The following is a 144,179-nucleotide window of genomic DNA, read 5'->3' on the forward strand; positions in this document are numbered from 1 at the left end:
TACACTGGGCCATCACCAGAATATTTGTTACCAAGAAGTACATTATGCAAATACCGTGACTACTAGGAGTGGGAAAATGCTTATAAAGAAAAGCTCATGAATCTCATAGTAATGATTTCCCCACTGTAAATTGGCCTTAGATCCTCCAGGATACACAGATGACATCCTCTATGAGAAAATCTTGCCTATCAACAGAAAAAAAATAGCCCATTTTTTGTATTTATTCAAGTTTTAAACATTTTAAGAGCATCCCAGATGGCAATGGTCCTTACAGTGGTCTACAGTCACTGCTGAATATAGATTCCTCAGATGTGCTTTATCATCTATGTTTTCCCTGAAAAGGAAAATATTACTCTCTTTCCATACGGGCTTGATTCAATCTGTGTGACCTACAAAAGAGAGATCCTGACAGTGTTCACTGCCAGGCCAGTCAGAAGCATTGACAGGAAATTTCATTTTATTGCAACTTGATTTTTCTGAGAAATGAGATTCTCTAGTTCTGAAAGATGCACAGCTAACAATTTTCAGCTCCTCCTCTAAGAGACCAACCAACCTTGAAATATACAGCCTACAACTGAAGCTGACAGTGACATCTGGGCTCTGAAGCAGCAGTGACTGTGAGAGTTCAGCTGTTACAGCAATTAGACTTTATTTTTTTTTCCCTAATTGGAAGACTATAATATCTTTCAATTAAATGAGGAACTGAGAACCATACATACATATATACACCATACAAAAACACATACATATATGCACTCACCAAATAAATATGCACATGGAAGCCATCTGTGACATCTGTTTTTTTACCAAATTATGTGTATGTATACAGAGACACGTCACTCCATATGAGCTTACTGCAGACTTCCCTAAGAAGTTCATGATTCTCAGAGGTGCAAATTTTTGAGCTCCACACACCACTAGGCTTTCATTAAGAGATCCAGCTCCCACACTAATGCTTTGCTATTCTGCATCTTTACATCCGGGGACATATCTCAATATATAAGAGTTAAAAGCAACTAAGAACTGTAATTAAGTGGCAAATGTTAAATACATTTCACACATGCACAGATATGATGAGTTTAAGCCATACTCAAATTACTGTAGTGAATTGTAGCTCCTCTGCTGACACCAACAGGTATTAGACCGACAGGGAGTATATTGTTTTAACTCCAGATCACAAAGCAAGATGCTACAAAAAAAGAAGTCCAAAAATTCTTCTTGCATCTTGCCCTCACCTTAAAAATTAGCCCAAGCTCCGGTTTTAAAGACTATCATCAGGACAGTAAATGTCAGTTCTGAGAGTTTCTCATAACTGTTTCCAGGTATCTGGTTGTTAGGTGGTGACATGTTTCACAGCAAATTTTTTTATTCACAGCTTCTGATTGCAGATCAACACCCTCATGAACCTCATACAGTTTGCATGAACAGTATTTAAGACTCTCCTGTGGATCACTAATCTGATGCTACTCAAATTTATGCCACTTGTTTAACCCCTTACTTTGAAGACCTGGGAAAAATATTCATATTATTAGCTAAAACATCCAATCAAGATATGACCTTGAATACATCTACATTTTATTCTATAATCCCTGTACATCAAATGAAGTCAGAAAATTAAAGGATTGTAGATTATCAAGCCAGACAAATTCTGCAAGAATTGTAAGAAGCAATAGTCTAAATCACAGGTTCCTAGGCTGTAATTTATGCCTCTCATTGGGATGCAGAATGCTCAGTAATAGTTTCTGGCTATTTGATTGTATAGAATTAGGTTTTCAAAGCGTTTGTCTTTATTTAAGTAACCTACATTGTTACTGGCTTTGAAAAAGGCACCTGAACAGGTTAGATAGTTACCATTTCCTTGGAAAATGAGAACTTGTCAAAGCCAAACCCTTTTTGAATATATTTAAGAGGTTCAGCAAACTCAAATTTAGAGCAAAATACCAAAGATACAGCAATACTGAACCTCAAAGCTAAACAGCTCAGCAGGTAAGGCAATCAAACGGATTCAGCTTCAAATCTCCTTTTGCAGATCAAAGGATTTAAGCTGGCTTTTTTTTTACATTCAGTGAAGCCTCTTAATTACTAAGTTTTGAAAATCAGTCTTTCTTGTCAAGCGTCTTATCACACAAAGTGAAATAGCTCCAAATGAGATTTTGCTTTGAAGATGTAACAAAGGCAAGAGATTGTACTCTTTATGCAGCACTGTACAGAAATACTCATGCTAGGTCAGAATGAGCTATGTTAGATACCAGAAGGAGTAGAAAAAAAGTAAGTGTCAATCTTTTATTAGTATAGACACAAAGGTAAAATATACAGGCTTCCAATTAAAGGAACAATGCAATGAACAAGGAGATAAAGTAAATGGGAGCTATTCAAAGGGAAATACTGGATTGCTTCAAGAATTGTTTTTTGTTGTTGTTTTGTGGTTTGTTTGTTTTTTTTTTTTTGAATTGACAGTACTATTTTCTTTATTGACCTTTACACAACAAGTAGAAGCATGTTAATAAAGACCAGAACAAAAGAAAGGAGGATCAGAACAGAGGAGGGATTAGCTTGGAATTAGGACAGTCATAAAGCTTTGAAATGCAGTACTACAAAGCACAAGCTCATACACTGAAAAACTAATAAGCACAGCTACTTTAAGCTGTGGTCCCCTCCAATGAGAATTACCTTATCCTGCAGGAGTTCACCTGCTAGAAAAAACAAAAGCAGAAAAACAGCAGAGGTCATAGATCTGGGTAGTACTACATAAACACAAAAGACCTACATGACAGTTGTATAGCTTACAATGGAGAGCTTTTCAAACAGATAGAGAATTAAAGTTTTACTCCTCAAAGCTAGCAGAAAAAAGGCTGTAAGGGAACACTGGCTTTCTAAAAGATGCCAAAAAAAGAGAAAAAGTTACTCCAACCAAAGACAATACTAGCATAAGAATAAAGTTATATAAAATTGCTATTAATAGATGCAGCCTGGAAAGTACAAAAAGATCTTCAGTCAGAATAGTTTGGGAATAACCTTCCAATAGGACTAACAGGGTGACAAAATCACCAGCTTTTGAAATAATGTATGTATGTGAATTTGATAAATAAAATCATAACCTAGATTACCAAAAAATCAGACTGGTTGAACAAATCAAGACATTTTTACTGGTCAAATGCATCGTGTTAATTTTTTTCTTACACTTGATAAAACTGAAGTGTTTAGATACAGAAGGAAATGTTCTGTGTAGATGAATGGAAAAAAAAGTGAAATATTCCAAAATTTCCTTTTTTTTTTCACAATTTTTCTGAGGTAGAAGAACATATGGGTGGTGTTTTACATTATAATAGAAGCAAACACTAGGATTTCCTACAAGCAAGGAATTCTGTTTTTCTGCTTCTGTTCACTGCAGTCAGAGGTCCTTTGGACTTGCTCTTTTGTTGTCTTTACTTCATCCCAGGACACCTCCCAAAAGGTATGGCTCACTAGTCACAAAACCATACATCTTACCAGAAAAAGGTGTCTTAAACATAGACTTAAATTAACACACAGACTGGACAGCTCAGAAAGGTTCTAAAAAGCATGCTGTTCCTGATTCCTTCCTGACCTAGCAATGTGTTTTGCTTCCAGCTCTCAAAAAATAAAGAACATAAGATTGAATGCAACTGAATAAGAGGTTTCTAGATTCATTCTTACACAAATTCAGTCAATACTTGCTCACATGAGCAAAGCCCCACAGTGTGTGCCAAGGAACACTTGTTTGGGGAGCAAATTTTATGCACAGCTTCATTTCTCAAGTGGATGTCTTTCAAGGATCATCTTGGAGGTTTTTAAACTAGGTTCATGAGAGACTAATGCTTGGACTCCGCTATGACCAAGGCTGTGGCTTGGCTAAGCTACTCACTGCAGCTCTTGCAGGCACCCTTCACAGGCTGCAGCCCTTGGCAGGCAGCAGCCACTGGGCACCATGCAGCAAGAGCCTGGCAGAGAGGTTCTGCTCCTGGGGATGCTGTTTCATCCAGAGAAAACGGAATGACACCAAACAAAACGGCACAGCTGTAAAGTGGAAATATCCCTACCTGTGTTGCAGGCATCACTCTTTTCTGTGACACAGGACACGAGCAACTCTTTCAATCGCTCAGCAAACCACCACCAGTTCTATACAAAATTTTATTTTACCTTGAATGTCAAGCATATTACCAATCTGATAGTAGGACAACTGAAAAACAACACATTAGAAAAAGCCACTTATAAAGCATTGGATAAGCTCAGTACAACTCTGCCTTAATTTAAGAAAAGGATTTCAAATTCTCGTGGAAATGTGCATTTGCTGTTTATGTAAAAGCAAGCAATACACCTTATTAGCAAAGCATACAAAGAAAGTTACACATAGCTTGCTTAAAATGAAAAAGGAAACAGCATAGCAAACATTGCAGCTAGTTAGCCAGCAGTTAGACCTTTCTCCTTGTAAACCTTCTTAAATTTGGCAGCTGCAGTCCTTGGGGAGAAACAGCAAAGGGTACCTAACTTAATCCATAATTATGCAGAACTGTTACAATGGGGTTGTGCAAACTTTTTTATTAATTATTCTTGTCAAAATACAGCTATAAGCCAGCTATACCAATATTCCATTCTTTTTATTTTTAAATATTTTCATATAAACTGAATCACCTGCATGGGACCTTTTTGACCTTCTGTAGCTGAAAGTACCATCTTCAGTAAAACCTTGGCCCTTCTTGAATCACTAGGAGTTCTACCCTTGCATTTCACCTTGGTTTTAAAAAGGGAGTTACATGGCAAACAGGTGATACTATTTCTATAACAAGTCCAGATATTTCTCTTAATTTATAAAAATCAAATATATGCTTTTGCTCACACAACACTTGGAGCTATGACAAATGAAAGGTACACAAGCCAATGAAATTCACACACATATGAAGTTAAAGCCAGCCACATCCTTTCAAAATCAAATAATGTATCTGTTGGCTGCATGTGAAAATTTTCACAGTAATTTACACCTGACCAATACCTTTTAAGGCCTAATCCTGCTGCCAGTGGAGTCTGCAGCTGTTTTGCAAAGGACTTCAGTGGCAGCAGGACTATGACAGGACACTTAAATACTAAATACCAAATATTATAGTTAATTTTATTCCTATTAAAACTGATGATCTCTTTAAAAACACTTGAGATTTAATTTATGCAAGTTATAAAAAATTATTGGAGTTCCTTTTGTAAAGGATTGTATAACCTTTGGGATCCTTATTTGTAATGTTTATAATGTCAGAGGTACTTTTGTTCCTGTTTACGGGATTATTGCTGGTCACCTTCCTGAGACTTGAAAGACCATTAAAGACAAGCACCATTCCTATTCCTCTAAATTATTATATCACAAATTAGTAGTTCGGTCCCTTTCTAAAGGGATCTCTCCCCACAATTACACTAAAACACAGTGATGGGTCACAAATTCCAGGGGGTCCGACTGGTCCTGGCATTCCCGGTGTGCCACGATCTCCATCTTTACCAGGCTGCCCACGCTCTCCAGGACGTCCTTCCTTACTCATACCCGGGGGACCTTCTGGACCTTAGTGACACATATAAAAGAAATAAATATATTACATTTTTATTAAAATGGAAACTAGTATGGACACGCAGAAGCCGTGCTCTTTGCTGAAGTACCAAGACAGTTTTATTTTCTGAAAAAGACATTTCCTGTCACAAACTACTGATATATGTGTATAGCAAAACTGTTATCTTATTAAGATTTAAAATAAAAATAAAAAAAGCATGGAGAGCTTTAAGTAAAAACAGCTTTTAAAAGGAAATATGAAAATCTGCTTTGGTATGCTTATACTTTATCATATAATCTGGAATTACTGGGGCATGAATCAGAGTCCTCTGATTTTTATTTATTTCTCTAGCTTTGGATCAGGCTCTAAATTCTCTTCCAAATACTCAACTTTGCATGTTGGAAGAATACTCCCCTTCTCTAAGCAATGGTTACAAGTCACATGATTATAAAAAGGCTCAGTTTTCAGATAATGTCTGATTTCAAGACCTGTCTGTTTAGAAAAGGGAATCTCAGATACCAATCTCTACAAGACGTGCCTTATATTAAATAATGTGTTGTATGACAATTTAAAAGGCATGCATGAGATAGGCTCCAGCCATGAAAGATATATGGTAATTACGGTGTACAAAAACTGTTCACATTTTTCTTAACTATATTGATATTTGTACAAACTTTTTTTTTTTTAATTTAATAAATAGCATGCACTGAATCTGCACAAACAAGCCATCTCTCACCTGGAGGTCCCGGGGGGCCTTGGATCCCAGGAACCCCAATTCCTTGATTGCCTTTTGCACCATTTTTCCCTGGCAGCCCTGTGGATTAGCAAATTCATGTATATCTTTGCACACTAAGAATATTTTCATCAAAACAATCAGAAAGTCAACATTTGATATTTATTGAATAAAAAAAGGGATGTAAATATTCATTTCCTTGTAACTTGTATAGTGTACCTGAATTCTTGATTATCCTCACTTCCACTAAATTAAGAGCCAATTTAGCACCTAATAAGCAGGTGGCCACTGTGAATTGAGTGAATAGATGATGAGGATTTAAGAAATTTGTTAATTGTATTGCCTTTTCATTGGCAAAGTTTTTAAGAAGTTGCATGAAGAAAGTGTAAAGTATTCACCACAGTCTCTGTGGAATACACACTACATAGGCAATCTTCCACAATGCACTGCAGAATTAAATTTTTACCAAAGAAGTACTCTCTGAGAGGGACAAAATCTATGCTCTCTTATACCAGTACAGCCCAATGAATTCAATTGCTTCATAAACATAGATATCTATTTTTCCCTTATTTAACTTAATATTTAACTTTAAGTCCGTAAATAAACTCACAGAAATCAGTTGGACTGCTTGTATGGCTGAGATACCTAAAAGTATAATCATTAGCTTCACTAGTGTTATTAAAAAGAAACCTAAATTTTCAACAAAAGCATAAAGAAAGGAATAAAAATCCTTATGAGATGAAAAGAAAAAAGGAGAGAAAAAAACAGGAGTAAGAGGGGTATAAAGGTGTCATATACCAAAAATCAGCCTACAGGTAGCAGACAGTAAATAATCAGTGAATAAACACAGATTTTAAAACAGCTGAAACAAAGAAATTTGGAAGAAAACAAACTAGAAAACATGGAAAATACACTGAAGCTCATGTCTAAACACATCTGATCTAAAAGAAAGAAAATCTAAATGCAGTTTAAAATATCTACAGGAAACTATAAAGGAAACAAAAATCTCTGTAAAAAGATCAAGGGAAAGTGTAACAGAACTGAACACTAGTTACCTAGTTGCATTCTTGTGTTTTCTCTTCTTCTGACATGCATACTTCAAAAGCAAAGAAACCTTTGCTCTATTACACTTTGTGATACAAACCCAGCTATTCCCTTACTCCACTGCACTAGTCCCATTCAAAACTGGAAGCAGAAAACAAAGTCATAAAGGCCATTAGCATGGTGACCTGTTGTCCTGGTTTCAGCTAGGATAGAGTTAATTTTCCTCCTAGTAGCTGGTATGGCGCTGTGCTTTGGATTTAGGATGGGAATAATGCTGATAACGTTAGTTGCTGCAGAGCAGTGCTCACACAGAACCAAGGAGAGTGCTCACACAGAGCCAGCTCCTGGTGCTGCCCTGCCAGCGAGGAGGCTGGGGGTGCACCAGGAGCTGGGAGGAGACACATTCAGGACAGCTGGCCCAGGCTGACCAAAGGGATGTCCCACACCATGTGGCATCACACGGAACAATTAAAATGGGGTGGCTGGCGGGGATGGGAGGAACTGCTGCTCGAGGATGGTTGGGCATTAGTCAGCAGGTGGTGAGCAACTGCATTGTGCATCACTTGCTTTGTACATTCTATCATCATCATCATGATTATTATTTCTCTTCCTTTTCTGTCCTATTAAACTGTCTTTATCTCAACCCACAAGCTTTTACTTTTTTTTTCCTCCCGATTACCTCTGCCATCCCACTGGCAGGGGGAGTGAAGGGCTGCGTGAAACTACAACACATGCACACATTACCTCTTGTCCCACGAGCCCCAGGGCGACCCGGGACGCCTGTCAGACCTGGAATACCATCATTTCCTGGCAAACCAGGAAATCCTCTTGGACCTTCGGGGCCTCTCGGACCTGGTGGCCCTGGAAGTCCTGGGGAAGCGCTTTGTGACTGACAGTGGTTGCAGTTTTGTAGCCTTCCACTCTGAAGAATAGCAGGCAATTGGGCTGTGAGAATTCAAACAAAAAATTGCTTAAAGTGTTGTAACAGTAAAATATAAAAACGTTTCCATCCACCCAGTAAAACAAAACCAGCTTCCTCTCTTTATGCAATATGGTACCTTTAGGAAACAAGATGCTAAAGTATGGAGTCTGTGGTGTGGAAATGTGTTTCGACATCTGTATGAAAACCAGTGATAAATCAGAACAAAATACTGATCTTGCTTTCAAGAAAGCATCTTTATAATTACAAGGAAATTTCTTCAGTACTTTAAACAAGGAAAAAGCAGTAAAGAGCCTTTCAAACTTACTTCTCAGTACATCTGAACACACCTGTCGAATAAATTCTTCTGAAAATTCTCGTGCCTAAATTGAACAGAGAAGAGTTATAAAAACAGAGAGCATGTAAATTTGGGCTTCTAAGGTACTCAAAATGACAAGTATGAGGTCCCATACATACAGGCTTTCCATCTGATCCAGGTGGTCCTGGGGGCCCTCTGTCTCCTGGCTGACCTCTGACACCAGGAGGTCCAACCAAACCCTGGATACCGGATTCTCCCTTTTGTCCATTGATGCCTCGAATGCCTGGATCTCCTTTCTCACCTTTCTGGAATGAGAACCAATGAAAAGCCAATCATATCTTTACATGCCATTTGGAAGCTATGTAGCACCAAGCAAACACATTCTGAGAAAATCTTCACTGACAATCTTCATAAAATTAATATAATCAAGTTGTCATTGAAAATTAATTTGATACTGATTAGATCCATTTCACTAAAATGTATTAAGCTTTCAGATTCTTTAACAACTGTTTCAGATACAATAATTTACCAAGGACCTAAATTTCCATCTTAAAGAGACTTATTTGACTTACTAATTGATATAAAACAAAAATCTCTTCATTATTAACATATAGAAGAAAATACTTAGTTAATTTCTCATGAAAAAATGAATAATTCATTACAGGACATTAACATCCTTCTTAGAAGGCTGGAAAAATTACAAGTGAAATTCTGGCACTATTGAAGTTCTTGGCAAACCTCCCATGTACTGTAACAATCAAGACTTTTACCCTACGTCTGTAGTGTTTAAGACAGAAGAAAAAGTAGTTTGATTTCAGTTAGGGTTTTTTGTTGTTTTGTTGGTGGTGCTTTTTATTTTTTTAAACTTCATCTACTCTCTGTATGGTTGATAGCTGTAGTCCATTTGCTTCACTGGAAAAATGTTAAAATAATACTGTGTATATCTTTATCAAAGCAATGGTTCTTCTGTGTATGAGATTACCTACTGTAATAGTTCCTGTGGAGCTCTTTCCCTACGCTGAAGCCAACAAAACTTCAGTAGAATGTAATTTGGTACATGCCCAAGATTAAAGTTAGTAAACTGTCTTTACTCCCTGATGAGTTTTTTCCTTCCATTTTTTCACAGCTTCTGCATAGTGTTACCAGTAACTTTAACTTTTTCTTTCTCATTTTCCAACTATTTTGATGGAATTACGGAAACAAGGCAGCAGAATCACTATATATGACAAACAAACTTACTGGAGCAAACAATGCAAGTTTAAGAAGTACTTAGGCATATAGTCTTCACAGACTTATGCTGATTCTTAAATTATGTTTTTAAATTACTTTATATCCTTCTATATAGCACTTATCAAAACACTTTACATCAGAAAAATATATGGTTCACTCAAAGCTTTCTGGATTGGAATGGATTAGTAACAATGCCCAGAGTTCTCCAAATAAGTTACTACAGGTAGCTAGGTTCAAATTTGGTGTCTGCTTACTCATTTTTATGCAAGGAGCTAACAGACAGGAATTTCACCTTGCTACGTTTAGATGGTTTATATCTCAAAACCATGACATGGTTACTGATACCTAGCTGAGGAAAACAAGTCACTGAAAGAGAAGTACTCAGAACTGCATACCTGGCATCGCAAAAGGACCGCTGTCTGTTCAGGTTAACTAAGTTCTTCCGTTAAGTCATTTAGCTTTGCTGTAAATAAAATTTGATGCCACTGGGGCAGCGCAACCCTACTGTGAGAAGCCATCACAGAAAAACACACTCAAGTGACTGGTTATCTGTGAATTTTAAACATTCTTAGGGTGTTTTTTTGTTTGTTTGTTTGTTTGTTTTTTGGAGGGGCAGATATTTTGCTTCCATTAGTTTTACAAGACCCACTCAAAAAAAAAAAGGCATTAAAAGAAAGCAGGCAGTTTTTCCTCTTAATAACCAGACAAATGAGAAAAAATGTGACAGATGTCAGTAAAATGCCTAAGAGACTCCTGGAAAGATGCTCCACCAGTAAGATACCAAGCATGAATTGAACAGCAGTCTATATCCTCCTCCCTTTATAGAAGTTATACGCTAATTCAGAACTGTCTTTTTCCAGGCTAGCTGTATTTTACTTTCTTGTTACTGTCAACTTGAACATTATAGTCACAGAGATTTGATATTCTAGTTACCACCAGATAGATTTGTACTCGTTCATTTCTATTACACAATTGCAAATGTTTTTACACTTAACAGCTATTTTAAAAATACCCTCACAAGGTCAGCAAGGCTCAGGGATAAACATATGGAGTGCATGTAGCTGCCTGTGGCTATACCAGAAGCTGTACGTGTTGGGATCTGAAAATAATGTTGTTCATGTAGCCAGAAGTTGTTTTAATTTCAATTACTTTTACAGCTATGGGTTATGTTTACACAGCGACATCTGACTTGCAAGTTGATTTATTTGGAATTAAATGTTAAAAGAGCTAGAAAGCATTAAGAACCAGTGAAGTATTGTGAAAATCGCATCTATTGTAGAAAAAACATCACGGGAAAAAAGCTGCCAAAAAGCAAATGAAACTGCTGAGAGAACATTTTCTGCAGTGCATCATGGTTTTGTAATGTTCAGCCACATCTCATGTGTGGCCTTGTTTATCAACCCTTGCTATTGGCAAAGAAAATCAATAAAAAGGAAAAAAGCTTAGTAAATGCTGAGAATTACAGCCTGAAGAAACTTTTTATTAAATCAGACTGAAACAAATGACAAAATATTTTATAAAAACAGAAAATAAACTAGTTTTATAGGTCTGATAAGTAAACACCACATCACTGTATCTTAATGTACAGTAAGAATATTATTGAAAGGATTTGTCAGAATTTTACCATGATTTTAAACATGTAAAGAGGCTACTTCAGTGGTACACAAGTAACACCTTAGCAATTTTGGCTACAATTCAGTAAAGCACCTATAAGCAAAACTGTAATTTTAAGTATTTCATAGAACCGCAGTAGCATATAGGACAATTTAAATATTTGATTGCAAGTGAGCCTTGAAGAATATGTCCAGTCATTGATATGCAACACTACTTTAATGAAAAAGGGTTGAACAAAGACATCTCTAGGTAAAGCTGGAGCAAGATGATATTAACAAGACAGCATGCACCCTGATTTCACTAAATATGAATCAAAAACAACTAACAAAGTTAATCTTTTAAATACCAACACTCAAAACAATATGCAAAACAAATACTGAAAGGTCTGACCATAAATATATCTACAATAGTCAAAAAGAACTAGATAAGAAAAAGAGATGGGACTTCTAAAAATAACCCAGAGAGCAACAGATTTAGTTTCTGCCAGACAAGTCCAAGTGGGCTTCCCAATATGCCCCTCAAGTTTCAGGCTGAGTTGGAAATCATTCCTGTGTAAACATGGTAGTAGAGAGAAAGAAGTCTGCCTTGCATTTTCTGAGTCAGTCTCAAAGACAGAATCCTCTAAAAAATAAATTAAAATATTTTTATATGCTTCATGATTCCTTTTCATTACTTTTATTGAAATAAAGGCACACAAAGAAATCTCACTGGTCAAGTTTAAAATGCACAGATAAATAGTTCAGATGTGGAAGCCCTTGTCACAGACTTTTAGGGAAGCTAAAAGTACAGTCAGGGTATCATCACAGTTCAAAAGGTTTTAGACAAATTTCTGATTGACATTAAATGCAACAGTTTGGATCTACAGCTTAAATGCCCCTAATTTGTTGACTGGCAAAATCAGCAAAGCAACATAAGAGGAAGGATCTTCATTATGTATTGTGCTCCATATTTTTGCATTGGCTGATGCTGAAGGTAAAGTACTGAAAAAGAAGGATCATTTTGACCCAGTGTTTTGTGACTTCTAAATTTCCAAAAGTTAGTTTTTTTTTCTTCTACTATTTGCCTTCTCCAACCAGCTCCTTTTCTGATTTTTTTATTCTCTTAAAGGTATATTTGGCTTTTTTTTAAATTTTGCATTTCATGAAATATGCATTTTGCTATCTGTTGTCTTTTAACTAATACTTATTTCTGTTCTATTCTCTGATATTTTCAAATAATTTCTCTTCTATTGCTTATGCATGTGAGTACGGAAATAAGACTTTAAACATATGTTTTACAGAACACAATTTGCAGAAACAAATAGAATAATTTTATAATACTCTGTCATTACAAAATACATACCTCTCCTTGTTCTCCACTCAATCCTTCTATTCCCTTAAGGAATTAATTTAAAAAAAAAAGAAAAAGAAAAAAAAGAAAAAAAAAGAAGCAAGTTGAGCCAAGTTACTTGGAATAAAAAAATTTTTTTTTTTCCTTTGCTTTCAATAATCAATCACAAATGTTAATTTTTTAAGATTGATTTCTATTTGCATAAAAAATAAATTGTATATAAGAATTAAAAATGTATATCATGGTGAACCAACACTTTAGTAATACTTTAATACCATATACCAAAAGGGTAACTTGGGATTATATCATACATAATATATACCATGTGTAGAAATAGCATATATATTATATGTGTAGAAGTATTAGTGCAGAAGTAGCATATATTATCTACATATTATTAGTGTAGAAGTAGCATATATAGACAAAATCTTATTTACTCTACAAAAGACAAAAGAAATAAAGTTTTGTGCTCTAGCAAAAGGAAACTTTATTTTGTGCATGCTTCATACTGTCTTACAAGAGAGAAATCAAGCTCAGAGCCTTCGAAATACCAACTGAGTTTGTAAGACAGATTTTGCATGTTGGCAAATGGTTGTGGTGCCATTTCTACCAAATGGTTCAATGGTGTTATTGATCATTAAATTCCAGGCAAGCTGGCAGCTTAGCACAGATTTTTTGACTTTGCTGATGGACAAGCGAATCTGTATTATATCTTGGAGGAGCCCTGGGGGCTTTAGAAACCTTGGAAGGACCTAGTACTGTCTAACAAAGTATTTGAATGACTGATTCTTTGGTTGCTGGCCAAACTGGAAAAGCATGGGAAACAATTTTACACTAGCCCTGTATTATTTTTTCAGCTTTCTCCAAATAAAATAAAATAAAGCAAGCAACAGCTACTCAGCTGTATCATTCTACCTGAAAAAAAGTGTTTTGTTTTGTTTTTTTGTTTGTTTCACCTTATAATTAAAATAATAAATGACCCATGGAAATGGGTCTATTATTTGCAAAGGTAAAGCCCAGAAAGTTTAATTTGTAGAATGTCAGAGTATGACATTACTTTTGGTTAAAAACAGTCACTGGCCTTTTAGTTTAAACTATTTCTTTTTTAAAATTTTTGCTTAGCTTTATTACCAGGCTCCTGTCAAGCTACATACCCCTGAGAGTGATAAAACCAAGCTAAAATACAATCTAGACCTCCTGCCCATGCTCCACTGGAATCAGCTCCTTCTGGCTAGACAGACAGCTGTATCAATGTCGTAATTCTGAAAAAACAACGGTGACTTCCTTCCAAGTCTAGTTTTAGATATGTACCTCTGACAAATACTTCTCTGTTTAGACATGACATAGATTATGTAGTTAACAAGCATTTATAAATACTAACAGTTATTTTCTGTGGTATAACAAGATAGCCAACTATGACACGATCAGAATACATTGGCTCAGAATTGAAAGAAAAGAGAAATAACTGGATCTCACTGATTTGCAGCTGAAACAGGAAACATCTGTAATTTATGTGCACAGAAGATGTCAATAATGACTCTCAGTATACTATTGGGGGTAATAAACTGCGTGAAAGTGCAGCATGGTATACACAAAATCTTAACATCACAAGCATCGCTCTTACAACTTTTCACAAAGGCCACTTTGTGCTGTTATCTGTTTTATATTACTTGTAACAGTTTAATGAAAGTTTTCCATAATGAACTCTTTCATAAAATAATACAGGAAAATGAACTTCCAGACTGTTTCCCAAGATATAATATCCCTGAGCCACAGAAACATGGGCTCCAGGATTTCAACCTCCTTTTCAGAGTGGATCTAGCTAGAGCAGGCTGCTCAGTGCTGTGTCCAGCCAGGTTCTGCCACAACCTGTGTAAGCAGCCTGTTCCAGTGTCTGACCCACCCTTGCAGCAAAATGTTTTGCCATTGATCAAGTTGGAATTTCCTGCATTGCAAATCATGTCCATTTCCTCTTGTCCTTCCCTATGCACATCTTCTCTACTTGTGTTGTATTTGTTATATTTAAAATACTTAAGGTGTTTAAGAGGTAATTAACACAACTATGTAATCATGTTCTACATAAATATATTTCACACAATAAAAAAATAAATACTTATGCTGATGAAAATAATCTTAAGAAACAAACATGAATCATAGCTGTCGTGAACTAGGATTATCATTTTGACAGTACCTGTAAGCCTGGATTTCCTTGTCTTCCTTTCTCTCCTTTTCGTCCCTTCAGAAAAGAAGTATGTTTTCTTAAAATATATATTTACTTGGGAGAAATAATTAAACTATCAAAAATATCACAAAGACACAAGAGCTGGGCCCAATCAATCTAAAATTTACTCTTCAAGAACTCAGAGCAGAACCAGTACAGATAGATACAATATCTGTTCTGAAAACACAGAAGTTAGGATATGAGTAGTGACAGTATCCTCACCTATTCTTGTAGATATTTCCATGACTTTTAGACAAGAAGGAGAAAAATGCCACTGCTTATAATATAATAGTAGGCAGAGGCCAGGTGGCATTACTGATTACGAGGATTTACGTGGTGCCATGGTGACTGGAGCAGGCAGGGACAGAGCCTGTCCCAGGATGGTGGGTGCTGTCCCTGTGCCCCAGGTCAGCAACACAACCAGTATGCTCAAGCCTGCGTCATCGCTGGAGCCACACAGGGTCTGCACCAAATGCCATCACAGCCTGCTCAGCCCAAAAAACGCAGCTGGAAATTCATACAGGGCATACCGGGTAGTTTTGTTTGAAGAAGATTTAGGGCTCAGTGCTTTTACTCTTCTTCAATCAAAATTCTTGTAGAGCTTAATTTAAAAAAAAATAAATCCTAATTAACTACTAGCACTTTTATTAAGTGTTATCAGATGATTTTGACTAGAAAAAAAGTTGATGTACCTGGATACCACTTTCACCCTGGCTTCCTTTGTCCCCCTGTAAAATAGTGTAAGAAAAGTCTCCATTTAACATGATTCATCTCCAAGAACTGTACTCTGTTTTAATTTAATGCACTAAATACAAGGGAAGCATCTAACAGCCTCTATTTGTATTGAATGAAAACAAATGTATCCCCATGTACATAAACACTGAAAAAAAAATACAGTTATAATAATAAAGTTATAATAAGAAGAGAATCTGCCATAGAAAGAGCTGTCAAAAAGAAAATTAGATACTCATATACCAAGTTAAATGGCAAACCCAGAAGAAGCTCATCTACTGAATATATGGGAGGGGAAAGGACACAGAGGGGAAGGAAGGGCAGTACTTCTGAAGGGTTAAATTTGATTTGGATGCTAACCACTAAGTGTGCTTGCCTTTGCCCACAGAGAATAGAATACAAATAATCTATGTAATGTACTATAAACCCATTGATTGCAGAAGTTATATATGACACGGCAAAAAAATTGTTTTTCTTTCTAATCAGAAAAAAATATTATATTTGAATTTAACCAAAACTTTGTAGAGAATAAGTTCCACCCACTTCTTTTGTCTTTGATTGAAATGTTTATAGTAAGTTAACATTTACGCGGGTAACTGACAACCAGATGGTGCAAATGACACTATAAAAGGTGGGTACCTAGGTTTATCAATTTATCGACCACCATCTAATTGTCAATGGAGAGAAACAGTCAGCTCTTGAAAACTATTTATGCCAATTAACGATAGAGGTACGTAATCCCAGAATGTGCCTACCTCTCTTCAATGACTGAAAAGAAAACTTAAAAGTTATGGGAGACCTCTGAAATCAGAGTGACTATTTAAATAGACAAGAATCAAAATGGTGGGCTGATAATGCAGCAACCCATAAAACAAAAGACAGATCAGGGGAGGGGGAGGCAAAATTGCATTTAATAGAGGAAAAGAATTGGGATGGAGTTTTGGGGTCCGTTTCGCCAGTTTTTTGATAAAACACAACCATGCTATTACTTTTTTTTCTTTTCTTTTTTTTTTTTTTAAGAGAATGTTTAGTTAAATGTTAAACAGTAGCATAGAGCAGATTTTGGCCAGGGTAAATATTTTCCTAATTGAAAATCCCACAAGAATGTATTTATGCCAGTTGTTGTATTGTACTTGAATGTAAAATATTTGGTTCGCTTCAAGTTTTAAAATGAGCTATAGCTGAAGGGCTTCACTTTTATTGTTGAATGCCCAAACTGCACTGAATAATTCAAGACTTTGTCATACTTCCGACTCATAACTCCAGTTAACCAGCCAAAACATATTCTGACTTCCACCTTCATAAGAAATGGGTAAGAATTACCCATTGCAAGAATTACTGTCTTCACTTTAAAATTTAGAGACTTTCCATAAATTTTAACAAAATCTCCCTTCTTAAAATGAGTGTTAATGTCTTGATCCATGACCCTTAGATATTGAAACTGAGCATATATTGACAATGAAACTAATTAAACTATTCTTATGACACTAGCTCAACACCAGTCACTCGGGTTTCAGTGCATTTTGAAAGACTTAATTAAGCCAGGAAGTCTTTGCCCTTATATGTTCTGGAAAATCTGCCTCAAAACTTGTCAGAAGACTAATTTTTCTACTTCTCCTCTTGGAAAATGGAACTCAGGTTGAAATAACCTCACCTAAATTTGAATCATTCTCTAGCCTCCATTACTGCACTGACCAGGGACTGCTTTCAGTTGTCTAAATATAAGCATATAAGCACTTAAATAAGCACTGTTTTTTAAGGTGCTCTAAGCATCGTAAGGCATCCCCATATGTGTTTCATCTAAGACATCTATATGTGACTGCACATATGCATGCTGGCATATATGACACTGGACATACAGGAAACCTGTGACCTTCTGGACTAGAAGCTAAAGTCTAGTGGAATACCTCCACTTGTGATTTTAAATAAAGCTTTAAATATAACACCACCCTTATGGGTGAAGAAACAAGCTTCTTTACTCTCCACCCTTACTTTCCATAGTGAGGTACCTGATTCATCTATTTCTGTAATGGCTTTATATGAAGGTCATCATTCTTCAAAAGGGGCTCCTTGACATTGCTGGTACTGCTACACACACATTATCATTTTTGATTAACTGCTTACTTCTATCTGACACTCTACCTGAACTTCCTTTGATTTTAAAAGACTTCCTGTTTATTCTGAAATCTGTAATTCAGATATGTAATGGAGAAATCTTTAATCTTTAAGTTGAGTCTTCAGCATTTCCCAGGGAATAGTACTAGGCTTCCAAAACATGTGTCCAATACATCACTTAAACATACTCCATTTATTTTTATTTTTAAAAACTTGGTGCATAAAAATGTGAAGCTATTGTTAAACCTGTTCAAATATAATTTTAAATTAATTTAATTTATTAATTTATCTAAATTATTTTAAATTAATTTTAAAACTTTAAATTTGGACTGATAGCATATACGGGAGCATTTTTAGCCTTGACAACTTGTTGCTTAAATAAATACCTAGTCTGAAAGGTTTCATGTAAAGCTTGTTAGTCATAATAAGCTATACCTTAAGGAAACAAGCCTGCTACATATCAGATAACTTACATTGCTCCAAAAAAACAGCATAACATTAAAAAAAGCCTTATATTTGTATATGCCAACTAAGAATTTAAAAAATAATAATAAATCTTTAGCTGACCTGCCATGTTCTCCCTTAAAAATACAACAAAATACTGAAAGCAATAGCAGTACTTACTATCTTGCAAAGGAATGAAACATTTATTTTTCAGGACACACATTATTGCTTTTATAGTGTCCAGAATAAAGAAATCCTAATCAAAAGTTAAACTATAAATATAATGGATACAAATATGAGCTTCAGTTACAATTTGAATTAATTGATTTGCAGCAATAAAGTCAATAATTTGACTTCAATCAATTTTAAACCACAAGAAAGGTCTTTAAACCTGAAATCTCCCAAAATCATGTTTTGAAGATCACAAGAACAGCTGTTCCCAGCTGTTTCAAATATACATCGAGTATTTCCTTCATATCAATTTGCTTAATAGCATACGTAAAGGGTAAATTCTTGGTATTTCTCTCCTTCTTGGTTGAGTTACATAGAAGAAAGGTGCCATCCTGAAAACAACATCATTTAGAAAACACAACTTTGTTCTTTGTTATCCACAGGACATGAAAAGTAATGATTTTCAATTACTACTAATGTTCAGGTTCTTAAATCCAATTCCACAGACAACGCATAGCTGATTTTTCCTCAAGAGATTCATTTCACACTCCAGTAAGTTCTGAGAGTTACAGCAAGAGATTCTATAGGCATTTTAAAACTGGAAATATTCTACAGGCTTTCCAGCTTCCAGTCAAAAAAGTTTTGTGTTAATGGCTGAGATGAAACTGGGAAGTTTCAAAAACACGGAAGATTTTCAGAATGACATCTTATAGAACAAAATCTCAAGGGAAGGACTTAATGTAATGTTAATTACAGGTTTTAGCATGCAAAAAAAAACGTATGCTTGAATTTCCAAATGTACCAAAAAACAACATTGCCTATAATCTTTTCAACCAGGGACTCCTTAAAGACTCCTTAATACGTTTGTCAGAAAATCCTATGCAGCTACGTATTAAAAATAAAGGTTACTATTCAGAAATTCAAACATGAACAACTAAATTTTATGATGTGTTCACAAAGTAGTTCTTTGGCAATGAAGAATATCAGCATAACCATGTCTATAACATTGTTTGATTGATGGAAGGTTGCACCAAGCGATGGTGAGATCCTGAAGGCACGATCTACCTGAGAACTCAGTATGCAAGAGGAAAAAAATACAGATTCCTACCTGAAAAGAAGGAATAATTTTCAACCAGGACAGCAGAAGTAGGATCCATCTAACCTTTGCCATCAAAAATTTCAACATTTAATTTAGCTAAGCTAAAGTCTTATCTAGGCTTCAGATACAGTCAATGGTAATAGACAAGTACTTCCAGATTTACCCATTCCTGAGCAAAGATGTGAATGAATGATTCCCCAGGGAGTTCAGACTCTCTCAGTTAAACATGGAGAAAAACCTGGACTAGTTGGCTAGATCAAATAGCTCTTAATGGCTAAGGGTAATTGAGCTGAATCTGTCCCAGCTGCCTGGGATTAATTGCTCCAGTTCTTAGGGGAGATCCACAAAAAGACTTTGCACAATAGAATTTGTAGATATAACACTGTGAGACAATATAATATGAAGTAAATACAGAATCACAGATCATACTATTATGTACTATAATTCATAATGGAAATTTCATTAATATACCTACGTAACAGCACTTTATGTTACACAGTTTCTCCCTTTTGGTCATTCTCTCCTCCCTGTGAAAGCGGATTGTTTTTCTAGCAAATGGACCTTCCAAAATATACTAAATAGTCTCTAATAATAATGATATATAAAAAAAAAAAGGAAAAAGGATTTTCCTTGACAATGACCACTTACAGAATAAGCACTTCCAATAAAAGATGTAAGTAATATAAAACTAGAAAAAAAACAGCTTACCTTTATACCCTGGGTACCAGGAATGCCTGGGTAGCCTGGTTCACCTGGGGCACCAGGTCCTCCTAGATCTCCCTGAATAACATAATAGCTCTGTAAGTATCAGTGATATGTTGTGAGTAAAAACATATTGCTTGTTTTTTCAAGGTCATGTGATACAATTTGGCTATGGTATTTTGAAATTTTATAACTTAGGATGATTGAAATGTTTGGAGATTTTGTGAAGGGATGTTGAACCCCCACAAGCCACAAAAGACACTCCTAGTTCTTAGTATTCCAGTACCTATCTTCTATTGCCTTTTAATACATCTGATGTTGATTTTTCAAAGTTACACAAATAAAACTATCTGAAGTTTGCAATGTTTGCAGGTTTGAATTTCATTAAGAGGCTGGAAATTATATAACGTTTCAGAACATATTGGTCTTATTTTCATCTCAGTGTAATTTAACCCAACTTTATTGTCTCTTCAACTTTAGAAGACTGTAATAGAAGCCAGTGTCATTGTGTACATATGAAGCCCAGAGACAGCAAAAGACTGAAGAAAAGATGAAAAGAAGAAAATGAACTAATTCTTTTCTGCTCTTCCCCACAAAGCATTCCCAGCACTATTTTTTTTTGACTAAAGACAGTTTCTCTTTTTTGATCACTGCCTTCTGTTTTAAATGGCTGCTCTTCTGGTGAGGGCTGAGCTGACCAGTCAGAGAGTCCATCCCAGTCCCATCCTGTTTGTGGATCGTGGAGTCATCTTTGGATTGAGAAGATACACTCCTTGTAGTGCTGCTTCCCCATCCAAACACATGTTTTAGAGTACCTCTCTGGCATCAAGGTTGCTGGTTCTCCTGAGTCCTGGCTCAAGCGCAGCACCATAAATTCTCTCATATGTGACCCCAGGCCACAAGGCATTACCAGCAGTCCAGACAGCAAGCCAGAACTGATAGACCAGTCAAACAGCTGTACGTGCCACAGGGGTCAGCAGATGTGACACTGGAAGTGTTGGTTTAACCCCAAATGCATAGGAATTTGAAGGAGACAACCACATGATCTAGCTCAACACAGAATACTGTAAAGCAGGTTTCAATGTGACTGCTGCCTTGTATCCCATAGTCTAATACAAAGTCAGTAAGAATAACCTCTCAAATGGATTCTGATGTGATTTTATGTTCACTGCTATTCTATTTTGAAACAAAACTGCCTTAAACTTAAGAATTTTATCATGGAAAAGTAAATCAATCTCTGCTTTAACTAAATACTTCCAGATTCATGTTTACCTTGGCTCCTGGTGATCCTGGTTTCCCCTGTAGTCCAGGTTCACCTTTATCACCCTATATAACAACACAGAAATATGACTGATACATCAGTATTTTTTACCACATATGGTATTACTATCAAATATAAACAGACACTAATGGATAACCAGCTTTTAAAAATAAGGTGTGTGATCAAAAGGCTACAGTACTGCTCCTTTACAGGAAACTTGCAGGTTCACAGGAAAGATGAAATACCCGTGACAAAATGGGATCCACCTGCCTGTTCTCAACCGTTCCTTCCCCACCTGCATCATTTTCCTTGCCCAGTCATACCAGGTTTGTGTATACTGACTTCACATTTCCACCATACTGTTTAATAAAATTCTGAAACTCCTTGGACCTGTCTGAGCAAATATGTATATATACTGTAGCCAATGGAATTAGGCATATATTCAGCATAAGGATTTTCATTTAAATCTAAGAATTACAGATTCCTTTATAATGCTTTTCTGTAAGCATGAAGTTTTCCTCTGGAAATGCAGCTTATATTCTGAATGAGAGATAAATACAAAAAAAAAAAAAAAACAACATTTTTCACAAATAGAAATAAGACTTTTTTTTTTTTGATCAATCTTCTTGACCATGGCAAACATTAATGACTTTAAAGAATGTTGCCTTCAGTACACAACTTTAAAGAAATACATATGTAGTTTTAGATATAAATAATGTATGGGTGGAAGTGAACCTAAATGTAAACACAAAGTTCAGGAAATGGATTCTATATTAATAAATTTTCTCTAGGATATACAATTCAATGCTTACTAGCCAAAACTAATTTCGGATTAAACTAAAAGGTTACACTAAAAGATCTAGATTTATAGTATCTATTTTGGTTTCTGAGAGCATGGGTCAAATTAATTCTTGCTGTAGCTGTAGTGCAATCAGTAAAGTTACATCTGAAATAAATTTGGCTCCTCCGGCGGAAAAAGCAGCACGTAACTTTATTTAACACAATTAAAATATAAATAAACGTAACATGGGCAGAGAGTTCTGATGTATACTGAGAATTATCTGGCTCCGAGCATTGCAGAACATTTTCCAGGACAGCAAATCCTCATGACCATTTCTGCAGCAGTTCCAAACCTCATGGGATGACAGGCACCATTTACTAAACTATATTAAGCTCTCTTGAGACCATACTATCATATAAGGTAATATATGGAAATCATATAGGTACTCACCAGTATTCAGTATACCAAAAATTTAGCTGCAAAATGTGGACCTTTTGACATCTATAAAGCAGTCATTTATCAAAGTCACAAGTGAATAAACACAAATGCTCACCTTAGGCCCAGGAGCTCCAGGTAGACCAAATGAGCCTTCCGGTCCCATCATGCCCTATTTATTTTTGAAAAAGGCAGAGACATTTCTATAATAAGCTAGAGGAATAATGTCTTCAATGCAGTGTAAATTAGTATTACTATTATGTTTCTACAGCAAAATAAATGGATAGGAAATATAATGGTTTTTATCATAATACTATACAGGATATAGCTCTGGGTTATTTAGGCCTCTTATTGCCTAAGGAAGGGCCACTGTGCAATGGAAAAAAACATTCAGGAAAAAAAAGAACAGTGCTGTCATAAAATACTCCTGAGAGAAAAACTTCTGCAAATTAAAACTCCATCTGTATCATCTAATTTTTAACATAACTTTAAAATGTCCTTAGCTATAATTGAAAGTGACACAAGTTTCTTAGTTTCCACTTAGGGTTCCCGAAACTGAAGAAAGTATCTGTGGTATTTCAGAATTCTCTCTCTTCTTTCTGACTATGTGACCCTCCAAGGTTGCCATGCCTTGACCCCCCTTCCAAGCCTTGAGGAGATTTATCTGGATCAGTTAACTTGGGGCCAAACCTTTGCTTTTTCAGCAGTCTTTGAGACTGAACCATTCATTCAAGACCCCAACAGCTTCTGCCATTTCAGCACATGTGCACAACCAGTGCATCGCGAAAAAGAGTCCCTTGGACTCCTCTCAGGGAAATGTGTCGATGAAGCCATATTTGTCTTTGTTCCATACATAAACTAATAACAAAAGGGTATTAAACCATTAAATTGCTGGATTTCTCCCTTTCTCTTTAAAGCTACTCTCAAGGATAATTTAGAAAAGAAATCTTATTTTCAAATCATACTTTCCAAGAAGGAATTCCCATTTATAGTGTTTTCTACATCTGGTGTCAATATATGTCTTTCTCACCACTTCATCTCACTTCTTCTTTACTCTAGAAGCGTGTTAATAAAAAACAATATATTATTGTTTTATTTGGACTTCCATATGTACTCTGAAATATGATCTGCTGTAAGAATGTACTTAACAAGACACAGCATAAAATACAAGAAATAACACAAAGTCAAACAATTAAATAAGGTCACGTAATCTAATTTACTAGAGATTAAATGTTATCAATGCTTCTAATTGTTAGTATTTTCAAGAACTACTCTTATTATTGTTATTTAAGTTAATCTTTGCTTTCATATAGATAAAACCAACCACCATCCATTTAGTACAAAATGTTAGGAACAATTCAGTTCAATGATAATATCCCAGTCCTTCCTCAAAGTTGCATGTGATCAAAAATAAATGTGTCTACAGTAATTTGTTACACAGAAATCCAGTAGTGACAAAAAAAGTTAATTAACTTTACTAAGACTAAAAGGATGGCTTTGTTTTTGAAAATACAAGAGAAATTTCAAAATATTTAGAATGGGAAGTAATTTTTGTATGCAGGGTTTTCACCATTCCATCACTTTTCTGTTATTTTGCATGTGCTGCTAACTGAGGCAACAGAGGTTAACTCAGGCTTCTATCATGCTGTGTTGTAATAAATTACTGGGCACCAAATTAATATATTAACATCAATAAGCACAACAACTTGCTTTTTGGGCCACAGATACAGGGCTGTGAATACAGAACACAAATGGTATCTATCATAAGAGTAAAACTCGAGTAATTATATAATTATTGAGTAACTATTACATTTCTATTTCTCTAATATAAATACTATATATATACACATCACATATATACCATAGACATCACATAACTTCCAACACTATCCTAACTTTGAAGATTAAATCTGCTTGTTCTTACTTAAAAATCAGTCATCAGAGATGATTCAGTTAATCTAGAATAAGCTATTTTTTTGGTGAATAAAGGTTTACTATAGCCTGTGCCATTTCTTTCATAATTTTGGAATAGAAATTACCATTTCCTCTTTATTTGGAGTGAAGCTTCCACAGTCTGCTTCCACTTACAGCCTAAGAGACAGTGTATTCCCATTAACCTTTTGCTTAGGGCATATGTTCAGAATCAGCTTTGTTACGGATAGTGTAAGAAAATATCCTTTTCATTTTAGAACCGAACCTTGATTACATTAGGACTGTCTTAATTTACTTGCATATCAGTCCTGCTTCTTCACATTTTCTCTATTTCCATTTATATAGGAACATAAGCTTTTATAAATTTTCATTTCACTGTAAGCCTGAATTCAGTTCTGCTTTTTTAAAACAAATTTCGTATTATCTATTGACCTTCTGAAATACAGCTCTGTAATGTTTTTTGCATTCCTTGATGGCTACTTTTCTTCTCTGAAAACTCTTGTGAAATTATTATTTTCTCCTCCTTGGATTCCTGTTCTGTGCTCATTTCTAGCACATTAATTAGTAGAGAAAAGGAAACACAAGTTTGAGGAGCAATAGTGGGAAAGGATGAGAAATGGAACTTGGGGATTTCTGGTTCCTCTCACATTGCCAGCTCAGTGTGGCCTTGTGTTACAGTTCATGTAACGTGCTGTTGAGAACCTACCCCCTACCAACTCCACGCTAGATTACTTCCAGTTTATGCCCACACTAGTGCTTGGATTAGAAGTAGTTAAAAGTTCATCACAAATGTCCCACATTCATTTTATATTACAAGGGAGAAATAAAACCCATTTGTTCTGACTTCCTTTCTTGCACTGTAACTAAAAAACTACAGGAAGGTAACTACATGAAATCAGTACTCTACAAGAAGAAAACTTTCTGATGCAATATTAAGAAAGGCTTGAGAACATAATCTGAAAACTAGGGCATGTAAAATTACAAGAGAAAAATATGTCCTGAATAAAAATAAACAATAATTCAAGAACATAAAATGTAGTGTTACTTCCCTGTTTTCCAGATCTGACACTATTTATGTGGCAGACAAATTAATAAATTACTGATGTTGGCAATGTAATAGGGATAGTTATTACTGAAGAAGAACTTGTTACTGAAGAATTTTCCCAAGGTATTAATAGCCCATCCACAAGCTTTCCATCTGTTTTTTTCTGGAACAAACATATTCAGTGTGACTAATACAAGGAAAATCCCACTATCTTTTCTGGCTAAAATTCCCTAATGCCACATAACATATTCAAATATTCCATGCATCAATTTTCTACTTATTTTATCAGGTGACAAAAGATACATTAAATTGAGTTGTCAGGAAACATTAATATATTATTTTCAAGTGTATCACAGAACCAGATGTTATTTATGTAAAGACAATTTGAAGAAAAAAATAGTGAATTACTTGAATAAATATGTACATTTTGGAATCCCACATGGCTTTATTATAGCTGCTGATACAGCCTCCCCTCCAGCATTTTGTTCAGCTTTATTCAGAAAGAACTGGAGAAAAAATTTCCAGTGATAGATAATAAAAATGATTAGAGGAACAGGTGAGAGACCAAATGATTACGTATTAACTAGAAGTATTTGAACTTCCCAGTTCAATGCTTCTTCCAAATGTGATCCAAACAACTCCAAGAACAAGTTCTCAAGGAAATTTATTCTTTCAGAGAAGATCTTCAGGGAGCTGAAAAAGTCCTTTAAGTTCATAAAAAGAAAATTAACCAGTGTACTCATGTTATTCTAAGGGGCTTTTGACAGCTGTAATATAGTGGTCATGCCTATGGTGGAGTAGGGAAAAAAATACTGCTGGATGGATGCAGTGTAGCTGTACATTGTGCAGGAAATTCTGAAGTTATTGGATGACAGAGTATCCCAGAATTTGTAAAACACAAAACTAGATTCAGTCTTCCTCTCCATCTAGGAGTGCATTGGTTTCAATTGATCCTATATTTTATTAAGGAACTTAATCATGACAGAAGAGGTGAGATCATCAACAAACAGATTTACAGACATTCATATCTGTATATAATCTATATAATATAATCTATAATCTATATTATCTGGAAACCAGAGTCAAGTTTTTCTACACCTAGCATTATTCAGGGGGCAAGTTTGGGGTGCTCTTCTCTGTCTTAGTTCTTCTGAATCTTCTTTGATGAAAAACAATAAAACAAAGTGAAAAGAAGAAAAGAAACACAAAAGAGGATGAGATTTGTGGACCATACTACTTTGAAAAGTCAATTTACAGCTTAACAACTTCCTCAGCTTCTTCAGGTGATAGTCTGCATTTCCCTTTGAATTCCACATGGCTGTAAGTAATTTTCAGCACAATCACCGCATCCTAAAGCAAAGAGTCCTTTATAGAATCAGTAATCTCAGCATCATTCTGACAAATGCAAAATGGAAACTAGAAGACCACCTCAAAAACAGTGACAGATGAGGTGTACTTGTGTGGGAATGGAGATACATTACTGAACAGACAGCAAGTGCTGACGTGCACAGTGAATAATGATTCCTGTTTTGGATGTGCTCCTGATTAACCTGTCCAATTACAAATGAAGGCTAGCATGTGATTCAAGTACAATTCAGATGCAAGATAAAACAGAAACTTTGGATGGATCTGAAAATATTTTCCCTCTGAAAAGTAAAGTTAGAATACTATTCAGGTTTACACATCTGAAGTCCATCCACCTTCTGAGTGGACATATATGCAAACTTTCCAGACAAATAAATAGAAAACAAATATCCAGTAAAAAATAATCTTCCAACAATGGACATAACATCTTTTAAATCAAAGACTTTCTCACCAAATAATCAACTAAATAATTCTGTATAAAATGATTACATCCTAAGAAATTTGGAGCAGAAAAAAATATGGACTTGCTTTCAGGAAGAGGACAGTGGGAATTACAGATACTGAAAGGACTAACTGATGTATATAATCAAAAAGATTAAGATTAAAACAGTAAGATATAATCAAAAACATTAAGGATTGAAAGGAATCAGATTTAGTCTTAGACCGAGTACACACTTCATTTAGCCCAGTAGGTATATACTGCTCTTATTACCAGCAATAATTGCAGAAGAACAGGCGATTTTTAGAAACAACAATGATCCAGCATCCACACATGTTATTACTGGAGTGTATGGTCTTATCTGAACCATAGCATGGAGAGCATGGCTAGAGTCCTTATCACCAAGCTCAGAACAATCCAGAAAACTGGTTAACTCTCTTAACTGGAAACATGTAGGCAAGATCTGGTAAACTCTTACATCATCTTCTGGTGATACTTGGACAGCCATAGGAACATGGGAAAGGCATATAACATTATCTCTCTCTCTGACTTCAACTCTGGAAGTACAGAACTCCAAAGGAAAGCAGAGTATATTTCTAGTTGAAAGCAAAAGAAACACAATCTTGGAAAATTTTAAAATTAAAATGACAACAAAAGCAAATTTCCCTCTCCTGATTCAATATTCTAAAGTGAATGAGATTGTCTGGCACTATGTTCAAGACTCACAAGAGACTCAGATATCTGATAAAATTATTTCAGTACCTTCACAGCACAGAAGACATACTGTCTCATTACTTTGCTTGGTGATGGAAACCATCGTGTTTTCAGTTACTGTATGCTTATAGTGAGCCCTTAATCTGGGCTCCACCCAAATAAACTCCCCCTAAAGCTCTGAATTCCAATACTTTAAAGTACTTCTCTGGAGAACTGAATCCTGGTTTCAAGCACCCCTAGCAGGCTCTCTCTCTCTTAGGAGGAAAACATTCCACAGTAACAATATGGACATAGAGGAGAATGAAGTACCATACTCTTCCAGCACTTGCATATAAATGACCCTTAGGCTAACAGTTACCTTCATACTTAATTGGTTAATTTGGGAAAGTAATAGTGTAGTTCCCTAATTGGATAGTCCAAGAAGGACAGGCAGGAACACACAGTTATGTAAGACTGCACATACCAAGATGGTCAGACACATTTTGCTGACCTCCATCTGAACAAAGGCTCACGTTAGAATGGTGAATGATGCATCAAGATATAAGCCCCAAATAATTTGAAGTTCAGGTCTGCCCTCATATACTCTAGAAGATGGTAAACTTAACTGGGTTAGGTTTTTGTGTGACTCAGCAAGAAAGCCAGAGGAACAAAAGGTCCACAATGAAATGCATGCATCCTGTTTTTTCTAGGTTCCTGTCGCCCACCAAAATGAAGCATGAGCTCCTACAAGAAATTGGGCAAACACCACTGAGAGCAGAAAAGAAAGGTTCCTGAAAAGATTATTCCTGTCCTGCAATGAAGGGTAGATATTGACAGTAAGATGACCATGGCAGAATAACACCAGGCATTCTGATGACTTAGAGATGTACATCAGTCCCCTTTTAGAGAGCCACTATTTGATTTTGCAGATATAAACAGGGTTTTCTTTAAGTTCAGAATGTGCCCTATCCTTTCTTCTACTTTTTTAACACTGCAAAGTGGCCACTGAAACCCCTTCCTCTTTGGGAGTGGATAAAATCCAAACTGATAGCTCATGGGGTCAAGAACAAATTCATTACTGATGAAGCTTTTTCAAAAGGAAAGATCTCGAAAAGAGATGTAATAGAAAAATTGAGAGATAGAAAAGTTATGAAACTGAATGACACAATCTGTTAATGATTGCCAAAATCCAAGAATCTATAGCAGTGTACTCTCACCTGTTGCTAAAATATCAAGAGGCTTAATGTGATGGCAAGGACAGCAGAGAGAACAGTTCACAGCTTTCACCCCCAGTTTCAAAACTTCAAATATGCCACTGGGCTAACAACTTACATTTGCCATAACCTTGCCTTGTGATGTTGATATTGTGACTTCTACACATAGCTTCCCTATTTAGAGATAAAAAGATCTGTGCCACCTATACCTACAGACATCACTTTCAAAACTGCTCAGTCTCTTCTGTTTGCTAAATGCTATCTGCTTAATTCCAGGGATTTTTCTAAAACTCTATCCAGAGTATTTTCTTCCTGCTACTACTCAAATCCCTCAGCCTTGTCCAGTTAATTTTAATTTACTACTTCATTTTTCACTTCCATCTCAGATAGACTGAATTATATGTTAGTCTCTTGTTTATTAAAGCAATGTTGTCAAGGTATTCATTAGAATTTGATGTTTCTTCTTGGTTCTGGTATTGGAAACTTTCGCTGTTACCACAATAAAAATCACAGATTTGGACTCTGTGATGATTTATCTTCAAATATATTTTCTAAGCTAAGTAAGTTAAACTGTATCTTATAGTTTCCCATATAATCATATTTATCTCAGTAGTAGCACTATAGAAATGCTGAAATTTCCAGATTAAATATTTTCACTGAAATGCTTTCTTGGCTTTCTGAGAAAGGGAAGCTGTGTATTCTATTTGGATTGAGTGTCAACAAGCTCATTACATGCAAAACAAGCAACGAATCTCAAGATAAAGCAACAAGGTGAGAAAAACACAAATTTTCTTCTTCCCATTGCTGACACATTAAAAGACACATCAGACACACAAAATAGAACATCAACACAATAAAATAACTGCACATGCCAGTCAACTTCAAATCAAGAAATGCTATCTATTTTTTTCTCTGACATGCTACTAATTCTGTAGCCTCAACACAATTGTGTAAAATCTCTTATACTGCCATACAGCTATATACAATAAGAATAAACAATGAATTTCTTATAAGGTTAAAACATTTTAGTCATTTAGTCCACCATGGTCCATAGAGATAATAGCATCTATAGTTAGTTCTATACAGTATTTACTTCATTTTAGCCATGATAGTCCACATTAATCTGCTCAAAGTCAAATATAGAGTGAAACATAGGTTCCTTAAGTAAATAAAAAGTCACTTTGAACAGTATAGTTATGATGCCAAGTTGGGCACCTTTCAGGAAAGTCAGAAGCATTTTAGTCAGCAAAGAGGATAAAATACATCAAGCACTAAACAAAAATATTGAGGTATATTAAGGATGGTTAAAAATGGAACCACATAAACATTGCTGAACATTAGTGATGTGGGGATCAGGCTCTTCTCCCTAGCACCAAGTGATGAGTGGAAATGGCCTCAAGTTGTGCCAGGGGAGATGTACGTTGGATATTAGGAGAAATTTCTTTACTGAAAGGGTTGTGTGGCATTGTACCAGGCTGCCCAGGGAAATGGTTGAGTCACCATCCCTGGAGGTCTTCAAGAAACATGTAGATGTAGAACTTAATAGTATGGTTTAGTGGTAGACTTGTCAGTACTAGGTTAAACGTTGGACTAGATGAGGGGTCTTTTCCAACCTGAATGATTCTATGATTTCAACATAAAAAGATAATTATTTTTTAAGCAGCATATGTTCAACTAACAAAGAAGATCCTATTAATTAATGAAAGATTTCTAACCATCTTCTGTGATTTCTAAATGATTATAAAGAACACAGAAATCACTCTACTTAAGCAGTAACTAAGATGTGTTAAGCTGGACTGTCCAAAAAGACTAAATTATTTTCAATTTCCTACATTACAAAATAAAAATTTCTTTTTAAGCATTTTGGGAATTTTGTGACCTCGGCTATTCTCAGTCCTTGTTGAAAGTGAATATTTTTAGAAAAACATCCCAATATTCACATGCAGAAATCCATTGCACACTATGACAATATATAATCCAGTCTATACTTTCATAATAAATTGACTTGAGTACCTTCAGAGTTAAATCAAAGTTAAAGTAACTCAGAGAGTAAATTCACACTAATGACAATGTGTTTGCTGGATTTGTTTATCAAATGTGCAGTCTGGAAATTATCAATTTTAAAAGAAAATTGTGTATATATTTTGGGGGATAACTTATAAATTAGACATGATCTGATCCTATTTGCAAATGTGAAAATGCTAGGTTGCTACTATATGTGCTTGTTTGCTTATCACAGGTAGCAAACAACAGCATAAGAATTATTGGTACTTCCTGTTCATAATAACATGATTCTGCAGACTTACAGTTTCCCCTGGTGACCCTTTTGCTCCTGGTTGACCCGGTGGTCCAATTTCACCCTATATTTTTTTGGATACAGAGAATATTTGTGTAATTAATATATGTACGATTAACGGTTGTGTTAAATTCCCTTTAATTATGCACATCTGTTTGAGTAGGATTCAAAGTATTATGACATTAACTTTGTTACTTTTAAATTATGCATTCCTTCTGGAATAGTAAGTAGAAATAAGACCTAATAAGAGATGCCAAACATGCCATAAGCATTTTGGAACATGTCTCCTTTCATTTGCAGCATGATTTGTTGTCCTAAATCTCCCCTGTGAAAACTCTCCTCTCAGTACAGGTTGAACCTTTAGCATAGAAACAGTATATATATGCACAGTTTTTAACTGTGTTTTGAGTTATTAACAGTACCTTTTGTCCTTTTGCTCCTTGATTTCCAGGGATTCCAGGAATTCCCTGAGGGGGGAGGAGGGAAGAAGGGAGGAAAAAAAAAATCTTTTAAATATATAGAATATTTTATCCAAAAAATAATATATGAAAAAACAAGCAAACAAACAAACAAACATGTCCTCATATATTTAACATTTGATATATAATAAGGGTTCCAAATATGGGCAGGAAATAGAAAAATTAAAAAAGAAAGAAAAAAACAGGTATATGAAAAGAGCTTCAGCTGGAAACACGCAAACTATTTCATCTGGGGATACAGCGAAATAGCAAAGTTCAGTCCCTCCCTGGTGCTTTCTTGCCAGAACTCCACATCTGCCCTGGACAGGCTCACATACTCCTGGTTGCCCACCAAAGGTTGCAATGCTGTACTGAAAACCCTGACATGGGGAAAGAAGCCACTACTCATTATTCATAGGATTCCCATATAAGATAGAGCATGCCTTCCTTCTTCCATCAAAAGTCCTGTCCAACAGGACATCAGGTTTGAGTACCACAAATCCTATTTTCCTATTTAAATTACCGTGATCGTAACAGAACACAAGAGAGAGCTATTATCATATGTGATGTGTGCTAGCTCCCACTTTCATAAATCTTGAAGATCTCTTATCATTTCCTCACCATCGTCGTTCATTTAACTCTACAATGTATCTCATACTGGTTTCTTAAAGTGACCATTTATCTGAATATAGTTTAGCTTTAAAACAAAACTCCGTATATACTGAAAACTGTAATCTGTATTCAGTTAATCTATTTTTCCTCCTAGTTAAATCCATTCAAATTTTTTGTACAGGTACTGTTCTTACTTGTACTATTATCGATCTGCAGCAAGGATTTGGTATATAGACTTTGTGATTTAATCACATTGAAATTAATATGCTATAGTGAAAATAAGTGGACTATTCTAGACAACACCAAAACAAACACATTCTATGGAAAAAAAATCAACATGAATGTAACAACCAGAATAACTTAACGGTTTCCATATGGACTACATTTGTACACTGCTGACTTGGAAAAGATAGCTCCATTGCTTTGCAGACTATACGTGGCTTCTCATTAATGAACCCATCAAGCAGAAGCAGTTCATTGGTCTTTTTGCACAACTTAACTATGGTATCCTCAGCATCTTGCAAGTCACCTAAATTCCAATGTATGTATCATTAAAAGAAGAGATCAAAGAATATAGTACAAATAACTGGAAAACAAAGTCTCATTCTAAGACTTCCATTCACCTTGCATAATGTAAGTCTTCTGGCTAAAATTCTGTCCAAAACCATCTTTTGCACAAATAAACTGATAGGAAATGGAGTGCATTTATCACCACATTAAGAACTTCCAGACCCGACCATGACTTCTCAGTATATTTATTTAACAGTTAATTTCTGTAGCTGTAAAACGTAAAACTAAACTATAAATATCCACACCAGAATTTCACACAATGATGAAAAAAATCTCCCAGTAGGCATGAATCTTCTTTTACTGAAAGGATGCACCAAAGCTTTCCATGTTTACATTTCTAAGTTATGTGCAGGGCTGAGAGAAGACCATTCCACATACTTATCCAACACAGGGAATGATTTACCATTATATAAGCATGCCTAAGAGAAGAAACAGAATGTCCTGCTGAGCTCTGTTGAACTTCTGGGCTAAAAGAAATCGCTGATACAAGACATTTAACTTTACCTTTATTCAGTGGCAAAGAAGGACAAAACTCAAAGAACAACTGTAAAACTAAGTCACTGGGCCATTTTTTTTTCTTTTCTTTTCTGATTGATTCTGCACTACTGAAATGCAGGGAATTTAAGCTCTTATTTCAGTGGGAGATGATCCAGACCCTCAAAATTCTCTTACGGCTCATTGACATTCACTCAGCTAAGAATGAATCTATCAATTATTTTAATCTGAGTGATTCCCAGACTACATGGGGTGGAGATTTGCACAGTTATTCACAAATCAGTTGGCACAGGAGAAGGAGAATGAAGCAGCTAATTTGTCCTTAAAGAATGATTTTTTCCCTTAAGGATTATTTTTCTCTATAGCTCTCATGGTTCAGCAATTGCAAGGACTAATTTCTGTAGGTTCAGTTCCAGGATGCTTAAAACAGTAAATTTTGTTTCCTTCTCATTGTCTACTCCAAATCTATTACCTCCTTTTACATGGATAATCCCTGGTAATGCCAACTAGAATTACTTGCACTTTCCCAGAGGGCAAGGTTAAAAAGTAGCTTAGATATCCAGAGTTTCTTCCCTACCTTCTCAGTCAAAAGCCAAACCAAGCTTTGGAAATGTATTCGTATCCTTGTTCCTAAACAGAGATTTAATCCACAGTACAAATCCTCAAAATCTGAGCTTGCTTTTTCTTTCCATCCACCATAAGTAATAAGGCACTTTTAACAGGAAGTTATGCTTAATAAGGTGACATAACTATCAAAGAAACCTTAATCTCTCTATCAAAAGATGTATTCTTCTGAGCATGAGGTGAAACAAGTTTCACTCCATTTGTTAGATGAAAATGCAATTTTTGTGAAGTGCATATTGTAACTAAAATTATCACAAATGCCTGTGTTTAATCAAAACTTAATATGAAACAGATTCATCATGCAATTTTTCTGCCATTAAGGGAAACACAATGTTTGGAACTACTACAAATGGGAAAATTGCCACCCACAGGGAGTAAGAGAATCAATGCTATGGAATAATTCATGATTCACTGGGCTAGGGAAAAAAATGCCTTTAGGGATTTTTTTTTGATTTTTTTTACAGAGCTTCTAAGCAACATTTTGTTCATATGAAATACAAGAAAGGTTGTAATTCTAGATTTTCTTTTCTTCCTCTTTCCAGAAAACTTATTTTAAATGGTTCATATTTATCATACATACAGTTACAATACCAATAAACATAGCATTACATTTCTAACCAGAATAACTACAGATCAAAGCATCTACTGAGCTTTTATGCTTTCTATCCTTAAACACATTGGACCATCTTATCCTTCAGAGTCAGTTCATTTCTTGATGTTCTTTTACCTCAAATTTCATGTAAGGCTTAGTCAATTTGGTATTTAAAAAATAAGTTTATTGCAAGTCTTACCACTGCCTTAGTCAGCTCTTTCAGCATCAGCTGTCTGACTTTCTTAACCATCTTAATTTCCTTCAAATGTCTTAATCTTTCCTCTAAAATTTTCCCCTAAATGGGAAGTGTTCCCTTACCCCTTTATAAGCCTATATTAATAATTTTAGCAAGTGCTATAGACACATGAAATTTAAAGCAAGATATCCTAGTAAGTCAAATTCATAGGTTTAAAACTTTGGCTTCTCTACTGCAGCCTTATCATGCACAACTAAGTTTGTGCCTAAAAGCTAACATGATCAATCACATATCAGTCTGACAGCTAACTACGATTTTTTAATTTGAGATACAGCTGTGTTTCCCTTTTATTCATCCTCCTTTGCCTGATGATAGGTTTCTACAGACACAGCTAGCAAAGCCTCCTGAGAATCTTCACTAAGATTCTTGACTAAGAATCACAATAAAAGTAACTGTAAACTAGGATATCCAAGGGTAAAAGGAGTTCTGGGTGTCCTTTACATGTGGGAAATACCACTGCTTAGCCATTGGTCTCCCTGCTTCACCACAGAGTGAAGTTTGCCTGGACACGGAACTAAATCCCTTGATGCAGTCTTCCTCAGTAGCAGCCTCCACAGCCGGGAATTCCGGATACATAAAAGCAAGAATTTGTTTCAATTATGATGATGAGCTTAAACAATTCTGTATAAATACTCTATGCTATCCCAGTTTTAGCAATTTAAATAAATCTTCCATTATTTGATAATATCTGGCAGATATAATGGATTTAACTGTAAAAGGAACATGGTTTCACAATCCCTGGAAAATCTGTCTTGCAGCTTTCCTTAATCATGAAGTGTCTATTTTTGTTTTTGGATGATATTAAACAGCTGGATTTTTTTTCCATGCAATCCAACTAAAACTCCATTAAATTGGCCAAGGCTTTATATACAAACCAACTAGGTGCAAGCATTTTTACTTAAGGTACAAGCTACACTTCTCAAAATATTTCACCCCCTTTTACTAGTTAGCATCATGGATTATTTATATCTCCCTCATGCTTATGAATAGCAGAAGAAACCATGCATAAAAGCTTTTGCAAGAAGAAAGCAAAAATTATTTTACTCCTAAAATGAGCATTTATCAGCTTATTCTATTATTTTCTGCTACTACCATGTGCCTGGTAGAACATCACTCTTTGGCACTGGTCAACAGCTTTGGTATGGAATGTGAGAGTTTCTAGACTACAGAAAACATATGCATTACCATAAAACCTTCTCTCTAGGAGATACAAAATTATAGAATATTTTCAAAAGATTCTCTGTTATGAGCAAACCGTTTTGCGGTTAATTCACCAAGAAGATGGAAAGAGCATTAGTGTAATCATCTTATTTTCTAAAGGCAGGTATACAAAACTGTAGCCTTTCAGCTGTCTGCTTTAAACAGACTTCAAGATACATGAGAGATTTAGTGGAGGTATGTTAAAAAAAAAAGTACAAGTCAAAATTTGAATAAAAGTACAGTAACAGCCCAGATACTTTTTAAAAGATTAGAGCAAATCCTTGATAATCCTAGAAGAATGAAAGACACAAAACCAACTTGGATAATGGATAAAACTCTTCTGCTGTGGGAAGTAGCAAAATATGTGTAAAAGAAACTCAAAAGTCGCATGTTACTACTGACTACCTGGAACTGACAACAAATAAAAATGGGCTAAATACAAAGAAGGGTTCCCACATACATAGTGAGTACCCACTAGACTAACATTGCAGCTTTAAACTAAATGCAGGAAAGGAGAAAGCATTACCAAGATCCTTACAGTTATAAGACCAGAGTTTGCAAGCACTTTTTTTTTTTGGCAAGTTGCTTATGAAAAATGAAACACACATACGTTACATGTGGAACATAGTGACCCCCTGTTGCACTGCCAATAACACAGAACTTGGAAAACTGTAATTTGAAAGCTGGAAATTTTAATAGAAAATGAGAACTGTGCATATTCTCTCACAGGGTGAAACTGATGTTACTGTTTATTGCAATACATTTCAAAATAATATGAATAACAGACTCATCAAATCTTTGTGGATCCAAAGCTAGTCAGACAAAACCCATGTCCCCAGCCCCACAGGTGACACTGCAATGTCCTCCCTCTGCCTGTCATGCCACGCATCATGGACTGTGCAAACCAAGCACATCCACTGGCTAAAAAGCTCAGACAGCTTTAAACAGCTGACAAACCCAGCCATGTTTCATACTTACTTGCAAACACATTGATATTCAAGCAGTTACATATCTTCACAATGTTATAAAATTTCTCCACTACTTACAATTTATGCAGAAAAGCTTCTGATTGATCGCACAGTTTTGACCACCTTGCACATCACAGCACAAGGTCAGGCTGAGGATGGCTGAGGGGCACTGATTGTTGCTCTGCTCCTTGCACCCAACCCTCCTGGCCATCTAACACTACAAGAATTGCAGTTCTGCTCACACAGATCACACCGGTGAGGAAGAATGTAATTTTGGGCTATCCCCCTCTCCTGTAGTAAGGGGCCACGTATTTAAATTAGCAAGGAGTAGGTTTAACAACAAATCACACTTTTTTCCATATGGTGGATACTGTGAAACTTGTCACAGGATGTAGCAAAAGAAAACAATAAAACTGTGTTCCAAAAAGGACCATAAAATTACTAGAGAATTAGTCCATTGCTGACTATTAAGTAAGGTGGGCCAGCATGCACTTTTGGCTAAGGAAGTCCCTAAAGACAGTCAGAATCTGGCAGTAAATGATGGGGGAAAAATAAAATTCTACATACTCCTATTAGGTGTCAGAGAAAAAGTTCTGTGATAATTCCTTTGGTCTGTTTGGCAGTTCTTACCTGTGTTTAAGAAACAGCTAAACAAATTTGGTGTGGAGAATGGGATGAAACCCTTCCAGAGCACAAAGTAGGAAAATCATAACCTGATTCAATTAGTAATTGCTAAGACTATATTTAATTACTAAAACTAAAGCACAATCGAACTTTTGCAATGTGAGTCAAAGATTCCTTCTTAAATGGTCTAATATTTCTGCAGTGTATCACTTCATGCTTTGTCTTACTGGATCCAAAAACCGTGTTTTTGCTGGTGCTGTAGTAATTTATTCCATATTGGTCCAATATGAGTAAAAGGTGTAAAAATCCTCAAGACAATTTGTTTTATAGCTTGACCTAAGAACAGGATCACATAACACTCTGTTCCACGTGCTTCATTAGCCCAGAGTACTACTTGATTCTGGTGTCATCTTTTACAGCAATGGCTAAGAATGGCAGTATTTTTAAGTTGTCTGTCTGAAAGGAAATAGTTACTGGCCATTACATACATAAAAATGAAGCCTTCTGATACAACAAATGAAAAATTATGTATTTTTACTCTATTTTTTTCAGTTTGGGAAGGACAGGCCTTATACCATCACAATATTATAATCTTAGCAGAAGCATTAATTAAAACCTACAAAAGGATTTAAATTCATTCTGATTAAAGATTGTTTAGGTTTTCATTTCATTATGGATGGAAAGCTAGCCTATATTCAGACAAGGCTTTCCGGGGTTTCAATTCATTGTAATTTTAACGCGTGTATCTTACATACATGAAAACACAAATTGAAACATGTATCTCCAAATTTGCTACTGCTGTATCTACTCAAGTTGAGGCTTGAGTATCAACTTCTCAATTTCACATTTAAAGCTCTTTGTGGACAAGGATTGTCTTCACTGTTTCCTCAATAGAGGTGAACCAACTGGTCTCACAAAACAATTGTTCAATCCTCTTTATAGCAAGAATATTGAGTATAAGCAATAGTAACATTATTTTTCTGATGAAAGGATTTTTTAGGTTCACAAATACTGCTGATCTGCCTTATTTAACTTCACAGTATCTTTCACTATTCCTACACTACATAGTATGCAATGATTTATCTTGAACACTTGGCAGGACCCCAACTAAACATACAGTACAAGAGTAAGGCAATGCTGTTTGTTCTTAAGGACACCTGGAAAAAGCATAAGAAACTAGTTACTTTAACATCCCAGCTAACACTTGAACACAGAATAAAAAATAAAAATGTTTGTTTGCTCTTCTCTTCCACACTTTCTGGAAGGGTTCAGTTCAACAAACTTTAGTCCATCTAAAAACCTTACTTTTATTATAAGCCAATCTTCTAAACTTGGCTTCCTTTATGGTTAATTAAAAAAATAGGCAACTTCAGAAGTGATGATCCCTTCTATTTGAGACCACTTTCATGATGAGATGAATAACCCTATATAGATTCTTACCAGAGAAGAGTACAGGGAACCAAAACACAGAGGTGGACTAAATTATGTCTACTTGACTATATCAGATGAAATGAAAGATGAACTGGGTAATTATCAGAGCACAGACTGTAGATTAGCTGCCCACTATCATCATTTAGAACACCGAAGGAGTCATAGCTAGATTGCTTCATATTACCACCCTCCACCATATTACCACCTTCTCAAGGAGGCTGTAACTCAGATCGTCTCAGGACATACGTACAATAAATCTTTTCTCTGGCTCATCCCCTATCTTGAAGAAGAATGAGGACTAGCAAAAATGCTTGCTACCTTGTTACTACCCTGTTGCCCGCTGAAATTAAATAAGAAGGAAGGTCAAACATCCTTTGGGTCCCCGTTTCTACTTGTGGTTAAGGAACTCACCATAACCATGCTGAGAATACAACAGCAATGAAAAAAAGCAAATTAACTGAAATAATAAATATTTATGACTGCTACATACTAACTGAGTGTCTTCATTCATCGCCTCCTGTACTTACTGCCTGTTTGGTTTCTATGTTTAGGAATCAACTGAGGAAAGTCTCTGTTCAGTTAAAAGTCTCCAGAGTCACTGGAAACTCCAACAGATATGTACCTAAACTGTAAATCTAAATGCTAATTCCTAGTGTTCAAAATGTATTAAGAAAGGACTTAAGGAAATATTTTGGGTATGTGTTAAAGATTCAGATCTCTCTTCTCTTGATTATTCTCTAGCATGAACATTAACAGAGACAAAATTCACACCAACAAGACAGAGCTTTCCCTAGAAACCAGAAACACCATGTCCGTGTGCTCTACAGAACATTTAAATACTGCTAGGAATTTGCTTATGAGCCATACTACTGAGATTCAAATCACACTATTACTGTTATGCCAAAAAGCAATGATACAAACCACTGAAGATGGATAATTGGTGTGCATAAAAATGAAATACTTTGAAATTGCACATACAAACAGAAATTGCATTATGAAGCATTAGCTCCTATAGCATTGTCTGCGACTAGGTGGAACTACCAACACACAGTTTAAAAAGCCTGCTCTGAATTTTTCAGTTACACACCATAAATGGCGAAAAAAAATACATACACGCTTTCCTTTTATTCACTATAAGTGATAATCTGAGTTTAAATTAGACTTTATTGTCTGACAAGTATTTAAAAATTTAAAACAGTTTTATTTTACGATACATGTTAAAACAATGCCAAAAAATCCAAATGCATCTTGATTTTCCACAGCTTGCTTCTGTGACCTGACATGATGAAAGACCACAGTAAGCACAGTGTTTAGTGACTCACCACTTAGGGTAAGCACATTATTACTTACATATTCATGCACCTCACAATCTAACATAGTCTAACAAATATTACCCTTTCTGTGTGATTGAACACAGCTGCTGAGCAATAGTCATGAACACAAGTGCTGTGTTTACAGATGAAAGCGTTACAAAAATGGCATTGTCATTAATTGAAAAGATTGCAAATATGTCCTATGCCTTGCATTTTCACATAAAATGTACTAACTAAATGATCATTTATTGTTACTAAAAATATTTTTAATTCTATCAGCATAGATACTGAACACTGACATATTTTATATCTTAATTCTATAATATGTGTGAGAGTGGGAACTTAGCATAGACAAAAACACAAATAACAAAGTTGTCATTGCTGCAAAATATTTAAACACAAAGAGAAAAAATATCTGGCATTTTACTTACTTGTAACTTCTAAGCCACAATTCACGAATGGGATATTTGTTCCACTGTTTGTCAAATATTTTATTCTTTACAAAAGGCTTTTTTTTCATTTTTTGTTCTTTTCCTTCCCACTAAATGGCAAAAATGTTTCTTTAATGATTTCAAATACTTTATCATACCATATTCTGGCTAAGAGGTGATGTGTATATGACTAAATAAGGCCAAAATCATGTGATGGAACTGCCACCCAGCAGGGACTGTTGGGTGCTTTCAGTTGTCAGAAGTTCATTAAAATTCATAAGCAGTCCTCTATGCACAAACTTATTTTTATGATCCTAGGCATAATGTTTCTGTTGAGGAACATACAAAATGCATTTTGATAATTGTCATTTCCAATGTGCTATCTAGATTACTGACACATTTTACGGGGTCTTGAAGTATTCCTTGAAATACGTGGGAGTTGAGAAAACTGTAAGGTGAGAATAACGGGGAGATGTTGCTGTTAGAAGATTAATCGGCAAGTATGAAATATTGTTCACTGGAAGTACAACTTTCCTGGCGTTAAAATGGCAGATGTCAGCCCAATACACAACATTGCAAATACCAGTCCAAATATTCTCTGCATGCACCCTGTGCTTCAGCAAAGCCTTTCATGGATGAAACTACCACACAAGTTCAGGAATGCCATAAATATTATTACTGATATCAGCTGGATCAAAAAGAACGCAAATTAGTCTTCTTTTAAATATCACATGTCAAATAAAGTGAATATTAATCACTTGAGGTATACCTATTTTGCACCAGTTATATGACATAACTTTCAAGGTCTGGAGTAGTTATTCTTTTCTTATTGGAGTAAATTAACGCATCTGCCTAGGAAGTACTAGATCAGATCAAATCAGATTAAACAAGTAAACAAGTTCATAATTTAGTAATCCTACTGAGAAAATAAAGAACATTTAAAGAACTTCTGAACTTTCTAACTTGAATCAGAGATACCCAGACAGAGCTGAGCTGGACTGACACACAGAGATTACATATTTATCATTCTTCAATCCAAACCAATTCAGTAAGCAAACACATTTTTAACTGAGATTTGGGAGTTACGAAATTCCTGATAAAGAATGTAGCATCTATTTACACTTGTGTGGATTCTTCCATTCAACAGAAATCTCTACTTAAGTCCAGTAATTTGTTAAAATGTCTTATTTTTTTTCCAGTCCATGCAGTTGTATGTTAGCTAATATAAATATATGTATCCATTCATCATGTTCGCAATAACATAAAACATTAAAAATATTTTTAACTTATAATCAATTGCAGAAAACTGACTTTTTGCTCCCCAAAAAAATCATTAAAAATCAAATTGTATAGCTATAATGTTTAAATACTGAAAAACTCTCTCTACAGGAAGGTACATTGCAATACTAATACTAAGAAAATGTTTCTGATACTTTGAAAAAAAGTGACTGCAGTATCTACATGCTTACAAACATCACTGTAACTGATATGAAAGACTCCTGTCTCCTAAATGCACGAACATTTAAATGGGCAAACATTTATATGGATTTTTAAGTAATATTACCACAAGAGAGGATAGGCGATGTATACTGTATGCATCCATACTGCCAAGCTGATTCACTTTTGTTTTCATACCGTATCTCTGTACTCCATCTCACACAAGCTGAGAACACAACAGCTGAAACTGCAGTATGAGGTAAATATGAGCATTGCCTCAGTGGGAAAAGGCACATATGGAACAATGTGTGTCACAGTTCTTACTCTGCAGACTTCCGGTCTACACTATAAGCATACGTCAGGCAAACACTTCATCTGAGAATTAAAGCTCACTTTCTAGTACAGCTAGTATGTACAATTTCAAGTTTAAAGTCTCAACATGAAAATTCCCAATAAACACTCAAAATTACTTTAATAAGTAGAAGAAATTACGCTCTTCAGATCTATGGGTTTATGGTTTTGTGTATAAAAAGGACTAGTTCATTGGAATCATTGAACACAAATAAATAAGCACTACCAATATTTCTGTGCTTAGAAAATACTGAATTTTTTTTTTAAAGTGCACTTAAACTGTTTCCTGCAGGACAATTCTTACAGAATCATGCTTTTTTAAAAGATTTCTTAATTTATAAAAGATTAACAAGCTTTTAAGAGAGATTTTAGCAAAAGAAAAATATCCATTTATTGTAATGCAGTTCAGCAAGTCAGTAGGGAGATTTTAAATGATACGACGTATTGGTCAGAGGTACTTCTACCACTAGGCTTACAAACCAGCTGCAATGGAGGGGGAATGCTTGCATATAAGTTTTATCAGCACATGAATTAATAAGAAAAATGCCAGCATAGCTATTAAAAGGTCACTGCAGAATACAAGCATAAAACAAAATACTCCTGAGTACTGTTTATAATTATTTATAGTACATGCCATTCGTGTCCATAATAGGCTTACAACTACAGATCCTTTAGTACTCTGTTACATGTTTTAAGAAATTGCCTCTCTTAACATTGCATCTATAAAACAGTTCTAAAGAAATGTCAGCCGGGTATGCCATCTCTCCTCTGTTCGATTTCTCAGAGGAAGTTATCTGATTTGAAATGTTGCTAACTGAAAAAATCCAAAAACAATACTTTCCTTAGTCTTTGTAGACATAACAAAAATAAAAAGATACCATATAATTACAGAAAATGAATATAATTAATCTAATTGCTTGGTGTGTGCAGCCAGAAATTTCAAAATTAGAAATCACAAAGATTAGAAAGAAAGTGAGAATTAGATGGGAGAGAACTGTTAGATTTTACAACTTAGAAATGCAGGAATTATTTTCCAAGTCGCATTAGGTCAGTGGGTCCAAGTCTATTACAACATTTATTGTGGCTCTGGTCCAGACTGAATTCAATGAGAATCCTTCCATTGACTTCAATACGCTTCAGATCAGCAAATATGTTGTCATGTCTTACATCATTTTTGTCACATGGGAATAATAGAGCCATTGAGACTAGTCTGCCTCAAGTTCCAGAAGTCTTTAATCGACTGTTTCTTTACAGCACCATTCTCACATTTATCTTCTTAATAGCAATTAGCTCTGCTGAAAATGATGGATGGAATGTATGTAATTAACATAACTTGTCAAATTGAATGATGAAGATAAGCTATACTGCAAATAATGTCTGTTAAAAATATATACACCTTTTAAGTGGACTTAAAAGTTATAATTGACAGGAAAACCTCCATTCAGTCTAAAAAATGTGGTTGAGCTTACAGCAAGCACTGTATAATTAAAGAAAGATTATTGAAATTATTGTGTTGTCAAAGCTGTCATCTCCCCCTTCCTCAAGTAGGAACAAGACTACCATCTGTTATAGTAGCTCCAGCAATCAGAAAGTCATCAGAAGACTCTGTCTGCCCTGACTACTCTCACAATTCAGCAGAGCCTCTTGAGGAAAAATTAATGGTGCACTTATCTTTTACTTCTTTTTTTCTTTTTTTGGCTGTGGGAGGAAGCAGGAAAGGAGAATTTCTATGATTAAAAAAGCACTTCTGCTTCTAAAGACTTAATTTAGAGGAAGAAGAAATTAATAAACAATCATTAAAAAACTAATCTGACTAGCTAAATCTGCTTGTAAAGAAAAAATGATGTACAGCATAAAGCCTATCAAAGTCTTACTGCATCAGCTGTTTACATCAAAAAAAACTCATCCCACTTGCATAGCAATTTCACTTTATATGTAAAGGTCAAAGACAATTTTTTCAAGAAAAAAAATGAGGTATTCTTTTGAGACCCACAGGACATCATTTCCAGAGAAAACACTGTCCTTACTTCCCTTATGATGATAATGTTGGCACATTTGAAAGGAAGCCAACAGTGCTCAGCTGCCACTACTGAGGTTCCTCAGACTAGTGGAAAAGCACTGATATTAGATTTGAAGCTAAGAATTGTGATGGACTCACACCAACCAGACTGCTGAGTCTCCTGTGCATGCCGATCACTTTTCTCTTAATGACTGACTAAAGAATCATTTCTTCTCAATACATTAATTTCATAGCACTGCCTACTTCGAGGCAGTACAAAACTTGAATAAACATTTAGTACTCAAGGAAGCATTGAGTACTAAAGCACATTGTGTTGCTCCTTCTGTTTCTGAACTACAGTGATTGGACTGACAATGTATTCACACATGATGCTGCATCCTCAAATATGTTTGGTATCAAAAACATTTCTGTAAATAATATTGATAAAAAATGACCACTAAAAGTACAAAATTTAAGCTATTTTATCAAAGGCAAAATGAATAGTATCTTCCTAAAGAGACTAGCATAGTTCTTGCACTCATCTATCTACTGCAAAGGTTTTGATTGTGATTTTTTAATTTTCTTCCATTAATAGTTTGAAGCAATTACCAATTTTTCCATCATTAACACTCCCACCTCATTACATGGGTAATTGCTTTCCCTCTCATATTGTCTACCTAACTAAGCCAAGCTAAATGAACAGAAATCACGTTAAAATTATTTTTTGTTCTGTCTTAGACATGAGGAAGGATTTGAACACCTTAAAATCTGCACACTTCATCCAACTATATTAGTTAATCTCAAAAAGAAATGTGGAAAACTGTATAGTAAGGGACTGGACACACAGAAGAAAGAAGCAACAAAAATATATTTTGTCTTGTATACTACCTTATCACTAAGTCAGGAATTTTCTCTCCTTGGACCCTGTTTCTATAAATCACACCATGGCTATAGATGCAGCAGAATTACACTAACCTTATCTCTGCTTTCAAGATAAACAGGCTACCTGGTTATACCATTTTCTGTGCCATATTTTAATGATTTCTGCTTTATGAAGAAAAATACAGTAAATTCTGTAGTCTGTAGATTTATCTTTAGATTATCTTGAAAATAATTCTGCTACCATACCCCAGCATAAAACACACATTTTGTGAAAATTAGAGACCTATTTTCAGAGAATCTCACTGATCTAGATCTGACATTCCTGGTGCAGTTATAGGAGAACAACAGACAAACTAGCAGTGTAGGTATAACAATGAGAGTCAGGTCAGAAGCTGCCAGCCTTGCTATACTTCTACCCCTGTCACAAACAAAAGACCACACGTCGACGTGTTAGAACAGGTCCAGAGTAGGGTGACAAAGATGATCAGAGGGCTGGAGCACCTCTCCTATGAAGACAGGCTGAGGGGGCTGGGGATGTTCAGCCTGGAGAAGGGACGACTCCGGGGTGACCTCATTGCAACTTTTCAGTACTTAAAGGGAGCTTATAAAAAAGATGGAGAGCAACTCCAAGGGATGGTGGCATCCCTGCCCATGGCAGGGGGGTTGGAACTAGGTGATTGTTAAGGTTCTTTCCAACCCAAGCCATTCTGTGATTCTATGACCACATCTGAGGTCTGATGATGTGGCCTAAATATTAAGGGCAAGCTCTATCCTTTTAAGTATTTGCAGCTGTATTTCTGAAAAATATGATTTCTGGAGAATAAACATCAGCAGTTGCAATTGTTCAAACATATTACTTGTGGCAAGACAGCATATGCTAGGCATAGAAGAGTGCTATAAATGTCCTGCCAGCTTCACCCACAGACACTCACTTCAGAGTTCCCATCTGCAGAATTGTAAACACAAGTCTCACTTTGTTTTCTCTAAAACCGAACTCTGACAAAACTACCTACATTAGAAAGGAGAACCAGGCTGAAATTAAGCTCAAATATGTATTGATTTATTCTACCCTCTAGACAGCTGGCCCCTCAAAAAAAACTGTATTTATCAAAACAGCCTGTCATCAGAAAGATGCATGACTAGCCATTAAAGCGTCACTCAAGTGACAGCATGACTGCACTTGGAGCATGGCCTATTTGTCATTAGTAAGCTGAGCTTGATTACTAGCTTTACTAAATGCTTTGTCAAGTATTCTGTCCATAATGTCAAATGTTTTCTTACACAGTGTAGGCAGGACAGGAGGGATGGCCTGGATAACTTCATTTCCATCTAGTACTGCTGAGGGAAAACAACCACATCACTGGAATTAATTACTTTAACAACCTACTTTTTCCTGCTCATACATCTGAGGATTAATAAGAGCAGTAATATACCAGAAAGAATGCTGTCCAGAAAATAATAACATCTCTCAGATGCTGGAGGCAATGGGAGTTAGTTCAGCTGTGAGATCCATTCTAGACAACTGCTTCCTAGATGTTGTCTCAAGATGCATTCATTTTGCAACCATGCTCTTTTTATTTGCTAAAGCAAAAGGGATCATAAGATCACTATTTTTAAAGAGACCAACTTTACAAATTTGCCACTAATGTGGCTGAATGGAAGAAATAAAGACTGTTTGCGTGTATGCTTGTGTGGGTGGGGTATCCATGCAACCTACTGAGCTGCTCCAGGGCCACAGCTGCAGCTGGCTGGTCAATACACACTCATACACTTTCAGCAGTATCATCCAAGGCCTGTCTTGAGCTTAGGCTGCCTATTTCACTATCTAACCGAGTACACAGCTGAGTTTGGTGCCTCCCTCCCACATCTAACTACCCTAACTACTAGGGTAACCCACTACAGAAGACCACACAGAGACTGCACAGTGAGAAGTCATGTTGCCAGCAAAAGAGCAGGGAAGAGGTACTCACACGTTACGCATCAAATACACGCTGTTAGAACAACAGAAACAACAGAAGTAGTAGACTGCACACACTTTGGCCTTGAAGTGACTGCACAGAGATGTTCTTCGCTCCCCCTCCAACATTTAAATAGACAGGGACACCATACCAGCATACACACTCTGGTGCTACACCAGCAATAGAGACAGGCAATCAATGTATATAATATGACTCGGTGTCTTAGATTTCTTATTGGTTACCTTGAGGCAATTTCCTGATCAGCATGTAGACTTTCCGCTCTTCAGAAGAACCTCCACTGATTAAAATTGAAGTATATAGTACAATCTGGCTTGCCCTATCAGGACTGTGTATATCTTTGGTAGTTGTTTATATATTGAAAGTCTTCCTCTGTACTATTTTTATGGTGACCTTAAAAGATTCTGTAGTGATCTTAATGTCTTAAATCTGACACTTCGTTTCTCTTTAAAGTAAAAGTATGGGATGTAAGTGATGAGTTTATATTGTTGTTTAAAATGTTACATTGTGAAGCATTCATATTAATTTTAAATCAAAATATATTCCTTTAGTAGTTAAAGGTCAGTCTTAACCAAAGCTATCGTATCAGAAAGAAAGCCATTAAAGTATTTAACAATTAGTTTCTCCTAGTTCAGAAATGCTTTCTTCTTCCTATTTTTAAAATTAATTAAAAAAATGACTATGACAAACTAACATACTCTCTAAAAATGAAAGAAGACAAAACAAGGCTAGGGAAAATAATGGAATTCTTGTTATTATATTAACAATGTTTTTACAGTGTACTATAACAATATACTAAAAAAACTTCACTTGGATTTTATGTTTCTTAAAGAACATTCACCTTCAGTTTTTCTTACATCTGAAGATACCATAGATTGTAAAAGATTAATACATCTCACGGTTACTTGGGGCAGAAAAAGAGTAAAAAATAAAGCCAAGGGAGGAATTACATGTGTTCTTCACTTAAACCAGCAAAATGGAAAGAAAGACTTTTTGGAATGACTGCCTTGTGCGTTGCCGTTTACTTTCAGTGTGTTTATGAGTTTTTGGTGAATATATAAAAAATCTAAAGGAAAGAGCTTGACAATATTTCATCTGAGAGCGTCACCTCTACCTTGTAGCTAGCAAAACTCTACCGGATTTCAGAATTATATAACACATCGCCTCTCATTGTGTTACATTCAGTAAAAAGTTTGTGAATGTAAATAACTGCATCTTCTTATCTTACAAATCAAAATGTAATGCAAACTGTAACACATCTGAAAGGCAGTGGTTCAACAGCTGAGCACTATTTACTGCTCTTGATCACTGATGGTTTCCAAGTAGCTGGCTCACTCTCAGCACTGAAAACCTTCAGCTATTTCTTCAGATGTCATAGCTCCTCTGCTTCAAGCAAAGACTGGAGGCCTTAAAGAGATAAAGAAACCAGGAGGACACAGACTACCTATCACGTAAAAATAAGAGGAAAAAATGAGCTGCCCAAACACCAGCAGAGAAAAAAATGTCTCAGGAAACAAGCAAAACAAAAAAGCAGCAACATGCTCCTCCGGTAAGCCAGAAGACCTGAGATTTAGATAACATGGACAGTATAGCAAGATGCAAGAAAGTAAATGATTGAACAAAGGAGGGGGGAGGCAGAAAAGGAAAAAATAAATGTAAGTACAATCAAGTAATATAAAAGAACATATTCCATGTTGCAAAAGCAAGAGTTAAAGACACCCAGAATATTTCCTCATGTAAGTAACCACCAGCATTTAGCCAAACCATCTTATCAATGGAAAGACATCAGTAATGAGACTTTATATTATCTACAAATATTGGTGTATAACAGTAGCATACTTAAAAATATTTTCTTTTAACAAATCTTGCACTTTAAAAGCTTGTTTATTTCTTTTACTAAGTCCAAATTTAAAGATAAACACCAGACAATAAATATTCTTAAAAAAAAAAAAGACATAGTAACCAATTCAAATCAAAATGGGTGGAACATAAAGTGCAATTTCCATTAACTAAAAAATAAATGGAAAGAAAAGACAGTATGTAAAAATATGCCAGCAGCTGAAACACTTACGGGCTCTCCACGATGTCCTTCTTGTCCTGGAGATCCAGGCTGTCCAACTTCCCCCTTTAAAATGAAAAAGACTGTTAAATACCATATTCACAACAGGGTTTCTTTTGCATAAAAAAATAAAGATTTTTAACAGTAAATTATCATTTTTATTATAAGTAAAATGTAAACCAAGCTCAAAGCTTCAGCAAACAACTGTCTCAAAAACAGTTTCAAACACACAAGACGTTCTCAATCCAGAATTCTCCCATGCTGTGTCCAACAGTTGTTAAACAGTTTGCAAAAAGAGATGAGAGAGAAAGAATTGTCTTTTGAAATTTGAGAACAGTTGAATCAGAACAGCAGTTACTCGTTCAAGAAGGTCATTTAACAATAATAAATTGTTATTGCCTAATCGCAAATACAACTAATAGTCTGAAAACGATTTCAAAGCACTTCAGAACTACAGTAGTACCAGATATGATCAAATCTTTATGTTCTTACTCAAAATATGTATGATCCCTATAAATATTCTGAAAATTGGAAAAATAATTCCAAAAATAAAAGTATATAAAACAAATGCACAGATCAATTATATATAAAAAAACAATCTAGTAATAATTGACGTTGAATTAAAAAGATATGGTCTTGAAGTCACAATGGGTAGCATCTGAGTTGCAAGCCATGCTTTTTTTCTAAATTCTTTCCCAGAATGAATATTGTAAAACAAAAAGAAGGCTCTAGCAGAAATTTCCTTCAAAGACAGCCTGTTTGTTACTGCTCTGAGTTTAATTACGGACCCAGAATGAAGCAATGCTTTATAGCAAGCAGATGTTGAAGTCAAACTGACAAGATGTTTGAATGAAGAACATAACTTCTGTTAACTATTATATTCTAAAACAAATAAAAACTAATGAGTTGTCATATTTTTGTACTACAGTAATTAGATCAAGAAAATAGTCAAGAAAATGTCTTTTAGTTTAAATGTACACAGGTTCATGTAACTAATATACTGAATTATCTCTACATTGTTTAGAAGCATAAAAACATACCAATACACTCTCCAAATTCATGCTTTATCAACATAATGCTCCACTCTAAAGGGTGTTAAGTTTTGTGACAGTTAAAATTTTATGTTAAACAATTGCAACTATTACCTTTCCATGTTATCAAACACGAGAAAGGAAAAACATCTAATTGTTTTTTCTGTTTCCCATAATAGCAGACAAGGAATTTCTCCACCAGCTGGGCAGAGATATCTGCATATATATAGTGAAAATAAAGGAGAATTCATTTGAAATAAAGACATGTGAATTCCTATCACGACCAGCAGAAGTATAGTCAAGACAATTGACAGTCTTGGTTCAGCTGATCAGTCACCAGGAGCTCAATTTCATTGCCCACACATGGACATTCGGTCATATTTGAGATACCCAAGCTTGTCTTGTATAGACATCCTGGGCTTCTACTCCCACTCCAGAAAGGCACTGGCTTTCCATAGGATTTAAGTCATATTTGTCAGCTCCCTTACAATGCTTTAGACACTAACACATCTCAAATAGCACTAGGTGCTTTTATGTAGGCTACTAAGTTGGTACCTACAAGTCTTTCTCTGAGCTGAAATGCTCACCAGACTCCACTGGCATAACTTATTAGGCCTCCAATGGCTTTAATGAAAACACAGTATGTCCGTAGACCCAAATTTAGCTAAGTGTTTTAAGAACGTCTGTTAAATTGTCTTTGGATGACATATTTGCCACTGTGAGAGTCATACTGTTGTAAATATACATTAATAATGACAATTTGTATGCAAGTATAAATGGGATTCAAAGACTAAAATGAAATGAATGCAGTTTACCTACTGTAAAATTTAACTTTTATATGTACATACTAAAGGCTTTTATTTTAGATATGCTCTCCTAACAAATTTTTGAATTGCAGAATGCTTAGTTGTACATTGAAGTTGAGCAACTTTTAGACTAACAGTGCTGTATGGTTGTATACACGTGATAATTTTGAACTGACTCCCCTCTTTAACTTCAAATTAAGACATCTACATGTGTTTTTCTACCAGAATACATTAGGCACCTAAGATCTTATTACAGTCAAGAGGGGCTTGATTCAGTTACCTCATGCCATTTGAGGTGCTGTAAGGCAGCCAAGGCTTCCACCTCAGACTGGCAGCTACCACCTACAGAAGACCTGCATCCTTCTGAAATGGCATGGACAGGTCTCCTGGGATATTCTAAAGCAGCAAAGAACACTGCAAACTTATGAGTGGTCTCAGCAGTTAACAGTCAGCAGCTAAATCACTTTAAACAATCAATTAAAGCTTGATTCAGTTGTCAACATATAGGCAATGTAGAGCCATTTCCTGCTGCAAATAAGGGTGAAAATGTTTTCACCATGAAGACATTCCATGATGGAACAGTCTGCCCAGGGTAGTTGTGTTGTCTCCATCCTTGGCTGAGGATGGAGATGCCCCAAGGATAAGCAAATATCTGATTATCACTAATACACTCAAAACTACTGCCCCAGTTCACAAGCCAACTGATATCAATGAAGTCTGCCCAGTCACTACAGTAAACTTTAGCATTTCCAGCAACATGTATTGTTTCAATTCCCAGTTATTCTCCACAGAATAAACTGTATGTATTGGGACAAATAGGAATGCTATTTAAAACTTCATCAAGATATATATGAATATGTATTTGTATTTACCTTGAAACCAGGAATTCCTGGTAATCCGTCTTTCCCACTTCTGCCAGGGTCTCCCTGTGGCAACAGTTAACAATCATCAGTAAGTAAATTAACAAACAGAAGTTAAAGGTAAATTGTCTTGGCACAACTTACGGATCGCCCAGGCATTCCTGGAAACCCGGTATCACCTTTCTCTCCCTTGGAGCCCTGAGAAATGCAACAAGTGAGAATTAAGTAGTACTAAATGTCTATGTTAAAAATTCAGCATATTTCATCAGCATATTCATATACATTATTTTTTATGTTGAAAAATTTTGGAAGATGTTTTTCTTCCTTAAAACAAACAGTAATTGATTAATAATTATGACCTGTTACACAAGTGCAAATATGCTGTAAAAAGCCTTTGCAATATTATTATTACATATCAACCATATTAAAGGCATGGGCATATTTGCAAAAATATATCCCCTGCACTGGAGCAGGGGAAAAGTGTGAGGAGGAAGGAGTGTCAGACAGGAGCTGACCACAGGCCCTCATTTATCCTTGGAGGCTCATGGAGGTGGGGAAGGAGGTAGAGGGATTGGCAATGAAGGAATTAAGTTGAGCCTAGGAAAAAGGGTGATGAGGGAAAGGTGTTTTAATGTTTGTCTCTGTTTCTCACTATACAAACCTATTTTAACTGACAATAAATTAATTTTCCCCATGTTGAGTCTGTTTTGCCTATGAAAGTAACTGCTAGGTGATCTCCCTGTTTTTATCTTGACCTAAAAGCCTTTTCATCTTATTTTCTTACCCAGTCTTGTTGAAGTAGAGGAGTAACAGAGCAGCTGAGAGGGACATCTAGCAGCCCGCCATGGTAACCCCACCACAAATATCAACGATGTTGTTGTTTTAATTTGTAATTTTACTTGCCTTTTTTCCATATATTCCTGGCACTCCTTGATCTCCTTTAGGACCCCTTTCTCCCTAGACAAAATGAATGTGTATAAGTTAATTTTTTAAAATAGAAGTAGTTACAAACAGATATATATACAAAGAAACATAGGTAACAGACATAAAATGAAGGAGGTAAAGAACTCCTGATATAAAGAAAGAAAACTATCAAGACAGTGAATGCAAATCTTGAATTTTCCAAGCTTTCCTAGAAGAGCCCAGACTGTCCAACACCAACAACTGTGGTGAGACAACCCACAGATAGCAGGCATAGTGCTTCTGCTTTCAATGGAAACTGAGCAGAAGGCACTTTGAGTTTCTGGTCACTTCATATAGGTAGGTACCTAACAGAAAATTCAGCTCTTTGAAAATTCCTGCACTTTTGTGGAGACCTTATCTGAAAAGTCTGAAACACAAATTTGGAAAAACTAAGAAGTAAATTGAGTTGAATACTAACATAGAAGAGCAAAAATATGTTTGCTGATGCTGTGGGGAACATACATGTAGAAAAATCAGCTCCGGTCAGATCAGAACTACCCTTCAAAATACCGCCCCTCAAATCAAAAAACCTCAAGAAAATTAAATAATTATTTTTAAGTTCCTGGTACATTATTTGTGATGTAGAAGAGTACTATTAAAATCAAAGTTCAAAGTAATTCACATAAAATCCAACAGAACAGAACAAAAATGAAAAAAAAAGTCAGTTTCCATTGATTGATACATACTTAATCAAGGCCTACGGCATGTATCACCCTTCAATTTCAACATCTTATCTATTCATTTTATGTATCTCATTAAGTACATAAGTATTGTATATATAAAAATTCATTTTTTAAAAACTAAACTACAGAACAAGTGGAGATACATGAATATTGGAACAACTATTTAATTTCAACCTTTGGTGCAGGCATGCCATGTAATCCAGGAAAACCAGGTAGTCCACGGTCACCCTAAAAGAACAAACATATTTGAAATCCTTATGTCCAAAATAATAGTAATATATACTATAATAGCACTCATAATCTAAACAATCAACAAGTAGAGGAAAAATGTTATATATCACAATACCTACTACATAATATTGGTATGCTGATAGATTAGTTTGTTGATCTTTAGACAAGATTTAAGACAGAAAAGAAAAAAGTAACCAATCACTAAATTTTTAAAAATGAATTTTACTGTAATCTCTCGATTAGGGTTGCTGAGGTTCCAAAGCAGCAACTTAGCTCTTTGACAAGTGGAAAAGAAAAAGTTTTGAACAGAGCTCTGAATGCAACTGTAGAAACTGTTACAATTCTACCATCCACTCTTAATTCCTGAAGAGTACGGAAATTCCCTAAATCTGGGATGGCTCTGCTCCTACCTCTTAACTGAAAATATCAAATTCCTGCTGACCTTATCAAATTTCTCACCAGCTTACTCTAGTTGAGTAATGTATTCAATAATAAGGTATTAAGTACTTCTGTGTAAAACAAAAAAAAAAAAAAAAGGAAACATAAATCGATAAAACGTTGGCACTTTGATAAATGAGTTCTCATTTCAATTAAAGAAAGAATGCACTTTGCTAGAAGCAGTTGCAAGTGAAAACACAAGCCAAAACAACAGTTTTATCTGTTGTTCTCTGCTGTCAAATGTCAGGAGTTCCCAAACTTTTGGTATTGGTACTAAGGATATTTATCTGACAATTTATCTGCAAGTTCTCTTGAACTATTACAACAAAAGGCTTAATTCTAACTTGGCACAACCTAACTTGAAATAATAAAAACAAAATAAGTTGCTTATCTCAGTAGACCAGACCTAATTCTCTCAGGACAGAGCCAATCACCAAATTGTTTTTGAACAATAACAGTTTTATCTCTCAGTTAATATCGAACTTTAAATGGAGCAATATATTTCAATTTGTTTAATGTACTTCAGTCACAAGAGAGGAATAGTAAATTATGCTCAGGAAGTTATTTTATATAATATTTCAAGTTCCGAGCCAAAATACCAAAAATATGGTGGCATTTATCAAAACCTTCCATGTCTACAGGGATTTGTAGAGGTCTGTCACATTCACAGAAGACAGGGACATGACCACAGGAATGACAGAATGTGGGTTAATGCAGTCAAAGTATCTCTCAACAAGTAAGTATTGAAAGAAGGCAACTGAAATGGAATGCAGTTCAAAAAAATCATCAAAACTTATAAAATAAACCTTTCATGCATCCGTTGCTTCTTATTGAAAAAGAATGGAGCCCCAATTTCTGCTCAGAAGTGGTGATTCAATTATTAGATAAAATAACATACTTGGCAATGGATGTAATTTTAAATTAGTTGCTGTAGAAATTTCACAAGTAATGGGATGAAATTAAGAGATGAAAATTTGGGCTGAATCATCAGGAAAAAAAAACTAATGGCAAGACCTACTTTACAGTGGAAGAAGTTTTCTAAAACAGTGGTGGAAGCCCTATTTCTTGGCACATTTTAAACAGGGCTGGACTGAGCATTAGGAAATATTCTATCTGTCACAACCCTGCACTGCCAGGAGAATATTGTTTTTTGTCAGCAGTACATTTCTTTCTGCATATGGCCCAATACTGACTGATCAATTAGATTAACATAAGATCCCTGAAGCAACAGAATATGTAAGTACATTTTTCAGCTCTAATAATGCATTTGAGAATTCTGCTGAACAGTTATGAATTCAAGGACTTTTAGGATGCTTTCAGGATTGGGAACATTAGAAGAAGGAAATTCTTCAGTAAAAACTGTTTGGAAAACAAGATTTCATTGTACAAAAAAAAAAAAAAGTCTGAAGTTTAGATAAACCAAAAAGAAAATAAGTTTGTATCACAATGGACTTTAAACTTTTCTAAACATATTTCTCATAGGGCAAAAGTGTGACAGAAGGTTGGACACAAATATTCACATATCAAGGAGACTTGCCAATAGCCAGAGGTTGGTTTATTCGTTGTGCATATGGGAGATCCAGATTCAAGTTTATCCTGATTACCAAAGGGATAAGCTTCCACATCTGTCTGCAGTTCCAAGCTACTGGCTACACCTCAGCTAGAATTTTTCCACAAAAAGTTTTGGTTTCAATTAGTCATTGTTTTCTGGTTAAAAAGTGTCACCCAAAAATTCTTATCTAGCTCATCTGGATGGTCACTCAAAGAGGAAAAGGGTGAAAAGAGACAAAAAGAAACCATTCTGACAGATGTCTGTATCATGCTTCTAGGTACACATATTTAGATATATTTTCTAAATATAAAATATTCAGTGCAATAAAGTTATTACTAGCAGTGCTAATAGCTACATAAATTTTATTAAATAAAGCAGACCAGATTCAGAATTGAGGTAGCATTTTAAATTTTGGATTCTCATTACCTTAGCCCCATCTTTCCCTGGCTCTCCCTTGATACCTGGTAAGCCACGTGGTCCCTAAGAGAAGAAATGAAAAAAAAAAAAACAAACCAGCTCAAATATTAACACACAGTGCTACAGAATGAGACTCAGAAATGTAATGCAATGTGACCCAGGGAATTATCCATGAATTGGCTGATCACAGTATTTTGGTAACTGGATACCAAAGCAGAAACAACACAAAATGTATCCAGTGTGAGACTATGCCCCACTGTCATAACCCATGACTGGGGAACACCAAAACAATTCTTTGCTCTAACTGAGGAGTACACCAGGCAGATACGATTGTCACACAGATTGTACCGATGTCCTCTTCCTTTTAAGTGTCCATCAGAAAGCCTTCACATATGCCATGATTCGGCCTGGCTCTTGGCCCTGGCATGCTTTCAGATATGTAATTCAATAAATTAACATGTTCTCAACTATTCAGCCAGAATGGATCATGCTACATATAAAATACAGCACTGGTTTGCAGTAACTGTCCCAGTCAGTGCTCCTAAATTTCTACTGTGAAGAAGAAAAAGAAGTCTCTTCAGTTAGTCTTGGCTTTATATGAAATTTTTGTTTGGACATGCGAATTGTGGGTAATCAGAGAATCACAGAATGGTTGAGGTTGGAAGGGACCCCCTGAAGGCCATCTGGTCCAACCCCCCTGCTGAAGCAGAGACACCTAGAGCAAATCAATCCTCATGACATGGCTTAAGATGACTGTTATTGATTCAAAGAAAAATAGATGGAACCACTGTTTGGCTTCTAGATCAGGATGAAAATGTCCACACCCCAGCTCCTGCTCCTACAGACCTTGACTAGCAATGATTAGATTTGCAGTCTAATTGATAGCCTAACTACAAACCCCAAGGCCATGTGAGTATCAAAGCAATTCACCCGAAGATTGCCCCTGACTTCATGTAACCCCTTGAGCCTTTTTCTCTCTTCATACTGCAACTCTCATTGATAAACAATGAATACTGAGAGAGAGTTGGCAGCATTTAGAATCACAGAACCATAGAATCATCTAGGTGAAAAAAGACCTTCAAGATCATCAAATACAACTATCAGTCTGATCTACCAAGTCCTAAGAATAAACCCTGTCTCCTAGTGCTTCATCCATACGTCTCTTAAACACCTCCAGGGATGGAGACTCCACCACTTCTCTGGGCAGCCTGTTCCAATGCTTGACCAATTCAACACCCTTCTTGTAGTGACGGGCCCAAAACTGAACACCATATTCAAGGTGTGGTCTCACCAGTGCTGCATACAAGGGGACAATCTCTTCCCTAGTCCTGTGGGCCACACTATTTCTGACGCAGACCAGGATGCCATGGGTCTTCTTGCCTACCGGGGCACACTGATGGCTCATGCTCAGCTGGCTGCCAACCAGCACCCCCAGGTCCTTGCCTGCTGGGCACCTTTCCAGCCACTCTTCCCCAAGCCTGTAACGCTGCATGGCGTTGTTATGACCCAAGCGCAGGACTCGGCACTTAGCCTTGTTGAATGTCCTGTGACTGGACATGGCACATCAATCCAGCCTATCCAGATCCCTCTGTAGAGACTTCCTGTCCTCAAGCAGATAATAATTTATCTCAGATTTCCAAACTGCAGGAATGAAATAGGAACTTACTTGAACCCCTGGAGTTCCCGGGATACCTGGAGTTCCTGCTGATCCTTGATATCCCTAAGGAAAAAGAATCAAGACTTGTGACTTTTCAAAAGTTATATTCACAAATTTTCAAACACCTACTTAAGGAAAACAAACAAACAAAAACAATCCCCCTAGTTACTGGAGAACTGTAATAGCAACTGTGTCATTTTAGATCACAAAAAATTCAGTAAGTGCTATCACAATCTTACTTTTGAGATTTAGATTTAAGAAATTTTAATATCTGCATCTGAAATTTGCAGCCTCCAAACTTTATGCTAGGTGATTTTTTTCAGGCAATAAGGAAAATCCATTATTTTAAAATTGATGCATGGGAATGTAACAAACATACTGTTTTATTCACCATTGTTAAAGAAAAAAAAAAAAGGGAACAAATTAACCCACATATGCAGACACTTTTTTCCTCTTTCTCTTCACAAAAGTAGGTGAAGAATGCCAGGACTCTTAAAGGCTTATTTCTAGTTACAGGAAAAAGCTTTAACAAATAAGGCATGTTCTAATACATTATGCAGCTAGTTTTATAATATCTCTAAATAATCACAGAATGGTTTGTGTTGGAAGGTAACTTTAAAGATCATCTAGTCCAACCTCCAAATAAAAATAAAAAATCCAATAACAATAAAAATTCCATTCTCAATACTAAGCACTTAGCTATTAGCTTAAAGGTACATAACAATGTATACAAGTAGAAAAAGCAATCTGAATGACTGGGACTAGGAAAAGAAATACTAAATAATTCATGAGCTGAAAGGAAAATTTCAGGAATGCTTTACTAGAAATCAGCATTTGCAGAACCTTGACAAAACCTCAAATATATGCCTGAGGTGTACTGGTAGATTGCACTCAGTATGTACTGCAAGGATAGCCAGTTTTCTATGCAAAACTAACCAGCACTTCCAAAGAATGCTTTAACAGAGGCAAGTAAGTGAAGAATGGGGAATTCTAGCTAATTCCATTAAGAACATGTCGTTCCAATAGACAAAATGAGCTGCAAGGAGAGGGTTGTTTGTTTGTTTTTGTTTTTGTCTGTGTGTTTTGAGAAATATATTAAACGAGAAGATAAATTGTCCTATAAAATTCTGAGGCTGAGACCTTTCAGTAGGCAGCCCAAGCTAAATGGAAACATTATTCCGTTTGATAAATCCCAGAAAACAGACTATCCAATTTCAACTACCCAGAATTTGATCCTGGTTTGACCTGAAAGAACTAATAATCCCATTTCTAGTGAGCGAGCTTCAGTTTTAAAAACCTAGGACAAAATGTATTGGCTGGATTCCCACACTGGTACAGAGGAACTATTAGAATCTTTTCAATACAAGGAGGGCAACCTGTACGTCTGATTTCTTCTTTAAATCAGTTAGAGCTGCCTGGAAATAATAATCAGAGCTAAAATTATTTCCTGGGTTAGATACAAGAGAGTACTTGCTGTGCCCTCTTCCCAAAAGATGTTTGAGCAAATGCCCAAAGAGCCAGCTGGTAATGGTTAGTATAGAAGTAAACAGAATTCTAGGTCTCTGTCCTACATGGATTCTTTATCAAGCAATTCACTTTTAGTGCTCAAGGCAGTTCTAGCAAAATCAGCTTTAACTGTAAATGGTGTAGCATTCCAAGATTGCTTATAAGCCTCCTGGGTAGCTGAAACAATTCACCAAGCCAAAAATGCCTTTAAAAGTTCATCCTTTTATTTCTGCTCCAAAAAAAGCAAAAAGTTTGGATTACTTCCTGTAGGATATAGTCCTATATAAATAAAACTTTATTTCACGTTTTAGATCTCTGAAATGCAATTTCCCTTCCTTCTTCTAACTGAGTAGGAGAAGAAATAGAGGAGGATAATTTCCTGGCTGAACTGAATTTCAAAATTCGCGAGATGAATGGAGGATGGCAGAAGAGTTTTCAGCTTACAAAACCACATCTTTAGCTCAGAGCTAGATCTTGTAATGTGATCTCAGAGCAAATCAAGCATGTGTTCAGTGTGTTTGTTCAATGGAAAGCTGCAACAGAGAAGATTCAAAAGGAAATTCACAGAAAGATACAAAACTGAGAATCAATGTCTGATAAAAATAACCTAGCAATTGTTTGGACAAGTTAAAAACACCTTCTATAAATTATGGCAAACAACTTTCATGAAAACTGATTGTTCTTTTGCATTACTACTTCTTTTTCCAGTTATCAGAAAGAAGCAGTGTGTTCCTATATCACTGACAATTTGCATAGCCTCCTTTTGTTCCCTTTCATTAACCTAATTGCACACGTATTTGTCACTCACAAAACTCTGATTTAAAAACACATATTCTAAATGTAGTATGGATCATCAAACTATATGCTAAGACCTATATTTTTCTTCAGTAAAGTCAGATTAAACCTTCCTTCCTAACAAAGCTCTCAACAGAAGTATGTATGTGGCATACATACATATGCTCCAAGACCAGCTATGCCACAGCTGACATTTTGTTAGATGGTCAGAGGTGAAAGTTCACTTTTCATTTGACTGCAGAGGTAGTTCAGGACTGCAGACTCACTTTCAGATAAGGTGAAAACACTACATTTGCCACTAAATAGAATTCTTTTTGTCTGGGCTTGGTTTTCTCTCATAAACTCCTCAGAAGTTCAAAAAATGGTGTGTAAAGGTATTATTGCTACCCCTGAACTTAATACTAAGTTCTGAATTCTGTGGCCTAAACACAGGCATCTCCTGCCTTTTGATATTCCCTAGACACCTACACAGTCCTAGAAGAAAGAGGCACAAAATATTTGGAATGCATTCACTCTTCTGAAGCAGCAGCGGCAAGCAAGACAGCCCTATGGCATGAGAACCCCATACCTCCTAGGGGATAGTAGTTAAAAATCTGTCCATTAATAGGGGAATTTAGACAGCGAGTGTCCCTGCACACACATAAACACTAAATGTAGGTGTCTTAAACTGAATTCCACCTATAATGTTTTATCAATGCTGTGCAACAGCACTACTCCACAGCACTTTGTTTATATTCTCATTCATTATTTTTCAGCAGTGCAACTGATCACATGAAATCTCCCTCTTAAGCTGTTGTGGATGGGAACAGAACTGATAAATTGTATGTGCCTGAAAACTTGTAAAGGCAAAATGATAAACAGCAAGACACCAAGATCTTTAGGTACCAGATGGCTGGGTATTAAAAAAAACAACCAACCAAAACAAAACTACAACAACAACAACAACAAAAAAAAAAAAACAGAATTTCATTTTAATACTTAAACAACATGACAGCAATTTATAAATAATTCTAAGAGGAAAAGCTGAGCAGATTACTTAGGCCAAAGAACTTATATAAAGGACACAGACAAATTAGCAATACCGACGCTGTCAGTACAATAAGAGTCTTGCCAGGAAAATCAAGGTGGCTTATACGTAAGGGAAAAAAATTGAGCTAGAAGGGCATATGACAAGTATTAATTCCAAAGATGTTTTAAGTGTAATAGCAGAGTAAATGTCTGAAGTACACCTTCAGTGCACTTGCATGCCTAAGGACAAAAATTCAGACGGTATTTATGGGTGTATCACGTTAGAAAAATAAAATAAATAAAATTAAATAAAATTAAATTAAAATAACTGATAAGTCAATGTAATTTGCACTGTGCACTTCTTTACTGAAAAGCTTTTGGAGTTATGGAACAACATAAATGATAAATGGATTACAACAGGACTACTTGGGAAAGACATGGAAGAAGTAAACAAGCTCCGTTTGGCTAGGAAATAACCAAGGATCAACCAAGGATCAAGTAATGGTCTAAAGATATTTAAGGATTGTAAACACTAAGTAAACAGAACTATTTAGGGTGATGTAACTAATCATAATGGAATTCATTTGTGAAAGAAAATTTTGACTTCCTGTTCGGAAAACATCCCAGCGGAGAGGTCTGCAGACCCCTTGTGAAAGTCTCTTTGCAGAAAATCTTTACTACTTTTAAAACGGGTATCTAAACTGTTACAAGAAAAGCTTTCAAACCCTATTTATTAAACAGATTACATGTGAAAGGAGAGAAAGTCCTACAGCTATTCAAACACATCCACGCCTACACTCAAATTCACAGTCATGGTATGACCTTATCCCTCACTGGCAATATCCCTTCAGCAACTAAAATCCTGTGAGGTTACAGAAATGTTAGAAAGAAATTGATGTATTTGAATGAAATGTTTCATCCTTTCTCTGAGAAGTTGTCTATCATCTAAACTTTTTGCCGTAGGACCTTCTTCCTTCTTTTTGCAATGAGGTTTTTTCCTTTCCTCCCCCAAACAACCTACTCTAACACTCCTCTCTGCCTGTACTCATCTGCCTACTGCTGCTCTTTTCCTGCCCCTCTGGACATATTGAAACATACAGGTTGAAAAAGACCTCCAAGATCATCTGGTCCAACCATCTCCCTACCACCAATGTCACCCATGGTCACCAACCATGTCCCTAAGCACCATGTCCAACCTTTCCTTGAACACCCCCCAGGGACGGTGACTCCACCACCTCCCTGTGCAACCTGTTCCAATGCCTAATTACTCTTTTTGAGAAGGAATTTCTCCTGATTTCCAGACTGAACCTCCCCTGGTGCAACTTAAGGCCATCCCCTCTAGTCCTATCACTGGTCATCTGCGAGAAGAGGCCAACCCCCTGCTCCCCACAACTTCCTTTCAGGTCTCCCCTCAGCCACTCCTCACAGGACTTGTGTTCCAGGCCCTTCACCAGCTTCGTAGCCCTTCTCTGGACACGCTCCAGGGCTTTGATGTATGTCTTGTAGTGAGGGGCCCAAAACTGAACACAGTACTTGAGGTGCGGCCTCAACAGAGCAGAGTACAGGGGGACAATCACTTTGCTGGTCCTGCTGGCTACACTATTTCTGACACAAGCCAGGATGCCATTGGCCTTCTTGGCCACCGGGGCACACTGCCAGTTCATGTTCAGGTGAGCATCAATCAGCACCCCCACTTCCTTTTCCTCTGCACAGCTTTCGAGCCACTCTCCCCCAAGCCTGTAGCGTTGCACAGGGTTGTTGTGGCCAAAGTGCAGGACCGAGCACTTAGCCACACTAAACCTCATCCCACTGGCCTCTGCCCATCTACCCAACCTGTCCAGGTTCCTCTGCAGGGCCTTCCTACCCTCCGGCAGATCGACACTTCCCCCCAACTTGGTGTCATCTGCAAACTTACTGAGGGTGCACTCAATTCCCTCACCCAAATCATCAATAAAGATATTAAAGAGGATGGGCCCGAACACCAACCACTGTGGAACACCACTGGTGATCAGTCGCTTGCTGGATTTCACTCCGTTCACCACTGCTCTCTGGGCCCAGCATCCAGCCAGTTTTTAACCCATCAAAGAGTGCACTTGTCCAAGCTATGGGCTGCCACCTTCTCCAGAAGAATACTGTGAGAGACCGTGTCAAAGACTTTGCTGAAGTCTAGGTAGACTACAACAACAGCCTTTCCCTCATCCACCAGGCAGGTCACCCAGTCATAGAAGGAAATGAGGTTGGTCAGGCAGGACATGCCATTCATGAACCCATGCTGGCTGCGTCTGATCCCCAGGTTGTCCCACACATGCCAGTTGGTCATCTCTAGCAGATCTGTTTGGAGCTTGTGCCTTACTCCTTTTTTCAAGAGCATCTTTAGCATTAGAGCTCCACTAGTAACTCAGGAGATCAAAACAAGTGTCATCTTGTCTCTATCAAAACATGAAAATGAAGGGTAGATCTAGCATTAGATCACAAAGGTAACTAAATGCAGCTCTTACTTACCAACATAAATTTATTGGTGACTCCTGATCAAAGATCTGTCATCACATGAACATTATTATGGGAAAAGAGTTTTCATTGACTCGTTCATTGTCTTTTTCATTTTGCTTTGTTTTGTCCTGTTTAGTTCTTTCTCCACACTATTACACTTCCTTCAACTGGCTACTCTGCCATCTACCACAGCTTTCATAGCTCTGAGACATTAGCAATATATTTTAACTGAGCATGATGTTGTGTGATAAATATCTGTATGGGCTCAAACACCATAGAGAAGAAAAAATTCATCAAGACTATTAGAAACAACATCTTAAATTCTGACTTGGAAAGTTCCCAAGCTTTAGACTGCTGGAAAATGGGATGATGTACTAAGCAAGTATAACTTCCTGCTTGCTGCTTAGGTGTTCGTCCCTATCATCTGCGCTTGGCCACTGCTGAAAATAGTCAGATGGACTTTTGTCTGTACTAATGCACAGAGATGTTTGATGCATAGCTGTATGTAACACAAGTCAGCAGCAGGCATCACCCTGATTTCAAAGTAGTAGGTGACCGTAAAGCCATTACATGACTGTATTAGTCAGAATGGAGCAAACATATTTCCTCTAACAGTAACAAGGTCACAGTATTACTAAGGAATATGTATTTCTCTGGAATTGAGAACAGCATTTTACAGCAGAGTCATCAGCTATGTTTGGGAAAGTTTCCTGAGAAAAGTAGCTGCAGAGCTTATATCAACTTAAATCCCTAGACAGACCATCCAACAGCACAGGTAATCCTATGTATAGATGAAACTCTTACCCATTTTTCTTCCAAGAGTTCTGTTGAAATAGCTGGCCATTATACTAAATTCATCATAAAAGATTCAGTCTTCAGTTGATCACCACATACTATTGAACTCTACGTATTACAGCTGTAACAATGTTCTAGAGGTTTTCAAAAAGAAATATTGGAATGATCAGAAATTGCTTATTATGTCACAATTTTGATAGCATATGAACTCTGCATCTAGATATATCAGTAAAGTCAGTCTCACCAGGTTATTTTTGAACTGCTTCTTGCTTATGGACACTGTAAATACATGGTAAACAATTCCAAACTTTCATGAATGAAACTAGAAGGAATACTAGAAAATCTTCCAGATTTGTCAGCCATGTGGTTCAAAGTTCAAAATTGACAGATAAGTGTATTTTTTTCATTTCTTTCAGCAGGCTGATAACCTATCACCTCTATTAACCGCAAGTGATTGCTGCATATACTCTGTTCATTTATTTTCCCTCTTAGCTTGAGTTTTTCTCCAGGATCTATAAAGTATTCTTTGGAATAAAAAATGGTTTTGTGACTGCAGTCAGACTGCTGAGCATTTTCAGGGCCAGCAACTACTCCAGCTGCTTCTTTCTGATGAATAATGCCCACTAAAATGAGTTCCAATGGAGATTCAAATACTAGTTTTACACTTATGGTTATTTATCAATGCAATGTCTCTTGGCAAGGCAATTTAATGATTTCAGGTTGTGAATAACATTTTTAATTAAAATGTATTTTTATTACAAATTGGGCTTCTCACTTCTGTGATTTTCTCCATTTACTTTGATTGATCTGTTCTCCTTGTATCAGAGTATGGAAAATAAACAGAAGTGGTGATTAAAGGGAAAAAAAAAAGAAAAAAAAAAACAATAAAAGAGCCTTTAGCCAAAACTATTTTAAAAAAAAGAATGATTAGAATGATTGAAATTGAGTCCCGTTTATGTTCACTTCCCTCAAATGTTACACCAAACAATTTTACTTGGTAATACCACGTGAACAATTATTTTCTGATAATATTGAAGATATTCATGGGAATTGTTCTGAATTTTTCCAGACTAAAACTAACTTTAAGTGTTACAACCATCTAGCCAGCCCACAAAAAATAAACTAAATTTTTTTTGATGTTTGGCTTTAAAAATCAGTTACATATAGTAATATAAACGCATGCCTAAAACCTTTCTCACAGGAAGAAACATTTTGTTGACCAGTTATACTGTTCCAAGAAAATGAATACCAGATAGGCAAACTGGAATAACTTTAGAGGAGAACATAAAAATGTGTTTGGGAACAAAAAAGATTGACTTTCCAGGAAAAGCTTTTCATGCAAAAGCCATTTGCTTAAACAACACTGACTACGCAACTACCTGTAAGCCTATTGTGCTCGCTTTTCAGAGTTCTCCAAGGAGATTCAGCTAAAAAGACTGATATGAGCAAAGTTATCTCGAACAAGGGAAATCTCTGACAGCACAGATAAACTATTAGTAGTATTAGCAAATAAAGCTAGTAGTATTAGCAAATAAATAAAAGAGAGAAGAAGACAGAGGGAGAGATCTGTTTTTCTACACAGTGTATCTACAGGGTCTTCTATCGTTCATGGCTAAAAGCTAGCCTGGAAAGCACTCAAGAATGTACTGTAAGGAACAATGATGTACTGGCCAGAGCTGCAGATGATCTAATAGGCTTGCAATTATGTCCTTACAAAGAACAAGTGCAAAAAGCTACAGCTGATCTTTCAAAAAACTTAGTAAGTTAAAAAACTATAGGATTTAACTATAAGCACTTCACATAACATATGAACTTCAATACAGCAAAATGGTAAAATTTCTCCCATTAGCAGAGCTTTTAACTTTTGTCTAAGATACTTTTGTTAATCTTTTCTATGTTCAGAGAATGCCCATCTATGCATGTTATGACTCACTCTCACAAAAAAAAAAAGTAACTGCCAGATTTCAATGTTACAGAAAGATTACAGCATGGATTTATTTCTCCTCTGTGATTCATACAGTTACAAATTTCAGTGCTTATGAGAAGATATATAGCACTGAAGTGAAAAATGGTTAATAAAAGTATGAAAAAGTCCTAACATCTTGTTTCTAAAGCAATGCTGTTGGCATCTGACTGGATGCTTAAGAAATAAAATCAATCTATTTTTTAAAAGAGAGAATGGAAACTGACAGTTCCCTACCAATATCCAGTCCATTCTGGCTTCACTAACACTTACACAATATCATTTTATTTTTCAAAACATCAGAGTTAGCTGGATTAAAGACAGTTCTGCTATGCTTATCCATATTGCAACTCTACTTCTAGCAGTCATTATGGTCACACTGTGATGTACGCTCTCCCCATGTAACTCTGGGCTGATGCAGTTTGTATACCTGTCTTTGTACTGCAGAACAGGAATGCTCTTCAGAAACTGAAGCACTGTCAATAATCAACTGAATAAAAAGGTTATTCTGATGAGATCATAACTACCCTGCTCAGTTTCCATCTGTTCCTATTTTAAAACCTATATTTTCATGATTGTGTGAAAAAGTAGTATTTTATATCACCAACAATTTCAATTCAGAATGTTTTCTGTATTTTTAGTTGAACTTTGAAGATGATAACTTAACTTTTTTTAAATTCTAGCTTATCTTTGAAGGTAATTGTTATCAAAATCTGTTTAAGACAAAAGCACAGGGAAAATATTTACAGCAGGAAAAATGAGGATCTTTACTCATGGAACTATTGAAAAATTCATGTTCTCTCTGCTCTCCTAGACCATCAGGACTACCATTCCCAGGTCTCAATATATGAAGTCTGATACTTTAAAATAGAAAAACTTCAAATTTTTAGAAGTAATTGTGGTTTTTTGTTTGTTTTCAGTGGCTACTTTTTTTCCTCTCAAATTAACTATACTTCCAAAAGAAATCACCACAGCTAAGTCAACCATCTGCTGTTCCTAAGAAAAGGCCAAGATGTAACTAAGCAACAAAATAGGAGAAATATGAACTTTTTATAATGTGTACCAAGGAGCTTTCTCTTTGTAACTGGTAATAGTCATTGCCCTTAAAACATACACACTTCCAAGTATCAATCTCACTGTTTCCACCTTTAGCTGACATAGAAATGAAATGCATGGCAAGTACTAAAAATTAACAAAAATAGAACCTTAGGTGTTTTTATTAAGCCATTGAAGTTGGCAGGTAGTGCCTATTGAGACAAAACAGGTGCTGGAATTGAAATGCAAGGCCAGATTTGGAAAGGACTTGGGTTTAGTTAAAATATCATAATCAATCTTCCCACAGAACAATTACTAAAAAAGAGCTAAGTTGAAAGGTCCAATATAGCCATTTTTTGTCCTTCTCTGAAGTCTCTCTAGTTTGTCAAGCATGGACTAAAATGACTCAGAATAATTTAACATCCCTTCTAAATCTCAACCAAAACCACAGACTATTAATCCACAAGCCCATCCATAAGGCAATATTTCTTTCATAATGATTTTGTCTGCTTTTGTGTGCTCAACCACTTATATTTTTTAATTTTTGGGGTACATTTTTCTGTATTTTTTTTCTTGATAGCAGTTGGGACCCCTCCATAATTGTGTTTTCTGATTTCAAGACACGATGCTTATCTTCTCTTCTACTTCACCAGGGAGATTTCAAAATAACACTACAACCTAAGGACTCAACCATAAAATTTAGTCCTCATGATAAGAATGAAATGCTACAATTAATTAATAATCTGTAGTTATGGGCATGCACTTTTCTTTTCCTGCTTTTGGTACCCAAGTATCCAGCAGAGAAATTATCCTCTTTTTAGAAGTAAATTATTTATAATATCTTTTATCTTTTTCTTGATTTATTTTTTTAATGACTACCTTCCAATTAATACTAATTAACATCAGAGGCCATATTCTGAGAAAAGAAACACGACTGGTTGAGTCTCCCAGCTTTTAGCCTGCCTTCTCTCAACACATCAGAGGCACATACACACTACTGCTTTGTAGATGCAGAGACTGCCAGCTGTTAACAGAATCTTGCTCAACAGAGCAGCTCAACTGTCACTACCTGAGAGGCTTCCAATTAGATTCATAGATCTAATATATTTTTTCATGAAACTTTAGAGTATCTTTATTTATTTATTTTTATATGATTTTATTGCAATAAGAATGCTTCTCATGAAGACGAGACTAGCCACTGTCAAACCTGGCATTTTTATTTTAAATACATGTGTTATTCATCTATTTTCTTCCATTCTTTACTATCCATACTAATGGAATGACAGCTTAAAAAGTAAAAACAGGGCAAGAGAAAAATATGGGTATTTTTTGTTATGCGTGTTTTAACACATAACGTGTAGAACTGCAAAAGGTATTTTTACGTTGTATACATACATCTACATATTTTGATTGACTACTTCTGTAGGAGGCAGACTAAAAGAAATTAAATGAACCAACGTTAAACATGAGAAGCAATCTCTAAAACAAAATCAACAGGATTTTAGCTGCACTAAACTGTTTCTAATGCAAAAAATCTAAGCAGTAAAGTTTGAAGGTCAGAAGGTGTTAACTGTTGCAAACTGATGCAAAGACCAACAAGAACACTGAGACCCTGTTCTCTGCTTTATAACAGTGCCTACCTCATGCCATCGTATTTATATTTTAGTTTGAAACAATACTGTGATTCATAGAATTGAATTCATAGATTTGTTACATTCACAGTTTCAAAGAATGGAGACAAAAGCATCTAAATTTCAGAATCTGGTATTAGTGGTACATGTCTTTTCTCCTGCTAGTTTTGCATTTGCAATATATGACTAAGTTTTTAGTACTCACAGGCTTACCATCTGGACCAGGCTGACCAGGATAACCATGATTCCCAGGCTGACCAGGATCACCCTACAGAGAAGTAGTATGTTGACACAAACAAGACATGAAAAAGCATTTTAAAATTAGCAGAGAGCAACCTTAACACTAATACATCCCATAAAACACTGGCTGCAAGCCCAGATACCTGCTATTGAGGAGTAATTCCTACACCAAAAGGGAACTGATCTTGTAACCCCTCCCTGGGACAATTCTTCCTAACTTCTGGTTCAGGACTTGGAGAAGCAAGCCCACACTCACTATTACAGAGCAGGCTTGACCCATAGCCTCACATGCCTTCAAGCTTTTCAACATTGCTAGCAACAGGGGGAAAAAAAAAAAAAAAAAAAAAAACAGTTTCATCAAATCTCTATTAAAACCTTGTTATTCTAGCATTTCTACTGGGAGGAAAACTCTCACCTGTACACCAAAGATTTGTCTGAGTCTAGTTCTTAAAGCAAAAGCATGGGAAGGCAGGAGCCAAGATTAAAACCTGTTAAATAACAAACTCTTCTCCACACAATTACTGCTGTCTATAAATATATATATAATTTTAGATTTTTTCTTATAAGGCCTTTGCAATTATTTTGATAACCTCTGTCATGACCATAGTAAGGGAAAAGAAAACAGTTTCTCAGGGACCAAGTTTATTGTAGGAGAGCAAAAGCATATCTCCCTACTCAATATATCCTCTTAGTGTATTTCAGTTCTCTATTTATTTTACTAACAGACTTGATCTTGACCTAATTTGGTCCCAGAAAAATACATTAAGACTTCAGCCATAAAAACATTTTATTTCTGCAGAAGCTTTAAGCATGCACTTTAAGCATTTCTTCAGCCTGATCCACCAAAAGACCAGGTCAGCTACAACTGCAGAACTGTTATAAACAGGGAGGACATTAAGAGGGAAATAGGAAATTAGTTTTCAGTGTGATTGTGAAAAAACATCTTTTCGCAAATAAACCACAGAAATGTAATGCTCAACTAAATGTGAAAGGACATAGAATAACGTCTCTTTAGAAAAACCACAAAGAGTAACAGTTATTTTATAAATTAACAGTAGGTTCTCTGGAGTTATTATTGTCCAAATTAAAGAGTCCATGTTTGAGATCTAAGAGAAAATAAATTGCTTTCAAATATACTTTCTAAACTATGCAATGTTATGCCCTTGGCTTAAAAAACTTAAAATATCTGTTATTTGTATTTTATTTTTTTTAATTGAATTAATTTTATTGTACTCCATTAATATCACAAACACATAAATTAAGTTTAAATTTATAAGGTTGCAAAGTCCAGTATTCAAAAGTTGATATGTACTGTAACTGTGATATCCTATAGATCTTAAACTGGCCGTCTTTTCACTCTTTCTGCAGTCTTTTGGGTTAGGCACCATCTTGTCAGCTGTATTATTCCATTATCCTAAAACAAATATCATACTGCAATGCAATTGGAAGACTGCATGTCACCTTAGTTCTGACATTTCATACTCTTTCATGCTTTACAGGATGTACAGGATGATAAGTACTTCCTTCTATCTCTCTTTTTTCTTTAATATGCTAAAGAAGAAGGAAAGGGTAAAAAACACAAAAATTCTATTACATTAAAAAATAGTCATCTCCATCACATGGTTTCCAATCAGAAACCTTTGTCATTATAGGAAAATGCCCTTTAACTGGAGGTAGCTGCAACAGGCTGTTATCCCTTATGTGATGAGAGTATTTTCTTTCAATCATTTGCTTAATGAAAGATACGCATTTCAGGGACTTCTGGTCTACCCTTTAAGGAAAGCTAGTAACTGGGAACAGCACTGCTTAGCACAGTTATTGGGGAAGGTACTACAGCAAAATACTAGTGATCTGAGTCTGACACATTAGGCATCTGAGACCCAAGTCTATTTTGCATTTTAATTCTTCACCAATACTGATGAGAGGTCATAAAAATCAGAACAACTAAGGTGGAACCCTCCTTACTCTCCCAGTAAGCATTTAGTCTATTCTTAAAGAAAGAAGAAAACTCTCCATTAAAGACTATCCTATTAGCAAACCATTTCATTCTCAAACAATTGACAGTGCAAGATCATGCAACTGATCAAGTGCAAGATTTCTTGCCAATGCTGAAGATTGGCAAGAAAACACAATTCACAAGCATTTTCTTCGAAAGTAGAAGACACATTTGTGTTATCAGGAGCTATGGCACCCCAACCTGGCCCTGCGGATCCTAATCATTATATTCATCCAGTGGAAACCAGAACTAGCAGAACTAGTCCCCTACTTTTTTAACCTGCTTGACCATGGATGATCAACGTAAAACTTCAAGCAACAAAATAAAGTAGTGTATACTCAAGAAGAAAGGATGGAAACTTACTTTGGGGCCTGGAGGTCCTTGTTTCCCTGGAGGGCATACACAGGGGGCAGGCGTGGAGCCTACATCACTAGGGCCATTCATGCACTACCAAGAGTGAAACCAACCATCAAAACACATGCCAAAAGCATTGAACAAACGTATCATAACATTATATGAGGCTGATTTTCCTTAGGTTGCATAGGTCCTAGCTTTCACTCCTTTGTTCACCTGGAACTTTTGCTCACCTGAACACTGCCTTACAACTACTCTGCATGCATGAATTCACCATTTAACAGAGAAGAAAAATAAATAAAGTACTAATACTGAGTTGGTACCTGAAACTCTATTTGCTCCTCCACAAATCTTTTGTCAAATAGCTTGGTAATTTTCAATCTGGTAACATGCAAATCTGTTCTCCTCAACTAACCAATAACCATCGTTTGAAGTGTGAACAATTATTAAATGTAACTATTTAATTCAAGTTTTAAAAAATAATTAATAAATAATATGTAGAGCATAGTGACAATAACTGACTGCATGTTATCGTGTAACAAGCCTGAAAAGAGCATAAAGCCCATGTCTCCCACCTCATGGGCACATGCCCCAGCCATTAAGGTACTTGAGGAAAGGTGAGGTCTGTCTGCTGCCACTGATTACGACCAGTAACCCCACCGGTGTCTATCATCTAGTAAGGAGAGTTCGATGAACTCCTTCAAACCACACTCCCTATACAAACAGCAGTAAACACTAAACCTTGACAGATCATTTGAGGTATCTACTTCCCACCACTGAGTTCACATGAAACCCCAGTGTTTTACTAAGGCAGGCAAAGGGAGAGTTACTAGATCAAATTCATTTGACCAGGGCTAGGCACCCAAAATTTAGGTGCATCTGTACTCAATTTATAAGATTAGATTCAGGTTAGATTCAGTGAATTCTCTTTGACCTAGTTCTCAGAGATGTGGAAAGGCATAAATATGGGAATCCAAGCTATGAAAGAACAGATTTTGTATTTATTATCTAACACACATTCTATAACATCTTTTTTCAGATTTTCTACAGTAATGCAGACTTTTTAAAATGGTCTCTGAACAGAATTCTCTCTTAGGGTCAAATGACTGTTTAAAATGCAAATTCACATTTCCTTCATAATGGTACCAAGCAGGAATGGTGTAACCAGGGTGGCTAGGGGAACTATCATACTAAGCCTTCAAACCAGCTCCCCTTCAGGGAGCTCCCATTCGCATGATCCAGGAACCTGACCATTCACTTTGCAACGGCATCCAGCCCTGCAAATAAGAGCAATTCAATTGAACTGGGAAAAAAATCAGGCCATTTATTCTAATAAATGTGGGCTTCTACAGAAAACTGATTTTGAATTTGCCATTGAGTGCTCAATTAATGGAAATCCAGCATTTTTAAGCTTAGCAAACCTCTGTCCATTTTTCAAAACAAAGAGTATATTCCCTAGTATAGTAAGTTATATAAAGTCATATACTACCTTAAACTGAGTTTGAGCAGTTTAGGATTGAGCCTACCTCTCCATTCTGAAACAAGAAGAAACACAGTTTAAGAATAAAGCAATATTTGCAATAAACAAAATCAACTCATTTGTAAACATTACCAAAACCAATCATAAACGTGGGGCTGTAAATACCAAGCAACTACAGTTCAAAATTTCAGACTTTCTCAGGTGTGTGTACAGCTGCTATCAACATATATGAATTTTAGTATCATTTATGGGTCTTTCAAAAGGAGCTGCCAGTAGCAGTTTTTCAAAGGCAATGACAAAGCTTAAAGTAAAACTGGACCATGTAAATATTTATACACTGAATGTTTAGATTTGGCTCACAACTTTTGCCAGGACCAAATTCTCATTAAAAAAAAAAAATCCTCTACTTATTCATTGATGTCCAAGAATGTACCAAAACATTTCTAAAATCTCTGATTTCTGCCTGCATCCAGCATCTGGGAAAATATGTAGCAGCACAGAGGCAAGGCTGGCTTTCTGTCACTTGCTTTCCTGTGTGACTGCATGATTCTGCAGTATCATAGTACATAGAACATAGTACATAGTATCATAGAACAAACCATCCCCAAATATTTCAGCACATCAAACAGGTAATTGACTTCTTAATAATTTAGTAGCCACCATTACCTGCACTACATGCAGGAGTTTTATGATGCACGCTGTCACCACAGACTTTACACACAATCAGTGGAGAGAGGTGGCTTCCTCTGTATTCAATTTTCATCTCAGGCAAAGTCTAGAGAAAGTTGTCTTTCCCCAGTGATCATAGTGGGAGCTTAAAATTACGATGCAGCCAGTCGTCTCAGGGAATTTAGGCTGTAATTAGTACATACAGCCCCTGCTTAGTTCAGGAGCTCTGACACAACCACACTCTGATGGAGTACAACCACAAACCACATATGCCTCCAACTTTCATTACCTCCTTGGAGATCATCCAACATTTTTATTTCCTGAAGGAGTCCAGAATTTCATGAGTGAAGCCCAAATTTAATTTACAACAACAGTAAGTGAAACTAAACTGGCAAAATGATCTCTTTGCTCAGACTTCTTGCCAAGTTGTGGAGAATGCAAAATATGATGGAGTTTTTAGTGTTTGCTTTCTTTAGCCACATTTTTTTTTCATTTGTTCATTTTTCATATCCTACCTACTCATTGCAAAGAGCAAGAAGATATGTGTTACAGGTAAATAGCTAAATATCAAGTTTACATCAGATTTAAAGCTAACTTTACAATAGCATTCCTGAACCCATTAGTTTCCTACACAGTCAGATTTCAGAACAGCTAATAATCCAGACACCTACTTGTTGCTTAAATTAAAGGTGTGAGTTTTAAATAAGACTCATATTGAGTGCTGATTATAACAGAAGTACTGGCCCTAATTAAACAGGAGCCAAACAGACTAGCTGTGGGTCTATGCAAGTTTGGTAAAAAATGAAATATCTGGATGTTGAAGATTCATGGGCACTGTTGTCAAATTGGCAAGATGGTCCTAAGTCCTAATATACCAAATCAAAACATGCCGAATATGTTTTTGCAGACTAACACACTGGTTTCTGATTATCTTAGACACCAAACAAAGGATGACATTTTGAAGGAAACTGTAAATATAAACCAATCTCTTTTGAGATGTGAGTTGAATGCTTTTGAAAATCTAGCCCCAACTGTGTATCATGAATGATTTCCAAGTTTGTTTACATGTGTTTTACATTTCACTGTATAATTAACTCTATGAAAGAGGGCAAAGAAAGGATCAAAGAACCCCCATAAGCTAGTAATTGTGTACAAGAATCCTAAAACCCTGAACTGCATTTTATTTTTGTCTTATCTATAACATTCTTTGTGAAATCTTGACTTTGTTTCAGTCAATGGGATTTTTAAATCAGACTTCAGCATTAATACTTCTGATACGAAAAGGTGATTTAAAAATATAGGTTTGTTGGGTACATATAGAAATTTCAGATATTAAATGACCTGGCAAGTAACAAGTATAGAAGTATACCAGATAAGTTAAAAAGCAATATTTAAAGTATTTTACACTGCTGTAACCTAGCTGTTTTATTTATTTGTAATGTTTAAAGGCTTAAATTTCTAACAGATGATTCTGAGATTCTTCTATACTGCTGTCAAATTTGCACCATCAAATATCTAAACTAAAAAAAAAAAAAAGAAAAGCTTTTAAAATATGTTCATGCAAAACTAAGGGTGAAGGCAGACAAATTCTGGGTCACCTTATACCGCAAAAACAACAAGCATTCGTTTGCACCAGCTGAATCAATGTAATGTTATTTATTTTAGGAATTCACTATTAAGTCAGCATTAAACAGTGATTTGTAAGAATGCCAAGTAGTCTGCAAAAGTTTATCTATCATACTCACAAATCCTGGGATCTCACAGACTGTTTCTCGATTATTTTGCTCTGGGTCACAGTAGATTCGCAGCTTTTGTATATCAAACTATAATTCAAAACATAAAAGACTTTTTTAGAAAAAGTGTTAATAGTTTGACATTAGTTTAAACTAGACCCTTCTTAAATTATATCATCCACAGTTTTTAAAAAAAGAACAAAATATTAAAAAGCAATAGAAACAGGGAAGTCTGTATGTCTACTATAGTTAAAAATCAATTAAAGATGTAGAAACATCAGGCTTCTCACAATGATTCATACATGCAACCAATTCAAAATTCTGTAGCATAATTATTTAAAGAAAAATAATCAATCCTACATTTTGTTTTCTAAAGTAATAGAAATCACCACCCTTAATCCTTGGCAATAAATCCAAACATGCACAGCACGAATTACACCCGCTGCCAACACCATTTGGAAACAGTTACAACTGCACAAGCAAAGCGTACATTTTCCTTTTTACCTTAACAGTGCTGCTGGTTCAATCTTTCTCCACTGTCCTGTCTCTACTAGATGTAAGATTACTAAATTTTGGCAAGGCATCAGAAAGCATCCATGACACTTGAAATAATTAGTTTTAGTTTAGCTTTGTGATGCAAAACTGTAAAAAGCAGCTGATAGAAACATTGGCACCAGGAAAGCAAAAGTTTGTGCCATTCTGCTCTGTTGCTATACTACAGAAGAATGAAATTTCTGAAGTTAGTTTTTCTATCATGAACCTACCATGACCACAGAGAGAAAAATGCCCTGTTACACTTACAAGAAATCACAGACCATGAATTTGACTAGCAGGGGGAATACAGCACGGAATATCGAGTCTGGCAATGCCATACATAGTAATATAGATTTTCAAATTTAAAATGTCTTAGCTACAATTTTCAACACTTAAGTATGAACACAAGTTTACCATCACTGTACTGGAAAGCATGTAAGCCAGTAAGACCTTAATTAAATTGAGAAGTCTTGCAAAACATCACTAGAAAACTTATAAATCAGAGAAAAGAAAGAGAATGAAAAATCACCAAAGAGTTTCTGAAGGATCTTCTATCATACTTTGTTTTTCAAAAATATTTCAAAGGATTCAAAGGAAAAAGGATTCAAAGGAAAAAGGATTTCACAATACATTTTCAGTGAAAGTTGGCATGCAGATTCATTAAAATATTTATAATCAGTTTAAATAGAAATATTCTGGCAAAGGTTGACTGCTAATGCTTTACAGAATGTGTTGCAGTCTGAGAAACTGGACAAAAAATACCTTTTTTAGATTTTAGAAATCAGCTGGAAATAAGGAAGATTTTCCACTTTTCTTCTAGTCCATTGTCAGAAGAGGATCTTATACAGTTCTACACTCCTAAAATGCTTTCATTTTTATTATAGACAACGTGTTTGGCTAATAACATTCTTTAATTGAGAAACTGTATTACTGGGAATCTATAGAAGTCCCATTTCTGCAGCAACTTAAGAGAAAGAAACAAGGCACAACAAACAACACTAAAATCCTAGAACACACAAAACTATGAAAACGGGATAATCCCACACTGACAGGGAAAACACGTGAGATGATTGGTTACACTTCCAAAATCTCTACTTTCCTTGACTTAAGTGCCTGAAGTCCTACCAGAAATCTGGGAGAAGCATTCATTATTTTTCACAAAGAAGTAATTTAGTATACAAACTACGTTTCCACCAGAAATGCTGAGTCACACACACAGTATGTCATCCAAGTTTCTGCGTACATTTTCAGAATATGGTAATAATAGAAATGAAGCCTGGCTACAAATGCATACAATTGAGAGCAATGATTAACAATATCTGAAGAGAGTTAATGAAGATGATGCAAAACACATTAATATGTTTTAATAGGAGTAGTAAGGATCATGAAATTAAACAGTAGAATACAAAAAAGCACAGCTTTCAAAATGACTAAAAAAACCCACCTACTTAGGTAGTTCAGTATTTCTTAGTATTGTTTCTTCATTCTCAGTCTAATTTGTAATGCTATTACCACATTGTTATAAATATAAGGAAACAATCTATTTAGCAAACATCTGGAACACTGTCAATGCTATAGTCCTCACCGCTGCTCTATACATCCTTTACCTACATAGCCTGACGTTGTTACCAGCTTTTTGGTGTCTCCGTACAGCTGTAAGCAAGAGGAGTACACATTCCTTACAGTGGAGGAGAGCCTCAGTACAGGAGTTTCAAGGCTCTTTTCCAGCACAGCAGAATCAAACAGTGCTAGTTTGTGCACCAAATATTCGCAGTACAACATATCTAATGTTGACGTGCTTCATTCTTTCTTGACAGCTCAATGAGAAGGAAACTTCCTCAAAATTGTGTTCTCTCTCTATTGTGCCAACAGAACCCACACACTGGAAATTACACACAAGCGTCAAGCACAGAGGATGTCCCCTGCTCTGGGATGCTGTTCCCCAGATTTGAGCAACTGCACTGCAACAAATCAGTGCTTCGGCAAAAACTAACACCCGTTGAAGTCAGTGAGACCAAGTAAGTACCCATCGCACAGGATACACCAGTTGTGCTGGGTCCTTATGACAGTTTATGTTCCCTCTTAACTACTAACATTTAATATATTACATTTCAACCTAGAGTAAATTAGAAGAGTAGGTTCAGGAAAAGAGAAAGCACCAATGAAATGTTAACCTACAGCAGAACTTCTAAATTAGCCTGATATTTAAATTACTGTGTTTTTAACATAAGCATACCTGTACAGTTTCCTCCTTTCCAGAATACTTTCCTATTTGGGTTAGTCCACTGATGTAAATACCTAAAACGGGATGTAATGGCTTTGTTTCAATTTCTTGGTCATCTATATACAAAGTTACAAAGTCTTCTGTTACTAAGAGACGAACTTGATGCCAGCCTTCATCAAACAATGTCTAAGAAAAGTGAACAAAAAAAAAGGAAATGTTTAAAACAAAATGTCTTCTATTTACATTACAATAAAACTTCTTTTCAACACTGAAACTACCTGTCAGTGGTTGAGATGATCAATGTTCCAGGTTTTGTCACACACAAAAAATTATAACTGTACAGGCAAAATAGTAGTAGTCAAGTAATAATATAATTGCAAAAATGATATTTGCTAATAAGTAAGTCTATGCTTCAGAATTATTTTAACTCACATAGATTTTTTCAGTCTGCCCCTGAACATGCTGAAACGTATTCCTTTTAAATATGAAATCAGAGACATTTTTTTCCAGCAGTATAACAGATATAACATCTCAAACACTTCAGATCTTAAATCATGGTAAAAACAAACTGGTGCTTGAAAACATATACACACTTAGACAGCACCTCTGTTTCCATTGTATTTTCATTTGTAGATTGGGATTTTACTTGTAATGGCTCTCATTACAAAATAAAATAAACAACAAATCACAACATAAAACATTTCCTTTTTCCACAGTAACGCAATAAATAATCATTTAAAAAAGGGTTGTTAATAATGCAGTGATATTTCTAGTGTGTTTAGAGATGTGCAGATCTAAAAAAAGGTATAAAATTATTGTCCTCCATAATAGCAAATATAAGCATAGAGAAAAACAGAAGAAATAAAAAAAGTTGTCTTTGCGGTTCATGGATACCTGGGACTGCAGGAATAAAATTGATTTTTCCTTGTAGATCCCCAAAACACTTAAAATATTTCAGATTGACTTAAAAATGAAATTTCCAGCAATTTCCAGTAAAACAAATTTAACACTTTGCTTCTTTAAAATGTATATATTTCACCTACAAATAATTATAAAAAGGCAGAGGCAATTTAGAAAGAAAAAAGCAAAATTCTCCATTTAATACAAGAATAAAATACTCCTTGCCAACAAAAGCCTGGTAGTTAAGACCTTCTCTTGGAAAGTAGACCTTCCTTCTCAGAGTACTTATATATCAAATTCCTTCAGCCTCAGCCTCATTTGGAGGAAGGTTTCAAATGCAGGCCGCCACTTCCCAGAAAATTAGAACCCCCTTGGCCACTAAGTGCTCCATCAGTAAAACCTTTCCCGCTTTTTTTGCTGAAGTGTCCCTCTCTCTCAAATTAATAAACACTCCCCAAGACAGGTATGGGAATCTCTAGGCTGTGTATTCCTATACTGGTACAAACACACATGCAGAGACATTCAATGTCTTTCACAGGAACTTAGATCATCTTTCCTACGGAGTTGAGTACTTCGCTGGAAATTGAAAAAGACTGAAAAGGCAATCTTCAGATTACGCTAGGAGATGGTTTACACAAAGAGAGGAATCCATTTAGTGAGAAAAATAAGCAGCTGAAAGGCATTTTTACTCAACAGAGAACTAGACAAATCTAGGCTGAACTTATTTTGTATGCTGCTCTTCTGGAGAAGAAAATAGCTACTTTCATTATGCATTTTCAAGGGAATTTAGATGCTTAACAAAAACTCTCTCTAAAAATCGACTATTCTTATTCCAATTTTCTAGCCTCTACATCAAACACAGAAAATACTTTCCAGCATATGTTAGGCAAAGTGCTGTGTGCAAAACATTCTCTGTGATTTTCACAATTACCTGCTGGAAACTGCTGAGTAGAAAGCACCTGCAAAGCATTTGCACTGATGACCACTGTGGACTCTCAGGAAACACGGATGAAGTACTCACCATCTATTTTTAAACATCTAAGCAGCCAAGAATAAGATCATGCATTGTTAAAAAACATAAAGGACAAAGGAAAAATGTGTATTTAAATGAGTATTCCAACATGATGCCTACCTATTTCTTACCTTTACACGAGGTGCAGCAAAAGTAATAACCTGTGTGCCATTTATTAAACTCGTTGTAGTGAATGATAATGTTTTCTCTTCTCCATTAATAGTGACTGCTATCTGTGGTCTCTTATCCAGGCTTAGAATTCTCCACAAATCCCATGTCTTTTTTACTTTAAATCTTTGAGTGGAAACAAACACATAGGATGGAGGCAGACCTTCTGGAAACACATTCCTAAATAAGGGGGAAGTGGAAAAAAAAGGACAATACTTGAACATTCAATATAAATCTGTCCTGGTTTCAGTTAGGACAGAGTTAATTTTCCTCCTAGTAGCTGGTAGGGTGCTATGTTTTGGATTAGAATGAGAAGAGCGCTGATCACATGCTGATGTTTTAATTGTTGCAGAGCAGTGCTTACACCAAGACAAGGACTTTTCAGCTTCTCGCTCTGTCCTGCTAGCGAGCAGGCTACGGGTGCAGCAGGAGCTGGGAGGGGACAGACCCAGGACAGCTGACCCAAACTGGCCAAAGGGGTATTCCATACCATCTGACGTCATGCTGAACAATATATAGGGGTGGCTAGCCGGGGTGGGGGGGGGCCGGCTGCTCGGGGATAGGCTGGGCATCGGTCAGCGGGTGGTGAGCAATTGCATTGTGCATCACTTGTTTCGTACACATTATTAGTAGTAGTACTTTTATCATTATTATTGTTCTTATTATTTTCCTGTCTTAATAAACTGTCTTTATCTCAACTCACAGGCTTCACTTTCCCATTTCTCTCCCCCATCCCAGAGAGGGAGGGGGGAGGGTGAGCGAACAGTTGTGTGGTGTTTAGCTGCCGACCAGGCTAAACCACAACAAAATCTTAGAACAAGTCTCTCTCACTTTAAACAATCAAACAAACAAAATCTTTTTAATTTTAGACCTATAAATGTATATACCTTGTCAATTCTGACAGGTCAACACGGGAGGTTACTTCATAAGCTTTGGCATTAGTAGTTGGTATTTGAATTCTCTTTTTAACCTTTTTCTTCACACCTAGTCCTAGAAGAATATCAAATCCTTTTTCATCTCGAGCTGCCACTGGAATTCTTGTTGGACAAACAGATTCTGCAAAGTAATAAATGAACATATAGATAAAAATAGGATTTAAAACTTTCAAAAGATACCCTCTCACTTACCTAATGTTTTTTGTAGCTGCCTTTCAAGAAAAAAAGAATTGAGAACCGCCAGTTAAGTATAACAAGAGAGAAGTGACATGCAGTATCCTCTGAGACATAAAGTGAGAATACTGAGATGCCATATTTCACTGCAACTACGTATTTCTATTTTGATTTGTAACTAATTGTAGTAAAAGGTATTACAGTATTTGACTAAAAATAATACTAGATTTAATTTCTAAAAATACATGGTTTCAGAATGCTACAAAATTACAGATGTTAATTTCTATGGTACACTAACAGTTTAGATTAATTCAGCATCCCTCTTTATTAACAACTATTTTTTTCATTTTTCAATCAAAATTTCACCAATCTATTTTCTTACACTGGAATCTGCTTGAAGCTATTCTCACTAGAGAAATATTGTGTGGTATACTTTTTGTGGAAACAAAAGTTGGCTGGATGTTATGTTTGTTTAATTCTTTTTACACAAAAATAATCTTAGGCAGTGGACTAAAATGTTTAAAAAAAAACGTGCAAGATAGCAAAGTGAAATGTAATGCTAAGGCCAGTATTTTTACTAAACTAAATCAATTAAAAAAAAGCAAATGTTTCATTTTATTAAAATTATGCTAAATTATTTAAGTTTTCATCATTTTCCATTGTTTCTTCAGAAAAGCATCCGTTCATAGAAAGGAAAGAACTTAGGAATACATTTCAAAGAAGGGGTGGAGAGTTCTCTCAACTCCTTCTGGACCAGCCATGGGCTGGAAAAGTCATGTTTCAGTGCCAGGGAATTATCAGTTCAAAGATCTAGACTGGCTTCACTTTATAATATGAGCAACACTGCATGTCTTCTCTTTTTAGCCAACTTAAGGGCAGTCAGAAGCTACCCTGTTCATGGGAAAGGACAATTCACACTAAGGGGACATGCCACAAGTACTTGTGGCAGCAGCAAGAAGCTGCATACGTTCCCCTTGGTTTTCTTTTCCTCCTCAAAGCAAAATGTCACCTGACTCCCAAATTAAAAATATATCACAAGTTATTTGTCTGGTTCTACAAGAAGAATTCCAAGAACTCCCTTGCCTACATTAAGGAAACTAAAATGTCTACCTTCTGAATGCTACAAGGAAAAAAAAATACAATGTCCAACTCAACTTTCCTTCTTACTCATCTCAAAACACAAGCCTCCTCTTCTCCAGGCTGAACAGACCCAGCTCCCTCAACCTTTCCTCATGTGAGATGCTCCACTCCCTCAATCATCTTAGTAGCACTTCACTGGACTCACTCCAGGAGCTCCACATTTCTCTTGTACTGGGGAGCCCAGAACTGGACACAGTACTCCCAGTGAAGCCTCACCTGAATAGACAGGGAGGATCACCTCCCTCAACCTGCTGGCAGTGCTCTTTCTAATGCAGCACAGGATACCACTGGCCTTCTTGGCTACAACGGTACATTGCTGGCTTATGGTCAACTTGTTGTCCACCCTGACTTCCAGGTCCTTCTCCACAGAGCTACTTTCCAGCAGGTCAGACCCAGCCTTTAGTGATGTGCGGGGTTATTCCTCCCCAGGTGCGGGACCTGGCACTTGCTTTTGTTGAATTTCAAGATGTTCCTCTTTGCCCATCTCTCCAGCCTGTCGAGACCCTTCTGAATGGCAGCAGAACACTCTGGGGTGTCAGCCAGTCCTTCCAGTTTTGTATCACCAGCAAACTCGGTGAGGAGGCACTCTATCCCTTCATCCAAGTCATTGATGAATTAGTTAAATAATACTGGACCTATTGACCCACAGGGGACACCAATAGCTACAGATCTCCAACTAGACTCTGTGCCACTAAACACCACCCTCTCAGTCCTGCCATTCATCCAGTTCTCAATCCACCTCACTTTCCACTCGTCCAGCCCACACTTCCTGAGCTTGCCTGTGAGATCACGGGAAACACGATCATGGAAAACATGAAACAGGATCAAAAGCCTTGCTGAAGTCCAGGCAAACAACATCCACTGCTTTCCCTTCATCTATCCAGTCAGTTATTCCACCATAGCAATCAGGTTGGTTAAGCATGATTTCCCTTTGGTGAATCCATGTTGACTACTCCTGATCACCTTCTTGTCTTCCACACGTTTAGAGATGGCCTCCAGGATGAGCTGTTCCATCCAGGGACTGAGGTAAGGCTGACTGGCACGTACTTCCCTGTGTCCTCCCTCTTGCCTTTTTTGAAGACTGTGGTGGCATTTGCTTTCTTCTAGTCCTCAGGCACCTCTCCTGATTGCCACAACCTTTCAAAGATGATCAAGTAATGATACCTAGCAATGATACCCTCAGCTCCCTCAGCACTCATGGATGCATCCCATCAAGGCCCACGGATCTGTGAATGTCAGGCTTGCCTAAATGATCTCTAATCTGATCCTCCTCGACCAAGGGAAAGTCCTCCTTTGTCCAGACCTTCTCCCTGGTCTCCTGGGTTAGGTATTCCTGAGGGCTGGTCTTCTCAGCAAAGACTGAAGCAAAGAAGGCATTCAGCACCTCTACCTTTTCCACATCCTCTGTTGCCAGAGTCCCTACTCCATTCATTAGGGGAGCCACATTTTCCTCTTTTTGTTGTTGATATATTTGAACAAGCCCTTCTTGTTGTCCTTGACATCCCTAGCCAGATTTAATTTCAAATTGGCATTGGCCTTCCTTGTTGAATTTCTGCACGTTCTGACAGACATTCCCATATTTATCCCAAGTGGCTTGCCCCTGCTTCCACCTCCTGTACGCCTCCTGCTTATCTTTCAGTTTTGTCAGGAGTTCCTTGTTCATCTTTCTAGAAGACATGTTCAGCAGCTGTTTTCACACTGCCTACTCTAAAACAAACACTGAAGTTCCCAAAAGATGCACAACAGCCCTCCATCCACAAGACAACTCGTATCAGCACTACTTGCTACATAAGCCACAAAACTTCAGCCTTCTTTTTCCAAAAAATAAACACTGCCCCTATGCTCTTGTATCTACGTTCATTAAATAACAAACCTAAAAACTCCAAAGAGTAAAGGCAAGCATTTTCTTTAGACATTACAACGCAGATGATTAAGTCAGAATTTAACTTTGAGGAAGTTTCATGTGGTTGATCACAGTCAAATCATTGCTGCTTTACCCTTATGGAGTAAGGGGTATACTTCCTCTCCCAGAATCAAATCTTAACAACAGGAATAAAATAATCTACCACTCAGATATAAAATTTCCAGTTTGCTAGTCTTTGAGTTCACCTGTTAAAAACATTGCAGTTAGAAACAAAGCTGGCACTGATCACTATTCACATGAGGTATCTCTGAATGCTAATGTGAGGGAAGAGTGTGATGTAAGGGCATGGAAGTAAAGGGGCACTTGAAATAAAACAGTAAAACACTTAAAACAAGTAAAAGGAAACAGTATTTTGCATGTAAGAGTTGAGTCAAATGTCTCACTTGAATTTTAAAGGATATTAGTAAACACAAAATAATAGAATAATTTAGGTTGGAAAAGACCTTTAAGATCATCAAGTCAAACCATCCACCTAACTTACAAGTCCACTGCTAAACCACTCCCCTAAACTTACTCCTGAAAGCAGGAAATACATCTTGATGAAATATGTCACTTTTTCTGAAGTTTATTTAAAGAAAATATTGTTTATTTTGGGGAATTTGTCCCTGTATGAAGATTTATTAAAGAATTTAGCTGCACTTAGCTGATTTAATTTTTTTGACAAACTTTACCTTACTTTACATCAGCTACATGGAATTATTATGATTTTCATAATTTTATCAAGAAATAAACACTATTAACCTCAACATAAATATAACCGTTTTTTTTCAATGAAGTCAGTACTCTAAGTGAGAAAAAATGAAAACTGTTTTTCACTCTTATTAAGTGCAGAAATACGGTACAACTGAAATACAACTTCCACCAATTATTGGTAATAAAACGTACAACATAGCAGTGATGCATACTCACTGTATAATACAGTCCTTCTGAGTAATATATTTTAGAAGACATTTGCAAGCTTTTTTTTATATTCAGGAAAGCCGTTGTTTTACAAAGTTATCAGAAAACTCAATGCAATAACGCTGCTAGCATTCCAAAACTGAAAAGTTATTTTACAACGTTGGTCTTGGCTAATTCTTCTATAAAATCCTTTTTAAAAAGATCATAACAGCTTGTTACAATTCCAGGCGCTTTTGCCAAGAGTCTCTCTTCTGGGTTTTTCAACACATGCTAGAGGAAGAACTCCTGTTTGTAATAATAGGCTATCCTCTCAACTGTCAAGAAGAAATGCTGAATTGTAGATTAGTATCAACTGAACCTAGGAAAAGGGATAAAGTAAGCCCTGTGGTCTCAGCACTCTGAGAATTGCTCAACTATTTTAGGGTTTCTAAACTCTATCAATGCAAAAAATTTGGTGCTTAGGGCAAAATCCCACATAGCGAAATTAAACACATACTGTGCTAACATACTGCATCTTTCTGAAGTATATCTCTTTGTTTAATGGAGAAAATAACATTTTGGGAGGGATTTTGGCAAACAATATCAAAATGAAGCAAGATCATAGTATAGTTTATCAAGTGCCTTAGACTACACTAATCATGAATTCTGCTTGTGAACTAAAGGAAAATGGGTACAGAAGTCCTTTCTGCACACCTTCTAAAACATTTTATGATCACTCACCTTCACAGAGTTTCTGCTTTATAACTTCTTTAATTCTGGATATTGCAATATAATCTTCAACATAAAATACATAAGTTGATGAAGGCTTGTTAGCAATAGCTTTAAGTTCATCCTCCTCAATTTCTGAGCCAACACCAATTGCAAACAGAGTGATTTTATTTTTCCTTGCTTCTGCTGCTGTATCTTTGACTTCATCTTGGGACTTTCCATCAGTGAGAACAACAGCTATTTTTGTTAAAAATCTTGAAGATTTTGCAAAAAGATGGTCATAGGCAAACTGAATAGCTCTTCCTGTTCTTGTATTTCCTCCCAAGTAGTGTATGGATTCCATTTCCCTGATGAGGTTTTCAGTGGATTCATGTGTTCCTAGGGGGATTTCAAGTACAGGGTAATCACTGTACTGGACAACTCCAACTTGGATAAACTTTGGTCCTATGTCAAAATTTCTTGTAATATTGACAAGCCATCTTTTGATTATTTCAAAGTTTTCTGGGCCAACACTGTAAGAGCCATCTAAGATAAAGACTAAATCAGCCGGAGCAGTTCTGCAGCCTAAAAAGAACACATATCAAACAAATATTTTAGTGAACTCATCCACTCTTCTCTTCCACAGGAATTTTTTTTTTTCCATTTTAATAGTGTTTGTATTAGAATCTATACCAACAAATACATTCCATTAAAAAAATCAGCTGACTTTGTTAGAGAAAACAAGATTGTTTCTGTAAATCACACGGATCCAACTTCATATCTGAAAACCATACCATTTTCTGTTTTTTACATTATCACCAGAAACAACTACGAAATATTCTGGAATTCAGTTCCTTAGCTGCCAATTGTATTTCATGCAATCAGCAGAGAGGAATACTTTTTTTTTTTTCCCATATCTCTTTGTCTGCAGAGATTGGTCAACATAAGAACTCATTTTTGTTAGCAAAATGTCATGGTTTTGTCTGGGATAGAGTTAATTTTCTTCGTAGAGTCTTGCACAGCACTGTGTTTTGGATTTCTAATGAAAATAGTGGAGATAACACACCAATGCTTTTAGTTGTTGCAGAGCAGTGCACACACAAAGTCAAGGACTTTCCAACTTTTCGTGCTGCCCTGCCAGCGAGGAGGCTGGGGGTGCACGAGGAGCTGGGAGAGGACACAGCCAGGACAGCTGGCCCAGGCTGGCCAGAGGGACGTTCCACACCATGTGGCGTCATGCTCAGCAATAACAGCTGGTGGAAAGAAGGAGAGGGACGTCTGGAGTGATGACATTTGTCTTCCCAAGGAACTATGACGTGATAGGCCTTGGTCTCCTGGAAGTGGCTCAACACCTGCCTGCTGATGGAAGTAGCGAATGAACTCCTTGGTTTGCTTTGCTTGTGTGCACAGCTTTTGCTTTACCTAGTGAACTGTCTTTGTCTCAACCCATGAATTCTCACACTTCTACCTTTCCAATTCTCTCCCCCATCCCACCTGGGGAGAGTGAATGAGCATCTGTATGGGGCTGAGCTGCCCGCTGGGGCTAAACCACAACACAAATCAAACACACTGAAGAGGAAGGCTATAGTCTACATACTGCAGAATTCAGTAGTAATATCCACTCCTTCTGCAAATATGTTCTAATGCACTTCTGACACTATTACTTGGCACTTACAAAACCAGTTATTATAAAGTCCTGAGTTTCGACTGCATGTTGCTAATAGTGTATTCTGATTTTATTATAAGAAAAATGATCAGTGAAGAAGTCAAACTCCAGAACACAAAATCACCTATTCATTTAGCAAATACAATGCACTCTTCTTAGAAATGTCATCATAACTGCATGATGATGTGGCATGGATTCAGCACCTCTAGCTGTAGCCACTCATAAACGGAGCTTTCAAACCAAATTGCCAACTACAGGCCACAGACAGACACAAGTGTTTCTGTATGTCAGTGCTATCTATTTTACATGCACATCCTCAGATGGAGGGAATAACTTTCTGGAGGGGAGAGCTACCTCCCATCCACTGTGAAAGGACCTGAGATAATGGATACACAAAGTACCAAAGAGATGGCCCAAATCAGGAGAGATTAATCTGATCCCATGGTATGTGGGGTCATGGGAGTTGCTGTGTATAACTGTGCATTCTGTTTTGTGAAAGGCTGGAGCTCCACACTATGAAGAAGAGTTTTGCCTTGTCTTGACTTATGTCTACAGAAACTTCTTGTCAAGACTTCACCTTCCTTGAAAGCAAGTGGCCACAGCCAGATGCTTTTGCAGCGCAGGTGATGGCAAAGAAAAGAGACACTGGGAGAAGTTTCAAGTGGTGAGCACAGTGTCACTTCAGAGTACAAGAGAGAAGATAAATAGCCAGGTCCAGGGACACGAATCACAGAGTAGTTTAGGCTGGAAGGGACTTTGGATAGCATTGGACCCAGTGCTTTGCTGAAATATCCACCATATATTATTCTGTATTCTGTGCACGTGGACCTGAACATGGATATTATAAATATAAGGCATGCTTTGGAATTGCCTTTACCTGAAATACAAAAATTAAGACTTACTTGCTCTTGTTTCTCCATCTTCAGCTGAGATGTAATCATGAAGTATCAGAATTAACAGTGTCTTAAAAAGTTTTATGATCTGTGCCATGTGTATTGTATTTTCAAAATCTTGAGATTAAACTGGAAAGGGAAGAAATAAAGAGAAAAAACAGTGCCATTATATTACAAAAATAAATAAATCCAAATTTATTTGTTTTAAAACCTGTGCATGAGGAACAGCTTTGAAACGAATCTGCAGGCTCAGTCGTGAAGCCAACCTGCAATGGACCTCAGACCCAGAAAGCGTCAGTCAGGCATGCAAGCCCAAAATGGAGTTTGTGGAAGCTCAGTTTTCACCAAGGCACATGCATACATATATTGTATGTATATTCCTCCTGCTAGGTACATACATGAGTAGGTTATATGATCAGTAACAGCTACACTTGCCCACCTGCTATCGCCCTCTGATGCCATTATCCAAAGTCTTGACAGCTCCTGCTCCAATATATGGCAAGTGTTTACATACCAGGTACTGCTGTGGGGAAGTTACTGCAGTCTCAACACACGCACCTGCCTGCATCAGGGAGTCCAGCACACCTCTGACTCCTCCAACCTGAAGCTGGGACTGCCACCAGAAGTCAGGGGCCCAGCAAGCACCAACCCCCATCAACTGTGTCCCATAAACCTCAGGGTTATATAAATGATATGCATCTTCAACTTTATATTGTTTGAATTTGGTTTATATCATCTCCTTTGTTATCATGGTCTGTGAATGACACCTCCAAAAGGACATAGTTCAAAAAAAGCAAACCTGCAATTTTGGTCTCATGTTGCTGTCATAAGTATTATTTAACATATTTACCTAAATTAAGTCACATTTTTTACTTATTATTATTATTTATTGCATAAAAAATCGTAATGGGAAAAGATACATTTCTGGAGTACTGTGTTAGTGATATATTATCTCAGAAGAAGAAAAAAAAATTAAGGAATCTTTTATATCATCGTCTCAATCTTCAATGCAAAATGAATTTTTTCTAAGTATATTCCCTTCCCTTTTCACATATTTTTCTTCTAGTCATAAGCATTTACTCATGCTTACATCAAACTGATGTACACTTTTACCTAAGCAGTCAAATATATGTGAAAATATTTATTACACAACAAAATTAAACGTCATTATATTGGACGGAGGATGAAAGTTGCTCGCATTTGCTCTTTTTGTATAGCCAATCTTTAATTTTGAACTCTTCAGGGTAGGCAAGGTGTCTACCATATTACTAGTAAAAAGGTGTGTTCTGAAACTTCTGTATGCTGGAAAATACTGTTCTCCAAATATACACCAAAACAAAATTCAGCATACCTAATGGAAGTGCCTCTTAGGAGAAGAAATGAGTAAATTGAAATAAGTAATCATCTGGATTTTTAGTCAGCTTCTTTGCTTTTCCCACTGCTTATAAACCATTCATTCCATTAAGATAAAAAAATATCCACAATCTCAAGGAATGTACAAAATCAATTTCCAGGAAACGCAACTGATACCTAGTATAACCCCCAAAAAATTAATAATGCAAAAAACATGATTATGCTATTAAATATCACATTCAGATCATGGATAATTACAATGTAACACCATACTTTGTTTTTCATATTACCTTACGATAGAATGAGTGAGAAACCAGATGTATTTTGAGATCTATGGGATAGGATATACGATGCACTGCTCCAATGATGCTATACAAATACTGGGATGTCAACTTCATTTAAATAGACTAAGTAGCAATTTCTTGTCCCAGCTATTGGAAAAAGGATCTGTTTAAACTATGAATTGCATGTATAAATACTAAGATTTTCTCACGTATTACATGCCTACTATAGTGTAAGTGGACAATTTGCATTTTTCAGACTTGATGATTTGTAAGTTTTGTAATTTTAAAATCACTTTCAGCCTTTTCAGCAGCACATGTTTACTGAAGGGTAAGATGCACCAAATTGAGCAATACCAACAAAGAACATATGAAATGAAATCTATGTGGGAATTTGACTAGCAGGTCACTATCACTAAGAAGCATAACTGTATTCTTTATCAGAAAAATATTAGCCTATAACTGAAATTAAAAAAAAAACAAAACAAAACAAAACAAAACAAAACACCAAAAAACAGACTACTTTGCATTGATACGTATCAAAACAACACAATGTTGGCCCCAAAGAACTACAGAATCCCATAGATTCCTCCCACCAATACCCCAACAGAAAAAAGTCTAAAAAAATACTATGGAACAGCTTTGAAAAAGAAGATTGAGTATCACAACAGTATCACAACAGTACAATAACAAATTTCTGTTATTTGTCATCTCTGTGGTTGTCTAAATGGTTACTTACATAAAATACACAAAATTTATGCAAAAGGAAGATGATACTACAGCAATAAAAAAGAAGGGACTTCAATGTATCTTGACCAAAAACAGTACAGTGACTGCTAATATTTCACCTCTTTTTGAAAATAAAATAGCACAAAATCTACAAAATTATTTTAACAAGACACTCCCCACAACACAAAACTTGTACGTGCTCCCTGCCACAAGTGAAGGCATTTCGGGTTGCACAGGAATGTCAGGATGCTGCTCGCTTCCATAAACCCCTGAAGAAGCCATTAATGCCTTCCTTAAACTGCAACGCCCCCTTTCATCGCTGCTTATCTCTCCCCAAACATTTACCCACTGATCCCTTGAGAGATGAAGACCCCAGTTCAGCAGGAACAAGAGAAGCTACAGGAAAGAAGAAGATGCTCAGAGCCTTCAGCACCACGAGAAGAGTTGGCCTGGTGGGAGAGAAAAGAGCAGCTCTGAAGCCCTGCTCACAGCTCCTGTGCTCCTGAGGAAGGACCTTCAGACTCTCTAGCATTTCACCACGGAAGAGGTATGTGTGAAAGCAGCAATTACTGACTGCTCTGGTGTACAGGGACGGTCAGGGAGTCTGGTTTAGGAGCAGAAGGAAAGGTCTTGTCAAAACCCCTGCAAATAGGAGATGAGGGATGTTACAGGGGAACTAGACGTAAGGAAAGGAAAATTCTCAGAGATGTGCTGTGGTGTGTCCCAGTCACACACCAAACAGAAATATGTTGTTCCCTGATTTTTTCAGTTCTGTGTTCTCCTTCTTGCTCCTTTCATTCATGGATGTATTTTAAACAGGCAAAACCTAACGGCGCAGCCCTCATACTATCCCGCTGTTCAGCTCTCATCAAGTTGTCCTTGTCCTATGCAAAACATGTCCTTGTCCTATGCAAAACAAAAGTCCCAGCAGAAAAAAAAAACAAAAAACAGTAGAACAAGAAAGCAAAAACATTAACAAGGTCCTCCTGGCCTCAGCCCCATGCACCCACACAGCAAGAACTTTTGTTCACCATGCAGCCATGGCCTCTAAAAGTGGGGCGTATCCGACCTCCTTGCTCCACCGATGAAAGAAACAATGCTGCAAATGCTTCACAAGCTATCAGGCATCGGTGTGGGAAGCACGGGAGGGAATTACAAGGCATGCATAATATACATCTCAATTCTCACACTGAAGAAATTTCCTTTCTTCACTGGTGAATGCTACAGCAGCCTTCAGGTTAAGTCTTTAACCTTGAAAGACATTAAAATAATTAAACTATTACATTAGAAGAAGATTTCTCTTGGTGAAAACCATTCTCCAACTCACGATATTTCTTAAAAAGAGTCATTAAAATAATTTGCAAAACAGGCTTATCTGATTTGCAGAATTAAATTGTATTCCCTTAGTGGATCAAATTTTCCATCTATTTGTGACAGTCCTTCTGTATTTCATTTACAACAAAACCTGAAAAATATGAGATACTGAACTTGAGAAGTTCATTATAAGTACAAAGCCAAATAAGTACGTGGTAGTCCAAAACAGACTTACTAATAGAAACCAAAATTAAAAGGATAAACCCAAGACTTAAGCAACCACCCAATGAGGATTCCAGGAACTATCCAGCATTCAACTTATTTAAAGAAATAATAATATAGCACTGCACTTTTAATAGTCAAAAGAGATGCCAAACCAACAACTCTAGAGACCAAACTTCTGTGTCTTGTCAACACAGTAATTACAGCACAGGCAACAGAATTGTACTTGAAATCACTTACAGAAAATTCTTGCCAAAGTGCCTCACTGCTACCATGGAGAGGCCACCATTAATATCAGCCTAGGACCTCTCCACTGACATTGCCAAAAGACAAAATTAATCCCTGCTGATCGTGTCCTTTCCATCTTTCTCTTTTGGAAGAGAAACAGCAAGTTGCCTTTCTGAAAGGTGGTCCATGGAAGTGCTCCCTGCTTTCTTCTGTGCCCTGAGAGAGCTCTATCAGCCGCTGGGAGAAGTCAGGGTCCTTGTGCCAACTTGCTGCTGCTGGAGCTTAGAAGCTGCCTCAGACCGCGTGGGGAAACACTGAGGGGTGCTAAATGAGCCCCAGCCCTGCACAGGCAGAGGGACAAGGGACTGATTCTTGTTTGCTCCTTATCTTCTCTGTATCTGCAGGGAGCCAAACAGTAGGCAGGCATAGCTCAATGTATTACAGTGAACTAAGTGAAAAATTTAAACAAAAATTTGTTTTAATCTGTTTAACAGAAAAGAATATTTAAAATAAAAATTTTAGCCTGTCTTTCTACAAATTATCTGTTCACGAGTAAATTTGTGGTTTTGCCAAATGTAACCAGGAAAACATATTTATCATTTTTTCTTCCTACCTCTTTATTATACCAAACCAGTTTTAGTATATGGGAGATCATGAAACAGAATTCTATACAGGACTGCTAAATAAATACACAGACATCGCATCCAGCTGAAGTAAAGGTTTGGACACTGGGATTAGTAGTATTAGTAGAGAAGTATCATATACGTTACCATGCTTTCCAAAGCATCCCCCCCCCCCCATGTCTCTTTCATTTTTCCACCGTAAGAGGGACAGTGTACCACACCCAGAGGCTTTGCAATTCTAGTGATGCACAGGGCAGCAGAAGCAAGCCCTTGGCTATCTCCCAGCTCCAGAAACCTGTTTAATTCAAAGCCACAAGGGCCTATCAGACATTAATTGAGAGAGGATACTGGGCTGAGTGGACATTTAGTGTGACTCAGTATGACCATTCTGTTCTTCACTGTAAGCTTTTTACCTTGTTTATTTTTGAGGTTGTTGTTTTCCGTTGCCTCTTTGATAGCAAAAGGGATGTTTAGAGTGAGTGAAAACAAGTTCCCTGGCGTAAAACAGACTGTCTTGCACAGAGAGATCCCAAACATCTTATGAAAAGGCCTCTGCTCTGTGTTGGGATGGCAAAAGCAAAAGCATGCAACTCTCAAAACATCTTTGCTACACAAAAGTGCATAGAGGGAGGCTCAGACAATAGCATCTTCTGTATGCATACACAGCAGAAGAATTTCACATCGAAGTTAAGTTTTCGGCAGGAAATTTAGGTGGCTAAGCAGGTTAGGCACGATTTCCACTCTGTATTTAAGGTGCCTAAAAGCAACACCTTCTGTGCCTTGAAAGGCAGCCTACTGATGCAGTCTTTCCACAGTAGCTTTCCAGTGCCCAGATAAGTATATCACTCTACTCTAGGAATACTTTCTGAAAAAACTTTCCATTTAGAGAAATTTGGAATCTTCCAGAATCAAAAATATTTGCTCTTCAGTGCAGTTTTGTCACTATTCAAACTGGGGAACAGAGAGAGAGATTTCCTTTCTCTGAAACCCTGGCTTCCCTGCCACATAAAGATTTCTTGCTCGAGAACTGTTACAGAGGAGTAATGCCTTTCTTCACTTCTTCCCATTGCTAGTTACTGCCTAAGAAAGAAGCCGTGAAGGGTATGATTTTAACCTTTTCCAGCATTCCAGGAAAATAATCAGACTAAAGGTTATGTACATTATCTCATCTTCCAAGTATAAATTAACACTTCTCTCATATTACATCACTGCACAAACATCTCTTAATTCAACTAGGGATCGTTAGGTTTGGCCTACAAAGGTACAAAGATTAAAACATTACAATAACAATGATTAAAAGGACATACTGGAGATTTTTTGTATTTCCAAAACTTATGTAATAACATAGAAATTGTACAGTGAGAGAAAAGCCCTGAAAATCCTGATTTATATGCATTAAATAATGTGGAAAAGTAATGCAGTATTGTATCACCTTCTTTTTATACACAGTCTGGGTTTTCAAAATTCATAGGTCTTACAAATAAAATGCTGGGGCAATTTCTATTTAACTGTTTATTCTTATTCCTAATATTATTAGTCCTAGGCATTCAAAAAGTCAATGAGGTCATTCCAAGTCAGTTACTTTTTAACAAATAAAACATCTGAATCTCTATATATTTCCACTTGGATTTCGGTCCCATTCTGCATTCATATTTTCCACATTGCTCCTCTTCATTTATTTTTCGGGGGGGGGGGGGGGGGGGGGGGGGGGGGGCCACAACTGATGAGGTTATTATATTACAATCATTTAAAAGAAAAACAGCTTTGCCTGGGGAGAGTGAGGCTGTTACCACGATTTAGGCTCAGTTTAAACATAAATAGAAGTACGTAAATGCAAGACTGTACATCAATAGATAAAATCTCTTACAGTAAAAAAGTACATCAGTACTCCCATACCATTTCTATGTTGGAATGAACTATTTTGGTACAATCACTGGTATAATTACATTCATACTAGGACTGTTCCACAGCACTGAATACATGATTACAGAGTAATTCAGATGAGTTTTTACTAAGAGGGGTCAAGAAAGAGAATTGTGTGTGTAAGTTATATATACTGTGAGTTTTCTATATTGTTATTATAGTTAATTCTACTGCAACAAGAATGAAAAGTAGTTGTATAATGGCTTTTTTCTGGCTAAGCAGTATTTATACTTATTTATATTATTGCTGTTATACAGACACATGCAGTTATAGTACACAGAAACAATTTATTTCCTAATCCTGAAATCAAGCAGAAAGCATTGGATGGACTCTCTTAACACACAGGTGAATGGAGATTTTATTTGGGCCCTTCCCCACGTTCCTACTTATCTTTCTTTTTACAATAGTGACAAGGGTATGAGGTGACTGCTTTGTTCCCCCTCTGTAGAAAAGCCTACCTGGTAAATAAACTAAAGAACAGAAGCAGAGCTGGAGAGACACATGAAAGAAGAAGCAAGGAGAGATGCAGACAAAAAAAGCCTATTGCAGCTGAGTACATCAAGTCCACGGCTGAAGCAGAAGGAGCTGTGCAGTGACAATGGCAAAGCGACCTGGTTAGCTGAAGGTGAATGTCCAAGCACCTGCAGAAAGTGAACAAATATTGGAGAGGTTGGATAAACTGCAGCAGACCATTCAGAAAGGTGAGTGAAGTGGGTGTGCACCCACATCAGCAAGCACTGCTGCAGGACTTCTGCAAGCCTTAAGGTGACTAGCACTCCCAAGGCTACAAAAGGCTCACAAACACACAAGTTCCACACTGTAAAATTATTCCATTTTCTTCCCCCACATGGGATATCTCCTGAAATACCAAATAGGCCACAGTAACATCACATCTCATCTGCATTCTCACACATCATATGCTTCTGTGGTCCCTCGAGCACACGCTAGCATGATCTGTTCAACATTTGCTGCTGCTCAAATGTTATTTTGGATTTCTTGCCCATGGCTCAGAAAAGGCACTAACAACTATTTCACGTTTATGTTTGATGTTTCATTCACCTATGCCACAGGTGAACTTATGCTACTGACACATATTTTAATCCAAGCAAAAACAAATATTCCTGAAAGCTAAACAGTCCTCTTAAGTGGGATGGGCTGACTGTTCTTTTTCATATGCTTCAGCAAAGCACAGCAATCACACAGTCTCCTCCAGTTTACAGCAGAGAAAGTTTGTATTCACGTTCCAACATCTGAAATCACAGAAGGGTTGCATTTTAAAATCCATTTTTTTTTCTGGCATTTTGCACTTGGCTGGATTTGCTCCCACTCCAAGATGACGCTGTGCCATGTTACAGCGATTAGTTATTATGGGTTAAAGAAAAAAGAAGTTTTACCACAGCACTTAAGCTGCTTGATTGATACACAACTGATTGAAAACAATATAGGATGGGCAACTTATGTAAGCAACCACCACTGGCAGCTCAGCATCCTGGCTGCAACAAATGAATTTGAGGTCTCCCTGGAAATCATGATGTCATCCTGCCTGTGAAAGCCCATGCTGTTTTCTCTCTCTTTATCAAGCAACTTGAGATTCCACAGAATTTTCCCTCCTTGGACAGATCCAAAGGAAACAAAACAGCTAATCAATAGGATAAAATCTGACACTCAAACTGTACAGTTGAAACTAAAGTCGGATATGATAGTAAGATTCTGTGTAAGAAATAGTTGAACTTACTCCTACTGGAAATCCAAAATTTCTAATTGTAAGTGTACATATGTATATGCATGTTTAAAAAAAATAAATAGAAAACTAATCCAAATGACAATTTAATCCTGGAACAATAGCCTGGGAGACAATTCTGTCTGCACTGAGGAATGCAGAACTTAATTGGGCCAACAAGTGTTGATAAAGGAAGGAAATAGTCACTGGGGCACACAGGGCAATAACTCAAAATTATAAATAGTTTGGTAATGAAACCACTAGAGAAATTGGCTGAAGTCTGACAGAAAGGTACAACAATCTGTAATGAATGTTGATAGAAAGACGCATAATGGTAACATAAAAACTGAACCAATGCAAGTAAGAACTTCTAATGCAGTTTAAAGACTAATTAGGATTATACCCAGTGAACTAGAGATACACAGAACTGTTCATCCACTACTGCCACGTTCTCAAAGTCTGCATAAAGCAAGCCAGCAAAGGATTCAGAAACATTGCCATTGCTGCCAAATTCAGCTGGGTCCTGATATGCCAGAGAAACATTTCTGCTTCACTCCTTCCTTTTCCCCATACTTTTTTTTCTTTTTTGGCCATCTTTTTGGTTTTGTTCTCTACTTTCTAAAAAGAGAGCTTAGGGTTGGCTTAGTTAAGACCCATTATTTGCAATGTGATGACTGCAATATTTTCAGTGAAATCAAGGAAGTAGCAGTAGGAAATACACAACAGGTGATTTAAAACAAGTTTGCTATGCAAAGAAAAGATTAAGTCTATGAGCTCTGTCTGTCTCTTTCAAGTAAGAGCATCAGAAGTAGGAGTTACATTTTCTGTCTTCCTGTCTTTTCCTTCTCCTATTCATTTGTTTTGTTTATCCCTCAAGCAGGTTTGGATTCCAACATCAAGCACAACAGATCCAACCCATTACAATTATTCGTCATCTTCTAGTTAACAGCATTCTGTGTCATGTGAAGTACTGTCAAATGTGGGAGGGGTAAAAATGACAACACAGAACTCTGCTTTACCTGAAGGTTTCAAAACTTTATTTGAAATCTTAGCCCTTTCCGATTCTTTCACAGTCTTCCCTCTTTTCCCTCATTTCTGGCAGCATTCCATTAAAGGTAAAACAAATTGCCGTTTTGTTTTTTTATTAATAGCAGTCCATAGCCATGGGAAAAGCTGGCTAAAGTCTCAAGCTTCAGAACCTGATTTTTTTCTTTTATTAAATGAAAGCCATTGTTAACATCTTTGTCTTTTCGGGACTTTTCATTCCACTGAACTTAGTACAACAGCCTTTAGACTACACAGAAAGGTATCGTGGAATAGATTGGCCTTTAAAACATTTTATTATATTTTAACATTTTGCCAATAATATGTAACTCACAAACATCAAAGCAAGAAGAATCATATGAGCTAAACAGACAAAAAAGAATTCTAGCTTTTCTAGTTCTGGTTCTTAAACTACAGTGGGTTTTCGTTCATTTGTTTTAGCCTAGCCTTTTTCTTACTGAAAATAATGACAAGTTGTCCAAAGGAGGCTGTGATTGCTGAAGGAATGGAAATAGTAGCAATTCTAGAACTATCAAACTTGAAATAACTCATTCTCTTCAGTGGAGCTAAGTCAGACCCTCTACATTTTAAACATTTTTTTGAGGAAGAAAACAAATTTAGCACATTCATGCTTAAAGAGGATAACATCTTTATAACATAAATATTTATTCTTTCAAGTATATCTAAAATTTGGTGCTTTAATAAACTCTTGCAGGTCCAAATACACTATGACCCCAGGCAAATCTTAAAACATGCAAGATTTACATGCTTAGCTACCTTCCACCTGCAAAAAGACTAAAGATACTCCAGTAAATATTTAAGCTCACTTTCTTTAAAATGTGATGACTTTTACAGCCTGTTATGTGAAGATAATCATTTTGATTACATTTATGAAGTTTAAGACTCCTTCCTGGTCCTTACCATATGTCTTTCAGTCCACCAGACAACTGAGGACACAGAAGCTGCGGAGTTGGATAAATAATGAATGGAAAATGCACACCAATAAGGTTTTGCAAAGGTGTAGGGTAAGGGGAAGGAAGGCCAGTGCCATCCAGTCCTATATGAACAGTGTTTCTGGGTAGCCCCTTCCCAGGAAACTCTTGTGTATCCCCCTCTGCTCTCAGCTTTGTTTCATACAGGTAAACAGCATTATGAAAAAAACATTCAGTACAAACCATACAAACCTCACCCTAGATGTCATAAATCACTTTCTGACAACACAAAAAAACAGTGTTTCCCAACAGCCCAGATGGGTGCCTGAGCAAGAAGCTGTTTTAAGTTGCACAAAGCACACACGTTTAGTAGAGAAATGCTGTTTTAACACCCATACAGTTAAGTGAAAGTTCATCTTCTTTCTCAAAGCCGTTGTGTGATCTTGGGAAGGGAAAGGATCATCCAGGATATTTTTGTCACCTAGTTTGACCCCTATATGCATAAAGCTGTAGAAACTTTACAATAAACTGGATTAAAATGTGCTTTTTAGAAAATATATCTAATCTTTGTTTTAATGACTGAAGAGTGCATCCCCCCTTTCCCCACACCCCCCTTTTCTACTGTTGAACTACCCTCAATTTTAAGGCACAGCATCGTATTTTGAACACTTAAGAAACTGCACCATATTTCAACATTGAATTTGTCTGAACCCCCATCTGCTAGTTCTGTTTATGACTTTCTTAGCAAAACTAAAAGGTCCCCCTGCTTCCTTCTATCTACATGCATACACAATCCAAGCCACCACTCAGTCCTGTCCTTCATATACTTGACTCTCATAAGGTTCATACTGCAATGCTTGTTTTCCAAATGACTTCTCCTTTCTATTATTTTCCTTTGAGCTCTGTTTTTGACATCATATTTCTGAGGTGTTGACATAGAACAGGGTATAGTATTCTAACATACTTGCTATTGTAAGATCCCATAATTCACTGTTTCCACTCAAGTCTTGTACTGCACACGCTCAAACATACTGGTTTATTTTGCCCCAGCACTGTAGCAACAGCACACATTGAGGCAATTATCTACTGAACAGTAACAAAAAAAATAATCTCTGAAGTAACCTACAAAGAGTATACCTCTGACAAAGAATGATTATTAGGGATGATCTCAGACACATTATGAGGATACTACACTGTTTGTGTGTATCCCTCACTGTCTGCTAATCAACCTGTTTCTAATTATTTAAAGGACCTTATTTAAATGTCCTTTGCTGAACAAATGTAGGCAGTGTGGACGCAGCAGGGAAGAATGCTGCATAGCTACAAGTCTTTAAGAGTGAAATGATAGGAAAATAAGATCTCTGGGGGACTCCGTTGGAGTCTTGGGGCATGGGAAGCAGGGATGGGGAAGTTGCGTGCGGTCCTGGTAAATACTGTTCTGGGGCTGTGAGAGGCTAAATGAGAAATAGGAATAAAATTGGGGTATCTTTCTCTCTCTCCAGTCTGAATACAGAGAAAAAGGAGGGGAGATCTTAGTGCAGTCTGCAACTACCAAAAGGGAAGGCGTAGGGGAGATGGAGAGAGGCTCTCCCCAGAGCCAAGCAGTGGAAAGACAAGTGGAAACGGGATCATGCTGGAACAGAAGAAATGCCAGCTGGATGCAAGGGAAACATTGGAAGAGGTGGCAAACTCTCCATCCTTGGGGTCATTCAAACCTGAACTGAATAAGGCCCAAGCCAGCCTACACCAAGTCTGCTTTAAGCAGGGCTAGGCTGGATGATCTCAGCAGGCCCAACCTCCATGTTCCTTTGTCTCTGCAATCCCTTTCCAGGGCCTCTCCTTCTCACTCTTGAGTACAACATTCAGGCCACTTGCTCTTAAGCTGCATGACCCTCCATCCCTAAGGCACACTGCTCTTCTACAAGCCATTTGCTTTCCTGAGCTATTCAGTTTTAGGGCCTGTGAAGGTAAAAGAGCAGTGAGATGAAGAGCAGACAGGAGGAGGAAATGAAACAGGGTAAGGAAAGCAGACCCAGACAGCCCTGTTTCCCTGATGCCCCAGAGGGCAGAATTGGGCTCAGTAACCAGGAGACAAAGTTTGGCTATTCACTGAACACCATGCCGCAACACCTACACTATACCTTCCCCACCGCATGCACAGAACATGCAGCCATATTCCTGAACATGAGGTGTTTACAAAACGTCTTCCAGTTTGACATCAGGAATGATAAAATAAACTTTTTAAAAACTATTATTATAATCACAGAATGGTTGAGGGTTGTGTTTCCAGTCCACAGTACCAGTCACAGCAACTCTCTAGCCTATACTTAGATCTTGTTCCCTTCTAGTGGTTTCATGTAGACTTCTGGCACGTTATTTTCCCTTCCTTAAACACGAAATAATTTCTTGATGTTAAATCCCATTATACAGGCCCAGCTCCCTAAGTCTTTCCTCATGTGAGAGTTGCTCCAGTCCCTTAATCATTTTAGAAGCCCTTCATTGGACTCACTCCAGTAGCTCCACATTTCTCTTGTATTGGGGAGCCCAGAACTGGACACAGTACTCCAGGTGAGGCCTCACCAGGGCTGAGTAGAGGGGGAGGATCACCTCCCTCGACCTGCTGGCAATGCTATTGCTAATGCAGCACAGGATGCCATTGGCCTTCTTGGCTACAAGGGCACATTGCTGACCCATGGGCCATTACAGTACCTCAGAGATGGTCAAGAAGGAACTTATGTGCTCAAAGGCAATATGGGCCTTTTTAGCAGACTTCCACCAGCTTTAAACTTTCAAAGTGGCTTTTTATTGCCTGTGTTTTTTTAACAAGTAGTGGTGGCCTTCCTCCTTTCACAAGTATCTCCAGCTCTTGTCTTTTGCTTTTGAAAGGTCAGTGTTTGTATTCATGTGTGTTAAAGTCATTACATGTCTTTGTGCTGGATTTTTCTCAGGTGATAACTCCTAGTTGGCTCCTAGTTGGATACATAGTTCCACATTCTTGTCTTATAATGAGCTATACCTTGGGGATGCTAGGGAGCGATTGCCCACTACCAATCTAGGAGAACCACAAATATCACCTCTCCCTATGAAAGAGTCCCTGCACCCTGATATATCCATTTACCTCCACTAACTTTGCTTTCCCTTTTCTCTCACTCCAGACCATTCATGCTACTGGCCACTTGTTTAATCTTCAGACATTCAATAATGAGGATTTAATAGTACAATAGGAGCATATTTCCAAGTCACCAGGATACTGAGAAGAGACCTACCCTCACGTCAGAGGTGTTTACCATTACAACAGTGACAACAGTCAGGGCCACACAAGTTTGTTATGCACTTGGAAATTCTCAGAAATCTCAATGTTCAAAATTCTGGAAAATTCTTCCTCGGCTGCTGCAGACAATTCCCCACAAGCTGGCACTGCAAGGATGGAGCGGGGGTGGAAGGCAGCATCCTGTTCCATCTTGTCAGGTTACAGCACATGGGAAGAAGGCAAATTCCTTCCTCCCACTCTTTGTCTATGAAGCAATCTTCAACATATGGGTCAGAGTCATCTAGGACCCGGAGATGATATTTCCTACCATACTCAGCAGTGATCCCAAAGAGTCATGAGCGCTTGTCATCTGCATAGGTTTCAGCCAGGGACTTTTTTCTTCTTTTGAGCAATAATTGAATACGTTAAGCATCCTACCTCAAGCTATTCTGAAAGATTTTATCTAGTACAATATTATAGCCCATACAGTAACTAGCTGAAGAATTTCCTATTCTATCCCCTTCACACCTTTCCACTTGCATCTTTTCTGCTCAAAAGATCAGAACAAACAACTCTGCCCATTGTCTCCCTTTGGCATTATGTGGCTTAGAATTTGTTAATAATAAAGCTGTACTTCATAAAGGAGCATCATATTTCTGAATCAGCTAGCTTGACTTAAATTAGCAACAGGTAAATTAAATGCCCCTAGAGGCTAGAGCAGTGTAGACAACTTTTTTATTTCAAAAGCACTCTCCAGAAATACTTTAGGAGTTCCTGTGTCCTTTTGAGAAGAGCTTGGTAAAATTATTAAAAGAAGGAGAATATAAAGAAACTAATGGCTCTCTCTGTCAGAACCATAGAAAGAAACTCTTTTATTTATCCCCAGAGCTCTCAACAGTACTTCTGAGCAACACTGAGAGGAACAGATTGTACCAAGGGACAAGGAATTTAACAAATTCTTTTAGGAAGATATCTCTCTGCTTTCCAGAAGAATGTTCACCCCTCCATTTCATATCTCATAGAATTAACCCATTTGTACTAACAAGATCCTTTTAACAACAAAATATAAGTACTCCCAGAAAAGTATAACACTATGAATTTCTGCCATACAGTCTCAGAAATGTGCACAACATCCATCTTCAAACAATTTTTTGTTCATACCATACAGCTAATCACACAATAAACCTGGCTAAACAAGATGATGTTTCATAGTACCAATGTAGAATCATAGAATGGTTTCTGTTGGGAAGGACCTGAAAGATCATCTAGTTCCAATTCCCTGCCATGGCTAGGGACGCCTTCCACTAGACAAGGTTGCTCAAAGCCTTGGCCTTAAAACAATTCCAGGGACGGGGGGGCATCCACAGCCTCTCTGGGCAATTGGTTACAGTGCCTCACTACCCTCTGAGTAAATAATTTCTTCTGTATAAACAATCTAAATCTACCCTCTTTCAGTTTAAAACCATTTCTCTTTGTCCTATCACTACACGCCCTGACAAAGAGTCTCCTCCCATCTTTCCTGTAGGCCCACTTTAGGAAGGCCACTATAAGGTCTCTCTGGAGCCTTTTCTTCTCCGGGCTGAAACACCCCAACTGCCTCAGCCTGTTTTCACAGGAGAGGTGCTCCAGCCCTCTGATCATCCTTGTGGACCTTCTCTCTGGATCCACTCTAACAGGTCCATGTCCTTCTTGTGCTGGAGGCCCCAGAGCTGGATGCAGTGCTCCAGGTGGGGTCTCACAAGAGCACAGTACAGGAGGACAATCACCTGCTGGCTATGCTTCTTTTGATATAAAATTTATACTTAACTGACTCACAAACTGATGTGATCAACCGCTCAACTTTAACAACCTCATCTGAGAAGAAAAGAAAGAAAGAAGGAAAGAAGAAAACAGTCTCTAGGCTATTTCTACAGTATCCTGGATTGTATTATACAATATCTACAATATTCTACAATAAGTACCACATCCATTTTTCCACCTACATTAAGCAACTAGCTCTGATGACTTCACATACAAAGCAGTCCACATTAGAAGCTATTAGAATACAGTTGCAAAGTCACTTAATTCTTTTAGAGTTTAACTGAAGTGACCTAAATCAAGCAGTTTGTGAGACTATGTTAGATAAGAGTCTTACTATGGTGAATGAGTTAACTATAACCCTATCCTTCCCACAACACTGCATTTAGCAGCACTAACAGCACACCTCTCTCTTCATACTCTAGATTTAGACATTTTTCAAAACACTCTACTGCAGATTAATTTTCCCAAATCATTCACATACCTCAAAACAAACAAAACATATGTAACATTTTCTGTAGAGTCCACATCACCAAAGAAGGTTCCAAAAAAAGGATTAAAACAACGTAGCCCACTTGCTAGGACCTATAACAAGTTGGTTACATAGCACATTGATGACACTGGATAGGCCTGAAGAGATTATACATCATGCTTTCTTTTTAAGCAGTTATACAAGCAGGTATACAATACATTTCACAGATTAAAAGAGCAGGTTTTATATCTTCATAGATTCTAATATATGGTTTTCCAAAAAGTGAAAGGAATTAAACATGGTATTATGCATGCCAGAAATTTGACATTTCTAAATAGGCCTGATGCATTTTCAGACATATTCCAGAGTTCATTCAAGTTCAGAAGGGCTTTCTTTTTTTTTTAATGTTATACTGATGCTCTTAGAAAAATGGTAAGAAAAAAAAAACAAAAACACACAAAATACTGAATACATATACAAGGGAGAATCCTAACATATTGTGTTCTCACTGCTCTCCAAGAACAGAAACTCCCGAGCATCACTTAGAGTGTTTCAGAGCAAAAAGTGTTTCCAAGGTTGATTCTGGCACTGGAAACTAAGGATTATACAGCTGGACAAAAACACTAAGCACGCAGTCTTAGTGACTTCATTTAAAGAAGACTTGTGGAGATAAATTCATCTGTTAAATGTCAGTTCCAATTTTTATTTTTTACAGTAAATGGAAAGTCATGGTTTAAATGCATTACTAGCACAGATTCTCAGACCATGGTGTTCCGCAGTCTCTCTTTTGGGAGTGATCCATTTTAATTATATCCAATCCTTAGCCTCCTGCAAGCATGTCTAAACAGTTTGGCCATTTATCACCAGAACACTACAGATGCTGGAGGTAACAATAGCAGGATGGTTTTGGTTTTTGTTGTTATCTTGGTATTGTTTTTTGTTGTTTTTTTTTTTTTACTTTTTTTTTGGCCCCAGTTAATATTTAAATACTTGGTATAAAGGAGTTAGTACAAGAGGAAATGCTGCTGCTGCTTTTCATAGCAGAAAACAAACCCAGACTCAGAGTTCAGTGCCTACATTTATGTCCTGGAATATTAACACAAAATTATGTCTTTGATTTGCTCTCTATGATGAACAAGATTTCTATTAATTTCTGTAGTGATATTAGAATATATCTATTAGCATGTTAATTGTTGGATTCATAATGTTATAACTATAGTAATCCAGTAGCATGAACACACAGTGTTACACACACAGAGAACATGATAAAGAAGCAAAGAAAGAATGTTCTATACCCAACTTATCCAACAGAACACAATAAATAGTTTATTTTTGCCAACATACACAAATAGAGATCAAAACAGATCCAGGTAAAGAATTTCCATGAAGTTCACTTCATAGTGAAGTTTTAGTAGATTTAATTATTATGAATTAAAAAAAAAAAGTTTTAAGAATATATTAAAGCTTTATTTCTACATTACAGTCCTCTAATACTGTCCAGGCAAGAACAGGGTACTACTAATAGGTGTTGAAACCTCTAGCAGAAGGCAACCTTCTTCTTGTGAAAGGCAGTGTGGAGTCAGGCACAGCCTTTGCTGGGTAACTCTTGTCCAGCAGTGCTACAGAGCATCACTAAGTACGTGTCAGAGACACTTCTTCAATTTTGCTAAGAGATATTTTGAATAGAAAAATTCTAAAGAAGCTACCAAGCGTGTTCTTGTTTGTAGCAGTAGGAACAATGCATTCATGTATTTTACTTTTGCAAGTTTGTTCTTAGTACAGCCACCCCTGCCCCACGTCTGCCATTATCCTTAACAGAATCCTTAACTTTTCACATAGCTTTCATCTTTGCCTGGTAAGAAGCATAATCTCTACCATACATATATACACAGCTCATTTGGCCCAGTGTAAACGCAAATGCTTACCGAGTGATACGGCCTGCTTTCAAAGGTCTAACACCTAAAATGAATCAGAGTTCTCTGGCATTGGCACATCTCTGTTATGCCACCAGAACCACTTTAGAAACTGAGAATACTGACACCTGTATTTATGGCTCTCTGCAGTGCTGGCAAAAAAGGTCTTGAAACATGTAATACCACCCATAACCCAGCCCTCACACCTCTCTTCTCCCATGCCACCTCTGGCCTGAAGCTCACCATTTAAACATTTGCCAGAAATGTTGAGGTAAATGGTTCAAACTGCTCCAGATAGATTGAGGAAGGAACTAAATCCAGGTCTTCTTTATTCTGGTTAATGCTCTAACTACATTAACTACATAGCATAAAGAATTAAAAAAAAAAAAAAAAAGAACACCTTCTATTCAAGGAACTTGTTCGAAAACAGGTCTTAAAAATTCCCTGCTGGATCAGGATCCGCAGGTGAGACAGGGAATTTCTGCCTTGTAAATCTTTCTAGGAATCAGGCTTGTGTACGTACCTACCCTGCTACATGGTCTAGGCATGCCTACCATCAGACATGTAGGTGTGCAGGAATTTTTACTGACAGAAAACTTAGGCATAGTGACCTTCATTTACCTCTGGGTTGAGTAGAAGCAAGAGTCTCTCTGTCATTTAAATGCTTGACCTAGGCACCCAAATCAAGTACACATCTAAGTCCTTAGGTCTTTGGGAATGATATTATCTAGATCATTTCTGTACCTGAAGGCAATCCACAGGTAAGCCAGAACATACAAGTGATGCAGAATGCAGACGCTTTGCATTAGTTCTGTGCTTTGAAACAGAGAAGCAAAATCTAACTCAAGTGCTGCTTGCTGAAGCTGCATTCCCAGAAATTCTCATTTCATGGAATAAACCTCCTCAGGTTCATTCTTACAATTGTTTCTGCGTTCCCATGTGTCCCACTGAAACCTGAAAAATCAAGTTTTTAACACTGTGACTTGGCAAATATCATTCATTTAACTTCAGATCCACCACTATGGCCCTCACTGTCCACCCACATGTATGACCTGTTTTTAGAAGCTCACACAATCATTCACCCAAAGCACATAACTTATTTTAATTCTGTATGGATTTTGATAGTTCACTCATCAATGGTTCATTCATTACAACAAGCCAATAGTAATAATATCCTGTATGCATCAAAACTTATAGAAAATTTTGTACAGAAATTAATACTAAGAGAAAGGTGGACAAACTCATTTTCAGTAAAGTTCAATGCATTTTTATACAGTAAAATATGTTATACTCTAAATTCTATGTTTAAATATTTAAAAAATATAAAATAAATAAGGCATTTAACCACAAGCTGCAAAACTAGCACCTGCTGGCTTAGACCAATCCAGTCATTATACATACACACAGTTTGCTCCTACAACTTAAAACAACTGCTGTTTCCACTCAAAAAGAATCCAAAATAAATTAATGATGATCTCATAAAATCTGCATCTGAACTGCAATTTGTTGTATTCAGGCATAAATTATTCCAATTGATTCAATGGGATTACCTACTAAATAAACACAGCACTGCCTGTACAACAGGACTTCTAAATAAAACAATTGAGGAAGTCATCAAACTAAGTGGACAAATTCATCAGCGATCAGTATTGGGACCAGCCCTGTTTAATATCTTTGTCAGTGACATAGCGAAATTGAGTGCACCCTCAGCAAGTCTGCCAATGACACCAAGCTGTGTGGTGCATTCGACAGGCTGGAGGGAAGGGATGCCATCCAGAGGGACCTGGACAGGCTGGAGAGGTGGGCCTGTGCGAACCTCATGAGGTTCAGCAAGGCCAAGCGCAAGGTCCTGCATCTGGGCTGGGGCAATCCCAAGCACAAACACAGGCTGGGTGAAGAATGGATTGGGAGCAGCGCTGAGGAGAAGGACCCAGGGGTTCTGGTTGATGAGAAGCTCGACATAAGCCGGCAATGTGCGCTTGCAGCCCAGGAAACCAACTCAATCCTGGGGTGCATCAAAACAAGTGTGGCCAGCAGGGTGATGGAGGTGATTCTTCCCCTCTACTCTGTTCTTGTGAGACCCCATTTGAAGTGCTGCATTCAACCTTGGGGCCCCCAGCACAAGAAGTACATGGATGTATTGGAACAAGTCCAGAGGAGGGCCATGAAGATAATCAAAGGGCTGGAGCACCTCTGCTATGAAGACAGGCTGAGAACTGGGGTTGTTCACCCTGGAAAAGAGAAGGCTCCGGGGAGACCTCATTGCAGCCTTCCAGTACCTAAAGAGGGCCTACCAGGAAGCAGAAGATGGACTCTTTGTCAGGGCATGTAGTGATAGGACAAAGAGAAATGGTTTTAAGCTGAAAGAGGGTAGGTTTACATTAGATATAAGGAAGAAATTATTTTCTCAGAGGGTGGTGAGGCACTGGAACAGGTTGCCCAGAGAGGCTGTGGATGCCCCATCCCTGGAAGTGTTCAAGGCCAGGCCAGACGGGGTTTTAAGCAACCTGATTTAGTGGGAGATGTCCCTGCTCGTGGCAGGGGGTTGGAATTAGATGATCTTTAAAATCCGTTTCAACCCAAACCACTTCATGACTTTATGATTCCATTCTATAAATTGAAATTTTAAATAATGGCTATTCTATTTCCAGTTACAGAATGATATGCCAGGCCCTACCTTCCAGCTAATACTCCTTTCCATGGGAAGTACACAATCATAATTCAAGAAGTATTCTTTGATGTTCTATTCACCCCAGTTTTGCTACTACATTTACAAAATACAAAACTACTGACATTTAATACTATGAGAATACTGACTGAGTACCTCTAGGCATATTTTTAGAAACTATATTTGCCAGTGCAAAAAGGATGGTATTTAGAGGTACACAAGAGTTTAACAGTTATATAATTAGTTTGTGAATTCCAGGTACTCTACACTATAAGCTAATTCGCAAGTTTCTTCATCACTTCAGAATCACTTTGCATAAAAACGTCTTCACCGTCAAAAGAATCAGATCTGAGGAATCTCTGATGTATAGTATCAACATCCAAATAAATATGTTGAATATCATATTGTTCTCTTAATTAAATAAATTGATCCGTTTGACTAAAATGTTTTCATCCGAACTTTATTTCAAGATGTGCAATTATGTTCTCTGTATGGGCTGTGTAATGATTTACAATTAATTTACAAGTAACAGAATTTAGCTATAATAACAACTATATCATAATCCATAAGCCCTCAGCTTGGTGTCATCCGCAAACTCACTGAGGGTGCACTCACTTCCCCTGTCCATCTCACCAACAAAGATGGTAGCATCCACATTTGAGTTCCATTTTGTTGTTAGTGCAATGGAGTTTCCAGAAACCACCATATAACAAAATTTTCAAATCATTTTGATTTCTGAGCAAGATTTCATTGTATGCAGTTGCCTATGAGGGCAGACCAATTTTTCAACGACGTCCTGTAAATACAGGAAACAAACTCAGAAGTGAATGTGGTCCAGTCTTGAGGAGCAGAGAGAATCATGTCTCCTGCAAAGTACAGAGACGTTTGCAAGTGAAATGCTCGGGACTGGACAGCTCCCAGGACAGTTTTGTCAGACGTCTTTTTCTTGCTACTGCCAGGTAGCATAAAAGCACAAACTACTCATTAACAGTAGTGATTACTTAGCATAAAGTACCTGTGCATTCACAAAATTAAAGTTCTCCTTTGCTGGTAATACTTCCTTTGATAGTAAATACTCTATTTGAATCCAGATCGGAAAAGAGAAAAATTGAATGCCTTTACTCATTAGGAAATCAAAATTAAGCTATTTTCTTGGTACTGCTTGATTTCCTCAAAGACAACTACGTGCTTCTGAAAAATTAGGTGCAGCTGTCCTCTCTCTTTTGAGCTCCTAAATGAAATCCTCTGCCTCCTAGCTTCCCTCCCCTTTTTGGCAAAATTTGTCAATGTTCATTTCAGCTGAGTCATGAGCACACCACGGCCATGTGGGCCTCTTTGCACAGCAAATGGACTTAATCACAGGGGCATACAATTACATTCCATCCTCCTCATTTCAAATTCATCAGGGAATAAGAAACATAAAACTCTATTGTCTAGGACCTTAAAAAAAAATCAATGCTATTCCTATTCAAGTCTTCCTCCCCTTCCCCACCCCTCATTTTTTCACAGTAGTAAAAAAGCAAAAAAAAAATCCTTTATTGCTTTATCTTCTATTGTATTTCAGTTTATTTTTCAGCTTAATAGATTGCCAGCATTTTGATATATTATATCAACAACGATTTCTCATGATTTGTGCAAGTCTACATAGAATGTGGAGGATTCTCAATTTTACTTCTCAGGGATAGGAAGAATCACCTCCAAGTCTCTTGTTGCCATTATTTCCCCATTGTTTTACTGTCAACTTCCAGCCAGAGCTATTCAAAATGTCATTTTATTTATTTGGCTGGTTTCCTTAGGGTTGCCATTTGATCCTCACTTTCTCTGGATGTTCCTGAAGTACAGAAAGGACTCTGTTTCAGTAAGTGAAAGTTTTAGTTTCAGTAAAGAAACATAATTCCCCACTATATAACACCTTTTAATTCTTGTATTTCCACCTAGTGGTTCTTTTGTTTTAAATTACTATGAAATAAGGGACTCCACTCTTTACATAGCTCCATTTTCTTGGCTGCACTTTTCCACATGGTTTTGTTTCATGAGTTGACAGTTATGGTTTATCTCAAAATTTCTCTCACTTCTCTCATGGTTTATCTCAAAATTTCTCTCACTTCTCTCACTACCTGCCTAGATCTGCCCTCTGAATGGGAGGTCTTTTAAACAAAATGTGGTAACTCTGTGGAAACCATTTTTCTTGGTAAGGAACTTTTTCCAACACGCTGACACGCACTTCAATTCAGCTTCTATACCATCGAGAGTGATCTGCTTTATCTTGCAATCAAGTGCTATCAAGGCGAAGATTTTAAGAACGGGAGACTCCTGTGTCTGTCTCCCATAAGCAACCAATGCCTGGATTAAATGGAAGTGCAGTTATATAACTTTCCCAAGGGTTTTTGACTTGGACATAAATTCTAATCTCAGACAGCCACCCCACAGAGTGCTTTTTTGTTTTGAAACACTTCCCACAGCTGAGAAAGGAATGAATCCGTGACCCTAACAATCCAACAATGGTCCACACTCATTTCTTCCAACTTCAAGCCATGTTTTCCAAAATTCACCCACCCTGTAAGTTATTGCACAGATGTGCCTTCCTCCTCTTCTCCACATATTACACTGTAGCTACACTTAGTATTTTCTCTTCTGCCTTTTTTTTTTAATTGGGAATCTGATTCCATCTTCTTTACTTGCAGCGCAGAGAGGGCAAACAGTGGAAAACCAGGGTCAGAGTCCAAGTGCAAGAGGTAGGAACACGCTGAACTGGTCAAAGAGAGCCGCAACTAAAGGAAGAGATGTTCATTTTTGACAGCTGTGCTTACATCACTGTTTAATGGGAGTCTATCTGGGCCAGAGCTCCAAGGAGCCACACAGGACATCCCAGGTGGTTAAAAGACTAAGAAAAGAAATTATTACACTTGCAGACACTAAAGGCAGCACGTCCTTTCTAATTGCACCTATATTTGAACATTTAAGTGTCTGATATCAGGATAGGAATTGAAGTGACCACTTTGTACATCTGCCTTCGAATGTACTCATTACACTTATGGTCTAGAAGGCTCATTGTAGGATCAAGTGGTCCCTTCCTGGCGTTCTGCGAATTTCACCAAAGTTCACACCTGAACAAAGCAAGGGTTATGCCACAACATTTTACACTGAGATCAATAATCTGGTATTTTAATAAATCATAATGTTTTTACAACTATGTAGTGTTATCTTGACCTCTCTACATATGATACCACGGGCTGTGTGGAATTAGGGAAGCAACTCAAAGGTGATAGGAATTGCAGTTACCTACTGAGATGAACAGAAGCACAAGGTATTCTTGATAATAGGCAGCTGGGAAGTCTTTGTGAAAGACTGAACCTATGGATACTTCCATTATTGCAGCAACTACAGCACCCTTCTCTTACATGTCTTCAAATCACCTTAAGTGGGCTCAGCAAATACAAAATAAAAATGCTGCAACAGCTTGGACTAAAAATAAAACTTTTGGAAATCGTTAACTCTGCTTAATGAAGAAAGTACAGATTGTTATAAAATAATTTGGAAAATACAAGCTGGCATGCTTTAAAAAATGTTGGCTTACTCTCGATCTAGAGCTTGGGGTTTTTTTCCAACTTTCTGTTGATGTAGGATATAAATCATTTCAGGCAAGTTAAAACATGTTTTATCATCAACATGGCTCTAAAGATTTACACAAAAGAAAGGGGAAAGTCATCAAGACATTGAATAACGCAACTCAATATTGTAAATTTGATAAATTGGACTAAACACAAAAAAAAAAGACAGAGCTTTGGTTATTTTAAATGCTCTTTAAAATATACAAAAATGTTCTGAGCTAACCAAATATCAGTGTTAATGTACGCTTTAACCACAGAAGTTGGAACACTCTTCATACCAGCAACTCAATTTCTTCCCTTCAAAAGCAGCTTGGGTAAATATGCATTTCTAGCATGTTCCACAGATAAAATCTTTTAAAAAAATCCCACAAGTTTTGTCACACCAGCAGATGTACGGTATTCTACAGCCGTCATGTTCCATGTTCAGACAGACACGTTCAGAGCTATCCTAGAAAATCTTAACTTCCAAATTAAAACGTACAAAAATCCAACACTCCTTTTTTTTCAGGGCCCTTCATAGCCATACATAAACCTGCCCACATATTAGCTACTAGAACATTACAATTGGCAGATTTTACCTATACCGAAGAAGATGGGGATGGCAGAGCTACATCCCACATCACTAACGAGCACCTCCTGGTCACACAGTCCCTAAGCACTTCTGCCACCACTGCTAAGGATGGGTATACATGAAGCATCATCAGGAACTGCCATACACCTCTCCCATATACATCTCTCTCATGTCAAGCAGGATCACAAGAGAAGCAAGCCTTGCTCTTCAAAGTCACTGAAGTGCTTCATCGCTGCACAGTCCCCATATCCTACCTCCTTTCATTGCCATCCCAACAGACAGAACAAGTGGTGCTAAAACCTTAAACCTCTTCCCAAAGTCTGGGAGGGGGGGGAATCACAGGGGCCAGTGAACAGAGAAAGGAAAACTGTTAGCTTCAGGAAAAAATGTATGGCTGCAAAGGTACTGAGAGGCACCACAACATGGGACAGTGGAGAAGACTTGACGTTAAACGACTTGCATTAAAAACTTAACATGGGACAGTGGAGAAGACTTGACGTTAAACGACTTGCCATTAAAACTTGACATGAGCCAGCAGTGTGCCTTTGCAGCCCAGAAGGCCAACTGCATCCTGGTGCTGCACCAACAGAGGGGTGGCCAGCAGGTGAGCGAGGGTGATTGTGCCCCTCCGCTCTGCCCTTGTGAGGCCCCACCTGGAGTGCTGCGTCCAGGTCTGGGGCCCCCAGCACAAGAAGGATGTGGGGCTGTTGAAGCGGGTCCAGAGGAGGGCCGCAAAGACGATCAGAGGGCTGGAGCACCTCTGCTGTGAAGAAAGGCTGAGAGAGACGTTGGCTGTTCAGCCTGAAGAAGAGAAGGCTCCAGGATGACCTCACTGCAGCTTTATAGTACTTAAAGGGGGCTTATAAAAAAGATGGAGAGCAACTTTTTGCTTAATCAGACAGGTGACAGGACAAAGGGGACTGGTTTTAAAACTAAAAGAGGGAGATTTAGATTAGATGTTAGAAGGCAATTATTCATTAAGAGGGTGGTGAGGCACTGCAGCAGGTTGCCCGGAGAACCTGTGGATGCCCCAACCCCTGGAGGTGTTTCAAGACCAGATGGACAAGGCCTCGGCCAACCTGATCTAGTGGGTGACGTCCCTGCCTATGTCAGGGGGGTTGGAACTAGGTGATCTTAACATCCCTTCCCACCTGAGCCATTCTATGATTCTGTGAAGTCAATGAGGAAGGCTAGTCTGAATGAAATGCATGAGGGAACAAGAGAGATCCTGCTGTCACAATGCTCCTACAAACCCTTCCTAAAAGCATCCCAAGCCCTCCTCGTATCTCTGTCCCCTTGTCAGAACCCAGAAGACTCCTGCTCCCCAGTCCCACACCCAAAGCCAGGTGGTCCTTCCAGCTGCCTCTCAACCCCTCCTGCCCCAATTCCTCCCAGCCCCTCCTTCTCTCCCTCCCCCCCCCCTCGAACCTCCAGAACCCACTCATTTTTACCACATCATTATTTATTTCTGTTTACATTGCTAAGAAGCTTCCAGCTTCTCTTTGTTATTAGTGCAGTGTCTCATGCCTCTAACCAAAGCTTCAGACCAAGCTACTGGAACTAATCATGGGAGAGAGAAAAATCTTGGAATGTACAAGTCTGAATTATGAAGAGGCCTTAAAGTACTAACATACAAGGAGGAAATTTAGATTTCCTACGTGCTAATGCAGCACTCTTTAAAGGCTTACTTTGAACTTACAGAGAATTCAAGGAAAAATGTAAATCTCTCACTGGCATGAAAGGTAGTTTTATTCTTCACCACACCAAGTTCAAACAACTTCCCTGCAATTTTTGCATGTTCTTTGTTAGAGAGAACGTACCTCATTCCAGTGCCTGTGTGTTTACTTAGAGCAACTATTAACTTCTCACTATTTAAACCCTGTTTTATTACAGCATAAAACACGCTGATAAAAAGATCAATTATTCAATCCAACTTTGAAACAAAATAAATCACACAAATTCCAAAAGGTTGACATATGTTTACTTTGTACTCCTATTTCCATTCATAATATTATTCAGTGCGATCAACACTGCTCATCTCCCTGGTTTCTAGCTGCTGTTAATCACCACTAGCGTGCCTGACATCTCCCCTGGAAAGCCAAATCAATCAGCACTGCTTTAAAACAATGTCTGTGCAGATCAAGGGTGACTTAGAACTAAGTGCTTTATAAATCTCACAGTACCCTACTACCACAGAAACTAGAGAGAGGAAAAAAATCATAGAATCATAGAATATCCCGAGTTGGAAGGGACCCATAAGGATCATCAAGTCCAACTCCTGGACAAAGCCTCTCAAGTCATTTTGTCTATGTCCACACCAGTTAAGTTTTCTCCTACCATATATTGTTTTTTTCCACAGCCAGTGCAGTCTAAATGAAGCAACGTGGAGCAAGGCTCACCCTATTTTCCCGCTCATGGGCAGTGAAGAATGCCAAGTCTTGATTATTTTTTATTTAACAAGGCAGTACACATGGTAACAATCCAATAATCTCCTCAATTTTCTGCTTGTCCCTAATTTCACCAGCAGAGCTGGCCACTCACCAGCCACAGCGCATGGCCACCACTGGTGCCTGAGGAGGTGCACTGGATCCTCCCTGGCACGGGATACACGGGGATCGTAACATCCCACGTGCTACAGCATAGGCAAGCCAGGGCCATGCTGAACCACAGATCTAGACCATATAAAACACTTGTAGAGGGTTGTGTAGTGGGGGGAGATAAACTCTCTGGTGTTCTCCTTGTGACTCTAACCCTGGGATGGATGGCAACATTGCCTTCCAGTCTCTGTAGGCTCCCTAAAGACCACAACTTCAGATAGTGTGCTAATGGGTAAGTTTCACGTTTCCAACACAAAACTTGGATCAGTGAAGCTTTGAAACGCATCAGGGCCTTCACAGCACTCACAGGACTTTACTGGCCTCTTCCCACAGCCCAGGGCCCATGTCTGGGGCTCTCAGCCTCTGCCTCAGCAAGGCTGGGCTTCAGCTCCCCACAGCCTGGCCCTGCCCGGCCACAGGCCTTGATGGGCAGGCCCCCAAAAGGCCCATGTCATGGTCCAGCCTTGGGCTGTCCCCATCCCCAGCAGGGTGCCTGGGCTGCCCAGGTGCCCCCCCGGCTGCCCTGGCTAGGGCAATGAGACTCGGGTGGTCCTGTCCTGACAGCCCCGGGGAGCCCCTGCTGCTCCCAGCCCTGACAAAACTTGTGGTTCAGAGAAACTCAGACAACGCACACAACAGCAAACTGAAATTGGGAAAGCTAAAAGCAAGACAATGCATTTTATAAGCCATATTTTGATCTCTTCCAGCATTTTGAACTAATGCTACCCAGTGTCACTGGCTGCTCCCTCAGTGCGGATATGATGAAAAGCAAAGGGAGCAGCAAAACAGGAAACAGTAGAATACCCTGCATAAATAGTGGCTCTTCTACAGGATTACCGGTTCAGCTCTGGTCGTGCCAGCTCAAAGAAGATAAAAAATACATCTTGAAAATACAGATGACTAAGAGCATAAAAAGTCCTGTCTTATAAAGAGACACTGGGAAGATTGGTTTTATTCAATGCTTCTCTAAAGCAGTATGAGCAAAACACAGGTGCATAAAGTAATGACTAACCTAGAAAGAAGGATTAGGCCTTGTCTGCTCTCATTCTCTTTCAAGAAAATAAAAGTTATCCTTTTTTTTGTCCATGAAGCTAATTTCACAGGCCACCAGTAGAAGCAAAAGAATGTAGTAGAATTTTGTAACCAAAACTAATATGTAAGCTGATAACAACGCACAGTAAAAAAATAAAACTTGAGCAAAATAGAAAAAACCTCAAGGTAAAGGAGGTAAGGGAAGAAAACACAAAGAGAAATCCCTTTTCAGCTAGCTATTTCCATAATTAGTTGGGCTAAATTAATTGGACTGGGTAAAAAATCTTGTTGAATTCAGCAGGACAAACTACACTTTTCAAGTATGTTTAAGAACTGAATTATAATGCAAGTAATTTCAAAAAGATTGCGATAAATTGAACCAAAGTACTTAAGTTTTGTCATGTAGACTTGCCAGAAACATGCTTGTGTTACCAAGGACCTGAAGGGAGCGATGCAATACAGTTTACAGAACTGTACTCTGGAATTGAGCTCAAATTTCCTAAACATTTACCAGTAAGCCAATTTACTGGTTGATGGTGCCAAACCAAGATGTTCTTTAGCAGATCATCCACCACTGTTCTTAGACCTCAGCTGGAAATGCGGTTTGAGCAGAAGGAAAAAGGATCACAAAACCTAGTATAATAGTTAGGCATGTGGGTGAAATACAATAAGCGGATTACTGAGTAGTGTTTACCTTATTAAGCTGCCTCTTAGAAATGCATGATTGTCACCAAAAGTGTGAGTTCACAGGCTTGCCTTCTGGTAGTCTCTGCCACACCAGGAGCCTGTAAAGCTCCTGTAGAGGTCATGTAGTGTGTCTCTCAACCCTTGCCATGGTCACCCTTGCATTCAGCATTTCTAGTAAACATTTATTAGATCAGATCTTAAAAACCTCCAGTGAAGAAGATTCCACAACCTACCAGGTCAATCCAATGCTCAATTACCTGTGCAGTTAGAGAGGACTTTCCCTGCCATTTACCTAATCTCTCTTGCTACAGTTTAGCATGCTGGTTCTTGTTACAACTTCATTAGGTGTGAAGAGCGGTTTATTTCCCTCCACTCTGCAGCAACCAATTACACATCTGAAGATCGTTATCACATCTCTCATCAGTCTTTGCTTCCCTAGACTATAAAAATCCAGCTCTTTTGCTATTTTCTCATGGGTTGTTTTCTAGATCTCCTGACTAAACTGCCTGCTGGAGCTGTGGTGTCCAAAATCACATACCGTGCAGACACCAGACACTGAAGCTGTAACTACCATAAGATGACATCATATGTCTACAACACGCTAGTTCAGCATCCCAGAATGATGCTTGTCTTGATTTTTGTTTAATATAAACGCATATACAATTTGTAGGTTTCTTACTGACTGCTGCTCAGTTTCTGATCAGCAGCAACTCCTCAGTCCTTCCACAGAAACTCCGCTTTGCCAGTCTCTGTCACCTCATGCTCGGACATCACGTTTTGCACGTATCTGTAATATACCGTATCCTATCAGAGTCTTCCTGGTTGAAAACTACATTTCTTAAGGAATATACTTAGCACAATTTTCACAATTCTTCAAATACATATCTTGTGCCCATTCTTTAGTTCAGTACTATGTATTTGCAAGACATAAAATAAGCATCCCCACAATCAGTAAGGATTGGGGAAAACTTTTAGGTAAGCTTATTAAGCAAGTCTAATAAACCCACGATGTTTTCTCAGGCGCATGAAAGTCGGAAGACTTTCAGAATCAACCAGTGACTGGTTTTCCGGCCCGTGACATCCCTGAATCAGAGACCAGATCCTTTCAGCACTGTAAGTACCACGTACACCTAAGCATTACACAACTGTACAGGAGTAATCGGAAGTGGCCCACGGAGCAGATTTCTCCTTCTAGGTACAGAAATGAATATAATTGCAGTTATTACGAACACCTCTACTCTGCTCATTATTGTAATGCCTGAACTCCCGTGCCACAAACTATCAAAGGAGCTTAAGTACATATATGTAAACCCAGCGATCCATTTCACCCCTGTATCAGGATAAGGCAGATTTCTGTACGACACAGAACGATATAAGGTAACGTAAATGATTTCATCTTGTCCCAACTAGATGAGCAAGGGTATCAAGCCAGCACAACCTGCCCACAAGCACTGAAATCACACCGCGAACAAGCACGCTAACACCACACCAGCGACGCATTCCGCTCGCAGCTCCCTGTCAAGAAGAAGGCACGACACTTCATTATCTCAGCCCCACGGCTCGCTGCCTCCCACCAGCCCGCACTGCAGCGGGGGCAGCTGCCTCCCACCCCACCCCACCCCACCCCACCCCACCCTGTCTCCCCCCAACTCCACCGCGACCCCCGAGCCGAGGCAGCCCCGCGGGGGCTCCGGGCTCGCCCCTGCCTCCCGAAGGGGAACCTCACAGCTTCCCCTCGGCCCCAGCCGGCCGGTGCCGGCCGCGCTGCCCCACCTGAGGCGGGCTCGGCTCGCTGCGGCGTGGCTCTGCCCCACGAGAGCTCGGCGGCAGCCCCGACCCCGCGCCGCCACCGCAGCCGGCCCGGCCCGGCCCGCCCCGCCCGCTGCACCGCCCCTGCCCGCCTCCCGCCCGCCCGCCCCGGGGGCTGCAGGGGCCCGGCACGGCCCGGAGAGCGGCCTCCGAGCTGAAGGGGCGCACCGGTTGTTTGAGGCAGCCTGGTGATGGCGCACCTCCCGTTTCAACAAGTGGGGTGTGTGGGGAGATGGCGGAGGGCTGGGTGGCCAGGGCCACGGAGAGCTTCAGCTTTCTGCAGTGCAGCTGTCCCACAGACCGCCTGTGATCGCCACGCTGCCCTTTCCTCCGCCCGTGGTACTGCCAGAGCTCAGATGAGAAGCCTTTTTTTATGTTGATGCAAAACTATTGGCGCTTGTTATCCAAACGCCCTCCTTTCCTCTTGGCCTCCTGCGCAACGCACAGAACCGCAGAATGGCTGAGGTGGGAAGGGACCTCTGGAGCCCATCAGGTCCAGCCCCTGCCCTAGCAGGGCCACCTGGGCAGGCTGCCAAGGACCACGTCCAGGTGGCTTTTTAAGATCTCCAAGGAGGAGATTCCACAGCCCCTCAGAGCAGCCTGTGCCAGTGCTCAGTCACCTGTACAGTAAAGATGTGCTTCCTGATGTTCAGGTGGCACCTCCTGTGCCGCAATTTATGCTCTTCCCCCAGATCTTTCAGGCTTGCCTAAAACCCGTGCCTGTGTACAAGTTTGTGTTCGTGCAGTTCAGCCAGGAGACAAATCTAGGTTCAAACACAACCTCGGGTGTGCTCTGAGATGTAGGCTGTTTTGAGGATCACTGAACAGCAGCATTTTTTGTGGATGAGCAAGGCACTAAGTGTCCATGTTATACAACCTCATACACAGAGACACAGTCCACAAAAACATCTCCACATTTGGTAGACAGAGCTATCACCTTCCAGTTAACTGCAAATAGAAAAAAAAAAAAAATAACAAATAACAAATAAAAATCAACACTCTTGTCGTCTGGCTATCCAGACACAGCAAAGAAGCAAAAGATGAGTTTCATTCTAAATCTTACCCCAGAAATGCATCATTTAGGCACCTGAGAGGTACATCTTTGGCAGCAGCTCCTTGTTTCTTATTCTCACTCTGACCACACATTGAGAAAACTGATATACATTGCTTCATTTCTGAGCATATCTCAATTTGTGATCATGCAGTTTGATTGTTCTCAATGAACTCATTCAATTATATGCATATACATATCTACCTAAACACACACACGTCTTTTGTGTATATGTTTTTTCATATTGAAAAGAAGAGCCATGAGAAGACAGATGTTTAAGAAATTCCGCATGTGAAATATCATAGAGTAGACAATACCTATTTTAGCTAAAAATGTTAAAAAATAAAAATAAATAACAACTATACCACTGACAGAGAACATAACAGCAAATGCCATCTCTAAGAGGGCTTAAATCTAACCAAATCAATATTTTTCAACATGTTGCACCTCTGGGCTGTTGTTCGTAGTAAGAGAACATCTCTACTGACATCATTAACATTTTCCACCCTGCCCTCAAAACCAATATATTGTGAACCCTTAACATGAATCAATTGCAATTTTTTTGGTGTTCTGTTTAACAAATATGTTTCCTGGGAATTTATTTTGAAACATTGTAACACTATACGCATAAACTTTGCCTTTAACAGAATCTACAATGAAGCCTGAAAAATTATAGCAGTGGTCCCAACTACAATTAGCCATCATATGACTTAAATCCAGCAGTGATAACCCAGATTTCACTAATGATTTTGTTTTTAACTTAAAACAGTGAGATAGGAAAGTAAGTTATGCACAAAAGTGGATGTGAACATAGCCCCCAGTAGATTACTGTCATGCCATTACAATGTTTTTTCACCCATTAAGACTCTCCTACTGTTAAATTATGAAAATGGTGAATTATGGCTGATTATTTATCAATAATATTTGATATTTAAAAGGGAAAAGAATAACATTGTCATGTAAAGCATAAAAAGGTATGGTGTCCAATGGGATCATATGAAATAGAAATGAAATGAAAATCCAGTCTGAAATCTAAGCATGAACTGTGCACAATTAGTCATTTTGAGGTCCCTGCTACATTCCCATCTTGCTTCGGGCAATCAGAAATTGTGTCATCCTCCTCCCACACTGTGAAAGTTCTCGATGTCTTTCTTTGTGTCAGGATTCTGTGGTTTCAAATTAAGTTTCTGGTTATTCTACAAACAAGTTACAGTAGCCAAGTCTATGTCAACAGAAAACTTTCCTTGTGGAAATTCTCAAGAGTTATACTAAACCCATAATACCTAAATATATTTAAGATTCAAGTTTTACTCACTGAAATTAAGACAACTACATTTAAAAACCTTTTCTCACATGTCTATCTCCTTCTGAAAAATGAATCACATTCTTCAGCCCTTATTCTTCCTTGCTAAAGCAATATTTTAATTTTGCTACTTTTTCCTCAGTGAAGTTTGAAAGGACAGAATATTACAAGTGAAACAGAAACATAGCTTTGCGGTTTTAACTGAAATGCTTGGAAAAGATAAAATATGCATTAATGTACAGTTCTTTATTGCATAGGTCTGCTTCTGTAACAGCTTGTACAGGAGTAGCTTTACTCAAAAGATGGTATATTGGTGTCTATATTAGTGTTTGCAGGGAATCGTCCTGAGGATGTGAGTAATGGGGGTAGCATGACTCATCCATGTAGAAATCTTATGAAGGTCAATTCTCCCAAGACCCATCTCACCAACCACAAGTTCTCCACCTCCTTTTCTCACAGCAGCAACACAGGGTCCTCTCCCATGTCCTTTGGTGTGGGACTAACTGGTTGCATGACATGGTGGGGCAGGAAAGACTGGTTCATGAAATAGCATCTTTTAAATTCATCAACTGTCCTGTTCAATAGTTAAAAAATGTATCCGTTTAGATTATTTCCAAAGTAATACAGTGTTCAGGTAATTTGAAAGATTTACATAAACTTCTGCATTTGTTACTACTAAGTACGTGTAAAACAGTGACATTTCAGTGTATTACAGAATACTAGGCTGGTATCAATTGTACATTCAAGCGTAAGGATATTTTCTACTGGTTTCAAATGTAATTTCTAGTTTTCAGATGTAGCCAGCACAAACTTTCTGTGTCAATGATTTCTTTACTTTTGGCCAGACTTACAACCAGCCAATAAATAGTAGGAAGCCAGCCAGGAACCAGTAGGCCCAGAGATAAGTGCTGATGCCAAACCAGCCAAATTTACAATTGCATATGATAATTTTCATGGGACCAATACTTCTGTTGACCTCAGCAGATACCTAATGAATAAAGAGCACTACACTCCTCATAAACATACGCTTGCCTGTGAATGGCAATATTTAGTAAGTGTTTAGGCTGCACAGGATCACACCTTGCATCCTAATGGTGTCCACTGCATTTTAGACAGATATAACTTTAAGCTGTATATGAAATCACAGTAAATTCACGAGTTGCAGTAATCACACTGCTTAGAATTTACACTATAGAAAACTAGCAATGCAAGACATTTATTTAACTCTGCTGTCAGCAACCACACCACATTCTTTAAATCATCTCTGCAAAATCAGATTATTTTTTAAGGGACAGAAGCTTGAGAACTTGATTGCATACCAGCGGTTCTGTATTTTGCATTACCTCTCCAATAAATGTACTTTGGTTTACCACATAGGCACAGCCAAGACTCTGAAATGAATTCTGCATTATCATGATGAGAGCAGGGGCTGGGGCTGGGAAAAGAGAAACTAGAGTTAATGCATGAGAAATAAACAACTGGAAAATAGTAGTTGGAGCTGAGGATTTGCAAAACAGAAGTTTCCACAATCTCTGTCATTTAAGCCATTGCTTAAAAAAGCTTGATGTTTGGAAATTTGTATTTCCATAGTTAAAGTGATAGCCCTTCACAGTTTAATGATGATAATGTAGGCAATATGGGCAATAGATACAAACACTTGAATTCAGTGCCCACTTAAAGAGCCCTAGCTCCCTACAAAAACACTGAGATTTCTGCAGTAGATGACAAAGAACATTTGCATTAAGTCTTTATCCTTCATTAGTACTACAAATTTAAGATGAAGTTACATAAGGTGAGTAACCCTCATGGATTAAATAGCTCTTTTAAAAAAAGAGGTAATACATTTGATTTTTAGTAAGTGTAGTCATCAACACAGAAGAAGGTGAGTATTTAAAATGCACAGAAACTTAAACTTGGAAAAAAAATTAGTCTTTGCCCTTAAGGCCTTGGCACATTTTACAGAAATCTTAGAGATTTCCATTCACAAAGGAAAAAAAAAAAAAAGAGCTAGGCTCCCCTCTCCTATCTCCCTTCTCCCCTCTCCCCTCTCCTCACTGCATAATGTTGTATTAAATCAGTAGGCCCGTGTAAATCTTTAAAACTTTTCAGAGTACAACTCTCAGCATGATTTAGAATACAGACTCTGGTCCCAGGTATATAATTTTTGTATAGCCATGATGTACAGAAAGTTCCCCCAGTTAAAATCACTCTGATTTGCCATTAAAAAAAAAAAAAAAAGTAACACTCACCATGGATAGAAGGCTACACATATTATACTCCACTACTTTACGTAGAGTAGGGAACTTCCAGCTTCAAAAGCTGTTCTGTAAGCATCCTGTAAACCACACCATGAGCTATTTTATCCTCTTGTGGATTAATGTAATCCATATTGACCAGCTGAAGCTCAGGTCTGAATTTAGACCTGCTGTAGGCAAAAAGTGTTTCCAATATATTTGCACTGGCTAAAACACAAAATTTTGCCTGTGATGTGATCATTAACGTAACAGCAGCTCAATAGCATGCTGGCCCCAAATCTGATTTTGATGTAAGAAGAATCATTCTAGGAAGCACCTCCACAGGGAAGTGCTTCATTTTAGCAGTGGATTTCTATGTTGATGCTTTGGATATAAGGGGAAGAAAGCTCAGTCCTGCCTCAGAATACTAGCCTGCCATTCACAGTAGTTCTGGCTGGTGACTTCTGTACATAAAAGCTATCACCAGCAAGTCATACAAGCCCAGGATTTCTGACCTAGCATATTCCAGACTGAAGAACAGGGTAGAGTTTAGAAAATACTGTACATAAAAAGTGTGTTTAAAAATTAGTCCTTTTCAATATTATTTTATAGGCAATTCTCAAAGTGAAAAGCCTGTAAGTTTAAACAATTGCCTGGCTTGCCATTATTATTTTAAACAGAAGAAAGGATGAGCAATTCCTGTATCATTCCGCTCAAGAGATGACCTGAGTGTGGTTGAAACTGCTGCGTTGCCTGTGGTACCAGTAATTCAGAGGGCAACCTGTGCCCGGGAACTCCAAAGCCTGAGTGAAAATTAACTTTGTAAATGGCTTGGCAATAATTTTACAGTGAACAAAGAGAACGCGGTGCATGTGATGATAGCTCCAAGCAACAATAGAAACTGTCACATAAAACTTCACAGGTTTCTTGTTTGTTTCTTCAGGGATAAAACAAGAAAGATTGCTAATGAAATTAGAAAATACTGAAGGACTTCAAGGTGCACGGACCAGAAGAGTGAGAAAATCTGTTTTCTTAGCTGGCCCCAATCTACATGATGCTTACAGACAAAGTAGACTTCAGAGGCATTGGATGGAAGAACAGCCAATACTGAGGGGAGCCAGCTTACAGGAGAAGAAAATCTGGTGTTACTGTAAGACTGGTGACAGATTTTGGAAGGACCTTGGCAACCCTAGAGCTTCTTTCTGGGTTTCCTGTAGCACTGGAGACATCCATGGTTGGGAAGTGGCAGAGATGTTACACAGGTTGCTGACGTGCCAGAAAGAAACGGCGCTCAGGGTTTGGGATGAAGAAATTGTGCTTAATACTAACCCTCTGCCACAGCAGATGAGAAGAGAAATGCAGCTTACTTTGCATGCTTCCTTTCACAACTGATTTGTGTGTATGTGTTGTTACGGTACTAACATTTTTAATCAAGATGTTTGAGTAAGGTATTTCATCCAAGTCATAAGATTCCCCAGAGCACTAATGAAACGAGCTTGCTTCTGGATAACATTTGAGCACTCAAAGTCAATAAAAAGAAGTGTGACCTCCTGCAGGGTGAAGAGAAAGAAATTCTCCCATTACTCTCGTTCTGAGGAATGGGTCAGAATGGAATTAGAAAGACAATAACTCATCATGTAAATACATCTGTAAGGTTAAGAACTGCTCTTTGAAATTGGGGCTGCTCTTTTCCAGAACTTTCATTCAAGCTAGATGAAGAATTTGAGACCTGAGAGAAAGGAATGACCAGGAGCTAAAGGAAGATACAGCCACGGGGAGAGTACACAACAGAGTTGGTGGTTCAGAGCCACTTAGAAAGACTGAACTCAAAACTGGTGGGGAAACCCAGGAGTGAAAAAAGTCTGGGAACAGACCCAGCAGAAATGTCCACAGAAAGTAATGAAAGGAAGTGAACAGAGCAATTATTTTGAACCTTGTCTTCTCCAAGTATAATGAAGAGCTGAACAGATATGATGAGAATAGCAATGAAGCATAATTCATGGAATAGGAGCCCCACCCCCTCTGAATTTTCTAGCGTATCACATAGTAGTTAAAAAGAAAATAGATTTCATGCTGGAGGATGGCTAGAAGCAACAATCACCATGATCTTCCATGGTCACAATTGTATTAAACATCTGATACAGACATGAATGGACATAAAGATTTCTGTTTACGGAAGTCTTAATTCACAGAGACATAGAGATCACCCACTTTATTCTACAAGAGACACTTTGGATAAAAGATAAGGACCAAAATGTAGTTTTCATTTACCCAATACGTGGATATTCTTCAAAGTGGGGGAGGAGAGAGGATAAAAACAATTGTTATAGATAACCTATGGATTGTTTCAGTGATACAGACTGCCTTTTAGACTCTTGAAAGCACTAGGGACATTTCAGATGTTTGTAAAGAGTATAACTCAAGTCCCGAGGATCAAAAAACATCCTCACATCCTCAAATGACTTCATTTGTTCCCATAAAACATGGGTGGAACATCTGGTAGGAGTGGAAAGTACTCCACAACTTTTTAAAAGCCAGGGTTTAAATTTGTAAGAAATAATGCTCATTTACAAAAGATCTCACAGTTTTCCTGAGACAAAAAGTCAGCAATGGTGGGCTGGAGCCTTGTGTCCAAAAATATGGAAGAGTAAAATACTAGAAAGTTCCTACAGATGTGGGGAGGGTGCAGAGACTTCTACAGGGGCTTCATATGAAATTTTTACAGAGCAGAAAATACAAGCTACTCTTTTGGACTGGGAAACAGTCAGAAGATTAATCCTGAAGAATGAAGGGGCTTCAGAAGTATGCTGTGCCAGAACCATTCTAACTACTTGACATAAACCTGTGATAACTCAAAGGTTTTTGTTAAGTTTATACCTAAAAAAAAAATAAATAAATAAAGTTCAATGGGCACAGAACAAAAACTGTGAAAGCAAAAAATTAAAAAGATCCATGAAAGTTCATTTATTTAGTTACTACGGCGATCCCCCATTTTTGTCATAAACTTGCTGGGTATAGAACTGACAGGTACATAGGCCTGGGATTCCTGCAGTGCCTCTTAGGACGCCTGTGAATTCACAAGCTGTCTAAATAAGCATTCAAATAACACTACAAGGCTGGAAAGTGAAAAGTAGTTATATAGATATTCAGCTACAAACCTAGTGAGAATAACTTCACCATGAAGTTGGGATGACTTCTAAGAACTTTGTTAAGTTACCTTGCAAAGTAGCCTTTCAGTGACACCAGAGAAGGCTTTTAGCTGACCTAGACAGAGGTACTACCTGAGCAGTCGTATTCTGTCTCCTCTAAGGAAAAGTCCACGAAGCAGATGGAAACACTCAAAGAATTTCAAGCTAGATCACATCAGTCTCAGTCCCACTACAGGCTAAACCTATAATCAAATACTGAACCCAACTCAGCAGATGACTGTGGCTGCTTGTGCCAGATGGAAGACTGTAGATTCCTAAGGGTTACAGAAAAAAAAAAAAAAAAAAACTGAAAAATAATTTTACATCAGTTATTAAAATGTTTAGTGAAAGTCAGTAAAAGTCATTCATTACTATTCATTCTTTAAAATGGTAGCTTAAGGCAAGATGAAGGCATGTAAATTAATGAATTATAAACGAGGGGAAAAAAAAAAAAGCTGTCAAGGAACCTCAGAAAATCATAGTTCCAGTCCTAAATGATTTCTACAAGGTGTTTGCCTAATTTATTCTTATCTAGCATTATTTATTTACTTATTATTGCATGTTATGTCCACAACTCTTATTTTTATCCACCTTGGACTTAAAGAGATCCATCTAGATAATTTCTTTTTTAATTTCCCAATTTTAAGAGCAATAAAATAGCCCTGTTTACTACACGCCTTCACAAATATGAAGTCAAAAGTCCATTTAACACTTTAAGAACCATATATTTTTCATATTAATTATAAATTAATAATATTTAAGTTCTTATAAATTATGTGTCCCTGTCCTTGAAACTACAGAAGCCAATGTGAGTAACGGCAAAGTCAGACATTGAAAAACACTGCATCTGTGCTAGAGAAAGAATTTATAAGAGTGAGATCTGGTCCTGTTGAATATCTGTGACGGAACTGCCGTAGGTTTCCTTAGGGCTAGCACTTGAGACTGGGAATATACATCTCAGTGTCAGTAACTTGATTTAAATATAGGTCATATAGGTCCACTTTCTTTCCTACTTCTCCCTCTCTCTCTCTTTTTTGTTTGTTTGTTTTTTTAAGACTCAGAATCATAGAATATCCCAAGTTGGAAGGGACCCATAAGAATCATCGAGTCCAACTCCTGACACCACACAGGTCTACCCAGAAATTCAGACCATATGACTAAGAGCACAATCCAAACGATTCTTAAACTCCGGCAGGTTCGGTGCCATAACTATGTCCCTGGGGAGCCTGTTCCAGTGCACGACCACCCTCTCAGTGAAGAACTTCTTCCTGATGTCCAGCCTGAACCTTCCCTGTCACAGCTTGACACCATTCCTGCGGGTCCTATCACTGGTCACTAAACAGAATAGATCGGTGCCTGTCCCTCCACTCTCCCTTGCGAGGAAGTTGTAGACTGCGATGAGGCCTCCCCTCAGCCTCCTCTTTTCCAGGCTGAACAGGCCAAGTGACCTCAGCTACTCCTCATATGTCTTCCCCTCTAGTCCCTTCACCATCTTTGTAGCCCTTCTCTGGACGCTCTCCAACAGTTTCATGTCCTTTTTGTACCGTGGTGCCCAGACTGCACACAGTACTCGAGGTGAGGCCGCACCAGCGCAGAGTAGAGCGGGACAAACACTTCCCTCGACCGACTAGCAATGCCGTGCTTGATGCACCCCAGGATACGGTTGGCCCTCCTGACTTCCAGGGCACACCGCTGGCTCATGTTCAACTTGCTGTCAACCACAACCCCCAGATCCCTCTCTGCAGGGCTGCTCTCCAGCGTCTCGTCGCCCAGTCTGTACGTATAGCCAGGGTTGCCTCATCCCAGGTGCAGGACCTGGCACTTGCTTTTGTTAAACTTCATGTGGTTGGTGATCGCCCAGCTCTCCAATCTGTCCTGATCTCTCTGCAAGGCCTTTCCACCCTCATCCAAGTCCACAACTCCTCCCAGTTTGGTATCATCAGCAAATTTGCTCAAAACACCTTCTAGTCCTACATCCAAATTGTTTATAAAAACGTTGTAGAGAACTGGCCCTAAAATGGAGCCTTGGAGGACCCCACTGGTGACCAGCTGCCAGCCTGATGCAACTCCATTTGTCATAACCCTTCGATCCCTACCCATCAGCCAATTGCTCACCCATTGTATGATGTTTTTGTCTAGCTGTATGCTGGACATTTTGTCCAGTAGGATCCTATGGGAAACCGTGTCAAAAGCTTTACTGAAATCCAAAAAGATTACATCAGCTGGTTTCCCTGGATCGACTAGATGGGTGATCTTATCATAAAAGGAAATCAAATTTGTTAAACAGTTAAGGAGTTCAATTTTTATGTTGTTGTTGTTGTTTTGTGGGTTGTAAGTGAATGGATATATAAAATTAAGGAGCACATTGCTAACTAAGTAAACTTATTTCATATTCTAGCCTCCCACATAGAAGTCCTGTATTTACTAAAGTATAATAGAAGTTTGTGAGAAGTACTCCCATTGCATCGTACTTTCTGTCAGATTGTTCAAGATATTATATATTTACTTTCTAACGAAAATCCATTTATATCCATAAGCGCATATAAAATAAAAATCATGATTTCCAGTATTATAAATGACAGTGCTGGGAATTATTCAAGGTTTGCAATGTTTTTCCAGGAGCATATTTTACAACTAACACACACGCTTTTTATTTTTATTCCATTATTTTAATACTGCATATGTAAGCACCCAGATTTTATCATGCTCCTCCTGACAGCTCCAAGAAGCATCCACCATAAGTTAATTTTATACTGAATACTAAATCCTAACAATGTCAACCACTTACTTACTTAATTACCTGAGCATAAAGACAGCTGTCAAAGTGTGATAAACAAAAGAATAACTTTATTACAGAAATTAGATAACAGAGATTTTGTCAAAGGCCGTTATACATTTAAGTTAATCAAAAATATTCAAGAGGGGTCTACGATTCAATGGGTATTTTCAACACAGATACCTGGAACAATTCCATGGTAGCATACTTATGGAATCTCCAGAACTGTTAATTTTTCCCTCTTAGGTTGCCTAACACACACAAGTTCCCAGTAAGTAAATGGATTATTCCTCTACTTCTCTTTCAAAAGCTAAAATATCATCACAGAGCCAGGAAAACATGGAAAGCATGGAAAAAGGTAGGGGAAAAAAATCAGGAAAAAGTAAATAAAATTGAATTGCATTTGAGGAAATATACACTCCTGAAATGACACGCTGACTCAGTGCTGGAAGGCTTCTCTGGCTCCCTGGTGGCTTGCTGCAATGTCTCAATGATTTTCTGACTTTTTTTCAAGTCTTCTGGACCCTGGGTATTCCAGAGAACAGGCATGAATTTTCTTTCCAATTCTGTAATTTTAAGTGCTACTGCTCTAAGTATAATCGAGTCCATCCTGTTATTACTCAAGGTTAGGCAATAAACTGCTGCAATAAAATTGTGACTGTAGCATGAAAGCTGATCCCAGTGTCTTTAGGGACTTGATTTCTGGAAACTTAGCAAGTGGAAGGACAATTATACTTTCCTTAAAGATCAACAGATATTAACATTCTTCTCATCATTGCTGGGTACTGCCCTTTGGCATAGAGGAAAAAGATGACAGAGTATGTTTTGTGTGGCACTGAGCTGGTTTTGCCTGGTAGTTTTGGTTTTGTTTACAAGTATCATGGTAAACTGGAATCAAATAATTAAAAGGATGACAGCTGAGAAATAAAAACTCATTTAAAGAAACTTCAAAAAAAATGTTAGAATGGACCTTAGAGAAGAAAAGAAATGATTATGAGCTTCTTTTTATAAGGGTTTAGTTTAACGTTGCAATACACTGAATTCTACCGAAAGCCAAGAAAAGTGAAGGGATGGTTTTGCATATGAGCTAGGAAAAAAATAAAAGCAAAACAAAATAAACTAAAGGAAGAAATAAACAAAACACAAAATGCTGTTATGAATAAGCCAAATGAAGACGACTGTCATTACAACCTCTCAGCAGCCCCAAAGGGAGGGAGGAAAGACAAGGTGGTGAGGTGGGACTGCAGAATGAGTCATTCCAGGGTTGGTTTCTGAAAGGTCAGTGGGGAATGGGACAGGGACCAATCAGCATTAGTCAATTGCTCTGTGAGTTAACATTTCCCCCACCCTGGCTTTTTTTTCGGATTCCAGGATGTCCTTCCACTCAACATTTTTTATTTGGAAAATTTGGACTATTTCATTGGAAAACGTATATGCTTAGAGTGGATAGAAGCAGTTTTGTAAACCACTGCACTTCCAAAGCCCATGTCAGCATCATGCAATGTCACTAAAGCCATAACTTCTCCTGGACTAACAGCATTAGCCCATGAGTATTCTCTCCATTTTTTGTATAAGTTAATGATGTTCCTGTTTGGTTATACTTTGTGTTAAGTTGTTGTTTATTTAAATAGACAAAGGAATAACAACAACAAAATAGCACAAGCAAAAGATAATAATTCTGTGTTTTCTCTAAATAAAAAAATATTTCCGTCTCAATAGCTGAGTGTAGTGTGTCTTAAATTCCATTTTTCCTTAATACAGAAAGCAAGGATGAAAAATAAACATACTTGACAATGTGACAGCATTTGAATACAGTACAGCACTCCAAGTGTCCCTCGCAATATGTTCAAAATTCAACCCCCCACTAGGGTTTGAAACTTCCAACCACCAGCCCTACAGAGCTCAATGGAATATGAAGATGCATTCCCAGATTAAATTCTGACAAAATCAAATATTTTATAAAATGAAACTAATATCAAGCTCGTGTCTATGCTCCCCACTCCCCTGACACCACCACCCCCCCCACCCCCAAAAAAAAAAAAAATTGTTAATTTCTGGATCCTCTATACTCTCTCAAAGGGAGAGAGTATCAAAATGGCATGGTAAGGGGACACAACTGACAAATACACCCTATTCTAGCATCTCTTCTGCAGCTGAGGAATCAAAAATCCATGTGAACTCATATGGATTTTTATATTTATTCATTTCTTCTTCCTCAGCCTCAGTTTTGGAAATTTGTTTTTTGTCCTAAACATATATTTTTGTTTTTAAGTATTATCATTCACCTGTTCAGCTTTTCCTTGCTAAAAATACAAATTGTGGATCCAGTAGAGATGCTGGTTTGGATGAAGGCTGACGTGAAAACACGTACCAGGAAATAGACTCAGTGGGACCCTGCTCTAACAGGGCTGAACACTGCTGTGGTCCCCTTGTGCCACCACCCCCAGAACTGAGGCTGACTGGGAGAATTGAGTCTGTCCAGTGCACTTGGACCTGATTAATGCGCAAGCCTTCGTTGAATGTGCCCAGAAAACTACCTTTCTTATTTTATTATCTTGCATAAAAATATATACACAATTGGAAAATATCATTTTCTAACCCTTACCGTTCTTGTCTGTTAGTACTAGAATGAGTACTGCTCAGTTTTTTAAAAAATAAAAAGCAACACTATTTACAGCTATCATAGCTGTTTGCAGAGAGCTTATTTTATTTACCAACTTCTACTGATCATCAAATATAGATAAATCAAGTTGAGCATAAAATTGCATATAGAATATAAATTTTTGTGTATTCTTCCATGCAGGTTCAGCAGTATCATATCTTCAGATTTAAACTCAAAGATTAGGTAAAATTTAGGTATAAGTTGTTTTGCCTAAAATTATATGCCAATGTGGTATACAACTTACAACAGTTATAAATACTTACATTTTCACAATGTTGTGTATATTTAGCAGGGGTATTCAAAGTGGAATAATAGAGCTAGAAGAAATTAGTTTAAAAAAGGGAGTAGGAGTCGCCAGTGCAAGATTCAACAGTTTGTTTCCTTCATCCAATTCTTTGCAGAGATTTCGGTGTGCTGTTGAATAGCTTGGGCCTGATATAGATGACCTCATTTTAGTTATTATGATTTGGCATTCGTTGTCCTCTAAAGAAAGAATTCTAGAAATATGCTATTGGGAACTATCCTCACACTCTGAGAGGGTAAAATAAAAGCATTCCAGATCAGTCACCCCACATACAGTTAAAGGTAATCCTCCAGATGCTGAGTATGACCCGTTCCACCACATACTCTGCCCACCTGCAAGGCTGTTTTTTCAAGGGGCCACTGTCCTCACAGCCTCAGAATAAAAAAACACATAATAAAGAAAATCTTGAACATTGATTTTAATAGGACAAAAACATTTGTGGGGACTAACCGTACTGGTTACTGCACCTTATGCTGGCCAGGCAGTGGAAGAAATCAGGAGTGCCAGAGAGAGTAGAGAAGGAGCAGAGGGAGATTTGAAGCAGGGTTATTTGGACAGCAGATGTAAAGGACAAATTTTGGCAACAAGGCTAAATCCACTGTAAAAAAATAAAAATAAAAATGGTGACAACAGTGGTTCTATTTCTTCCTTGCACATTTTATAGAGAAAGCATTTAAAAACAAAACAAATTCACAAGAACAAAAAATAAAATAAAAAAGAACACAGGAGGTGAACCAAAATGTTATATCCTTTTAAACCCCCTGGATCTTTTGTGTGAGCCCTAGGCTTTCTGGGATTTACAGTGGATGGATTACTTATTCCAAATTATTTTCCAAAGAGGAATTATGTTCAGATGCCATAACAGGAGGTGTACAGACATGAGAAGCATACTGGATCACAATCTTATCTTAGGCTGGTCTGCTTCTGACAGAATTACACGTACACAGGGAACCATGTAGACTGAAACATATTTCTAGCAGAAAAAAATTAAAGACGAAAACTTAGCTCTTAGGTCTTGGTCACCTTCAAAGCCAACTAGTCCATACAAGCTCTGTCCCCTTTATCTCCATTTTCACTATGGTCACCCAAAATCCAATGAATACAGTTGCGGAAACTAACCATACCAGGTGGTTTTAATTACTATGAAAATCATCACCTGCCCTCTAAGTCTCTTAACTACTCACCCACTGTATTATAAGTGGTGCAACTCCTCCCTGGAGCTGGCAAACCTGCCTCGAGTTAAAAACCCAGCAAAACAAAGGGACAGCGACTGGGTAAAAACAACCAAACCAAGGACCTGGATTACCTGGGAACATGTACCTTGGAAAAGGATCTGCATATCCTCAATACAGACATACAAGGTTTTTTTTAACTATAGCAACACTGAGAAGATAGAAGACATATACATCCTCATCACATCTCCTCCTGTTCAAAGAAGAAGCGAGACAACAGCAGCTGAGGCAGTGGGCCCAGTGAAGTCCCCAGCTTTAGCACCAGTGCTCATCCTCCAAAAGGTGCAGGAAGAAATGCGTGAGATGACAAGGCAGCCCAGGTCCTTTCCCTCTCTGAAAATGCTCAGAGGAGGAGAATAAAAAGAAAGAAGGGACAAAAATACGAGCATGCAGAAGCTTCCTTCTGTTTATATATGGAAAGGGAAAAAGAGTTAAAAAACTTTCCTGTTTATTATCTCTTCAGATATGTTATTTTCAAATGCATTCAGCTCAGGTGGAAAATTCAAGTAGTGTTGCTAAACAATAGTTTAAATGTTGTCTAAACTAATCTGTCCATATGCTTCTATGATATGTTTATGTTTTTTTCTGATGTACTTCTGCCACCCAGTGGATTACTCATATGAAAACTCCCCTTAGGGTTTATTTCAAAAGATTTCCTAGAAAACCTGTTTTTTTGTATGATTTTGAGCAGGTAGCTAATGCGAGGTCTTCAGTGAGCAGCCACTAAGTGTGAGCTTCCTAGTGTGAGCAGCAGATTAAAGGGCTGATTGGTAGACCACAGAAAAGAGACCATATAAAGTTAAGTACTTTGGAACATAAATTTCAGGTTTCTGTTTCTTTTTTTTTCCCCACCACAGTTCCCTTGTTCCTCAGTTTCACATCTATGAAGGAGACATGAAAATATTCCTTTGCCATATAATGTCCCATCAAATCAAACTGGCTCATCTTTGAGAAACATAGAAGCTACTCCAGCAACACCTGCCTGACAAAAGTCCTTTGGAAAGTAAACGATTTTTTTTTTTCTAGTAGCAGCTCAAATATCATGAATTAAGAAAGCCTATACCCACTGACTGAAGTCAGCAGAAGATTGAAAACGTGTTCCTAAGGGAGCATCATCTATTCTGTACTCTGAGCAATAAACTGAAGCAAAGTTGTGTTATAAGAAATGTAATCAGGCTTGAACTGAGCTTTCCCTAACATTGGAAAATTTGATATTCCAACACTGAAAATAAAGGAAATTTTGCTGTAAAATAGCAATTAAATTCATTTTCCACTAAAAGACTTCCTAAAGCTTGTTAAAACTCATGTAAATAAAAAGAATAGAAGAATCCTAGCCTTTGCTTTATCTTCAACAACAAATACCAGATGTAAAAAGGAAAAGCTTTACAGAAGACTCTGAACAAGGTCATGCTATGAAGTCATCACCTAACTCTGCAAAGCTTTACATATAACTAGCCATAACAGTTGTGCACACAACTTAGTGTTTACAAGAGTAGAACTCACAAGAGAGTTTATTACAAGTCTCTCAAATATTCACCCTTTACACAGGGATAGAGGCCAACCTATGGGGTGAATTTTTCCTCACTGAAATAGAGAAACCGGAAATGTTAAACACTAACATTAAATTAAAGTATAAATACCTGTCCCTCTCACTCCAGTTTCCCTAAATGATTAATAGAGGACAGCACTTCTAGGAGAAATCATTGATAAACCTCATTGCATATTGTCATTTTGTTTATGTACATATAGATTCCTACAAACGCTGAACCACACACAACACAATCTCTGACAGAGATTTCAGCTCACATCTCCTAAGAAGCCTGCCTGAAGAACCAGTTCAAAGTGAGGGGACAAGGATAAATTTCACCCATGGAATGTGTTACAGGGAATTTTCTGACAAGAAGCTCAGTACCAAAACCACTGCCAGCATTCACAGGCATACTTACTCTGGAAACAGATATTGAGCATTGCTGACCCCTTGCCTCTCAACCCACATCAAGACTTCCTCACCACAGAGAACTGGAACAGCTGGCAATGATGACTGAAGCATTCACCCAGATTTCCAGCATGTTAAAAGGCAAATTAGTCTTGTTTATTGCACCAGTTTCCAAATTAATGCAATTTCATTTTCACTGGGTGTTCATCATTGGTTAGTTGAACAGGTTGTGATACCTTCGCAGAAAACAATAGTTACACTGCACACCTTGAAGTGCATTATACATCCATGTTAACAAGTAATTTTCTTCTTATTTTCTTCAGCCAACAATCACATCAGTCAGTTTAACTCATTTGTAACTTTTGCCTCCAAAGTGAAAGGAAATGTTTCTGCAGTATTGCTGAGGTGAAGTTAAAACCATGAAATACACTATTCCTGGGAAAAAAAAATAATAATAATTTTAAAAAAAAATCGTTCTTAAGCAGTGGTAGCACACACAGTGGTTCAGGTAAGCTCTTATTAGTTGCTTCTCTGACTTCTGCTTGACCCAGAAATAAAAAAAACACAGAACAGAAAACACGTAACTTGTAATATATATATATATATATAGTTATATATATATATATATATCTCCTGACCTGCCTCATTAAAGCAGCTTTAAAACACCTGCGCTCACCACCAGCCTGTCCCCTCTGCTGTACCTCCCTGAACCAGCCCATTGCCCATTTGCTCCTGTCCTCATAACTCGGTCACACATCACTTGCAGAAATGTGTCTCTGATTTGCCTTACAGACCTCAGGGGGAAGGTTGGGCATGGTTGTTATACTCAGCTTCCTCTCTCCCTTGACTTTCTTTCTGAGGATGTTAATAAGACCAGAACAGAGGGTTATCTGCTGGCAGCTAAAAGGGATTAAAGCCCCAATTTCCCTTTGTCCAGTAGCTTTAAGTTTATGGTTCATCCAGGAAAACCTTAACCCAAGGGGGGGAGAGAGATGTAGAGAATTAATTATCTCAGCAATTATTTTCACAGCAGACAAAGTAGTGAATGGAGGCTGGAGACCAGCCCCATGGAAAGGAATCTGGGGGTTCTGACTGACAGCAAGTTGAATGTGAGCCAGCAGTGTGCCCGGGCAGCCCAAAGGGCCAGACATGTCTTGGGGCACATCACATTGTACTGTGTGCAGTTTGAGGCACCACAACATAAGAAGGACATAAAACTATTAGAGAGTGTCCAAAGGAGGGCTGTGAAGATGGTGAGGGGTCTAGAGAGCAAGATGTATGAGTAGCAGCTGAGGTCCCTTGGTTTGTTCAGCCCAGAGCAGAGCAGGCTGAGGGGAGGCCTCATGGCGGCCTGCAGCTCCCTCACGAGGGGAGCAGAGGGGCAGGCGCTGAGCTCTGCTCTCTGGGGACAGCGACAGGACCCGAGGGAACGGCATGGAGCTGGGACAGGGGAGGGTCAGGCTGGGTGTGAGGAAAAGGTTCTGCACCCAGAGGGTGGTTGGGCACTGGGACAGGCTCCCCAGGGCCTGCTGGAGCTCAAGAAGTGTTTGAACAACTCTCTCAGACACACGATCTGATTTTTGCGTGGTTCCATGGAGTCAGGAGTTGGACTCAATGATCCTTGTGGATTCCTTCCAACTCAGCATATTCGATGATTCTATTTTATGAAGTAGCCTCAGCTATATGATCTTAACCCTTCCTGAGGCCTGTGACCCCAATGGCCCTGTTTCTTCAGATCAATCTGTATTACATTAACAAGCAGAAAGTGTTCGGCTTTTACCTAGCAGGAGATGTTGTGGAGAGAGGAGGAAGTTTGGTGTACCTTGCAATGAAGCAATGATGTTTTCTTTTGCGTTTGCTTTGTTCTACACCAGGATTGTGGCAATTAGGCTGCTCATGTTTTCAAAGACCAATGGGACGAACAGCTTTGATATTTTAACAGTGGTAAACAGTAAGGAGAAGGAGAAGGAGAAGGAGAAGGAGAAGGAGAAGGAGAAGGAGAAGGAGAAGGAGAAGGAGAAGGAGAAGGAGAAGGAGAAGGAGAAGGAGAAGGAGAAGGAGAAGGAGAAGGAGAAGGAGAACAAAAAAGGAAGGGAGGGGGGAGGGAGGGAGGGAAAGAAAGAGAGAAGGAAGGAAGGAGGGAAGGAAGGAAGGAGGGAAGGAGGGAAGGAGGGAAGGAGGGAAGGAAGAAAATTCCAATATGAATGAACTCTAGCCAATGAATACAAAGTGGAGACAGGGTTAGAATGGTCCTTCTAGAGAAGCATGAACACTACAGTGAATATGTACATATACTCCTGAATATGTGTACTTTCCTTACAGATGTAACTGAGAGAGAAAAGATTATAGAAGCGTTGAGGGAAAACAATCATTACACATTTTTATATTCTTTCTCCTTTGAAGATTTGTAGGAATGTAGTTCATAAACTTCATCTTATAGATAAGAAAATGGAGACCAGGATCTGGTAACAACTTGCCTAATGCTGTAATTTGCTGTATCATATCTGGTAAATGATAACCAGGAATGTTAACAGATCTTCTGCTTTCCAGTCCCACATTACAGGCTATAAAACATCCCCAAGATGCCTCCTTCCTGCTTCAATACATAGGTTGTTCCTCTCCTAGGTACACATCACCAGGAGGGACTTCTGAGGCCAGGGTCCTGTGAATAGCTTTGTGACCATTCCCAGGATTTGCAGGCGGAGCTGGGGGCTTTCAGCTGCTGTGGAGAACCAAAAACCGATTGGGGCTGAAAACAGTAAACTGTTTTATTCAAGGATGCAAGGGTACAAAAACTGCACTACATAAGCAGTGGAATTAACTGTTCATATATATATGTCCCATTACTCATCTAAATGCTCCAATCCAGTGCATAAGCTTTTTATTTTGTTGTTACTGGAATTCATCAGAGAGAAAATATATTCTTGTAGAAAATAAATGATCCGGCAAACAAATGCAAGTAGCCTTGTGAGATGAAATTGCTGTAAAAGTTAGAATAAGCCTGTTGCAGAGCAACCTCCTGGAGTTTATCTGGGCCATGTTTGCATGGAAAGCAGCACTTGCTGCTTTCACCCGTGAAAATAAGTATTACAAGCAAGAAAGAAAATCTCTGTCCTAGGACATCATGAAGTAAATAGTGCAAATGGTCACCTGAATGGTCAATATTGCTGTTGATTCCACCCCAGTATCCCAGGCAAAGAAATACTAAGGATCATCTGGGAAGCTCAGAACAAAGAATACCAAAAGTACATATACTTACCATGATCTCTTCATATTTATACTTAATGGCAGTTCTGTGTTATGGTTTAATTGGGGGGGAAAAATAAAGGAACCTGGCTTTGCTGGAAGAAAAAAGAGAAAGAAAAATCCTTGTTTTTTTTATGAACCCACTTGTTATTATTACCCTTAAATGTAAATGTCTTTTGTTCTTTGCATGTACGTGTATGTATTCTGATGTTATTTTCATGTCATCTTAGAAAATATTTTGCAAAGCAAAAAAAAATTTATTGTTGTTAGCCACTTAATCATCAAATTTCAAGAACAAAACTCTTGGGCCTTGGTTGTCTACAAAACCAACTAGTCCAAAACCTCTGATGCCTTTATCTCAATTTTCACCATGCTCATCTAAAAGTTAATGAGTACAACAATTTACACTCAAGGGGAAGACAGTCCATTGCTCATAAACTTTGAACATGGAATTAATTGAGCAAAAGACAATGTTAAAAAAAACTTTGAAGATATTCTACCCTTTCGTCCCTGTTTTCCAGGATAACCAAAACCACCATAAAATCCTTCTGGTCTACATTCCCCATCTCAGATACCTGTAAAACTTTATAAGGAAACTTCCTAGCATGGTTCAATATGTGTATTGAAGCCAGAGCATCAACAGATGCCTGCTTTACTAGGAGCAGCGCTTAAACTGTAACAGTTGAGAGTTGGCTGACCATGGTCTATTGTGTTGTGGATGAGGACAAGTCCCACAGGCAGCAATGGTCTGCATCCCCTCCAACAACTGTGTGTGAGCACATTATTTAATAGTTTTATTTCTGAACAGCGATGATGTGAAGCCAGTAGGGAAGCTGTTAAAGGATTCCCTGTTGTACTTGTAACTCCAAGTCAAAAAGGGAAGTTAGGAGGAGGTTGGAGATATAGGGAGAGACTTCTCCCTGCAGAGGAATGAAGCAGAAAATGCACAGCCGCAAAAGGTGGAGAGACAACACTAAAAACAGCTAAGGAGAAATTAAGGGATTAGGAAGACAAAGAATGTTTAGAGCAAGGAAATAACAGAATAAAGCCATTCAACATTTGTTCACAAGGGCAAAGCCAATAAAACCGAATGAACAACAACAAAATCCCAGATGTTTAACTGTGTGGCAAGAAAACTGAGATAACATTGTTTGCTTTCAGTTTGGCATTGTGGTCTGCACATACCAAAATGTGTTAGTGGGAGTCAGTGCCATGAGGGAAGAAGTGTTAAAGGTAGATGAGCACTTCAAGCCTTAAAAAACCATTTTCTATACAGTTAGGTCATTAACATGTTATGTCTCTATATGAGGTGGTGTATGTCTATGAGGTGGCAACCCAAAATTTGCAAAGTGAAACAAACTTATTTTTACCTTTTTTCCAAATCTGCCATGCAATCCCTTACAATTTCATTCTACTCTCAGAAGAGTATTTTGTTTATTCTTGGAAAGCATCACTAAGAATACCTCATTGCAGCCATGGTATTTAACTTCTGATTCGTAAAATAAATCTTTTTCGTCTAAGGTTCATGGCACAGTAGGTAGTGGTCATCAGCAGAATAACAAAGATGTACAAAAAACTGTGAAAACAAGAAGAAATAGTCCAGACATTTTTGCTGCTGACTTTTTAAAATCTCCCCCTTCTTTTAGATAATGCAGTAAGGTTTTTGGCAGCAGCACAGCAACGAACATAACAACTCCAGTAAAAGAATTGCTTTGGAACTTACTCTTCTCTGGTATTCGTTGCTGTAGGTATCAGAAAATACCAATCAACTATACCTAATGAAATTATGATCCCTCACAGGTCCCTCAAGTAAGGGAAAGGCAAATTATGGTCCCTCAAGACCCTGCCCTTTTAGAGCAGTGGGAAATGAATGCTGTGGTTATGAGTCACAGTTTGCTTTCAGAGTTGTTGAAAATAATGATACAATTAAAGTTTTAAAACTGTTTCATATCATTTGGGGGTAGTTTTTAGAAAAAAAAATGTTTATTAAATTATTGCTCAGTTTGTAATAGCATTAAAGTGGATTTATCAAATCTTTTACTGTAACTTCATTGCATGTTTCTCTAAGCTAAAATTAACAGTAAAAATCTCAAGTTCTTGGTTTGGGCATTTTATTTTGTTTTGCAGCCTTCTAATTTCTTCCATAGTTATTCTCTATTTGTTTTCCCTGCAGGAAAGCAAATTCCCCTGGTTCATACTGAAGTCAGTGGAAAACTCACTTTGGCTTTGGTTCAGCAAGAACAAAATCAAGTATAATACTACACTAAAGAAAGTCTTTTCTGTTCCTTGTATGTCACGTTTCATGTCATTCAGTGCTCAACTACACTTGGATTTGCAAAGTGGGCCTATTTTTCTCTCCCACTACACTTACCTCTTGCCAAAGGTATCCAGGAATACCCTGACATCCTGGAGAACCAGGGGGTACGTTTCCACAGAGGGGATATATGCTGGCACATTTCTTCCTCAGACTGTCTGCAAAAGGTAAGATTTGTTCTAAGAATATTCTTTTACACAGTCCTGTCACATGAGTTGCTGGAAAAGGTAGTCCCTGTAGTTAAAGAGCATTAGAAACATTAGGAAAATAAAGTAGAAGCAGTGGAAAGAACACTTCCATTAATAGCAAATCCCACCAAAACGCCTCCCAAATTTCCTGTGATTATCTGGTTAACAATGTTTGGCTGTACTGCCCTCTTCTAGCATCCAGCTAAGGCAAAAATGGTATTTGTAGACCAAATATTCAAGCACAATTATTTTTAAACATGGCTTTTCCAAAACTAAGTGAAAAAAATAGAAGAAAATGTCTGCACTCTTATCAGTTTGGATTAATTTCCTTGTAAAGTTAAATTCAGATTCGGTGAGCCAGAAATCTTCCCTAATGCATTTGCACTGACCTGAGGAATAACTATTTGGCCATTTTGTTCCCATTCTGATCCTTTTGCTGTGTTCATTACAATGATTTCCTTCTGTGTCAGCTCAGTTCTGTGTATCTTCTCCTTACCCTAAATATTTGGCATCAGACTGCCAGCTCCAGCAGTGCCTTTCTCCCCCGTCTGACCTTGGCATCCAGCCCTCCCTTTTCTGTTTCACCAATAGCATCTTCAAGCCCTTGCAGTCCTTTGCCTCCTTTCCTAAACAAATAGCTCACTTTTAGTAGCACTTTGTAAATTACGCCTTGCTGTAACACCATTGGAATAGTTATTTCCTGGCTTTATTCAATTGTTTTTTGCAAGGAGTTCAGACAGAAGATGAGTGCAACAGAAGGAGGGAGAAAGGAACAAGTGGATCAAAAATATTCCTTTACTTACAGTTCCTTCCAGTCCTTTAACACCTTTTTATCCCTTTAAAATAAATTATTAAAATTATTATTAAAATAAATTATATTATATATAAATAAATATAAATGCTGATATTGCATCTAATTTCACAAACTAATTACTTCCCTCTGGTTTACATACCAGCTTTCAGTATGCAGAGTCAATATTTTACAGTTTATTAGCATCTTCATTCAGACTCAAGCAATCTACAAATTATCCATCCTGATGATGAAGGTGGGGGAGCTACATTGGTGCCAGAATAATATAGGAAAACAATGAGTGTGAAAAGTTAATAAAAATCATGAACATGCAAAGAGATAAAACAATATTTTGCGAGTTGTATTTCTTTACAAACACGTAACAAACTATCATTTCATCTCTTTTACCATGTGTACCTGTAAGGCTAAATTCTCCCTTAAAGCTGGAAGAAAAATTCTTGCATATAAAACATTTAGAAATCTCCACAAATGCCTAATTATTTATTTCCGATATAATTGAAATCTTAATTATTCTGGTCATTTCCACTTTGAATGATAACTTTTCTTCATCCTTTTTCTAATAATAACTATCCTGATGGCATTTATTCAGTAGGATTCTTGAAAACAATACTTTCTTAACAGTTTACAAAACAAGGAAACTAGCTCTTAATGGACAACTTTAATTTATTAAAGTCATAACACTTTAACCTGTGCTATATTTACATATTTATT

At 37.6% G+C, this 144,179-nt stretch overlaps 1 protein-coding gene across 2 annotated transcripts; it reads right to left on the minus strand.

The window, feature by feature from the left end:
* Positions 1–4,614: 4,614 nt before the first annotated feature.
* COL21A1 (collagen type XXI alpha 1 chain) lies at positions 4,615–120,282 on the minus strand. 2 transcript variants are annotated; one of them, XM_040552810.1, is made up of 30 exons: positions 120,188–120,282; positions 89,457–89,576; positions 86,922–87,473; positions 82,016–82,184; positions 81,092–81,308; positions 79,061–79,234; positions 76,303–76,380; positions 73,935–73,943; positions 72,418–72,501; positions 70,024–70,086; positions 58,605–58,658; positions 56,948–57,001; positions 54,475–54,528; positions 53,558–53,611; positions 52,799–52,852; positions 52,667–52,720; positions 49,970–50,023; positions 32,102–32,146; positions 31,690–31,743; positions 22,814–22,867; positions 21,491–21,544; positions 20,225–20,296; positions 15,648–15,683; positions 14,926–14,970; positions 12,747–12,779; positions 8,720–8,866; positions 8,571–8,625; positions 8,068–8,268; positions 6,283–6,360; positions 4,615–5,560 (listed from the first exon to the last, which is right to left on the minus strand). In XM_040552810.1, the coding sequence occupies exons 2-30, from the start codon at positions 89,542–89,544 to the stop codon at positions 5,373–5,375; spliced, it is 2,874 nt and encodes a 957-aa protein (XP_040408744.1). In that variant the 5' UTR covers positions 89,545–89,576; positions 120,188–120,282; the 3' UTR covers positions 4,615–5,372. The 2 variants fall into 2 exon arrangements, with proteins under 2 accessions (XP_040408744.1, XP_040408746.1); XM_040552812.1 differs by lacking the exon at positions 120,188–120,282 and adding an exon at positions 89,887–90,021.
* Between the last annotated feature and the right edge of the window lie 23,897 nt (positions 120,283–144,179).

Source organism: Cygnus olor, chromosome 3 (assembly GCF_009769625.2).
Source record: "Cygnus olor isolate bCygOlo1 chromosome 3, bCygOlo1.pri.v2, whole genome shotgun sequence".
NCBI lineage: Eukaryota > Metazoa > Chordata > Aves > Anseriformes > Anatidae > Cygnus > Cygnus olor.

What these genes read in the sequence shown, in the direction of transcription:
- COL21A1 (XM_040552810.1), bottom strand. Translation starts at nt 89,544, where the DNA reads ATGGCACAGATCATAAAACTTTTTAAGACACTGTTAATTCTGATACTT. An exon ending in GACCTGTCAGAATTGACAAG is followed by an intron (nt 81,309 to 82,015) that starts GTATATACATTT and finishes CCCCTTATTTAG; the next exon opens with GAATGTGTTTCCAGAAGGTC. An exon ending in CAGGAATATATGGAAAAAAG is followed by an intron (nt 52,853 to 53,557) that starts GCAAGTAAAATT and finishes TGCATTTCTCAG; the next exon opens with GGCTCCAAGGGAGAGAAAGG.